Source organism: Semicossyphus pulcher, unplaced genomic scaffold, assembly GCF_022749685.1.
Source record: "Semicossyphus pulcher isolate SPU_LCO1_2020_fin unplaced genomic scaffold, fSemPul1.0.p SCAF_1, whole genome shotgun sequence".
In the NCBI taxonomy this organism is placed as follows: Eukaryota; Metazoa; Chordata; class Actinopteri; order Labriformes; family Labridae; genus Semicossyphus; species Semicossyphus pulcher.
The window spans coordinates 18,582,537-18,726,715 of NW_027211603.1; the positions used below are offsets into that span (position 1 = coordinate 18,582,537).

Consider the following 144,179-nt stretch of genomic DNA (forward strand, 5'->3'; position numbering starts at 1 on the left):
ATGAATCACTCGTCTGTGTGTCATCCGGCTCTGCCTGCCTTTGTGGAACAGCTTTCTGAGTCTGAGTTACATTTACACAACTTTTTATCTCATCCTTAAAAGTGTTTCTAAAAAGCAGTTTCAGTCGAGTCCCTGCAGGGAAGCTACATGCAAAAGTCTTTTATGGGCTTTTCATGCATTTGATTTGGCCTGTGGAGTGCTCGGGTCGCTCGCTTGTTCCAAAGCTCACACTACATCAAAAGGAGTCTTTAGTTTCTCACTGTATTATGCTAGTTGTGTAGATTTAGGACACGACACACATCCTGGGACAAAAATAGATGTTTATGAGATTGATGCGAGGGAAAACGGAGTAAATCTCCGTACTGTCGCCTACTTACTTCCCATAAAATGAACTCTGATTATGATGGTTTTTTTAAGGTTAATGAGGAGCAATTTACTGTAGCTCCTATTGTAACAGTGACAAAATAAGTACTTTATATAGTCATGAATACATAGTCTGTCAGAGCCAAGAAAAAGTTATTCATGAGCTGTATCAGTGTGTACACTGGCTTTATGCTCTCGCTCATATAACATGTCTGGATATTTTTTATATTGCAATCAACAAAACCATTAAAAACCTTAAAACAAAAATCAACGACTTGACTAACAAGTGTTGTATGTTTTTCACATGTTTGTGTAGCTAGTCTGATGTATCACTTATGCCTCTGTTTGGCCCTGATGGATTTGGGCCTGTAACATAGGTTTATAAATATAGTCATTGTTGAAACCTGTGAAGACCGGCACTGCTGCTTTAGAGGACATATTGCAACCTTACAGAGATCAAGTACAGTTAAGCTCACTCCTCTCTTCAGGGTAGATAAACTAGCAAAGCATAAAGATGTACTTTTAAATCGCAATTGCAAAACAGCAGTCTCCTTTTCTCTTGATGCAGAGGTATGTTAAAAAAATGCTCCCCCTGGTGGCTGGAGGTTAAAACCGAGTCTCCTGGAATCTGGCTCATAAAAAAAAATGGATAAGCAGCCTTGGTATAATAATAATATTTCTTGTATTTCAGAATACAGAAACTGCAAAGCAAACGACTCACTGATCAAATGTGTATGGCTGACTTATCTATGGATGCTTTATTTATTGTACTCCTGTCACCATTACTTCCTGCCTACTTTTATAGATGACTATTGTAATATTGTTTTTTCTTTTAGGCACCGCCTCTTTTGCATTAACCCATACGCTTTATATTTCACATATATGATTGTATTTTCTATTATTTGTATTGTACTGTATTTTTGGAGCTATGTGCCACTGTAATTTCATTCAGGATTAATTAAGTTTTATCTTATCTTATGTTAAACATGACTGCTACTTGGCATGCAGTGTACTATAATAAGACCAGTGGCAGTATAACCTGTGGTAGAAGAATTACCATCAAACTGAAGGGTTTGTTTTTTTACTTGCATTTATTTTACCAGGAATACAAGAGAATACTTCACTAATATTCACCACTGGAAATATGCTGCGAACAATTCCAAGTGCCAATCTCTCTAAGAATTCCCAAATGACATTGTTGATTGCTCATTGTGAGTTTTCTTTACCCCGACTGTTCCTGCCTTTTAAATGTTAAAACTGGACATTAGCATATGCAGCTTAGTCATTTGGTGGGAACTTTTTACTTTAACATACAGACAATGTCTGCAATGATTATTATGGAGTATCCAATAGCAATAATCCATGGTTTGCAGTATATGTAGCTGTACTAAAACTAATGTTAAACCAAACTCACAGTATAAGCACAGTAATCGTATAATTCTAAATTTACTATTAAGCATGCATTAACTGTTAAAGATACTTATTAGGATGAGTTAATTTCTTACAAAATTAAATGATGGATACTGAACATGTTTTTGTGCATGCATGCAAATGCATATTGTCATTTATTGTGTTTATTGTGTGTTTATTTATTTATTAACGTTTGTACAGTATATTTTCTATGAATACAAAACAGTGAGGATTGAAATAAGAAACACACATCTAAGTCAGGGTAAGGTCCTATTGAATGAAGAGGACTATACTGTATCCATTGGCATAGTATACTGTATTATAGTAATGTAACCAGTGTTGAACAGTTGTTGTGTGTATAGTGTGACAGAAAACAGACATATGCATATATATACACAACACTCACCAAAACACGTTCACTCTGCAGTGCCTCGAACATGACTGAATAAAAATGTGTTTATTTTTTTATTTGACTGCAGTTAAAAGTTTGCAGCATTTTCATGAGTGTCAATCTGCGCAGCCCTTTAACTTGTAACAAGCAAAAGAGCCAAAGCCTCCTCGCCTCCTCAGACAGATAAACTCACTTTTGGAGTTAACTGCTTTCTATGGAGAGAAACTGATTTTCCAATGTTTATACTGTTTAAAAGCACTCTAAATGGGAAAAAGAAAGAAAAGCTGATACAATGTTGTTGGAGCTGAATCTCTCCACTTGACTGAATGTGTCTATAAAATTCTCAGTGAAAAGTAGGTTGCTAAAATGGACTTAATTTGGCATGATAGATTGAGTCCATGCTTCACTGACTGTAATTGAATCTGTGACCTATTTCTTCAGAAGAAAATTGTCTCTTGGGTTATTTGTCACCATACATTTTAAAAGGAATTCAATAGACTGACACCGAATTTTATACATTTTCATTCAATTATTAGTGCTCTCGTTGCAATCTGCAAGTTGGTTTAAATGTACTCTTTAATGCAGTGATATCTCAGCCTTTAACAAAACAGACTTTTGCGTTTCACAATGCAGATTTGTGTTTAGAATTTAATGTATTCATATTGTTACAGAGTATAATGGTAATCAGCAGCAAAACAGCAAAGAAGGACATTTATTGTGAGATATTCCTCCCCCACCAGAGATCAGTGGCAAAGACGGAAAGCCAAACACAAGCCAACCATGTCCATTTATTCCTGGACTCCGTGTCTCTGTTTGCCTGGCCTGCTATAAATAAAAAATGGAGGGATTGCTGAAACAAATATAATGAAAGAAGATCCATATTGTAATTTTCCACCAATAACAAAAACATAGATTGTATGAATGTACAGCAGGAGTTACGCAGAGCTGCATCTACCAGCAAACTCATTTCTTACCAAGCTCATCAACATAATACATTGAGCTTATGAAATACCTAAAGAGCATTGCTGACAATCATATAAATGGAATACGTTTTTTAATTTTTCTTTGCTCCTGTTCATATATATGTCAAACATCATATATAATGTAAAACACTATTATTATTTTCCCCGGAGTCAAATCTAAAATAGGATGTGGATGATGCTGCAGCCTGACCCTGTTTGTGCCATAGCCCGCTCCTGTCCTCTCAGACACCATGGCCTGACCTGATACTGTACAAGGAGGGCTGCTGCCCGTGACAGAAGATGCTAAACGGGGGAGACAGGTTTTTGTCCAACATTCAAACAGAAAAAGTGGAGTTGTTCAGGAACGCCTCAGGCTCAGAGGGTTTTCCTCCACAGCCTCCACAGAGTCCAAAACTGGGCAAGTTAAGTCACAGACATCTGCTAACCATGCTCACAAGGCAAGCCCCCTGACTTTCACTTTTACATTAAGTTACATTATGCTCAGCTGTAAGTTCTCTCCGTAAGGAAACCCGAGTGGCTCAGTGAGGCTGTGTGCTTAAAGCAAAATGCTAATGCTAGCAAGCTAACATGCTGATTTTGTAGCATATAAATTGTTAACCGCATTCATTGTTCCCCCGTCTCGATCCTTGCTTGAGCTGTATTAACTCTCAGATGTACATCGCTGTGGACAAAAGCGTCTGCTTAACGAAATTGTAACACTGTAATTATTTTGGTATAGTGTGTTAATTTGCTAACATATGCTAATTAGCACTTAACACCATCAACAGGTAAGGGCATATCCTTAGTTTTGCAGAGTTTTGGTCCAAAGTATTGGACACATTTTTACCTTGTGGTGTCACAAGATGAAAAGTCAGAGGATGATCTAAGGGGTTACAATTTGTCTTTATAGGAACACAAGCGGCAGTACAAAATGTCATGGCAATACATCCAATAATTGTGGAGACGTTTTACTCCAAACACAAACTCATGGGGACAGTAAAAGGTCACCAGTATTCATCCTCTGGGAGCCATGAATGTCTTTACAAAGTTGTGTGCAGGTCAGTCTCATAGATGGTGGGATATCAAACCAGGTAAGTATATATTTTGACTACATGAAGAGTCCATCTGTTCATGAGGGTTAATCTACTGGGCACCATGAATACCTATACAGGGCCTATTTCATTGTAATCCTTACCATGATTCACATGACACATCAGTCTGGACTAAAGAGGTTCGACAAACCAGCCTTTCTTAGAGTCTATGCAAGTATTGACCCTAGGGAGCTAAAATTGACATGTTGACATTTTCAGTGACTTCAGTGATTTTACCTCTCAAAAAGATATTGCTTCTTCTCAACTAAGAGGCTTAAACCTTAATCAGCATCAAGCTCAATCTTCTCAAGTGCACATCTAACAGCCAGTATAAGGGAAAACAACACAAGAATTCTCTGTACAAAATCCTGCTCCAGAACTTTAGCGTCACTACTTTGTTAATCTGTATTTAGAGATAGTAGAATAGTCTACATAGTAGAATCCATAGGCAGGGACATGGATTTCCAGTACAGCAAGTGTTCTGGTTTCCTTTTGAGCTATGCTTGTAGTCCGAGTAATACTGACCAATCACATGTCAGCAGACTGCGTCGTGTGCAATAAAAACAGTCCGTGAGGAGAGCAAAAGCAGGCGGAACGTAATCCGCCATGATGCCATCCCGGCTCCTATCAGCGTCATCTGACGACAATTTAGCTTCTTATTAATCTCTATAAACAGACATCTGCATGCTAACAGCTAACAATCTGTTCTAGATCTAAAATTTAACTTGACATGAATTCCTTTGACGCTGTGTCACGACAACTTCCTTGAATGCATCAGATCGATCCGACCTCCGTTCAACAAACAAGCATTTTAAAAGTTTTCTCCTCTTGAGGACAGACCTGACAAAGCTTGTATTTTCACTTCTTACAAATCTGCATCATGATGTTGAAATTTTGGCAAAGGTAAGACCCGTTAATAACAAGTCAATCACAATAAAACGTTTTCTCTTTCTGTACCAATGCAGCACGCAGAAAAGGAAGTCTTGACGGGAAGACGATTATCGCTTACCGCCCAACACGTTCACCGGTGTCCTCAGAGGCTACATCGCCTCAGACTACAGCCGATGGGATCTGAGATTGCTACTTTGTTAAACTGAAATCACATCTACAGCAGGGAAGGCCAGAACAGTCCCATATAACTTAAACCTTTCTTTTAACATCTGCATACAACCTATTAGTGCCTTTTTTGGGCACCAGCTTTAGCAGTAATTTCCCTCCTTACAGGTGCTTGCATTCTTTTGCGTCGTTTTCCCTGATGATTTGGAATTCCACTCTGGGAATACAGGATGCAAATACAGTTGATAATTACACATATAGGAAACGTATTTAAACCATTTTTAATGTATAATCACATAAGACTGCAGTAATGAACTTGCAGTCATAAATGTACATCTGCAGGTCTTAATGTAAGCGTGGACTCTGATGATAAAGCAGCTCTGGTGGTAATCGAGCAGTCTAACACACACATTCATACATACATTTATGTGATTTATAAAGTGCAACACTGAACAGACCTGACTGTTAAGACACTTTACTAATTATGAGATGTTTGCGTGTCCTCTGATTGTTCAATTAAGTCAAAGTGAGAGCGTCTCTTCGCTGTCTCATAGTAAACTGCTGTTTGTGATTACAAGTTCAGTTGGTGGACTCTCTGTGGAAATGTTATCCATATCACACTAATGAGTTCCTAGACATTTCCCTTCTAATTAATGCTACTAATTCCTCTTAATTAATTGTTGCCGAGGCTTCCTCCATCTGCTGAGTTGAGGAAAGTAAAAAACTGGGTCATTGTAAAGAAAAAAAATTACCTTGGTGATATTAAAATATGGGTCTAGTTTTCCTCCCTCATTTGTTAAGCAAAATGCCTCAGCAGTCTGCTAAGTAGCAGATGAAAGCAAATGTTTGTACTGGCAACTGTTTTGCATGAAATAATCATTGTGTTAAATGGTTTGTCATATTTACGGATGAGAGAAATGTAAAGCAGTGAAGAATGCCAGTGGCAGTCAAATACATTTGGAGTATGATTATTATACTGCCGAAGTGTAATGAGCTAACAAACAACAAACATAACCCTCCTCTTGTGAGACTACAAGCCTAAAATTTAGATGAACGCATCTCCACGTGCTTCCCTTTGTATCTGATCTTTTTGCAGACCTCTGCTGCAGAGTCTCTGCTGCAGCTCAAACATTTAAGGTTACACTCAAACTGCATGCTGTATTCTGCCTCTGCCTTTCAGATGTGTACACTGTGGCGATGTGCAAATGTTTGAGGCTGAAATCTGTTAGAAACTGCACGTCAAACATTCAGTGTTTACTGGCTCGGATTAAAAGAGAGTAAAGTTTTGCCATGTGGCTCAAACATTTTGTGTCCTGTTACTGATTATGGCTAAGGGATTAAACAAACAGCGACCAGAGACCTGCAGTGTTATGTAATGCAAACCAATACAGTAAACCCATAATAATTCTGACACTCCAATTAAAGTTAATCCATTCAAATCTCTGTGTAAATATATAAACATACTACTCATTTCTGGGGCTGTAGTTGCTTTATATTGTTTATACAAAAGTGTTTTTTTTATATATTTTGTCCAAATATAACTCAGATGGAGAAGCAGAATATTATTGGCTAGTGTGTCTTGCAAACAGACAATGACAGTTCCTCATAAGACCAAACCAGCATCTCAATGATGGAACTAACCTTTGGGGTGGACAGTAGCTCAGTGTGTAGGGACTTGGCTTGGGAACTGGAGGGTGGCTGGCTCAAGTCCCGGTATGGACCAAGTATGACATTGGGGCTGGTCTTTTCCACTTTCCATTGAGGTGTCCTTGAGCAAGGCACCAAATCCCCCACTGCTCGGGGCACATGTCCATGTGCAGCCCCCCACTCTGACATCTCTCCATTAGTGCATGTCCATAGAGTCATACAGTAGAGTATTTCAGGCCTATGTTTGTGTAGCATGTTTGTAATAAAGGAGTGAAACAATCAAATTTCCCATGGTAAAGTATGTCTTCTTCTTTACCTGGTGTGACATGGGAAGGATAATAACTGTGAGATGTTGTTTTTTAAAGAATGTATGGCTGCCCACGGCCGCAAATGTATTTGTACACTGGTCCCCCAAACAACCCTACAAATGTTGGCACATGAATGCATCTTAATTGCTCAGGAGTTTGGCACTTTGTCAACATTTGTGATACCCCACATGGTGTCACTTAATATGCAGAGACATGAGATATTCCTTACACTGATATTTGTTCAATTTCCAATCGAATAATTGACTATAGGGATGAAAACTGCCACCATGTCTGTGTATTTCTTTTGCTGCTTCTTAAAAACAGATTAAAAAACGATGGCAGAATTCAACTGACAGCTTGACAGTCTGGGTCTGAACATTCAAAGACCTAAAAACGGGGCGACAAAATACAGAGACACTCTGACGCAGAAAGTCATTAAACAATTCTTAAATACCAATCCAATTACTGAGAGAACAATTAACAGTGTTGCAGCGCTCAAAGACACAGTGTGATCAGGACTGCATTTCCCTGTCTGATGGTATTGTTTAACAAATGTCGGAGCTATTAAAGCTGGCACTGCTGAGGAATATTAACTAGACTCCTCTGAGATGTTATTGAGCCAGTCGTCTGACAGACAGACAGCAGCAGCAGCAGCAGCAGCAGCTAGCAGCCAAAACCAACATTATGTTTATAATCATATTCTCTCTCCCACTCCGTCTCTGTCTCTATTTAGAGGACTGGACAAATTAATTCTTCATGTGTGTTTAGAATTTACAAAAAGTGCAATTTCTACAGCAGAACAAATAGGAAGGATGCATGCCAACAAATAAAGTTAGCTTGTAAAGAGGCTGTGGAGGAGTGTAATTAACAGCATCTGTGGCTTTTTATGTGCTGCTAAACATAGCCAGCATATTTGCCAACTGAAGCCTTTTTACTGGTGAAATAGTCTGAAAAGACAGTCCACTAACTAGAAAACCTAGCAACAGGGAATGAGGAGCTCATTTATCACTTGTCTCTGCACACAAACAGAGACACTGTGTGTGTGTGTGTGTGTGTGTGTAGGTGTGTGTGTGTGCGTGTGTGTGTGTGTGTTTGCAGCATAGTCAAACAAGGTGAGAGATGATCTTTTTATTCTCTGCAGATGCCGGGGATGTGATCAGTAAAGATTTTCTATACTTTTCTCTCAGTTGTCAGTAGCTCGTTACTGTAAACTGTAAAAGTGATGGAGAATAATTATTCACCCCCGCTGATCAGAGAGTATGAGTCAGACCCACTCTGACCTTTGACCTTGCCTGCAGGGATAAAAACCAGAGATGTGGACTTGGTGACTTCGACTCGAGTCGACTCGAGTCACTTGATGACTTGCAACTTGACAAAAAATAAAGGACTTGAGACTCGACTTGGACTTGCAAGTTAATGACTTGAGACTTGACTTGAGGCATGATGACTTGAATGACTTGAGTGTGTTCATAAGTTTGAATGTTAGCTGTTCAATATAAAATAATAAAATTCAATGTTGTCAAGTATCTCTCTAACTATCAAGTATGTACGCAGCGCAAACTGGGAATCGTGATTGGACGACTTAAAAAGCTCCCCGGTATGTGATTGTCATGATTGGATGACTGGTCAGTCAAACTCCTCGCTATGGCAACACGCAACATCAAAGCCCCCTGCTACCTGATGTTTTTCCCCCAAAGAGAAGCCTCATCAGTCGTACTAGTTTCTACTCAATACGGTCTCAGAGCAGACCATCATCATGGCTGCGTCTGTGCCAAGATAATACAGATACAATTCATTGTCATACTTTTTGAACAGTTTATATAAATTGGCCAATAATATCATTAAAGACTGAATACTACAGGTAAGAGTGCTGTGTCTTGGGTGGAAAAAAAAGTGACTTGACTCGGGACTTGACTTGCCTTAACTAAGGACTCAACTCGACTTGACATAACCTGTGACTTGACTTGACTTGCCCAAGAAAGAATGACTCGAGTCTTGCTTGAGACTTGGACCAAATGACTTGAGACTTACTTGGGACTTGAGCAAGAATGAATTGGTCAAAACACTATTAAAAATATGTATCTTGCATTAGAAATCCATAGCAAGCTTATAGCTTATACATCCAAGTGTTGAGACTTAGCATTCCAGATTCTGTGTGATGTATTTGGCATTTACAAGTATTGTATAAAAAGAAAAAGCAAAGGCTACAGGAGGGGTTTGGTTTTATAAAAACTGGTATCTTAAGAGCTGGAGTCTTAGTAACATGTCTGAATTGTGACGGACATGACGTGGCTCACACATGACAAACACATGTATCACCTGAGGCATACATCCAGCAGGAGGCCATGTCTTCCTACACATGAGCATGGTGATTAACTGCCTGCATTTATATCGATCTATGTCTGCTTCAAGGCCTTTTCATCCCGTTTCCTGTGCTACATTTGAAGGAGTCTACTTGTTAAGATCCCCATTTTAGACATGAATCTATAAAAGTATTTTGTCTCTTTTACAGAAAAGTTTCATATTGACTCGTCTCTCTGATATGACAAGAGTGGATAGAGCTGTTATCTGCATCTAACAAAAAGACATAAGAGAAAGCTTTGTTTCCTGCTCATGATGGCGGCAGCGCGGCTGGAGAACAGCAGTAAGTCAGGTAAAAGTGACACCAAGGAAGAAGATGTTGTCAGCTCGCTCAGACAGCCTAAGGCTGAGTTTTTAAAGCTGAAGTATTTTTTCACTCATCTTTTCTGTTTGGAAGTTTTAAGTGCGTTACATGTCTGACCACACCGGCACACTGTGGTCATAACTGTGGTATTTTTTTTTGCAATTATAAACACATCAAACTGTGATGTCACTGTCAGACAAGCTCTTTGACAGCAGGATGCAGGCAAGCACAAGGTTTTAGTTGGTGATGAGTTTTTCTTTAGAAGTTTTAAAGTTATTCAGCGTTCATAGATACGACTTCAAATTCTGCTTATTTAATACCTTAACTAAAAGAATGTTGCTTGTTTAAATAATTTTCTGCTGTTGATGTTTTTTTATGGGTCCTACAGGATTTTCATCCACTTTATCTTAAGTATGAACTAAAGTCCAACATTTTGTGCTACTAGGCTGATCATGTGGAAACATGTAACATATAACACTGAATATTTTCTAGTAAATATGAGGGGACAGTGTATTGCAAGATTGCTTTTTTTGGCAAAAAGCTAATTAAATATGATCAACTTGCTCAGTACTTTCATTAACAATATATAAAGGTAATTTCTCGGAGTCATGGATGCTCCTTAATGTAATAATCTTAAACATTTTCATGTAAATAAATGTCTGTTGAGTCACTATCTATCACAGAATGAGGTAACACAATGGTGATTGAGCCTTTGGCCCACTGATGACAGCCTTTGCATTTGCAGTATATAGTATTATTATGGACTGGCTGTCTATGGTGACATTCGCGGAAAAAATCACAAGCGACGCCCAGCTAGTGACGCGTTTTCCATCACCCAGCAGGGGTTGGTCTGTCAGAGAGGGTAGGCGGAGCTAAGCGGCTGCTTTTCTGGTCCCTGCTAGTGTTGCGAGTAAACAGTAATCTACTATGGCTGAAAAAACAAAGAAAAGATCTATGACTACAGATACAACTTCAAAAATAAGTAAAATTCCAAAGAAAAAGAAACAAATACGATGCTCAGATTAAGTCAAACAGTCTTAAAAGGAAAGCGACCGTCAGTGAGGAAAATCAAGAGTTACAACCGGAGCCAACCGTGGACGTCACACATGCGACACATGGATATCTGGGAAGTGTGCTCCCGCAATTACCGTCTATCACCATATGTGCCACCAAAGAGAACGAAACTGAATCTTCAAGATTAAACTTTAAGGTGCTACAGAGAGCTAACCCCACAGACAGAAGGGGAGAAATACGGTGGCCACGAGGGCAATCACTCTGCAACAGCCCGAGTGGTTTCTATTAGAAGAAACGATGCCAATTCAAAAACACAGAAAAAAATGCTTTTTGGGCTTTTTGAATCAGTATCATTTTCTTAAACACAGCTATGATGTACTACTTGACTACTTGATTGCCCTCCTCTGAACAAAGGGCTCAGAGCTAAAGCACTAAAATGCATTTATTAATATCCTTCAAATTAGCATCAGGGAATAATAATGATGAACACCGTTGCCTCAGAATGATATAGGAGGAGTTATGTTCAGCTTCAGCTGTTTCCGACACAGCTTTGAACAGACTGTAGATTGTGTCTCTTTAAGGTGACCTCTGCTTTACTGTGGCACATCTTTAAAAAAACATCCACATCCAGACCTGCCACAGCACACAAAGACTGCCTTTGTTCAACAAAGCGTTGCATCAACCTGAGTACTGCAGCGTTGAGCGTAAAAGTGAATAACACACACACACACACACACACACACTGCACATACAAGGTCTGTTATTGAGGTCTATGCAGGAGGCCGTGCTACAAGAAAGATCTGCACCACAAACCCTGCAGTTTCCAGGGCCAAGATACTCATTTGAGTGAAAGCTTGGGAAGGAAACGGAGGACTAATGGGCAGCCATGAAATGCTTTCTCTCAGGTGAGCCGGCCGTGTGTGATTACATGTTTCATAATCAAAAGAATAGGGCATCGTTTTCTGCCTGTAATCTCCACATTTGTAGCAGTAACAGCAGGAGGTTTAAGGCTTCAGAGTTGTCCACAATAACCTCTAGATGTTTCAAGGTGATGGACATTGCTAAAAAACCTCTCATATCTGAGATGTCGAGCATTATGATTGTGGATTGGAGACTCCTTGTAGAACATACTGTATGAAGAAATCAGGGAAGCTGTCACTGGATAGTGTGGTTGATGTTTATTGATATAGTGAAGACAAATCCCTGAGTGGTTGATTAAAATTCAGCCATGATGTTCTGTAGAGCTTTCTTGACGGGAAAATGTATATCACCCCTTATAAAACAAAAGTGCAACAGAGTCAGAAAGGTTTTAAAACAAATACGACAGATATAACATTTTAACTGATCTGAATATGGATGTTCAGTGATTTATAAACACACAACGTATACAGTAAGTCAATTAAGTTTGCAGTCTTGTATATTTTTACTTTGCAAGATAGCAAGAAGTGTGAACATGTAATCATCTTTTTTTAATTACAAAAATGTGTGACTTCTCTTTTCTGCTCTGATCAGAATATTAATTAAGAACCACAAGTAACGTACATTCAACTGATGATGTTGACAGCGTTTTCATTGGAGGATAATTCTTTTCAACCTCTGTGATATTTTAGAATAATATCTAATCATCTAGTAATAATATAAATGGTCTTTTTCTGCAGTTACTGTACTTTGCAAAGAGAGCTTCAATAAATGCTCTAATTCAAAAATATGTTCCACTGCAGTGACAACATGTCCATCAATCAATCCATCCATTATCCATACCGCTTATCCTGATAGGGTCGCCGGGGGGCTGGAGCCTATCCCTGCTGTCATTGGGTGAGAGGTGAGGACTGATTGGCAGTCAATCACGGGGGCACATAAAGACAGACAACCTTTCACACTCACACCTACGGGCAATTTAGAGTCACCGATGAACCTAACAAGCATGTCTTTGGACTGTGGGAGGAAGCCGGAGTACCCGGAGGGAACCCACACATGCAGGGGGGAGAACATGCAAACCCCACACAGAAAGGGATCAGTCCGAACCGGGGTTCGAACCAGGAACATGCCACCCGACAACGCTAACCACTGCACCACCGTGCAGCACCTAATATTTAATCATCTTTCAATAATATAAGTTGTCTTTTTCTGCAGTAACTGCACTTTGCAAAGACAGCTGTTCTTCAATAAATGTGCTCATGCCAAACATGATCCGCTGCCGTGGCAACATTTCCACATGGTAAAATGTCATGATAGCATGGTGTAGTAACTGAAGCAATATAAAATAACATAACATGAAATAATAATAACATAAAGTAGCTGCTTCAGAGTCTCTTTTACTGCAGTGCACAGTATTTGTTTTGACATGTTCATGATTCTCTCTGCAGGCAATGATCAAAGCTTCGTACAACTTAGTAAAGATGCTCCATTACAAAAGATCACAGGTCCACATGTCTGCACATCCCTGCTATCTAAGCCCTCATGCATGATGTTTAAGTCTTTGCTGCTAATACATTGGAGGAGTAATTATATACGTGCAGCTGTTCGGCCAGATGCCGGTGAACTCTGCTCTGAAATCATGCAGGCAAATTAAACCTGACTAACACGAAGGATGTGATCGAGAGTTTCTCTGAGAACAAGAACTGCATCTGCTCTCACACCTGAGACTCAAAGATCCCTTTAAGTAGCATTAATGTGACAATATATATTTGCTTATTATTTTGTCTGATCAAAGCAGCTGTTGGTTTTAGTTCTATATATATATTAACTGATGCTACAGCAAATTGTGCATGCACTATGCGTCTAAAAAGGTGCACCTTGAGATGGATTGTAGTTTTTGGAGTGAAGCCAAACTGATGCTGAAAAATCTGAACTTCACTTATGCTGTCAAACTATATAATTGCTTTAGGTTGAACTGAAAGAAAGGGTTAAATCATGAAAGAATTCTTACCCATTACATATGAATGGATTTGTATTAGCCTTTCGTTACAGTGCACCATGTTTTAGCAACACTACGTAGGCTAGACATAAAAAGCTAATTAAGAACAGCTACAATAAATTAAGAGAGATTTGGTTCTGCAAGGTAAGAAGATTTTATGCACATAGGCAAACAAAACAAACTCTAGCACATAAAAAAATCATAAATCTTGCGCTCTAGAAATTCTTATTTTCAGTCTCGGTCTGCCGGCACTAGTTTCCCTTGCTCATCTCCTCCTGTGAAAACTGCAGCTCCAAAGCGACCAAACGGTGATGTGCTGCAATGCAGATGGATTTTTCAATGCCCTGCATGGAGGAGGGCAAAGACGTAACATTGCCTGCTTTTCTCGCCGGGGTCTCTCTTGTCTCGGCAGCCTCCAGTCAAAACGCATGATCATCATTCCTCCTCTCTTTATCACCGCCACAGCGTACCGCGTCCTCACCGCCCGACAATTTCACATACGCCGAAATTCATGACCTCATCATGATGCAGAAATTGATTTAGCATGCTGTGATTCTCTTTTTGCTGGTGAAGCCTCCTCTGATTTTTTGTTCTGATGGCAGTGAGAATATGATGTGCTGAAATTTTTTGATTACGTTTGTGGAGTCAGATTTGATGGTGCTCAGAGAACACAGCTGGTATGACGATAAACAATGTTATACACGGACATTATGGAGCCTACAAAGTGACAATAGATGTGTGCTTCCATTTTAAAAATGTCACAATAAATGCATTTCTTTTATTTTCAAAGGCACAACAAGGCTTTTATATTCATCGTAAAGTCTCCAGTCCATAACGTTTACATCCATCTGGGAGGAGCCGGCAGATTATGCACTGCAATGATCCGGAGTAAGAATTGAATTAATAACTGGCTGGCTTAATAAAGCGTCTGTTGTTGTCAGAGATGACAGGTTGGGGCGATGCATTTGATAGGTTGCGTTTGTAAATCCCATTGAAAGGCATCATTAATCTTCTCATCTGGATGCCGTGGGACATAAAATGAAAGAGAGGGAAATTACTTGTCATCCTCACAGCAGTGCACTGGAACCATTTAAATGGGGGTGTAATTGTTTTCCTGATTAGTTCAGCGTGGGTATGTGTTTATTTATTTACATGTTCTGTTAACAAGGACAGTGTTTGTTGTGACCCACTTTTTCTCCCCCCATACCCAATTGAGGATGAAAAATCCCTTTGAGCTCCAGGAGCAGAGCGGAGAGCTGCCTCTGCTGGAGAGAGGAACTTTATTGTAGTTTAAGGAGACGGTTCAAAGATGCATTTTCAGCAGTGAAATGAGGGGAGTCTTTCTTTTTTTTTATGAACAGACAGACGAGCACATGAGAAGATCCTAAGCCCCCTTTAAGGAGCCTGCTGTGAGAGTACAGTGATGCTAATGTACAGTAGCTGCGAGGAACATACTGGATTAGTGTAACAGAGAGCCATACGTTTATGTTTGTGATGTCATTTACTCATGGGTGAAATACACTGAAGCTGCGCCATAAAGTGGGCTAATATTGGACTATGTGCTTTGTGCAAAAGTATGAGAGTTTAAACAATGATATGCACTCTAAAAATAAAGATGTTAAATGTAAACTTGACGAGGAGTGCATATCAAAGCTTGCAACTCTGCAGAGAAGTGTGTTGAACTCAACGCTACTATCTTACTATAACAATGCTAACATGCCTATGTTTAGCCTGTGCAATATGCACCATCTATGTGTTCACATACTGTCATGGATTGGAGTGATTGATTTGGGTAAGTGTGATTGGCTTCAAACACAACACTGATATACCAACTTGTTTGCAACATTAGCCTTTATTTAGAGCTGTGTTTCTGTCAACCTGATCCATGTTAGTTCTTTATTCTCTTCTCTTGTTTTTTTTTGTCTCCACTAGCTCATGAGGGAATTTTGTCTTCAGTTCATCACAGCTTTTTCTTGCTGAAAGCAGCTGCCTGCTGAGGCTGAAAGTGATGCTGATGAAAATGTTTGGAGTGAACCAAAACAGTGAGATAGCTGCCACAAAAAAACAATAAGCGGAGAGAAAATGCAGAGTTGGGTGATGATGTCATAAAAGTTTTGAAAAATGCAGCTTTAAAAAGGACTGTCAAGGATCTAATTGTGCCAAATGATTAGTTATGTAAATGAAAATGTAAGGTGAGCAGGTTGTTATCGTGGACACCCCGACAGGTGAGCAGGACCTCCAGACTGTGTGTTTTGAGTTGGATCCATAGCAACGGTCTGTTCTTTATAGCAACGGTCTGTTATCGAGAAATAACAGACCTCAGAAGGCCATAATTAAGCAATCAGAATCAAGTATTCAACAGAGCTGTGTAATAACAACAAATAATGTAATATTGTTGTAATTTGAAATCTGTCATTATTAAAAAAAAAAAAAAGGTAAAATCATGCAATTTATTGGGAGTGGGGGTGAATTATTGCAATACTTCTCTAAGCAACAGTAACCCACATACATCCTCCTAGCAGACACTCACACAGTGAGGAATAATGCATGCCACTGTTTCTATAATGAGTATATTATAATAAAGTTAGAGGCAGAGAGCCGTCCTCATAGGAGAATTCTTAACTATATGGAAGAAATATACAGAGTGGGAGGTGTGCCTCAGTTTGTGTGCAGTGTTTTTAGTTGTAATTCCCTTCCCAAACCTATAATTAAACTACCTGCCCTACTTTTAAAGGTTCAAAAATAACTCCTGAATGAGCAGATGTTTGCATTTTAATAGCAGCTGCCATGCCTGGGTGCTGGCAGCCTCATAACATGCGTACTTCTTGTAATTGAGAGGTAGTTCTGCTTGTCAGGGGAGAAAATACATCTGTCATAACAAACTGCTGCTGCAACCGGCGGGATTTATTGATAAGGGTTGTTGAACTTCCCGCCAACCTGGAAATAATTTGAACTTTGTCACGGAGCCCTGAGCTGCACAGCGCTAAGGGGCAGGCTAGCCATCCGTTATTACACCGTATCTGAACCCTTCTGTCATGGCCACACTCGGGGCTCCCACTGCGGGTGGAGGAAAAGGGCAGAGGAAGATGGTGGAGGAAATACTTTAAAAGGAATATGGATGACCCAATAAATGTTTTTAGTTTTGTGAAATTTTACTGAAAAAAAGCAGTATTCATCATCATCTAACATCCTCGTACACAGTTATGTTATTACTGAAATGTCACAAATGTATTCTTACTCTTAAAACCCAGAGCATGAGTCCAATTGTTTTCCTCGTGCACCCTGGACATATCAGTGCCCTGAAGTGTTGATCACAGAAACACAAGTCCATGATGCAACCAGATCTAAACACAGAAAGCTGAACCTGATCATTTAAGTCTCCTGGGAATCTGCTGATGTGCCAAAAAGGCTCAAGTTCACAAGCAACAAAAAGCCAAGGACGCAGGCCACCTGCTGCTGCTCGAACAAAACAACAGCCAGCCACTGCAGGTTGCACGGCTACTTCTCAGAAGCACTGTGAAGCAGTGAGAGCAGCATTAGCATTGATCCGGACAAAGCCAGCCCCCACACGCCATCAATAATTAATGGTGACTCATAATCACAAGGTTTTTATTAAATGACGAGCTGCTCATTGGTCTTTTCAGGGGTAACCAGCTGTGTTGTAGGAAAAAGCCAAGTCACACCACGGCTTTGTGTGATCCATCAATTTTCTGCTTGACCTCACTGGTTTTACTTTACTGTAATTGTGATGTATAAGCAAGGATTAACAATAATAACAGGACTGACTCAGATGTTTATCTATAAAACTAAACTGCCGCCAAACAACTGGGGATCATTTGTTTTCACCATCTCTGCAGCTGTCTCATGCAACAGCAGAGTTTGTGCTCTGTGCTGCAGTCATAACAAAACTTTATATAATGTGGCTATTTCAGTCATAAGTGATGGAAAACATGATCCTAAGAATCAATGCCTCAGTCACTGTACAGTCCAAGCTGGTCAGAACTCAACTAGCAAAGTCAGACATCGCCCATTATTGAGAGGCGGAAAAGAAACATATAGCAAGACAGCTGTTATGGGCTGCACGGTGGTGCAGTGGTGGCCTCACATCTAAGAAAGTCCCTGGTTCAATTCCCAGTTTGGACTTAGGAGGCCTTTCTGTGTGGAGTTTGCATGTTCCCCACGTGCATGCGTGGATTCCGTTCCGCTAATCCGGCTTCCTCCCTCAGTCCAAAGACATGCTCGTTAGGTTCATTGCTGCCTCTAAAATAACCCTTAAGTGTTAATGTGAGCGTGACTGGTTGTCTGTCTCTGTGTGTCAGCCCTGTGATTGACTGGCGATCAGTCCAGGGTGTATCCCGTCTCTCGCCCAATGACTGCTGGGATCGGCTCCAGCCCCCCCAAGACCCTGGACAGGATAAGCCGGATGGATGGATGGATGGATGGATGGATAACTGTTATATCTAAAAGAGTAGGTATGAACCCCAGATCTTAAAGTCTGTCATCCATGTCTCCTCACTGTAAAAATATCCCATAATTCCTTGGACTACACCCACTCCTCAACCATAACAAGTCATTAACAGTCAAGGAAAACACATATGTATTTCTCTCACTGGGTGCCCTGCTGTGTAAACATTATTATACACATGTCCATCAGAAGGAATCACACTATAACACAAAGGCTCAATTAGGTTATGGATTCAGGTTAGCCAAGTAGCAAAGAGACAACTACTTTAATAGGCAGCTTCAGGTTGTCAGCAACAACAACTATAGCTGGCCTGATAATGAGACTATTACGTTTCATATTATTAGTCTGCCGAGTATTGTGTTCATGTAAGCCAATTTTGTGTTTGGGTGGGGGTGGGGGAGATGGGGGGGTCTCAGTCTGCCTACTTTGCCCTAACCAATTAGTAGTAAGTGGCCTCATGCCATGCCAGCCTCATTTTCTGTTGCCATGGCGGCTGCTGGTAGCCTTTGGGAGGAGCAGTTAGAAGCTGTGTCCCTATCCAGGGGCTGCAGCCATCGAGGGAGGTGGTCTATGGAGGATACCATTCGTAGTCTGTGAAGACCGTTAAAGGCCGAACTGAAGTCTGGTCTACGGAGGATTTCCTGTTTGTGTCGCCAGCTGTTCCGGCCTTTACCCTTGCATAACCAAACGTGGCTCTGGTCACCATCAACGGGCAGCTAGCGGGCTAACTAGCTAGTATAACTAACGTCACGTAACTTAAACTGTTATTGTGAAGATAATTCGTTTCAAGGGCCCTTTCCATTTTTATTAAACATCTCTAACGCTAGCTTTTCGATTTATTTAAAAGTGTGTTCCTTGGCCACGTACAAGTCCGTCAACTCGTTTGAATTGGTGTGCAATGAATCTCGGGATACGTTGGGCCACAAAGGATGCACACAATGGATCGTAGTTGTAGTAGTACAATAGTTGACTTAAAAACTAATAAACATAAAAATGTTCTGTGACGATGCCCTGTAAATAATTTAATCTTTTAGCCTTTAGCCTGATCTCTTTTTATTATTAAGCATTAGAGAGCATTAGCATTGTAACGGCTTTACCTCATACAGTTAGAGTCAGGAAGTCGTTCAAAACCTCCAAAGCTGCCATTTGGCGAGCAACGTTTTTAGCATCACGCTTGCAATATTAGACGGCTGTATTCATGACTGCTTTGTTTGCAAAAGGAGGCTCCATCAAGCCTCACAAACTGAAACACAAGCCGGCGCCCTGTTGCTCAGTGTATCAGAGCTCATATATTTGTAGCTGGCACAGTGTCAGTTTTACATAAAGTGAATGAGAGAAGGAAGTTGCACCTGCCCCTTTGTCCTCCTCCCTGAGGGGGATCTTTGTGTTTGTCCCACAGCTCTGCGGAGTACAGTGACAAATTTCTGTCTATAAACCAGAGAGCCAGTGACAATGACGGAGGAGTTTATTCCACAGTCTATTCAGAGATACAGTTATATGAATGTTAAGTGAGTGGAAGGAAGCAGCAGGTTGAGCTACAGAGACGTGATTTTGACAGAGGAGTGTCCACTCCTGCTTTTCTTGTCTCTTTTTAATTAAAACACACTTGCACTTACTCATACATGCATGCAGCAACACAAGAGAGATAAATTAGGCATTCAGCCAAGCCAATTAGCATTTTTTATTACAAAGCCATGCACTGATTTAAAGGAACACTGGAAAAGAAATCTATTAAAGAGAATTGGATACAGTATCACATGTTGTTCAAATGCAAACAACGTCTCCAACATCTTCCCTGAACCAAAAAACATTTTCTCTTCAGCTGCTTCGGCCTCGTCCTGAGAGATTGGAGCTGCTAGAATAAAGAAGGCATCTGTACTCTTCCAGGTCAGTCGTACCCTGTTTGGGAAGGTTGGAATTTGAGATCCAAGGATAAACATCGGCTCCCCAGAGAGGATGGTTACTCATGTTTGAATACTGCGCGGGGAAAATGAATCTCTCCACAAGCAAAACAAGCATGAAGAACACTTTCATGGGCTCTACTGGGAAAGTTAATTCTTAACCTGCGGCTTCAGGCTACGCAGCAACCGTTCGCACTCATCCTGAGCCTGTTGTTTAACTCACATGAAAAACATACCATTGTGAGGAAAATGAAAATAAATGAGAATGCAGATGAAAGCAGAGAGTGTTACATTTTTCAATCATGATGACAGTTTTCTTCTGCTGACAAAAAGTCACCGGAGCTAAACTTGAATAAGCAATTTCTCTGCAAACGTCTAAAATACAATTTTGATGTGCAGAGTTTTCAATTCATTGTGATCACCCATCTCTTTTTCCTGGGCAGAGAATAACGTCTCCATGGGCAGAACCAAGAGTAAACAGCTGTGCCTTTGTACTACGAGTGCTTACAGGTAATCAACAATGCATCCACTTACCCAGCGCTCCTCACAGAGGGGATTGTTTTCAGCTGCACACCATGATTGAAAGCATTAGTGATGAATGGCAAACTGCTTAGACTTTCACTGTGACCATGACCGCCATGTGATCAGATCTGTTTTAGTGTTTACTTATCATGCACATGTCAGTAACGCAGATTTAAAGTTGCGTGCACAAAGGAAAATGTTTCGATTATCATGTGTTGAGTTAATACAGAACACAGATCGTCCAAACAAGAGAAATGTGTTTTTAGTGAACTCCAGGTGTGCGTTTGCTGTATCTGGGAACAGTCACAGTTTAAGAGTCACGATAAGACACAAGAAAGGGGTCTTGTGGCAGATGCAAGGACATTCAAAACGGCAATCAGGAGGCAAAACGTTGGTGGAGTCGCACCTTTGTTCAGATTGTTTACTTTAGTAATATCTCAGGCCTAATCTCCCCTCTCACCCTAGCATGCACTCACACCTGTTTTCAAAGCAAATGTTATCAGACCAGAAGCCATCCAACCGTATCAAACAGACTAACTCACCTGTTGTGACTCGGTAACATTAGAATAACCTCTTTCTGTTCGAGTAAATCACACGCTCAAGGCCTGACGTTAAATTGCCTCGCAGTGGCTTGAGGGCATCACTTCTAAGAAGCGTCTCAATAAAAATATGTGGTTGTGTACTACTTGAGAAAATAATCCTGCTTTATTCATATAACAATAATATATTTATATTTTTTTACTCCTAATGAGCAATTTGGCTGAGAGACTAGGCTTTATTTTTACTGTTAGGATGCTGTGATATGACTGTGGTGAACCAGGTCAACCAGAAGTGCAACACACAAATGAGACTTTGTGAGTGTCAGACTAGCAGAAGTTGAAGCAATGCTGCTGATCATCTGCTCTCAAGTTGTTTGTTCATGGGAGCAGATGGTGCAGTGTTAAAAAGAACAAATTGCTCATAAACATGTGTCCAAGCGCACCAAGAAATAAAGCATTTCGAATCCTGTAAATCTCCCTCTCAGCATTCATCAGGGACTCATGATGAAAAACTAGTTTTTAATTCATCTCTTTAGAAAATAAGAGTGGAAGGCAGGACTCATTATGAAGATGTTGCTTGATTTGATTGTTCAATTAATGCAGAATATGATTTATCTTTAATTAAATATTCGTAAAAAAAAAATGGTGTCCTCGTTCGGGGAAATGTCACAATGACCTGTATTCTATGTGGACTATCAAAATAAAAGTCCTTGTCACTTTTTTCAGGCTAGTTTAGTGATTGTTGTACCTTTTTGTCTTCAGAGCATGTTGCAAAGTCACTTCATGTTAGAGTCTTGTTTGGCTTCAATAACAAGCATCTACAAGACAGTGAGGGAAACCGATTGCAGCAGATAAATATTCCAATTCCTTAATCATCTCTTTCATGTACAATATACACCTGTTACCATGTTCTCGGGCTGACTAAAAGATGTCTTACTTATTGTAAAAGCAGCCGTTTGCCTTTCCATGTGCAAGTTTGGGACTAATTACAGCCTAACAGAAACGGTGAGGCACAGACATGTGCCAAAAGAACTAATGTGATTGTAAGCAGGCCAATTGTAACCTAATTAGCCAGCTTACCTTGTCTGAATCAGAGTGCAGTGGGTTTGCAGCGGGTAAACTAATCATGCTTAGCTGGGTTTTAGTCAAGGCAAGTGTTTATTAACACGAATGTGCAGAGGGTTATTTTTAGTAGGGTTATATATAAAAGCGTTGCTCTTTCACAGCTGTTAACAGCACATATGAACTTGTTTTTCCACTCTGCACAGCACCTCATGAAAACTACTGATGTTTCAGCCAGTGTAAATTTAGCTTGAAAAAATCTCACACCTTAACCCTGCATTTTTCTTTTTCTACTTTTAGGCTGTGGAAAAAAAACGTAAAGCACAACATTCACATTTTGTGGGTTTTCGCAAAATAAAAAAACAACACTTAATGGCAAAAAGGCAGTGGACACCCTGACTAATAATTAGATTCAGGTGTTTTAGACTGACCAGATGCCAACAGATGCATGAAACCAAGCACAGAGCCATAAAATCTCTGCAGACAAAGATTTATCAGAATGGTGGTAGCTGTTCTAACATTACAACATTAATGCTTATGGTTTTAGCATTAGGCTTTTATGATCTAGCTTTTATGTTCAAGTGTCCACTGACTTTTGTATGAGTGTTAAAGGGTAGGTCTGATATTTACTCACCTTTTGATTAAGGTGAGGGGGGTTCCCAGCTGGCAAAGAAGCCACATGGATCAAACTATAGCTTTAAATACTTCCTGGTTAAACCACATTACGACTAGCAAGGGTAAAGCACAGACTATTCAAGCCATAAGAAATATTAGTAACATCAGTCTTTTCATTTAGGCTATAAAAGTACAATAACTCAACAACAAGGTGTTCAAGCTCGAGGTTATTTAACTACGGCTGGTTTTGAAACTAAATATAAAAAGAAGAACAATTGCTTCTTCCCCTATCCCAAAGTCCAACATGGTACAGCCCAGATTGCCAACACCTGGTGGAGCAAGAGGCATTCAGGTGCGCACGTTCACGAGAGCACCCGCATCAACCAGGAAGTTGGTCTGAAATCAAAGCAAACAAGAACAAAAAAACAAACACTTGAGTGATAACATACTAAGTGAACCACTTGTAATAATCAACTAAAGTGGATCCTAACAGCAGCTGATAAACACGTATCACATTACCACAAACAAATATTCAATTAAATGATAAATATGAGTTTTTCACCTGACTGCTGAGGAAGTGAGTGAAGCTCCCTCACTGGGTGTTTTTCACTGACAACAGCTGCCTGCATCTTTTATCTGGAAAAAGCACTGAAGAGAAATGTGAGGTTCAGTCAAAATAGGGAAAACCGATTACCTTAAAGCTTTTAAGTTGCATTAGCACAAAACAAATACCGTAAAATTGGATGTATAAGATGCACTTTTAATGCATTTTTTCATCTATTTACAGAAAAATTTACAGTTTTTTTCAATAGCTTCCATGTCATGTGACCCAGTTTCCTCAAATCAATGTCAGATGTTAACACTCACTCGGACAAATAAGACACACCTCATTACATTAAATTGTGTGTTTTCCCCTCACAACAATCGACGTCACCGTAGGCTGCCAGCTACCGCTACCTACTGCACCGGTAGCTCAATTCACATTTTACCCCGACTTTAACATTTTCAGTAAAGTTAAAAACAATGACCTGATAAAACAGGAACGTCACTGTGTCCGTTGCTGTGTCCTCGGTAGAGCCCATGGTGAATGTTTTCGGCAACAATTATAAAACTAAAAAAATGATTGCTCAGTCCTATAGTCTCCTTTTTGTCTATTGCGCACTCTTCTGAACCGGCAAAAAACAGTCACTCTGTCTCAGATCAGCCCTCGGGCGGAGTTTACAATGTTTACATTGTAAACTAAATAATTGATGAACTGTAATTAATTACTACAACTTAAAGTGTTCCAAAAATAGTAAGTACCACAAGTGTGAGTAAGTACCACAATAATTTTTGAGTTGCTGCTAATTCATTGGGATGAGTTACGACAGATTTCTTTGAGGATTGAGTGAAGTTAACTTACTTCTTTTATTGAGCTAGACTGTTAGGTGTTACAGTGCAAACAATGAGCCGCATGTTCAGCAGGTGTCCCTTTTCTCCTCTTCCTCTGTCTTCAGTAGTTTGTAGGTCTGACCAGCCCGCAGCAGTGAGTCCCAGAGCCGGCTCCAGTTGTGTTCAGTTAGTCTGGATTAGAATCAGAGACGACAGCCAGGACAAGTATGAGGCAGATGGTTCCCAACATGGCATCAGTTACAGGTCTTACAGGGAGAAACCTTTCATCCTTTTGTTTGCTCTCCGCTTGACGCTCGCACATCATTAGAATGCCATTCTTCACACACGCTGTTAGTGAACTGCTTTGTCAAAGTGGCTGCTGGTCTGTCTGCTGTTGATGGTTTGTTTTGTGGTGTGCTGGTTAAAAGACATCTTATAATTATACTAGTGCTTTATTCAAACTCACTGTTTGTGTATATCTGTAAAATCCAGATGTGTTAGTCTTTTTATAAACAAGGAAGCCATGTGTTTGCTTTAATTTTAGAGCTGCCAATCACGTTCTCAGAGCTGTGGATTACTAATGATAAACACTGGGTCCATAGTGTTCAGTCTATGACAGTACCTTGTCAGGGTAAAAATGAATCCTCTACTTACTTTTACTCTGCACATATGAAGTAACAGATTACGATTCAGTGTTATAATGTATAGGTAAATACATTTTCACTGCTGCTTGACAAAAAAACTATTTAACTAAATTCTTTATATTACACCAAAGGGACAATGAACAATAAAGTTACACCATTAAATTTACAAACTAATAAACTAAATGTATTAATGAGATGTGTGTCGTTTCTTGACTGTACTTCTGTGTCAACTACTTTTAAAGTTGAGCTGAAACGGCATTTTGAGAGTATCTAGCTTCCGTATCGTGACGTATTTTCGAGTGAAACAGGACGTGCAGGCGGGACATATCATTAGAGGGATTTGATTTGATCGTTGAGAAGTGGGCGTAGACAGACGTTCTCCACAGCGCAGTAGCTAGCTAACTGACCGAGCGTTCTTGGTGCTCTGCGGCTAAACGTTGCAGATTGATTGGTTGAAATTGTTTGGTGCTAACTTACGTAAGCACGTGTGAAATTAAGTTTTACCGGAAGAAAAAATGATCGATTTTTGATATTAGAATACGAAGAAATGGATTTTCTGTAGTTTTTTTTTTGGCCTATATTGTCAAATAGATGCACTATATCACAGGGGATGTGATCTAAAAGGATTAAAATGACATTTTTCATTTCACCTCGACTTTAATAATAAAAATCAGCTTACTGCTAACAACAACTAGAGGTCTGGTAGACAATGCTAGCTAACTGTTGGTAATTTGAGAAGGAAAGCATTTTAGCCAACCATTAGCGTGGTTAGCAAGTAAGGGTGAAAGTTACAATCTCAAAGTCAGTTGCATTCTATTTGGCGGCACCTTGTGGCAATAAAGGGGAATTGCAGGTACATACGCTGACAGTCGCTTTCCTTTTTAGACTGTTTTTCTTCATCTGAGCGTCAATTTTGTTTCTTTTTCTTTGGATTTTCACTTATTTTTGAAGTTGTATCTGTAGTCATCGATCTTTTCTTTGTTTGTTCAGCCTTAGTAGATTACTGTTTACTTGCAACACTTGCAGAGACCGGAAAAGACCAACCACTGCTGGCTGATGGAAAACGCATCACTAACTGGGCGCCGCTTGTGATTTTTTCCGCAGAAGTCGCCACAGACACCCAGTCTGTAATAATACTATATACTGCAAATGCAAAGGCTTTCATCAGTGGGCCACAGGCTCGATCACCATTGTGTTAACTCATTCTGTGATAGATAGTAACTTAACAGACATTTAAATAAAAATCTTCAAGATGATATCTTTAAGTCTTTTGCACATTCATGTATATGCTTATGCTTGCATGTTTTCATCAGGATGGGGGACAATTATTTCAGCATACCTTTCAACCCCACTGACATCATTAACACAGCATTTGTGTTTGCCAGATTCTTCAGGAAGGAAAAAGTGGGATTCCTGGAACTCTTAAAGAAAAGAGCAACTTTCTCTTCAGCATGACATCTTACTGTTAGCTGACAGCTTCAGTCACAGCCCCAAGTGTCACAGCCTGTGATGCTCGTCTGTGACTCATATGCTAGCAACAGCTTTTACAATGACACATTGATGAATTAAGACACATCGGTGTTAAATTGAGATGTGTCATTGTTAATGTTTGGCGTATCATGATAAACAGCCATGTGAGCACTTACACCAGTATAATATTGTTCATAATTATCTTAAATATGGTGAAAAGCAAAACGCCAGTCAATCATATGGCTCTCACATGGAGACAGACAAGGTTTCATGCTCACTTTCACATCATCGGGCAATTTTTAGAGTCCCTAATTAACATAACGAGCATGTCTTTTGTTTCGCATGCACAGGGAGAACGTGCAAACTCCAGACCGGAAGGCCACAAACCGGGACCTTCTGGCTGTGAGGCAACAGCACTAACCACTGCACCACCGTGCAGCCCGGGCGAAGACATCACAGGTTACATATGAAAACAAATCACGTTGAAATCAGTGATTATTATTATTCATTCGAAAGTTAAATGCTTGTTGTTACTTGAGGATGAATAATCCTCAAAGGCGTTTCTTATTTGGCCATTCTCCTGAGAAATATTGTTTAACAAAACCATCCTGTATACACCTTAACTCTGTTTGCTGTAACTAAAACACAGGCTCAAATGGTCCTAAACCCTCCCGTTCAGGTGGTGTCAAACACTAACAAACCCTTCTCCTGCTACCAAATCTTGTGTGAATGGCTTTGGAGTGAAAACGATGCTGTCTGGCAGCATCTTAAACAAGCCACATGGCAATATCATGACTGGAGCAGAGCAGACATTTCTCTAATTGGCATGCTGTTGTATGAGAAATAATTGGCTCATTTTAGTCAGATGAGTGATGACTGGAAAATGTGCCCTTAAAGAGTATCCATTCTGTTCTTTGGGGACTAATCTGGGAAGCGTTCATATTTATTGTCTGTGCTCAGATAGACATGGATTTCCTTGTCTCATGCGTCAGTGTATGAAAGGAAGGGATGATTAATGATGCAAGTTTCTCTTTTAAGTGCCATTATGGGGCGTCATTCACCACTGCTATAACCTCAAGCAGCACAGCAGATCTTTATTCAGGCCGAGCTGCCTCTGTTTAAAGAAGACTGCTCTCCACTCAGTGGTGAAGGAGGCAGGCTGGAATGACTGTGTTTGGAAAGCAGGTGAAGAAGAGCAGCTATCTGGGTTTATAAAGGTTTGAAAGCATGAAGAAATATGGAAACACAATGGTCTCAGGGTAGATACACTCAGCCTTCAGTGGTTTTCACAAGTTCACAATTTTAAAGAAGAGAATTTGTAATGAAGATAAACGGTTTTGGATGTATTTGAAACATATCAAATGTGATGCAGTGCTTACTTTGCAGGATCCTATCACATATCAAATGATATGTAGCTATCTTTCTTTCTCCTATAGTACACACTGTCCCTATGTCAACTTGCCCCACAGCACTTTTTCACACTATAAGTAATGTGGAAAGCTCTCCTATACGCTCTGCGACTAAAAACAGACTTGTATCTTAAGAGAAGCACATCACTCAGAAACTACAGTACTTTCATTCAGCACCTGTTTTCCATCAGCCATCATGTTTTGGGAAAAATGTCTCAGAGTAACATATTTACTAATGCAAAATAGTTTGAATCTTAATTTTAATGTCTTTAGAAGAAAGAAGTGACTGTCTCCTGAGTGTCTGAGTGTGAGGCAGCCCTGGCATCACACTGAGTGTGTGTACACTACTTCTTCTTTGCGAGGGACATTTTCATTTCTGCCCCACTCCCAGAACACCGTGGGGGATTTTGTGTCGAGGCTTTGTCCTGCACAGGTGCAATAAATGGGCTGCTTGTCTGAAACAGTTCACACACATTCATTCATTCAAACTTTTATTTAAGCTTTGAAAATCATTGAGGTGTCCCACATTTGCAATAATGTTGAGAGACAGACAATGACAATACTCAGTAAAACAATAGCAAGCTGAGGTGAAGTGGTTTGAGACCAACATCTCTTTGCATATCCACTCTCTCTGTCGGACAGAAGGACCAGACACCAGAGGGTCCAGTGGCCTTCTGTTTATCTGCTTTAACACTGGTATGATGGGCTTTGATCCAAGTAGACATACACTGCATCATTTGTATTTTTGGCACTAAATGCCAAGAAATAAAGTTTAACTCTGCACCCCAGTTATTGTTCTGGTTGAAACAAAAGATAATGGGAAGATTAACCTCTATAGTAGTGCTGTCACCAAAAGACGTGTGAATCTGCCCTATTGCATTGTTTGAATTTATTTACAGATTTGTACATTTTATATATATTTTGTGTGTCCCTGACATATAGGGTCGCTTGGGAGGAACAAAACTAAAGGAAAGAAGTGAACAAAGGTTAGCCGCTGTGAAGATATTATGGTGTCGATGGTCTCAGTAACATTTGCTGAGAATTCAGGCCAAAATATCCATCAAATCAGTGTGGACGTTCCTGTCCTCAAGAGGATGACTATGACTCTTTTCTGTGGCCTCTCTGACCTTTAGAACTAATCCCATGTCCAAATTCCTTTTTCTGCTAATACTAAGAAAACTGACGGTTGTATTTCTGTAAGAAAAAAATTGTAGTAAATATTTAAAAATTATTTAAACATTGGTTTATCCTTACAATTTAATTGATGTTTTCTTATGCACAACTATCAGGCCAAAGGCTCAAATTATAAACAACAAATATTGAAATCTAATGAACAGACTGCTTTGATAATGACTCACAATGTCACTGTAAGGGTAAAACACACTCCACTTATAATGCTTTTATAATTTAAATGCTTACATATTTTATTTTTTCTTTACAATATCCTATCCCTATCTTATTGTTGTTATGTTACTTGTTATTAACGGGTCTTACCTTCGCTGAAATTTCAACATCATGATGCAGATTAGTAAAAAGTAGAAATGAAGCTTTGTCAGGTCTGTCCTCAAGACGAGAAGAAAACTGCTTTTAAAATGCTCGTTTGTTGAACAGAAGTCAGATCGATTTCATGATGCATTCGGGGAAGTCAGGAAATCTCAGCGCTAAGCGGCTTTCGCGTCACAGCGTCAAGGGAATTTATCACTAGTTGAATTTTTTATCTAGAACGGATTGTTAGCTGAACTTTTTGCAGATGTCTCTTTATGGAGATTAATAAGAAGCTAAATCATTGTGAGATGGGATGTCATTACCTTCTGCCTGCTTTTGCTCTCCACACGGACTGTTTTTCCTGTATACGCCGCAGCCTGCTGATACGTGATTGGTCAATATTACTCGGACTACAAGCGTACTACAAGCGGAAACCAGAACACTTGCCGTCCCTACAATCCACGTCCCTGCGTACAGAGTCTACATTTCTATGTAGAATCTGTAAATAGAGATTATAGGTAATCTAATGGTGAGGATGCTGCAGCTCTGAGCTTTCTAACTGTTAAAGAGCATCAACCCTGTTCCTTAAATCTTAACAAACACAGTCAGTGTTGCCAGGCAACAGACAAATGTATGAATGGATTTAAGCATACCCTGACACACTATTATAAATGCAGGGACTTGTTTGGCATGACATCAGCTCAGTCACGACGGTTCCCAGCGCTATATCCTCGACTTCTTTCCTTAAGCGGAGCAGGCAGAGGAATATGTGTTTCAAACAGGCTGCTGTGTAGTGCGCTCATCTCTCTGTTTACTCCTCAGGCTACACAACATTTGCTTTTAGTGCCCGGCTGCAGTAAACATGTTTTAAAAGCCATAGGACTATAAAGTAACATAAACACAATATGTGTGCTGATATAATTTAAATGTGTCAAGAACACGTCTGGCCAGAGCGCCTTTGTCCTCAGAAGTTATGTGCTATGCTTTTCATTCAGCGCTTCTGTTCCTCCTTCACTTGTCGAAATAAATCTAATGTGAGCGACTGTGATTGTTCCAGAGACTCGTGAAAAAGTCAGACACAGGGTCAGGACCTAATGAAAATGATTTGTGCTGGCATTTCCCTCTTCAGACATAATTTAACATCTAAATAACATCCTGATACACTCTGAGCAGAAAATACAAGTTCAAGTTCAATCAGCTTTTTATGCAGTCCAGCCTCAAGTTACATTTCTTTGATGTCTCCTCCTAAAGTCTGGTCAAGAGGTTTGAAACTTTGTGTTGAGACATTAGGCGCAATATCCAGCTTAACACTGTTGTAGACAGGTAATAATGGAAGAGAGAATGAATGAATGCATAAATTACTATCCAAATGTTCTACAGCAGGCCTACACTTTGGTTTTCTGTCATGTATGATAGAAATATATGATACTCTTAGTTACAGTAACATTTCATCTGGAACTATTGATATATACACATTCAATAAATGACTTGCGTAATAAGAATGCTGTATTTTGGCCCTTAAAGAGGCCACATAATTGCACAGGAAGTGCAGCATAAAATAACCCAGCCCAGGAGAAACTTCCTGTTTCACAGTGTTATTCGTACATGTGCACACTTCCACCTAAACCAACAAATCTGATACCAAATACCAAGAATATGATGCAACATAATAATCATATGGATAAATTCAATGGGATATTATAAACCAACATTATGTATTACCTGCAACGGGTAAACAAAACAATATAGTGTATACTGTCTTGCACTAAGCTGAGTTTTATTTTTCTTATGTATCTCTTTTGATTCACATTCAGATCATGATATTTCTGTACCTTAGTTTCAGATATATATCCTATAACCAGAGTGGATATTTTAGAGTAACAAGAATAGGTCAGAATCTGGTATGTGGCTGACCGCATCAGGTCACTGTGCGCTTTTGTGGGAAATGTGTTACAAGGACTGTCCTTATGAGGCCGATGACAACTTATTTGAAAGCAGGTGCGTGCTGCGGGCGTGGGTGAGGACAGCGGAGGAGCAGCGGAGGAGCAGCCCCGCCTACTCCCCGAACAAAGTATCCAGAGCCGTATAGACAGAGAGTCGCGTCAGTGGAGGTCCAATATGCTCCACCATTGTGATGTCGCAAATGCCTCTCTCTACAGCTCTGAAAGTACCGTCACTCAGTCAATCAGTCATTAAGTCAGTCAGTCACATTCAGACCCGTGTGTGGGGCTGACCCCGGCGGTCAGCCAAAGAAAAAATCCTACTTGTGGTTGTAAGTGATTATTCTGTTACATTACATATGAACATGTTTGCAACTTGGCAGATATGTTAATAATAATAATAATTTAAAACATCCCCTGATTCAAAAATAATCCAGACAATCCTCACATATACAAACCTTACTTTTGGAAGACATGTTGCCCTTTTTAAAGCACTGCAGTCATATGAACTGTACAGTATGTTTTTAACTAACTATTGCCTTGTAATGATCAAAAAAGAGGCTTTTTCATACACAAAAGCATCAATTTATCTGCAATGTGGTCAAAGAGAAAACAGCGGTTGATGAGGCAATGGAAATAAACGTTTCCATGAACATGATTACAGTCAGCTGTGTCAGTGGCTTTGGATGAAGGCCTGGTGTTTAGAGGTGTCCACTGTAACTCAAGGTCCATAACTGCTGTGTCATCTATCCAGAAACGGTTCAGATGTAGTTCACAGCTGGGAGAAAAAACAACTACTGATATAAAGGCATCCTCACAGCCAGAGGGACTATATCAAATATCAGTTTAATGCCTTATTTGGCAGTCTCTACAGTGCTACTTCATTGTAAGAGATTATAAAAACTAAGAAATAATCTGCTTACATACTGAAGTAACCTGTCCTTTCTCCTTATTTCTACCATCTCTCCTCAGCAGATGGACAGCCAGCCCACAGGGAGACAGTGGAGCAGGCAGGAGTCGGCCGTGTGATTCAGCACAGCAGAGAGAAAGAGGAGCAGAGAGCGAGCAGAGAGGGCTCAGGTTCAGCACCTGTTCTGGGTTCTTGTGCTGCAGATGTGTGGTCCTGCTCTCACAGCATTTTAACTACACCCCGTGAGATAGAAAAACACACACAAAAAAACAACTGTTTATCATCAAAGATGGTGAAAGCTTGGCTTCATATTGCAACTGTTTAAGCATTTATTACTCCATTTATGAATGTTTACATTTCTATTTAGTGTTGTGGATGACAGGGAGCTAATAGCCTCAAGTGATGTCACCTGAGTCTGTGCTTGATGGAGGTGAAGACTACAAGTTTCAATATGTAAAAACTGCATCATCCTCATCTCTGTTTGAGGTCTGCTGTCAGGGCTAACCTCAAATTCATTGCTTTTATGTGACTCTTCAAAATAAAAGCCCCTATGGTTCCCAAACGGAATGCTTTTAATGTGAAGTAGCAGCTGGGCTAGCATCAGCAGTAACTTAATACAGCCCTAACATTTAATTTAACACAGTTACATTTATTCGCATTTATTCGCATATCCATGTCAGGATGTGCAGATAATAAAACAGGATGTCTTACGGTATTTGTCTGTAAATTAGCATCATGTTTGTCTTTGTTAATTGAATGCCTCTCTGCAGATCTGAGCTCAGCCCATCAAACTAACCACAGAACAACAGAACATCCCAGCATAGGATCCAATGAGTGATGTTACATGACAATGAAGACATTGCCCGCCCTTTGTTTTTCTTGCTGCCCTACTTTTGTGAAATGGTACCGAGGGAAACTGGAGGTAGTGTTGCAGTAATTCAAGCTCTTATCCACACATAAAGAGGGAGAAAGGAAACACTTTGAACTCAGCAGGAACAGCAAACAGATGCTAATGAACATGATGTTCTAGTACAGGCCTCTGGCAACAGGATTAAAACAATTTAAAGGGAAATAAGGGAGAGAAAATATACACATGAGGGAGGATGAAAATACTGTAGTGGTGATGGTTCAATCTGGGCCTGGTAAGTATAACCAAGAGAATTATTTTCCCTGTTAACTGCTTTCATGAAACACTGAAATACTGTTTATTTACCACCTAGTTTTCCTGTTGTGTTGAGGTGTGTCCTGCATTATAGTGAATTGACCACCCCCGCCTCCCACCCAGTCCCTGTAACAGCAGAGGCAGGGTGTGTAATTGGTTATTTGTCCAGTGTAGTTTATCAGAGATGAACTGTGATGGATGCAACAGTAAAAGATGAGGCATAAAATTGCACATACTGAGCCAACGAGCCAGTGAGTTCTGGTACAAAAGGTTGGAAAATGTCATAAGCTACGTCTGTGTGTAGCAATAACAAGCAGTAGCATAGCATAAACAGTAGCATGAATAATGTATTTACATGTGCGCAAACTCCCCCCCCCACACCCACACACACACATCTTAAAATACACGTGCATGCGCACACACACAAAACAAATCACGTCAAATAAATGCTTGATTATAATGTATGAAATGTTTCTGATCAGTCAGCTGAAAAACTAATTTCATTTTCTCATTAGAAGTCTCTGCCTCGGGCTCATTCTCATGTCACTGTTTATTACTCTGAAAACAGAAAATTAAAATCATCAGCTTGGTCACAATCAGAGCTGTGAATCACCAGTTTACGACTGAGAGAGAAAGAGAGAGAGAGAAATATTAAAGAGTGGACAACAATCGAAGGAAACCAGCTCATTTTACTGAGGCGGAGGATTTATTGCCTGCGTGACCTTTCCTTCTCCAGAGATTTGTTGCTATGCAGTCGTCCATCATGTTTCTAATTTGGCATTGGGTGCAGTAGGTTAGTGAATAGTTTACATTTAGTTAGTGAGTAGATTTTTTAAACTAATAAATTAGTTTTATTAATGATGACAGAATATCACTTTTTTTATGGCCAACTAAAACATTTATATTTGTGTTCCTTAAAGGTTTCAAAAGCACAATAATGCGTGTTATTATATCACCATAGCTCATCATAACACACAGATCATCTTCAGCCATTATCACCTATACCTCTAACATTAGGTGGTCAGACTCAGAGCAATGTTTTTAGTAGCTGTAATAGACACACTGGCAAATCTGTGTAAAACATAGTGGTCAGCTAATGAACATAATTGGCACATTCGCCAAAGAGTCATATAATTGCCTCAGGAGTCGGTGCAGGCCAAACAGAGGCTAAAAAGATAGTGAGTATTGGACTTACTGTCATCAACCTGCCTCTTAGAGCTTCATAATATTTCATTGTTGTGTGCACTGCCTCTATTTGGGGAAAAAAATCTATTAATAAAGGTTTAGTACAGGTAGGAATATGTTTTAATATGCAGTTAACATTTTTAAGGGTTTAACTGACCTTACACACTAGGAAACAAAGTCAGTACATGTATGCTGTCCTGGTTATTTTACATGGTCTGTGTTAAACAATAACAATCCGTCTACATAATAATTATTGGACATTAAAAAGACGAAAATAAAGTAGGTAAGACAGTTTTTCACTGTAATAAAAATATCATGTTCATCTTGTTCTTGACACCGCTCTTGTTCTAGCTGCAGGCTGCAAAATTGACATTTATACAAAGATGAATCAAATGAACCGGTCCTGAATCAATTTAGTTCTGTCTGAGCTACAGTGGTTAAAAGAATCAGGCTTCTCTCCACTGAGGGGTGAATCTGCTCTGTCCTCTCTTGAACAAACTGTGGGCTGATGTACAGTCATCACTGGTAGTTTAGTATCTGTATGCAAACCCACATCAGACACAGTGTTTTCTATTACAGTGCCTCTATAATTAAAGTATGCAAATATTTAACAAATCACATCTTCTGTGAGGTGAAAAGTGTTTGACGCTCCAGTGCTTTTTTGTATATGTGCTGTTGGCATCAGAATGATATCCCTGATTATTGTACCTATGCAAACACCTCAGCAAAAACTAACTGCCCCACCTGTATGTAGGAAGTTTAAATGCCAATACTGTTGAACTGCTATATTCCAGGTTTGCAATCATATTTGGTGAGGAGTCAGACAAAATGTTATTATTCCACAGCTTCTTGATTGGTCTGAAAAGAGAGTAGATGGTAAAAATTGACATTTGAAGCTAAAACAACATATTTGATGACTCATATGTACCAACAGCGACATCACAACAGCTAATGCAAGCATTAAAACCAATTCCTAGCTAACCTAACTGTTAGCAAGCTAGCTAACCTGGCTGCATTATTATACGCTAAGATTTTTTATTCTTATTCTATGGTGTTACACAAATTGTCATTTTAGCTAGGAGGTGATTGAATGCTAACATTAGCGGAAGACTTTTTTTTTTACTAAAGTTAAGATAAGATAAGATAAGATATACTTTTATTGTTCCCTAGTGAAATTTATTCTGGACTCCAACTGCATAACAAACAAGAATTCTACAAAAGTCACAGTTCAAACATACCAAATGCAGTCTGCGCCAGACAACGGAACAATTTCACAGAAATTGATATTCCAGCACATACATCCATCCACAGATGGCACATACATGCACACGCACTATGTCACATATCACACTGTCCTCACATTTTGCACTGTCCTCATGTCACATGTTGCACCCGCCTCATGTCACATGTTGCACTGTCCTAACATATTGCGCTGTCCTCATGTCACATGTTGCACTGTCCTAACATATTGCGCTGTCCTCATGTCACATGTTGCACTGTCCTAACATATTGCGCTGTCCTCATGTCACATGTTGCACTGTCCTAACATATTGCGCTGTCCTCATGTCACATGTTGCACTGTCCTAACATATTGCACTGTCCTCATGTCACATATCGCTCTGTCCTTATGTAACGTATTGCGTCTTCATGATAACCTTGTGTTATCAGTTGTTTGCAACATATTTGATAGAGTTATCAAATTTGCTTACTGGAGGGAAGCAAATTTCTTCTCACATTAGGCTTACATCTGGTCTAAGCTGGTCTGCTCTCATTATTTTCTATAGGGAGACTTTCAAGTTTCTCTTTCTCATCTCATCAATCAAGGAGGAAATGAGAAATTAAATGTTAACGGTGCAGGTATATACAAGTGCAGGATCACAGCCTGTCTGCCAACTTTATAAATCTACTGACGCTGGTCATATCTGATGAAATGTAAAATAAAGTCAAGACTCAACACACATGCATACATAGTGCTTTAGTTTGACTGTTATAGTGTGGTTTTGTGTAGGACTCTTTGTACTGAGGTGCAGTCAGCCAAACCTTTGCTATAAACAGACTTTATTCCACATCACAGAAACATGTGTCCTGACCTTTCCACCAGGACCTTTCATTTATTTTCTAATACAGTTCCCCTTGTGAGTTACTCTGTTCTCATAGTCATAGAAAAGGTCAAAGCAAGCACTCATGTCTGCTGTGTGCCTGCCGAATTAGCTGTGTCACCTTTAATTTCTCCAGAATCAGACCTCAACAGCGTACTTCATATGATTGTAGTGTGTGTTTAATATTCATGTATTAAGCATAGTGATTGTGCTGTATATATGAATATTAAATTATGAGGGCAATAATAAACATCTTAATACAATACTTCCGGAGGATCTCCCCCTGATGAACCAATTAATAGATGTGTATCCTTGCAATGAGTGGGCGCCAAAAATACTAAGTCTGTATCTTTAATGGTAAAATAGACATAAAGGAATTACAGAGTGATGCATCTGTAGTACCAACCCTGTTCATCCAAACCAGAAAACTTCCTTTAATAACCATAAAAGAATGAGTGAATGTGATTTTCCATTAATCAACCATGGCAGAGCAGCTCGTTTGTATTGTTACGGAGTGAAATTTTGAATTTAGGACATCGTGAAAAAATGACCCCTTTATGCATTAGAACAGAGCGGAGGCGGGGGGAGGGGCCTGTCAGAACGATGTTGATCGATGATGCTGCCTCAGATTATGAACACAGAATTAGCACATTAGGACTTGTATGATAAATAGTCACCAACCACCAGCCAGTCCCCAAATCACCTCAGAGAGCAGCTATACAATTTGACTGCACCCCCAATTTAAGACGATTTCTGCTGTGTGTTTACATTGTATCTCTAACTTAGCTTTTCAAGGGTACCCAACTATCCACAACATTTGCAAAACTGCAGCCTAAAGGTGAGGACTGAGGGCAAACAATAATACGGTAAAGAGCTGGTCGCACAAAATAAACTCATGTAAATGGAATTACCACAATTAGTAAAGTTCACAAGAGTAAGAGTTAAGGTCACTTTAGTAGCTTCTTAAATTTTTTGCTGTTGACCAATAGTTGCTTATCTTGACAGAGCTAGGAAACTGAAATCTGGAGGTTTTGAAATGAAGGCTAGCTAGCTAGCATGTTTATTTATTAAACCCTCTTCTGTCAGTGTTAATTTGAACAAAAAAAAGGAACCGTTCATGAACAGATGTGTGACAGAAGTTGATGATATAAACTTGTCTTTTAAAGAATCTTCATGAGTTTATTGTCCTGTTTGCAACTAAGCAAACAAGTTTGCTAACTGACAAGCATTTAGCAATTAGCAGTTTTCCAAGCAGTTACTTAACCCATTAATGTCCACAGTGGAATTTTATGATTTCCAGCACTCAAAGTACCAGCTGAGCTAAGAACAAATCCATTTAAATTTTTCGAATCGGTCAAAATATGAGGCCACAGCACCGGTTTTTCTTAAGCGACTATTTTTAGTTGTTACAAGAGGTAGCAGGTTTTTTGATTTTTCACAAAAAACCCCTCTAAACCAACAGGTTAGGAATATCACCTATGGCAGTGACCAACTGAGCAACAAACAAGATAACTAAAAAAAAAACTCCTGCACCTGCATTTCAAAGAGCAAAGATTTTTGCTAACAAGTGCCTGGTTTTGGCCTTTGTTCTCTCCCCCTGAATGTGTGTGTGTGTATGTGTGTGCATGTGTCTGAGATTTTGCATGTGTATGTGAGCATGTGTTTTTGTATGGCTATGTTTGTGTGTAAATGTGTTTACTAGTGGTTGAGGCACCTCAAAGGGCTTAGGCTTATTAGACTACATTCATTCCTATGGGCCCATTAGCCCTTAGCATGTATCCTTGAAATACATTGAAGTGAATGGAAGCCCTGTTGGAAACGCCTGGTTTTGAAGTTACATTTCTCTTAATTTCTTCCTAAAAGTTGATTGGAGAATACTTTTTAGAATTAATTCTTACTTGAGTCTTTCTGGTCTTTAAATGCATGAGAGCTTTTGAACATGTGATCACAGGAACCTGTATTTCCAGTGTTTTTTTTGGAAAAAAAAACAAAAACGGACTACCCTTGTGTCTATCAACGAAAAATAGTATGTTACAGAAATGGCTGTATCTCAAAAACTACAAGGAGTTAAATTAAATGCTTGGTATGATTGGATTCAGAACAACTTAAATTTCAATAATAAATGCATTGATTCAGTGTAAGTTGGATATTTAGCATGACAAATGAATTTGAACAGAACTTTGACAACCAATTAAGGCATGGTAAATATTCAAAATCAAAAATTTAAATTTTGTTTTGTGTAGCCACATGTATTTATAGTTTCCACAGCATATTTTGTATTTCCACCTCCAACAGAAAAAATTCTGTGGGCCTTTTCCTTAACATACTAAATTTAGTTGATAGTCATTAATGGTTTTAAATTATTTTTTTGAATGAAATTATTGACTATCCGAGAGCACAATGGCAAGTAGAGAGAACAGAGAAAATAGAAAGTGAACAACTATGTGGCTTACCAGCGCTATCATTTCCTAGCTTGGAAGCGCAATAGCTGTTTGCTTTTCAAGCTACATTGTTATTTGTAGGCCTTTAGGACTCTCGCTTAATGTCTTTTCCAAACATCTCTGAACCAATCAGTATTTAGTTCAGTGCAGTTGTAGTGCTACAACGGTGATGTGATTTTATACAGCTGTAGTCACTATTAATGAATAGTGAAGTGAACAGCTGAAGTTTGTGTGACATGATAAGATGACCCTCAGTAAACTCTGTTCGGTTCTTTATGTACAGATTGCTGCCATAAAGTTGCCCAGGACTCACAGTGACTAAAGCAAACACTGAGAAGGTTTTATGAGGTTTGTGAACTGTTTCCTTAATTAATGATTAATCGTACATGTGAATTGGTTAAGGCATTGAAAACTCTTACCACTATCACTAATAACATGTATTTTCATAAATATTGTACTAAGTATCCCTATTAAAAATGTGCCTGTTGCTGGTTTAGAGGGTTACTGAGTGTGCTGGTGGCTCTTGTCTAACTTGGCACTATGTCACCTGTTTATTTGGACAATGAAGATAAAGGGTTTAAATACACAGTTAAGGTCAGTTGAGAAACTGGAAAATCAAACACCTGCTGCTGCTTTCTTTCACCGAGTGCAGGGCACGTGCAGTCTTCAAAGGGGAGCTGTAAGTGGCCGGATGTTTGGCACTATTTGTTTGAAATTATTGAATCACACAATGAAAAGCCAAGTGGCTGCTTAAATTACAATTAATTTGCCGGTTGTTGTTTTTTTGCCTCATTAGCACCAAAAGCATCACCCAAATAAAACCGTTTGCAAAATTGAAACAAAATGAAAAATAAACTGCTGTCAATAATCAAGTTTCTACCGAATTAAGCAAGACTTTTTTTAGCATTTTTAAAAACCTGCAAAATAAAAAGCAAAATGACTGTTCCTGTGTGTACACAACTGCTCTGTGAATACTACAAGTGAAGCACACTGAGATAAATGAGGATGACACCTTATTCTCCAGTTGAGCTCCATTAAAACATTGTAGAGGAACAGGTTGCCTCGACATGACGGGAACACTCAGTCTACATCGTTATATTTTATTTTTCTCAATACACCAACTTTGCTGCACTTTGCTGAGAAGTGTTGCACTATATCAAAGTTTGTACAACATTTTCAGTGCTGCCGCTGTGATGACAATCCAGTAACCTGATGCTGATAGTAATAAAACACTCAGACAAAATATCTTCATACGTCTTAATTGCATAATAGTATGAGTCAGCTCATATGTATACTACAGTTACTTTACATATGCTCACAAACAAGTCATGAGTTTCCCCGCTTCCTCCCATTGCCCTGCGCTTGTCTGATGGAGCAACAATCTCTGCTTTGTATGTTCTACACTTTGTGATACATTAAACGCATAAATCTTTGTGTCGTGCATGTCCATGTAAATCATACTTATGCTCACTCTCCATCGAACCTTTACATCCTGTGTGCTTTTCACACACTGCCACTCAGACGAACAGGAGAGGCCTAATGCTCCTCCGGTCTTTCACCCCGGCAATACTAATGTTTCAATACATTCACCAGTTAAAAGCACATGAGCATTTTAACTACAATTTCAATAACACCATTAAGAGTTCTTTTATGTGCAAAATAAAAATGCAGATAAGACTAGGTGGATTTAAATGCACGTACATGGAGATTTACAGAGAAGCAGAATTGTGTTGTAGCATAGAGGAGTGGACAGACTGGAGAGACACTGCAAAGAAAAGTTAGATACAGTACATATGAACGAGCACAAGTATTTGGAAAGAATACAGGTTTAAGGCACTTCTTAAATGAGCCATTAACCCCTGGAAAAAGTCACTGTCAGTCAAAGCTGGTGTTCTCTGTAATCAATAGAAGCAATAATATTTGAAATTGGCGCCATAGATGTGGAGAAAGTTGTACAAACAGCTCATGGTTTGGCCCATTCTACATTCCTACAACACCCGGCGTGCATTGCGTCCCTCCCTCTGAAAGGAACGGCTCAGCGAGAGACACAGGAGTGAAATACAACCGTTTTCCAGTCAAGGACATTGAATGCTGCAGGCAATGGCTCCGAAAAATATCCGAAATATGACAAGACTATAGCGGTGGATCGTCTAAAAACTCTCGGGGTCTGCAGACTACATTTCAAACCTGATGATTTTGAACGAGACATGACATTGGAGGCGGGCGTCCTCGATTGAGTGTAGTTTAGCAAGCTCTCTGGTCTCCGCCAGATGAGGCGTTTTACGTAGTCTTTCCAGGGCCCATTGTAGAAGCGGATAGCGTTCTCCAAGAGCACAGAATTTTTTTTCCTACCATAATGGCATTAGCTCCCCATAATAGCATGATAGGACTGAGGTTGAAAATTGGTGAGCTGGCCCTTTAAATATAACTTTTTAGATCCCTTTTGATCTGCCTCTTCATTTTACTGCTCTTCCATGTTTTCAACATGCTCACAGATTCTACTCAACCAGCTTTATGTAAAGCTTTGAGTCTGCTTTTCAAAAACATTTTGCCCTTTACATGTACAATCGGCTACAAGAAAAACAACACACAGCTGACCTCCTCTTTTCTATCTTGCTTGTCAGAATTGTAAATACTTCAGCTGCATGTAGAAAACTCTGACCGGCAGTGTGAGTCTGAAGAGCCGTGCTTTAAGTGTGTGTGTGCCAAAACACTGCAGCACATAATAAACATGGGGTTTCATGGCCTTTTGGGACTAAAAGGACAGTAGGTGAGGCTGCGTTGAGGGTAAGTGCAGACCCCTGGCACCCAGCGAGACCCCGGCTCTGCTCCGTCCCTCCCCTTTAGCTGGCCCCTTCTCTCTCTGCAGGCGCTGAACAAAGAGAGGACCCAAACAATGGATCACTCTGAGAGCTGAATGGCTTTGCGGGTCAAGCACTAACCCCCCCCCCCCTCTTTGACAGAAACACAACCCACACTTGTTCTGCTGAAGAGAGGCTGACCCTCCCGGCAAAGAAATAATGAACGCTGCCTGGGCATTAAACTGATAAAACTGCTGGGACTGGGATCAGTTTGGCAGACAAATCACGTCTAATGGCGTGAGGCTGGAGCCTGTCTTCTGTCCTGTCTCTCCCCCTCTTCATTACGGGCCTACTGTACACTGTCCAGGCATCCACGCAGCCATGTTAAGTTCAGAGCTCAGGACGTGACCTTAAAGAGCAGCTGTCCGCTCTTTCTCCAAGTGGTGCTCATTTTTACGTTTATTTTATTTTCCTTTTGATCCGAATGGTGTCGCAAACAAAGAAGTTGTCGTGTGCATCCAACTGAAAATGTGTCGATAGTTATTTGTTAGGCAAATCCACCGATCAACTGCCACAGGAGCTGCTGTTTATAAATAAAAGCTTGCCAATGAAATCTCTCACAGCATCAAGGTCCGACCAAGAGATTTGAATGTTTCATAGTCAAATTGGTTAAAAAAAATACATTTGCAAATCGTCTCAAGCTTTTATGATCCGTCTCCTTCCTGGAGTTTTAATGGCAACTGGAAATTCAGGTAATGTCACTGAGGTTATAAATCACATCAAAGAAACATGAAGATTTGACTTTGTCTGAAGCGTGTCGTACAAACATTTTCTTTATAGATGCACAAAACACCATCTGTGAGGTTAGGGAAATACTTTAATGTTATAAATGATGCCAAAACGTAATTATATCCAGGTCTGTTCATTCAGCATAAGTTATGATAAGATAAAACTTAATTATCCCCATGGGGACAATAGGTAAGATCATCATCATTTACAGATCCCTCCCTCCTCATCCCCTTCCTCCTCTTTGTTCCCTCTCAGGCCGCTCTTTAAACACAGCACTGTATATCAGGTGCATTTGAGTCCCCGTCGGCTTTGTGTACAGCTAGCCGTGACACTTCTATGTGGCTCAAACAGTGGTTTTACTGCTCGCCGTCTGCATGGGCAGCTGAGGTCTGGAGGCATGCAAGCTGTTCGGTCTTTCACCTTCGCTGGCGGCCCCTCCCCCAGGTCAGCGGCCATACATTAGATCAAGCTCGGCCTCGCGGGGTCGAGGAACCGGTGCCAATCACAGCACAATGCAGCGTAAAGCAGAGCTGTAAGCCTTACTGAAGGAATGGCTCGTGTGTTTCTGTCCTTTACTTCAACCCCGGTTTGTTTGTATGAAGGCCTTTTTACTATTAATATTTTTAACCCAATATAGCGTGTGCAATTATTGTCTTTAAAGTTTGTCAGTTGTTATTTCAGACTGTCTGTATAATCTGCTTGAATTGAATTACTTATAACAGGTGAAAATAACACACTGTATTAATACACTGTCTGCTGTCGATAAACTGGAGCATAAAAAACTGAATAGCCCCCAAAATCGTCAATTTAAAGATAGTTTGAGTAATTTTTTAAGCAAAATTGTAACTTTTACAGCTTCTCTAATGACCTATTTTCATGCTTTCTCAGTATTTATCTTTTTGTACATAAATACTTTCGTAGAATTTCGGGTTGGATATTTTTTCACTGCTACTCATGATTTTACAGAAGTGTAGTTTTTTCACACTGTGCCCTACAGTTGCATTTATTATGCACTATTTTAGTTAATTTCTGTTGAAAACTGTTCTTAATTAAATGAATTGTAGAGGGAATATTTTCCTCTTGTGCACTGCCACATGCTTGTCAGTTTGGGTGGCTATTGTACTGTTGTGTTTTGTGATGTTTCGTTCCGTTTCAGGTCCAAACTGCACAATTTTTGTATTAAATAAATATGAGTGGTTGAAAATTTTGAGAAATTTGGGTCTCGATTTGTCATTAAGGCGATAGTGGTGGGCCCTTAGGCTAGACCAATAGAGAACCACTGATCTAATATGCAAATTATATGATCAATTCATAAAATGTGATTCATTTTTACTCTTACAACTGAAACTTAACTTAAAGCATAAATCATAGTCAATTTATATGATGTTATATGATAATCTAAAGAGATTAAAAAGAGTCATACTTTATATCTTTATATTATAGTGACATACAGTGGACGTAAGCGATGGTACTTGACAGAGAACCTTAAAGATGATGTTTGTAGTTGTAGCCCAAATGCCAACAGGTATGTAGAGCGTAAAGACCAGCATGCAGCTGGAACAGCTGTTTGTCCGCGTGGACGTATACCTGCCTCTGCATGCACATCAGTGCAGCCGTACTCTGTGAGCAGACTGGATGGCTCATTTGCCTCTGTCTCTTCACCCTGAGAAGTGACTGTGTAAAAGACTCATCCTCAGCTTGAATCTATTATCACCTGATCCTGTTCTGTTTCAAGTGTGCCAGGCTTCACATTTAACCCTTCCCTATCTCTCTGCTGGACCACTTCCTGTTTCCTGACTATCACCATGAGTAAATGTTTTCTTCGCCCTCTCCAATGAGTACATTTTGGTGTCTAACTTGTCTCTAACCTTTTCCTGCCCCCCTTTTGTTTGGCTTTTGTTTGGCAACAGCTGTTATCATGGATTCTTTTTTTTCCTTTTTTTTTTTTTCTGGTCAGCTGTGATTGCTCCGGGCAAAACAGGAGCAGATGGTGTTTTGCTATGCATGAATGGAGCGTTAGAGGAGTTGGACTGAATAGGCCAAGTTTTGAATGGTGTCTACACAGCACCTGCCTCTTGTAGCAGCAGGGACATCCTCGTGGCATGATCTGTGCTGGCCGGGCTGCCGTCGTGAGGGATGAAAGAAAGAAACAGAGGGGGAACCTCGTTGGGTACCGTCCATATTTATTGATTTTCCTGCGAGTCGTGGCATAATGTGGTGTACAGTCAGTTTGAGTTAATTGGATGTGACACAGCGTGCACGTGTAATCTATCACTCCGGTCTCCTGGTACACTTTATCAGTTTTGTTGCCATAGAAACATGTTGGCTCTGTAATAGCCTATATTAACAGGCTAAGTAAGTTGCAATAAAAGGCAATTTCAGAGTTGGGATCCTCTGCTGAACACAAAGCCTATAAAATACTGATGAAATAAATGGGAGAGTGGCGGCGGGGGGGAGAGCGGGCTGGATTTTTACATTCCTAAACCAAACAAGTCCAAATAAAAAGAGACTGCTATCGTTTCCATGCAAAGCTGGGACATCTGTCAACCTCTGGGGCATGATGCTCTGTCACAATAAAGGAAGCTTCCTCAAATCACTGACAGCATGCTCTGCAGCCCGACTGTATAACTCAACAGAGAATAAGTGCTCCAGATGCATTTGGTCTGCTAAATACTGACGAGGCATAATAACGTACAATAATGCGAAACAAATTGCTTCCAATAAACAGTTCTTCTTTGGGCTTTAGATGTTTATTCGGTGACCTTTATGTCGATGACAGCAGGGTGATGGTGGCCGGATTATCCGCTCTCATTCAAGCTTGTGCCCATATGCACAAAACAGAGTCAAGTTTATAGAAAAGGCGTCGGCATTTGCATGAAAAAAAGCGTATTATTTGAGTGTGTAATGCCTCTTAAAAAATCATACAGCAGATAGTTTCATGCCAAAGTCTTTCTTTTCTAACATCAAATCTGCAGCTGTTATTTCCTTTATTAAGGTGGCAAAATAAAGATGTGTTTAACATTAGGCAACAGTAGACCCATGTCCGTCCTCTGATTATGTTTACACCCTGTTAATTATTTACAGGACAGGATTATTTGTAGTGATTAAAAACATTAGAAAGGTTAAATTTGTCTGGTAGCGGTGCAGAGACTGTCTCAGGTCAAAAGACTGGCAGAGCAGTCTAACCATAACACAACTGAACAAAAGAGGGGGATAAGCCTAATGGCTGAATCACTGCATCACCAAGGCAACATCATTGCTCATAAAACCCAAGCATGGAGTTCAGTGTGCGTGTGTGGGTTTGCATGTTGTGTGTGCGTGCATGTGTCTGCGGAAGACGAAAGGAGAGGGAACAAGAAAGTGCATATGTGATTATTTCTGCTCCGGCTCATATTTTCTGCAGAGTCGAGCATTTGCGTTTATTGTTGGTAGTTTTTCCTGTTAATTCATAAAAATAAGCACTAACTTTTTTTATTTCATCACATTTTATGTGCTAAATTAACTGACTGATTAAATTCGAAGATTTGGAGATGTTTATCAGAAGGGGTCAGCGAGGGTATCATAATGTTTATACTAGCCTCCCTGAATATACCATCAACTTTGCTCTGAGGCATCGTCTGTGGCGCTGCTTAAGTCTGGCAGGTCAAAAGTTCCCTAAACAAACGTTACCATTGGTCAGGGATGTCAACAGTCCAGCCAGCCAACAGAGCAGCCCGCGAGCCCCCCAAACAAAGGTCACCATTCATCTCAGAGGTCAATAGTTCTCTCTGCAAAGCACACCACTGCAAGGTCAAGAATTCCTTTAACGTAGTCAGCCATTTGACTAGAGGCCGAGTTCCTCCCTGTAAGAAAAGGGGCTCGACATTGGACTTGTGGGGTCAGCTGTCTCTGCACTTCCCCGGACCAGATCTTATAGAAAAAAAGAGGCTTGTTTTTTTTTGTTTAGGGAGAAAAAGTCTCGGTGTCAGAGCGGAGAGGCTGGTCCCACATCTGCTCTGTCCTGAGTCCGGCCTGTGTGGTTGGCTGCAGCGTGGGTCTGATGGTCAGATGGTCAGTGTCAGCAGGCCTTTTGTTATGCTCACATTGTATCTGTGCGATGAACGGGAAAACAACAAAAGAGCCAAATAAATAATTAAAATACAGAATCCCTCGGCTTCCACATCTGACTCCTTAGTCATCGTCGGCACCGTGCCGAGCGACTGACCTCAGCGAGGAGGAGGAGGGGGACAATTAGGTCACCTCGTGATTGCATTACTCAAATGACATATTAATGTCATAGTGCCCTTCATGCATTTCATCAGCGCTGGTTAATGATGAAGAGCAGCATGGGTGATATTGATTGCTTCATGCTTCTGTGATCATCTCATATTGCAAACTGAAAACAGATTTATCTTGCAGAGACAACAGAAAAAGCAGGTGAATATTATTTATTCTATTATTATTTAAATGTAACCAATCCCCATTACAGGAGCAGCAGTGTATTATCCTTGTAAATTATGTCTGTGTGTGTATAGCGGTGTTTTGAAAATATCTGTAACCTTTTTATTGCAGAGTCTCATAACTCCAACCCTGGCTGTGAGATATTTGTACACACAGTGACCGCAGTACTGAGGGGTTATGGAATAACAAGGAGCTCCATGCATTATTAATGGGCTCTGCTGTGAATCTGTTCAGAATAATAACGGCGATTTCCCAGAGCCTCATTACTGTGTGTTTTTAAAGCATGTGTTTGGTATCCATGGACACCCGCTCTCACATTCTCCTCTTCTTCCCCCCGTGTTAAGATTCAGGTCAGGCGCGGCACTTGCTGTTTTTAATTTTCATTTCATCATAAGCACTTTAAGACTGTTGCCAGCGCTTATTTGCAGTTTTGCTGCAGACCTCTTCACTCGGGCTTCTGACAGGACAGATGCTGCAATTAATCACGGCAGAGAAATGGGCATCGTTTCCATCCCGAGCTGCAGCAGCACACGGCCCAAATTACAAATGCTTCCCTAAAACCGACTAATTGAAAACAAACCGCAATTTGAAAATTCTATCACGGCGCTATCACAGAAGAACAGGAGCAGATTCTCTCTCCTAATTTGTAACTAACATTAACTCGTGTTTAAAATGTCTCAGCTGCCTTTGGGAGGAAAAAAAAAAAGAAAAAGAAGAAGAGGGCCGTTCTCGGGGCCGGTGCATTCACAGGCTATTGTGAAGATATGATAATTATTGTTTGCCTGCCTTCCCTCCCCCGCTCTCCATATTATTCAAGGGAGCTCAGCAAACCCCCGGGGATGTCTTGGAAATGAAGCGATTTTTGAAGGGAGTAAGAAAGAGGCAGAATCCAATGCACTGGTGTGTGAGAAGGGGACTGTTATTGAGACAAGTACCGGTTACATGCTGACCTTGTCCAGCAGCAACACTGTTTTTACACACAGGGACAATGGACTTCCATTCAGATCACTGGGAAACATTACACTATGATAATGTCAACATGAACGCTCATGGAGCCCTGAAAACTATGACTCCATAGAAAACATACAAATGCAGTTCTTCTATCTCATAAAGAGCTAGGTGCTTTGACAGGGAGCATGAAGCAACACCTCATGTAAGTTATGGCTAATATATCTTGTGAAATAAACCGATTCCTCCAAATAAATCTTTGTGATTGATAGTTTAATTTGAACAGAGACACAAAGAAATATATAATACTTCATACAAAATTATGGCTACTATCATATTAGTGATGGAATGTCTCTGGATTCTTCTTCATGGCCGAGCAAAAACTCAAACATTAAATTACTTTTCCTAACGTGAGCTGAAAACAACTTTTCAAGAACTCCATACGGATATGCATTTATTCTATGGACAGCTGTCAAAAGCAGTTGGTTTGTAAGCAACATACAAACAAATTAATCGCTGCTATTGTAACTCATAAAAAAGTATAAAAGAGCAGAAATGCACTATGTGATATAGCAATCCACAGGTCGTTTAACAATGTTTTAATTAAAGCCTCACATATTAAAACTTTACAACAGGTGATATGAAAAATGTACAACATTTTCTTTTTTTTTCAGGGACTTCTGTACAGCTGGCAAAAATACCTCCGATGCCTTTTTCAGTTGGCTTTGGCAGTGCAACAAACTGGCTCTGCTAGTTTTCTTTTTTAAAACAATGACGGTATCAAGGAGCAGAGTAAAAATACATCAATCCCCAAACCATCTGCCTTGATCCGGATATTTGTATTTACCATAAAATATCCCCTTTGTTACACAAAATAAAAACATAATTTAATCGTTAAACATCTGAAGTAAAAACAAATAGATTAAAGAAGATTTTTTTTGGAGTGGGGGTAGCCAGTTACACGCTTTTGGACAAATCATCTGGAGGGTCGATTACTGGATAGAGGAGGTTTCGTCTCCCCCCACTCTACAAAACATGTACAGCAGATTACAGCTACAGTTTGATGATGTGATGGGATGACAGAAATGATTTATGGCAGGTCTGTCTCAGTCTGTTCAGTCCTTCATCCACAGATCTGTCCGTACACTACTTTCTGTTCCCCTTATTCTTCTACACATTGTCTGCATTTGTGGTTTGAATGTGTTCAAATATCACGGGGTCTCCGACATGTGACGATTCCATCAACTGTTTCCTTCACGCCATTGTTGAACAGTTCCATCGTCGAGAATGATGGGTGAAAGAGAAAGGTTGGAGTAAAGAAATTCTTGCTATATACTGGCCAGTGTGGGAACAAAGACTGTTGAGTGGGTTACTGGTTTCCAGCAAGGATCCTGTGAGTCATTCAGTCCAGGCAGGAACTGATAGAAATCCTTTTGTTGGAACGCTTTCAATATGTCCTTTTTGCTGCGCTGAACTCGGGCCTCATAAATAAAGCTTTATTGTTAAATAAAACAGTGAAAGACACATCTTTCAACATATTGTGTGCCCAGTCAGTTTAAATTGACAACTGAAAGACCTCACAAACAAACAAATAAACAACTACTGGGTGCTCGTCCTAACAGGCTTCCATCATAGCTAAGCCTATGACAGAAAAAAACCCAGTTAACATGTTTATCCCCTGTACACGCGTGTGCATATCCGTCTATAACAATGGACAAGTTCTTTGTATAACATTCTAAATCTTACACACTTCTTAAGTGCAACTTAGAAAAGCAACGTGGAATGATGCTTTTATTCTATTCCTGTTCTTTGAGATAGGATTTCCATTTGGCTCAGTAAATGCTGACCTGGGACAGGACCTGGGCGTGGGCCTGGATTTGGGAGGGGTGTGGTTGCTGCTGCTGGGCCGGCTGGGGGCTGCCGAGCGATGCAGAGCCTCCCACTGAATGGGGAGTACCGGGAGAGTGCTGCGGTGGGGAACACTGGGACTGGTGCTGCTGCTGCTGTTGCTGCTGCTGGAGATGTTGAATCTGCTGCTGATGCATCTGGTGCTGCAACTGCATGTGCTGCAGCTGCATCTGCTGTTGCTGTTGCTGCTGCTGCTGCTGTTGTTGTTGCTGTTGCTGCTGCTGCATGTGGTGCTGCTGCAGCTGTTGCTGGAGGTGGTGTTGGAAATGCTGATGCTGCATCTGCTGCTGGATCTGCTGGTGATGCATCTGCTGCTGCTGCATCTGATGGTGCTGGAGGTGCTGCTGCATCTGCTGCTGCTGCTGGAGCTGCTGCATGGCATGCTGCTGCTGTCCCTGTTGCATGGGTGGGCTCATCTGAGACACCGCTGTGGACTGGGCACCCGCCATGCTTCCTCCGTTACCCATCTGGCCGTGCATCTGCGGCGGCATCCCGGGGGACATGTTCTGGTGGGACACCGTAACCGAGGTCACGATCTGATTGCCTCCTAGTCTCATCTGCAGAGGTTTGGGGGCGATGGCCCGTGGTAGGGCTTGTTGAAGGGCCTGGGCGGCTGATGACATGGATGGGTGCTGGTTGAGGGGTGAGGGCAGCACCAGGCCCGGGGACAGGCTGGTGGAAGCCAGGGTCTGCTGTACTGAGCGGATGGTCTGGGCCTCAGCTGATTCTGCTGCAGCCTGGATGGACAAAAAATATCACAACTTATCTACAAAGCCACAGTTTTCACCTCTGAAAAAAAGCCATTTCTTCTAACTGTAGTTATACTTCACAGACCTCAAACATCTACGGTACAACATTTCAAAGCACAGTGTAATACGAGGAATTCTGAGCAATGTAATTCACTTTTTCTATCAAATTCACACATTTTGAAGTGAAAAGAAGAAACAGTTTCTCACCTTGGAAACCAGGCTTGCACGGTATGCAGCCAGGGCTTTTAAATACTCTTTCTTGGCAGCTTCTGTTTTACTTTTGTAAACCTGTGATGACACAAAGGTATGTGTGAATGGACATAAAAAGCTTGTTTTTTAATTAAAAATAATTCCTTTTACCTAAGGCAGTGTGGAGTATATTACACTGATCACCTGAATCTGGATCTCTGATCTAACGTAAGAAACTCCACTAAACTACTCCAGGTTTTTGACATGTTGGAATAATCAAGCTGTGTACCTGCTTCTGCTCCTCTCCCAGACCGTCCCACATGGAGGCCACAATCTTGGACACCTCTCCAAAGGTGGCGTTGGGATTCTGCCCCTTGATAGCTGCCTGGGTGTCTCTGAAGAACAGGGCATAAGCCGACACCGGCTTCTGGGGCTCATTGGGGTCCTTCTTCTTCTTCTTCTTAGGAGTCTTGGGCTTCTTTGCGGGATCTATGGGAGCTGGTCGCTTCTCTCCAATGACCTGCAATGATCGCAATTATTAAAATAAAGACCTTCACATCATCAGCATAAGTCCTTATTCAAATTTTATGCAGTCATCCAAGTGATTCTCATCTTTACTCACCCTGTTGCCCTCGTCCTGGTCGTCCTCGTTGATGGAGCTGGAGGGAGACGGGGTGGCCGACTTGCTGGCAGGCGGTGACGGGGAAGTATGGGTGATGTTGGGTCCCCCCATGTTTAGACTAAGCTGTGCATTGAGTTGGGATTGGTTGATGGTGGTCAGCTGATTCCTTGACATCATCCCATTGGGGCTGTTCATGCTGATGATGGACTTCATCACCATGGCGGGGTTGGGTGGGTACTGGCGAAGATGGCCTGGTCCAACATTCTGTAAAGAAAATGATCAAAGGGGGCTTTATAAGAGAATAACAATCACAGGTCATATTTTACTGATACTCTTCCCTTTGCTTTTACGCTGCCCTTAAGGTTCCGGCTGCCCAGACTTGTTCCTCATTTCTCAAGCTCAAAGATATCTCTGCACTCTCTGTGACACCCTACTGCCCAGTCTACAAAGCTCATGGAGCCGTATCTCTTTACCAGAGAGGAAATCGGGTCACTGGTTTCTGTGGATTGTTATGTGGCAGATAGCATGACACAATGTTCTGGGTCTTAAATGTCTCTATTACAGACCATGATAAATTATCTTGACACCCGAGGAGCCAACTTTATAAGCCAGTAATAGATGGCTACACAGCTCAGTTGATTCATTTCAAAACTCTATTGTATGGAAATCTTTGACACAGCCTTTGACTGCCCGGTCCCTAGAGGGGAACAGTCGACTCAGATCCCCGCGCTGTGGTACATAACTTGGTAACATAACTGGTACAGTGTAAAGACTGTTGGAGTCGCAGTTTGTATGCATGAACCTATAAGTCAATGTTGTTCGAGGGTTTTAAAGGGTTTTGAGGGCCCTGAAAAACAACTGGTTTCTGGTAAACTATCCTCTGACAATATTACAGTGCACAGTGCTTAAAAAGATAGTCAAGGAAAGCAAAAATGTTGTCATTTTTCCCCCCACCAATATTATGTATATATTGTTTAATCTATAATAATATTGGAGGGGAACTCGGTATCGGCAAACACTCAAGTCAAGTATTGGAATAACCATTGGGAAGGAAAAACTGGTATCAGAACCTCTTCACTATATAATCAACTCCATAAATCACCTGGCTGAAGGTATGAAGCTTAAGAGCTTTGGACAGGTTCCTACCTTGAACTATTCAAGGTTTGATGTAATAACATTTTCACAATCTCTTTCACCTTCTTCCCTCTAAAACATTTTGTTCTCGAAAGAGTCTCAGAGAAGGTGTAGGCAACATGTTTGCATTGATTGTGGCGGGAATGAAATTACAAGGACTGCCAGCTCCCCAGAGGGAAGACTGATCAGAGAGGCAGCAGAGCTGACATGGAACAGAAACACAACAGAAAAGGTGATTTGTTCTCCCTGGGTACATCCATCTGGTATTCAGCAGCACAAACCCAATCTCTCCCAACATCAACACATCATAAACCCACACACCTGGCTTTATTGAAAGAACCTTATGAATGCCGCTCTTCAGAAACAATATTGTAACACCATTTCAGACAGAAACATATTGGATCTACAATCCATTTCTTTCTCATATACCATGTCTCCTGCTTATCATAAATACAATCTCTGAAGTGAGAGCGGATTTATATTTACATGTGCGAGGAGGATTCCGCGAGAGGTGAGGCAAAGGGTGGGGGAGAAATTGAAGACATATTGTTGTGATTCTTCAAATATGGGAGCTATCACTTTCCTCTCAAATAAAAGCTGCAATAAACAAGCCTGTGACCAAACGGCTGTCATTTACATATCTGCAACCCGCCATGTTCCAAGTGCTATTGTCATCTTCATTACCGGGAACACGATGGCTCGCAGTTTGCTCTCTGCTCGCTGCGAACATCAAAGACGCACACACTGAGCTCATTAGTCGTGGCCATCTGTATAATAACACTTTTGCTCCATCCCAATGAAGCAGTTTTGACTTAGAGCAACGGTCCATTCTGCAATTTGTTTGGAATATGGTGATTTTTCTAAATGGCCTTTGGATGGGGTGCATTTTTTTTAATAAGCACTGATGACCACAGTTTAACTATTCATAACATCCCTTTCAGCTCGCTTTATGTCCTATTTTATCACCTTTTATAGAAAAGCAGCCATTTTGCTTTTTACACGATGCAACAAAGGAGCGTTGATGGTTACATCGGTGAAATGCCAGCATTAGCACATGTCTGATTTAAAAGATAACAGCTAATAACACACTAGAGAAAGGCATCATCTTAAGTAACAGTCCCCTTGATTGTGAATATGAATCTGGTACTAGGGTGTTTATTTACGTCCCCCTGCCTTCTCATTTGCATTTTGATTGCAGTATTGTCAGCAGTCACAGCAGACATCTAACTGGATATTTTGATAGTCATCGTAAATCTGCAAATAAGCCCTTATCTTGAGTACACAGTGGCCAGATGTGCCCTCCTTTGTCAGGTCTGTGTGTGTTTCTAGGTGTGCTGTCCATCTGCGTGTTTGCCTTTTAAACACTAACAAGCTGACATGTAGACTCAAATCAACAAAGGTTGTTCTTATAGTATATTCATCTTTTAATATTCCCCATTGTGTTGTTTTAACTGTGAAATCATAAAAAAGAAGCTAACAGCAACATAAAGCTGGCAACAATATGCTGCAAAAGAAGAAAAAAAGGCTTGTTTTGTACATTATTGTTGGCAGCATGCACAGCTAACACAGCAAACACTCCACACACAGCCACATGAAGTGTTCTGAATATGAGCAACAACAACAAAAAAACACTATTGACAATGTGTGAAACCCTTTCCACAATAAACGCAGGCCAATAAACACAGCAGCTGGACTCAAAAATGCAACATTATGCATTCGCCAAGTGATAAAAATCTCGACACTGATGTGAATGAAAGCAGGCTCCAGCCTGCTCTTAAAGATATTGGAAATCAGAATTTAGGGAGAATGTACGAACACTGGCACCATGTACTGAGCTGTAACAGGCTGAAAAGAATGTTAACAAGTTCAATTTCCATTCAATCAATGCCAGAGCTCTTGGAAATGTTCCATGGCAGGAGAGGGGTAAAATCATCTATATGGTAATTATAAGGATGAATCCCCCAGTAACTTTCGCCAGCATGAAAGGTCAGTCCTATTAAAGATAGTTTATCAGCGCTCTGCACATATTCCTTTACTCGCCTTCTAAACGGGGACATCATTTTATTTTTCCTCCATTTTCGGCAACCTGCTGAAGTCTGTGCTTAAGCCAAATGAGAAAAATGGAATTTTGAATGCCAGTAAAGGCTATAATAGCATGAAGATAAATTGTTTTTCTTTCCCCCGCCCTGTCTCAGTCACACACACTCCTCTGTCTCTCTCTCTCTCTCTGTGCTTTGTGAACTCTATCTCCCCCACCTCTCCCCCCACTTTAAAACAAATCTCTACCCCCCCCTCCACCTCCCCCTTCAGACTACGAGGCCAGCATGTTCAACCCCCTTGCCCCCTTGGTCCCGTACAGCCACTGACCCATACCCCTTTCCACTATTTCCTCTGATGCATTATGGGTATTTAAAACTTGTCCAACATGACATCATTTCATTTTGAGAGCTGCCTGAGAAAAGTAAATTACAGAATCAATCATGCAGAAGGTCAAGCTGAGACTTCATTACAAGTATTGCATGCCTGCATGAATATCTTTCATTTCTGACTGACCCAATATGTCACAATAGCTGTCTGTTGAGGGAGAAAGGAAAAAAGAAACGGAGCGAGAGAAAAAAAATCCACTCTCTTAAATTGATGTACAACTCATGTCAGTGCTTCTTGGCTTGGAAGGGAGATAAGAGGGGAGTGTAGAGAAAAAAAACATGCTTTCTGCAACAGTGCTCACATTTTCCATTTAATTCAGGATACAGTGGCTTTTTGACCAGTCACAACTGAGAGCATTATACTCTGTGGCAATCTACACAACATCAGGGCATATCAAATCATGTGAACACCTGACTACAAATGGCTTTTCTGCCTCACTTTCAGCTCGCATGACGCATGTGGTCCAAACACAGGGTTTTGTTAGAGGTATTAGCATTTCTTTTCAGCTTGTACAGCTAATAGCATGTGGTTGATAATGAAAAATATATAATGCATCACCACATAGTGGCAAATGTAATAAGACAGCAGGGCTCATATCTCATAAATAGCGATTTTAACAGCTAATACAACTACTTGACTACTGTAGGTTTCAAATCCAATCATAGAGGACATTTCAGTGCATGCTTACATGTGTCAAGAAAACCCTCAAAATGTGCTGAAGGCACCAGGTGTTTTTTGAAATAGAACCCAGAGACCCTCGCTGTGCAGCAGGGAAGAAAATCGAGAGAGAAATTGTGAATAAAGCAATACTGGCAGCTCTAACTCCAGTACTATTTGGCACTATTGAGATTCAATCACAAATCAGGAGGACACATGCTGGGAGACAAAAATGAGAGTCAGAAGCTTGTTAGGAGAGCAGATTAAATAAATAATGACTTCAGATTCAGGGCTTGCCAGGCACACTGCAGCTGAGAAAATGTATTTCTCTTTGTAGAAACCCGGCATCTGTGGCCAATTTGCGAGACATACGCTCAACATTATGGGGAGAGGAATTAGCAGAACACTTGGCAATGCGATGACATGGAAGAAGCTTTTGAAAACAGCCCAGGTATATTCACTGGTTAGGATTCTCATTAAGTTCTGATAAGAGACAGGCTTTTACACACACTAAATATTCTCCCCCAGTAAGCTAGTGCACAGGAAGAAAACCAAGACGAGTGTTGGGGAAATATGAGCATGCTGGCTTGATGAAAAATGTAATTGCAATAGTGCACGGTTTATTTGTTTGCCCCTGCAGCCATAACAAATAACACAGAATGTAATCATGTATATAAGGTTGTCATTCCTTTATCAGTGTGCTGACAAAATGACAAAACACCCCTCTTAGGGCCTTCGTAAATCATTGTCTCTGTATATAGAGCGCACTGCGAACCTTGTTGTTACTTATCTCATTTAAAAGTTGCGTTCTCTTTTCAATAGGAAGATAAAAGCACAGATGAATAGGATTTCTATAGGCACAAGACTTTTGGGGATCAATCCCATTTGCAGGAGAAATGAAGGGCCACCGCGAGCCTTCCTGCCGTACAATGCGCGATGACTGATAACGGCGAGCAGTGTGCCGACGACAATGCCACGAGGCAAGGAGCAGAAACCCACATTCTCCCCTCGGTTTTTAATAGAGTCTCGGCACAATCAGAGACATGAGCCATGCAAATGGTGTTAAAGAGGAATAATGTTTGAGAATCAAATCTAATCCTCCAGCAAGTCGTGAGAACAGTCAGGAATGTAATTGTGTCAAGGCTCCGTCTCTTCCAGATGTAGAAAGCTTAACTGACCATGAAATGAAAATTCTTTAGGCAAAAGCCTTCTGGGGCTCGCTTACTGTATGAAGCGGAGATCTTTTAAAAGCTGCAATTATTTTACATGCCAGAAGCAGGAAAAGAGCTGTAAAATGTTAGAGCCTGCTTCCCTTATGGAATGTAAATAAATATCTCTAATGTCCGTGTTATTCAACAAATGTGTCGGAGAGAAGGTGGGGCGGAAGCAGGGGGTCTAAAACACATTTATTCACACAGTTATAATGATCATGGCACCTCTTCTCCATGCGATGTGTTTTGTGGTTCACAAAGCAAACTCAGCACCATCGTCTCACCGCTCATGCCCGTGTCCTTTCTCTTCTTCTCCCCTAAACGAATCTTCCACTTTTTGTAACAGGTCTGTAAGACAACTAGTCAGCCTGTGACATTTCTATTTTTCCTCCTCAATGCTTCTATGATTGTGGCATTTGGAAATGTCTCTCCACCCCGAGACAACAATCTTACAATCTATAGCACAAAACAGCACTAACATAAAGAGAGTGATTAATTTGTCCGATCGCATTCAAAGAAAACGGAGGAATACAGTAAAAAATATGTTCCTCTCTTTGAGCGTAATTCTCTACAGCACCGAGACAAAGCTGATCTTTAACTCTAACAAAAAAAGCATGTGTCTTTTCTGAAGACCTCGTGTGACATTAGAAGAAGCATGCATCAGCGTTTACAGCACAAAAAAAGGCTTCTGAAGGCAACATGAATTAAATATGAGCATGTGAAAGTGTGGCACTTTTGGGTCCCGTTTTCACCGTCCTTCTGGGGCTGAATACGCTTTGTACTCTTAACACCTGTGATCTTTTCACATCTGCTCACCTTACAGAGGGGGTCAGCCACTCTCTGTGTGCTTTTTAAAAAAAAAAGACTCCTCACAGTAAGTAACATAATATCATGACATTTACTCAATGTGATCATATACCTCCTGTGTTGTAAACAAGGCCAGATGCTGCGCCAGATGCACTGACAACAGGAGGCTTACGGAAAACTGTGAAGGTGACATTACGGATCAGTAAAAGGGCTCATTTAAGGACTGTTTGCTTTTATTATCAGGGGTCTGCAGTGTACACCTATAAGTCATATATTTGGATTTAGATTCACCATCAAAAAGCACATGTGCAGCCGCAGCTAAAGGTAGGACATAATGCTGGAGTGTGTTGACATGTGAGGATAACAGTTCTCTAGCAGCGGAAAATAACAGACTTCTTGATTTACTAGTGTTTTATATGCACAGCATTTCTCACCACAGGATGGCCGTTGTTGACAGACACCCCTTCCTGGTCCATCATGTTGCGTGAGATGGTAATAGAGGGCAGATCCAGGCTCTGAGGGGGGAACTGAGGGATTAGGGGACCCCTGTGCGGAGCTGGGGGCTCTGGCATCCCTGGGAAAGGTGAGTCCACTTCTGATAGACCCAGACCAGACTCCGTCTCAGGTGGAGGCGTAATGGGGGGGATTTCAAACTCCTCGTCTCCCAAGCTGGGTGTATGAAAAGTCTGCAAAAGGGGGAGAAAGGAAGAGGAAAATCATGAAATGCAGCAACACCAAACAGCCAGGAAGCATTCGCTGAGGTGGGTCTTATCTAACACGTCGGAAGGAAACCTTCAGGGATTAAATCAGACAACTTTGTTTAAAAGAGGGAATGTTTTAGTAGAGTGGTAATACACTTGTCTGTAAGTGCACTGAGATGTAACATTTCCTAAACCTATTAAAGTCCACTTTGAGGAAGCAGAAGAAGGAAAAAGGCGAGTGCGGAGGAAGACGTCAAAAGCAAAAATATCAAGCAGCAATCACGGGAGAGAGAGGATACATGATAAAAGCCCTTAATCTTGAGGATGGAAGATGTTGGGTTGAAGTGCAGTGAAAATACACGTCACAGGGAGATGGGTTTAAAGAACATTTTCAAAGATTATTACGCTTGGCCAGAAGTGTTTCTTTTTGTTCCCCTTGCCTGCACCCTTAAATCTGCTCATCAAACAGCCTAATCCTTCTGCCTTTCGAATTAAAGCTTTTGGTCACACTTAATTTGCTTATGTGCCTTCTTGGAGATGGGACTGTTCACCTACTCGGGTCTTGTTTTCATCTGCACATTGCATTAAGCTACTCTGTGGAAAGCCAATATATTCATATCCTCACAATGACCACTCTGCGGGTCCACAAACATGCAGCTGAACACAGGGCCAAACAGCATGCTATGTGAGGCGCTGGGCTCGGCTGCTGCTGCTAAGTTACTAAAACCTCTTCAAAGCATGGGGCTACCGCTAAAAGTGACACGATTGCAACTGCTGGAACTTTGCACACTGCAGGAAAGCATAGAGGCATAAGGGTGAACTTTACTGGATGTATTAAACAGCATATGAATTGAAACCAAGAGAAGCCAGCTGTATATCAAGAAGATACTGGAAAACACAAACTCTAAATGCTTCAGGTTCATATCAAACACTTCCCTCTTTGCCTTGGGTCACTTTTACAGCGCTGACATTAGTGACCTCATCAACTAGTGTATTTGAATTTTCATGCATTCCTTCCAGCATGACAATAATTGACTTTGGAGTCAAATTCTTAATTCCAATTCCAAATGGCACAGATGAGATTCCCACATGCTAACCCCTATGCTTGTTAGGCTGCGGCGTATGCAGGAAAAACGGTCCGTGTGGAGAGCAAAAGCAGGCGCAACGTAATCCGCTGTAATGACATCCCGGCTCCCATCAGCGGCTATCTGACGACGATTTAGCTTCTTATTAATCTCTATAAACAGACATCTGCATGCTAACAGCTAACAATCTGTTCTAGCTCTAAAATTCAACTTCAGATGAATTCCCTTTACCCTGTGTCACGAAAGCCATTCAGCGTTCAGATTTCCCCGACTTCCTGGAATGCATCAGATCGATCCGAGCTCCGTTCATCAAGCGAGCATTTTAAAGCAGTTTTCTTCTCGTCTTGAGGACAGACCTGACAAAGCTTCATTTATACTTTTTACTAATCTGCATCATGATGATGACATTTCAGCAAAGGTAAGACCTGTTAATTACAAATAATTCACAAGAAAAACGGTTTCTTTTTCTATAAACAACGCAGAATGCAGAAAAGGAAGTCATTTATCGCTAACCGCTGGCTACATTCCCCGGCATGTTCACCGCTGTCCACAGAGGCCATTTCGTCATCAGACTTTAGCCGATGGGATCCGAGATTAACCCTGCTTGTTTGGAAGGGCAGCTTTTTTTTCTCACACTCATAACGAAATACAGTATGACATGCATTTAGCCACATATAAAGCATCATCTCATTGCTTGTCCTATAGGAACAAAGGTAAAGTTTTAGTAACCTTAAACCTATAAACCTGGTATATAGATGTGTATGACCTGCAAGCAGAGCTAACTATGGTCGACAACAAAGCTAACCAGGCATGCCATCCCCGTCTTCCTCTGCTCTGTCTTTCTGTCTCCGGTCTTGGACAGAACAACAGAAGGGAGACAACAGAGGGAATATGCCAACACAGCCCTTGATTAGGGAGTATTAATGTTCCCCTTGCTTGCTTTAGCACACAGACACTTGAAACTAATTCATTGCCTACTCAGGGCAGCTGTCTTGACAAGCACTGATGAATTCCAGCGGCAGAGGCAGCTAATAGAGTTTTCTCCCCCCCCCCCCCCGTTTCTTCCTCTCTTCCTGCTCCCTAACACTGTTACACTTTTCAGTGCTTGTTTCACAGCGAGAGAACCAGCTCTCCTTTCAGAAGGAGCTAAGGTCATATTCATCACAGCACTGGCCTCTGGCTCGCAGAGTGCAGAATAAATCACGAGCACCTTCAGTAGGAACCATTCACTCTGAGTCCTCTGCTGTCATATTAGGCTTCAGTCCACTCAAAAAGCCTCAGGAACTTAGCTCACAATAATGCCTGTTCAGCAGCATGTGAATCAAAACAGAGTGTTTGTAAAAAAAAAAGTACAACAAAGCTGTCATGAGTCATGGACAAAAAGTTCCAGCAGCACATGGAAAGGATCAGAGATAGTTCATCATCACGGTGTTCATTCATCTTTTGTAACATCTCCTGGTGAGCGGGGTCAACCTCCACACCAGCCACAAGATCTATGGTCCCTGTCTCATCTGTATCACATCATGTAGCAGCCTGAAAGCACTGGCACACTATTAGAATCTCTCCAGCAGAATCACAGCCCTGTCTGGGTCCTGCATGTCCGGGACAGTCAGACAAACTCAACAGGCCACGTTTGTCCTCTTTTATCCACATCAGCTCTTGGAGGAATGCTTTGAAAAACCTCAACACTGCACTTAAATGTTCCTGCTCTTGCACTACTATGGATACTATGTGCTGAAGTAAGTAGGTTTCCTGTGATGGTACTACTATGTGTAAGGTAAAGCAGCACAGAAGTACAGTAAATAGGCCACTGGATCCTATAGGCTGCTGCATTGTGGCCTGAATTACAGAGCCAACCTCGAGATCTGAGATGTCAAAGAGGAAGGCTGGCTGAGGCACACGCACAAGCATGACTTTGACCTTTAAGCAAAACACAGACATGTACTTGGAGTAGAGGAATGCTGGTGTTTAGTTTCTGCTAAACACAATGAGAGGAGAGGGTAGAAAAAGAAACAAATTACTGTGGGGGAGGGAAGACTCAGAGCAAGATCACTATCACAGACTGTGCCTGTGTGCATCGCCTCTCTTTGTTAATGATGATACAAATTAACATCTGCACCAGGGGCACTGATAATGGAGACATGGCGTTTGTGTCTCATTTGGGGGGTATGGAAGATGTCAGCTGTCTGGGAAGTAAAGGCTCTCTCCCCGGGGAAGAGGTGCCAGATTTCACTGGAACCCACAGAGTGTTACAGTGTGCAACATTGTCTAGTATCATTTCACATAAAGCCAGTCTAATTCTGCACCCGGAGCAGCTTAGGGGGCTCTGATCGCAGATTAAGAGATGCACAATCCACTTTCTTTGCATCACCAGCCTGATTATCCATTTAAATTGTTCTGAAAGGCTCAACAGAGCCAAGAGCCGAGCCAGATGCTGGCTCGGGATGTGCAGGCATGCACATGTTAAAGGGTTAGCAAGAGTGTGTCCATTGGCAGCCACAGGGTCCAGTGGTATGAGGGCAGAGCAGGCCTTGTAACAGAGAGGCCTGATGTACCCAGCATGAGCATCCTGAGCCAGTGTGTGGGAAAATGCAGACGTCAGTGCCTGTTGAAAGCGGTACCCCTGAACCATATCATAATGTACTGCAGATTATGCTCCCCTGCTGTTATATGCTGTCGTATTTTCTATGTAGTAGGGATGAACAATTACCACATAATCTAGAATAATCTGAGGCAGTTAATGTAAAATATAAGCTACTATTTATGGTTCAGAGACAAAATAGTGGTCCAAAATTCAGCAGAAATCCATGACTAATGCTCTACAGCCACACTAGTGGCTCTATGAGGCTGCACTGCTTCAGGCTAAATGCTAACATCCACATGCTAACCTGCTATGTACAACAATGCCTAAATGCTTGTGTTTAGCAATTTAGCTAGCATGTTAGCATTCTAACAACTGATTACTCGCACTAAACACAAAGTGCAGCTGAGGCTGTCATTAGTATGCAAGTATTATGCCAAAAACCAAAGGACAAATTAAAATGTTGATTTGATGGCGGCGCTGCATGAGAAGGCAGGGGATCATCAGTTATCACAAATCATCCTGATGAACTTATTATGTCTGAACAATCCTACAAATCGCCAAAGAGACATTTTATTTAAACTTTAAAGCTGAACACCATGGTGGCCCGAGAGAAAATGATTCAGTATATAAACAAAGATACATACTGTACTATGGAATAACCACATTTCATGTCAATGCTTTCATTGTCAAGTAGGAGTGAGAATCGCAGGGTTACTCACAATACGATACGCGATTTGTTGTCCACGATAACAATAACATCACAATACAGCGATTCTGTGATAATTGATATTGCAAGAACATCACAATATCTGATTAACTTCTTCTTCAGCCAATAAATTTCCAATCAAGTTGCCCTCGTTCATGTCACAAGCGCCATCGAGAGGAGTCACGAAGTAGTGGCACGGTGAGTCAAAATCACAGGGCAGTCTGTTTAGAGTGCAGTGTATTTTTAATTAAAATATCGACATTCCGCAACAGCCTATTGTCAAGATAAAATGTCAACCTCATCGTGGCAAGAAGGCACATTCATTCCTTCATCCCCTGGGTAAGGGTCTACAAAATGTTAAGTTAAACAAATATATGTTGCTTTATATAGAATATATGCACACTGTTTTAACATTATATAACAAATTAAACGGTGTTGACATTTGTATTGTTGAATTTCTTTCCAATGTTTTACCCCGCGCTGCCATGGTGCTCTTTCAATATCGGGACAAAGAGCAGGAAAAAGCTTTTCAGGCAACACTCCCAGTCCTTCAATAAACTTAGTAATGCAGTTCACAGATGCAATAACCAAGACTTGTTAAAGGCAGCAGCATGCAATTACTGCATATAACAGACCCCAGAATCAATAGAGACAGGATCGAGGATCCAGTTTCAAATATCTCGACAGGCAGAGTGCAGCTACTCAGATGACAACATCAACCATGGCACCCCTTATCAACATTATTTCAAATTTGGATCATTTGTAGTCCATTTCTACATATTTATAGTTCATTACGCGTCTCTAATTTGATTAGGAAAGTAAAGTGATACATCTGAGTGGAACACAATCTCAGTGGACAGTATCCTTTTCCCTGAGGGAAGCAGTCAAGCTTTCCCTGCTAGGATGTATGCTTTACCAGGCACACCAAGGTCATCTTATCTCATCCCCTAAGTGCATAAGGTAAATGATACATCGGCCATCTACACAGCAAATACACGTCTGCTGTTCTGATGTGGAAGCATTCTGCCATGTGCACAATAAAGCCTGTATTACATTTCAAATACACATTATGTGCTACAAATAGAAGCTGTATGTAAACAAGTTTACATTAGGCTTTAAGGCATTTTTGACAATGCTTATATCTACACTAATAAGTATATACCTTCTTTGACACGAGAGTCAAAGCCCACAAAACAACAAGAGAACAAGAACCTAAACTTTTATATTGTGTACTAAATTGAAACTTTATTCCTCTCTCTTTTGAACTAGGGAACAACACATTCTTTATCCTATAACTGTCAAAATATATTCATAAGAAATATAAGACTTGGGGTTTTGTCTTTCTCGGCCTAGCTTACAGCTGCTAAAGTTAGCTTAAATTAGCAAACTTGAGACGTACCGCTTACGTACGGCTTTATAACTTATATTCTCTCACATTTATAAATAGGTAAAACAATAGTAAAGTCACGCTGCACGTTTTTCCCTCAAACCACAGGTGGTTGAAAAAAGAAAAGGACCACACAGCTGTACATTTTTGTCATTAGTCAAGCACTCACATTTCCCCAGGTTGAACTTTAGCACGGATGCTAACTTACATCCTATCCCAGGAACAACATGCAATTCAACTATAGCAAGGCAAACAAGACCACTTTTCACTGTGAGTATTGTGTTTCTAGGAAAAATAAAAGTTTAACATTAGAACAGTAAATAATTTAGACAATATAAGGATGCAAGCATTATAACCTTGCTAGCTACACAGGCTAACATTTTGTGTACGAGTCTACTTAATAACTTAAAGCTAATAATAATTTTTACAGACCCATTTTGAGGAAGAGGATAGTTGTGTAAAAAGTAGGAGTATAAAAAGATAAAGGGAGCATCTCTTTATATTATAACCCTGTGGTTTGATTTGGAAACAATGGCTAACCAAATGTGGTTGCATAAATGTAGCCGTGCTGTCAAAGTTAGCTGCTCGTCATGGAGCCCTCATAACGTGGACTTCCTTTCCCACTGTATTCTCAGACCAAGGCAGACACATTAAGTTCATTAATATAGCATTACAGTGTGACAGTGTAAAAGCTCACAACCTCACATTATTCTAACTTTAGCTCAGGTTGCAACAAACAATACAGGACTCTCTTTAGCTTGAAAAGAAAAAAAGCTATACTTAAGACTTCTTCTTCTCTCTTCTGAGCACAATACCATCTGTGCCCTAACACTGGAAACAGTTGTTCCTTTTGATAAAATGCAAATGAGCTGGGGCTGTTATTTTTTTTCAAGGAGTCCCCCCCCCCCCATCCCAGCCCATCCCCCGTTTCTTGACTGCCACAGTGGGCCCTCACAGCTGGGGGCTGAACGCTCTCCAAGCAGCTTGTGTCGGCGTGGTCCCCGCTGCAGTGGGCCTAAGCACCCACTGCATACAGAAGGATGCACCCACTCAGAGTAAATGTAGGGAAATTAAAATTCTCCCTAACACTCGGTGAAGCGCCCACTTTTTCAACATGAGGTCACAGACTGAAAACAGAAAATGTCACAGTTGCATCCTAACTGCCTGTGTGACGTGAGGGAAAACAATCAGGTTAACAATGACATCCATCCCCGTATTTTGGAGCTGTGTAGTGACGCTTTGCTGTGGGTTTTGAAGCCAGATCAATCTCCCCTGCTAAACTGGATGAGATTGGCCCGTTTGAACCACAGAGGATGATGGGTATTTTTGGTGCACTTGTCTCTAATGACAGGGCAGGGAAGTGGGTGGAGGGGGAATAGAGCGGGTAAATTTAGCACACTGTTAGGACTTCTATGGCTCAGAGAGGCTGTTATATACCTCGCGAGAAACCGCTATTCCCTTCTTTCTTTTAATGCAGCAGCACAATACACAGATGTATCCCAGCAGCTCCGACAGTCTCAGATTGTTGGTGACATTTCACTTTTGGTAAGTGCCAGCAGACAGAGTGGCTCTGAGACTGACAGAGCCGGAGAATCTTTTTGGGGCTCCTTCATTACGTCTTGGAAAAGAGGAAGAAAACAGGTGTTTATATCCTCTGCTTTCTGGGATATCACTTGGATCTCACAGAGTGCAGTCAAGACAGTCAGATCACATCAGCGTCAGCTCTCAGAAGTTACCATGAGGCAATATATGGTGAGCCGAGCTCCTCTTTCTGTAAGCTTATTGTCTTTTGTGGGTTTCGAGACAGGAAGTATTTGAGCAGGTAGCTTTTCAGGCAATAAAATAAAGTTGCCTATGACAGAGATGGAGACATTTAGATAGAGCTTTACCATAATGGATGTTTTAGAGGGCTTTACTGTGTCATATATAAGGCTTATACTTTATTATTTTGACTTTTTTTGATAGCAAATCTCAAAGTAATATTTAAAAAGACCATTTTTTAATGTATACTCATGACACCTGAAAAGGCCCAACTGTTACCAAGTAAAAATCTAATTTACTTCACCGTATTTGGCTGCATTAGTATTGGAGTGTTGTTGTATTTAACATGTAAAAAAGGTAAAGTATACTCACATCACCAGCAGCGAGCAGGGCACCGTTGGCCTCCGCCATGTTCATGTAGTTGTTGTTATTCTGGAACTGCAAATGAAGACAAAAACACACAATGAGCCCAGGCGTGTCCAGATAACATCCAGTGTAACCCGAGCTCTCCCCTTTCAATATGGACACCTGTCACTCAAACCGGTCGTCACACTCATCTCTTAATGTTTACACACGGAGTTAACCCTTTTCTCTGCGTGCGCGAGCGCATGCTGCCGCTCTGCCCATTATTGTGACATGAAGAGGCACGTGAGAGGCCCGGGCACATTCAAACCAGGGTAATGAGAAGCTGGTGTGGCTATTCAGCTCTTTCGGGATCGCAATTAAGGATATGTTTGCATCACAAAGCCAAGTATCAAGATTGCAGTGGCAGGTTATTAACTTCAAATAAACTAAGGGAGGGGAGTGACACGGAGGGGAAATAAGGAGGTGGAGAGTGTTTTTAATAAGGGTGGAGTACACTGGGTTTTAAAACTCACTTCCCGTACGTGATTTTGACATTTTGACACAACTTTTACCAACACATATAATATCAGAGCTGATATCAGAGTAATACTAGAGTAACCAGTGGTTATAACAGTGTGACATCCACTCTCCAGAAACACACCACTGTTTAAAGGGCGATTAAAAACTTTACTTTGGTAAGAAATAACATGTTTTCACAACATACCCACCCCCAGACCCACACATAGCCTGCTGGCAAAATGGCAGCCACTTCCTTTTCTTTTGAGACACAACCATGCTGACAGGTAGGAACAATGGGACACAGAATGAAGAATTATGGGCTAGCAGCTGGGCCCAGGAGCACAATGCACCTCTCTGTGAGTGAGGAGAGCAAAAACCCAGCCTGCACGGCACGGAGGAGAGAAAAGAGTTTGCGTCTTCATGAGGTTCCACTGAGAACACATTTTCAACAAAGCTCCGCAGTAATCTCTTTTGTGTGTTTATTACAAAGTCACTCTCTTAAAACATTATGACAGAAGAAGAACTCCAATGGAAGGAGGGAAAGAGAGAGAGAGAGAGAAAAAATGGCTTCTTATCTAAGCAGAAGCCAAACAATAGTGGAAACAAATTAAGATCAGAGTGAACTGAGAAGTGCATTAATACATTTTCTAGCCCTTTGTGTTTTTTTCCCGTCGCCTTTTCTTCTGAGTGGTTAGTATGCGAATGTAATTACCGAAAGAACTGCTGCTAATCAACTGCGAATGGTATCCATTAATTAGTCTATGCCCTGGAGAGAGAGCGGGGAATCAGCAGCAATGTTAACAGTGTTACGCACCAATGAGGAGGGGAGCCACGAGCTCTGCTAGCAGTCGCTTGAGCAGGTGGTTTGTGCTGTCTTACCTGGAGCTGCCCCACTAAACTATATCTGACTCAAGCACGGGGGGGGTTTAAATGTTTGCACAAACACACAGAATTATAAAGACACACCTCAAGTGAGAATCATGTGTCAACAGCTAGCACCCCTTTATTTCCCAGCTGTGTAACTTTGAGACATGACATGGCTGGGTTACGTCAGCCACTCGGCTGGTAATTAACCTTATGCTGGGCTTATCTTGGAAGTGTTACTCCGTCCCCCTTCTTCTTTTAGATAACAAATTGAAGTCTCAGAGATATCCCTCTCTATTCAAGCACTAGGAACATTGTTCTGATTGTAGAAGGAGATAGGGGCATCGTGCAGTGGTGTCTCTGTGTCTTCTATCCCTGTATCTCTCTGGATGTGAATGAGATTTTAAAAGAGTGTTCAGACAATTGCTCTTCATTGTAAAAGGAAATCTTAGTTATATTTTAAGCTTGTAGTCTATCCTGCATGCAGCGTTAAAGGGAGATGTTTCTGTAAGCGCCGCAGCTTTGTCTCGAATTGCCTTAAATTAACATTCACACGTTTTCAACTTGATTACTCGGCGTGCAACACGACAGCGGTTAATGTGGATGACAACTTCACAAGCACCGAAGTGCTTAGAAATCAGGAAGAAATGTGTCATTAGAGCAAACATCACACTGAGAGGCGGTATGGTTGGATTGCATATGGTTAGCGCGGACGTTTAGCAAATCACATTAGCTTCATTAAAGAAAAACACAAGCAAGTTAAGTCCAAGTGCTAATTAGTGATGTGAAAGAAGTCCCTCGGCTCTGTCTGTGTGAGTCATGTTTTATTGTGTTTCCAGGCCCCTTTAAGAGCAGTTCCACATCTCCTCCGAGAACTGTGACTAACATCCCAAGAAATGTCCCCAGCCACCGGTATCAATCTTCACCGTTAAAAGCTGTACCATGTGGTGCCGCGGCTCGGGGCGAAGGCCTCGGCGGACGACCGGAGCAGGGAGTGGAGATGATTATTGTTATTCCCGATTCATTTTCTTTTTGTTGGGGGTGGGGGTGGGGGGGGGGGGCATTCAGCACTCATATTGGAGGCAGTGGCGATTGAGTCAAATGCCAGATGAAATTAAGTGTGATTGGAGGGACCATGCAGCTGACGGTGACGGACTGCACTAAAATGGGTCAGCGCAGACAATGAAGGCTCTGTAATTAAAATGATGTGACGAGCTGGACGAGAGATCTGGCGGACGTGTGAGGGGCAAACAAGCGTGTGTGTGTGCATGGAAAATAAGTTTGGACTTAGATATCTACCATTGATAAAAGTTTTGTTAATCTGAGGAGTTGACTAAGTTGACTTTTTCAAAATAAGAGAAACATAATAAACTGGCCTTAAATGTCCGGTAAAGCGTCACAGCAACAGCTCAGGCAGTGATGTTAAATGCACTCAAGACATCTCAGTCATGTACTTGTAGCAAAGAGAGGCCATAGAAAAGATGGATTTTAAAATAGCTGTGGGTCGAAGGCTTTCATTAGAGTGGATTCACGGTTAAAGGTGCTGTGTAATACGAGAGCCAGACATGGCTACATGGCAGAGCAAACACTGGGCACTCAGTGTTTTTATTTCTCCTTCTGCAGCAGCAGCACATTTCTTCAATAACTGTTTAACAGGAGAGAATTAAGAGCTTACATGCGCCCTGATCCCGACGTGAAAAGACTCCACTGTCTGCATGATCGCAGGCAGACAAAAAAAAAAGAAGAAGCCTGGCAGTGAATGGGATGAATCTAAAAAATGCATAGTGCTGCCTTTCTTTTTATTCTAGGTCAAGATAAGCTGAGTTACTTTTTATCAGACAAAATAGTCAGAATGAGCTTTTAAACAAACATCAGGATGCGTAACCCTGCTTCTTTATGTTTGTCTTACTGTAGCCAGTGTGCGTTTGATGCTTTCCCACCTTTTAAATCCCAGTGCAGGAATATTTGTATGAAAGAAAGTCCGATGGGAAATAAGGTGTTTTACAGCTATTATAGCAAACAAAATTATTTCAACCTCAGGGCGAACACAATATTGCACCAACATGACCCCGTCTCACCCTCCATATGATGGAGTAACCACCACACAGATCCTATCAGTAAACATGAACTGGACAACCCAGAATGCACGCCTGAAGAGCCTCTGATAGCACAGCTGCCATCTCTGCATGCATACAAATGGAAAATAAACACGCACTGGCCTTTACCTTCTCATCTGAGCTTTGAATACTGCTTTGTCAATGGTGATTAAATGATTATGAATGAATTATAATAAAAATGAGATTTTTTTATCTGCATTTTAAATCACATTCACAGATTTTAAAGGTAGATCAAGAAGTCACAACAGAAGCTGTCTGTCAGCAGGTAACCAAATTGGACACATTCTTCCTCCCCACTGAAAACCACCAAACTAATTCAATCAAGCGCCCAGGCTTTTCCAAAAACATATCAACTGCTGACAAGTGATTTTACAGTTCAGCTTGAGCTCAGTAATCACAGCCTAGCATGTGTTCTCTGGAACATGACACTTGTGCTAATATGTTCTCCAGTGGTCCCAGTAAAAGACGGCACAAACACCACAGTTAAAACTCAACCTCCAATCCAGAGAACTTGTGGTAATTTGCAGGGTATTTTTCTTAAGTAATTTCCTTTAAAGCTCGGCCTACCTTCCAATTTCGAGCCTCTCTTTCAACACGCTCCATTTCCTTCCCTGAAATCCTGGTCCGGCCCTTTCAGCCTCTGGAAAAGTTATCTTCGTATTCCCGAGGTCCTCCTCACCAAACACATGCTCATTTAAAACCCAATTCAGCATAAACACTCTGCAGCTGCCCCTCTGGTGATCACAAGGCCTATTCACGCCCAGCAGGCCGCCGCGCATGCAGCGCGGAGCCGACATATAGAGATACATTTCCTCCTATGTGTGCAGCAGTCAATTTGTAAAGCGACTCCACAACACAGCGTGTCCGCACAGTCAGCTCGCAACCTGTGTTCTGATCTGCAGGCCCAATCGATTGGTAATTCAGTTTAAAGCTAAAATCATTACTCCCCCAGCCCAGCACTGTCTTTCACCATTAGGACGGCAAGTCCTCAGCTACATACGGTAGCACGGAGGGCAAGTTCATTGTAAGCATCTTACTCTTCCGCTGCTGCACAGCAGTAGAGGGGATCTGGTGTGAGAAAAAGTCCTGGTCTTATCTAGGATCTGTATCAAGCTGATGACAGTTTTGTCCGGGCCGTTTGCTGATTGTCTTTTTGTTCTCACTACACCGACCACAGTGACCTGAACGAGTATAATCACACCGCTTTCCTTTTGTTTTGATTTAGAGTGCTAAACCTGTAAAGCTTCAGGTGGAAATCTGGACCTTTAACCGTTGGAAGATGTCATCACTTATGCCTCTAAATATAAGACACTGTAGACGGAGGTTGTCATAAGAAAACCCCAAATTTTTCCACATGGTCCAGGAACATTACAATTCTGTCACGAGCTATGAAAGTAAGTTTGCGTATCCAACCAAAATGACAAGCTTGTGTGTCAAAATCAAGAAAAAACCTTTAAGCACTTAAACAGCTCGGCAGATATGTTTTATGTTTTTACTGGCTGCCCAGTCATTATGGCAGTGTTGAAAGACAGTAAAACGGGAGCTGTAGTTGGTGCATTCAGCATGTTCCTCTGGGCTAAATTTATATTCAGCACAGACGTGGAGTACACAGTGAGACCAGGGTAAAACAGCATTACAGGATCTGTGCATTTCTTTTTAAATATTTGTGAATGAGATTAGTTGAATACTGCACCAATAAATATGTTAGTTCAGGCAGAGAAGAAGCTGTCAATCACAGAAAAGTAAAGAGTGGCACACACTGGATTGTGTGTCTTTTACAGCAAAATGAAACACATGCTATAAATGTTTTAAAAACTATGCAACCACAATAGTGTCATGCAAAACTGGCTATTACATCAAATATGGCACACACAATACCAAAGTAGTTTTTGGATGTTTATCTACATGTTTTGATTTCATTATTGGCCTCTCGCCATTTAAAAGCACAATAAGGGCAGCTGATGTTTTTTGTGCTAAATGCTAATGTCAGCATGCTAACGGGATCATGCGCTGATGTTTAGAAGGTAATGTTAAGCATGTTCTCAATCTGAATTTAGCATGTTAGCATGCTAACATTTGCATCAAACAATTTATGGATGAGGCAGAGGCATTGCCAAATTAAAACATGGTCCTGATCATGTTAAAATATAACCATACACTTTATTTATATGTATGTTTTTAATAATGCCATACCAATCTAGGGCTTCAGGTCTTCAGGTTTTATGTGTCAATGTTGATAGCATAGTGACAATACGCTAACACATTAACACTATCATTTTGTATCATAGTTATTGGCCACATCCAACACCACGTTACACAATGGCACCAGAATACACCGAGGTTCACCATAGCTATGTTTTGTCGAAGTCCTTAGACTTGCAAATGCTGCCAAAACAAAGCTGGTCTCAGCGTCTGTCATAATGGACCCACAGCCTGAGCTCTGAAATCTCAGTGCTATGAAGGTCAACATCCAACATCCCTTTTTTTCCCTAGCTGTTGAGTCTGCTCTGTACTCTCAAGAGCAAATCCTAAAAGAAAGCACAAGCTAAATGGGGTTCCATCTTTGATCTGGAGGGGTGCAAAGCCATTGGCCCAAAGCCACAAAGGAGCTTAGGCGCTGGAGAGGGCCTCAGAAACATGGTGTAGCTTTCTCACAATGGCTGCTGTTGCGTGGACACACAGCTCTTGAGGAAGCAACATGAGAGAGGCTTGGCTTGGTGCTGTTGTCTTGCTTTTGCTGCTAAGCCATGTCTCAAGGCTGTTTACTCTCAGCAGCTTTGAAGCAACTCCAACTCGAGATGGTATCAGAGGTGTGGATTTTAACCAAGCCGACTGGCTCTGCTCGCCCATTCTTCCACCACAGAGCAGGAGGTTGCTACAGGGTTAAGGAAGCTAATATCTAAAAATGGTTAAATGTCATAAGTCAGAATAACAGCTCCTGCCACTGGAAATGAGCTTGTTTTTGGAGGCGCTAATGGCGATGCTTTCGCTGCTTCTCTTGGTTTGTCAGATGGCTGTGAGCTCTGGCCCTTGGATTCACATAAAGCTCTACTGAAAGCTTCTGGGAGTTGATTCCTCTCTTATTGCTCTAGCAGCACAGACACATTTCTCTATTCCCTGTGTGCTGTTACTGGCTAATACAGTCATTATAGCCGGCTTTGGGAATGTGCTCAGTCAAGAGCTTTTAGTGATGGACTCAACTCAATCCTCTGTTTCTTATCTAGTAATGGGAAAAGGGAAAATATTTCAGCTTTTGTACCTGGAGTAAAACTGTTAAGACAACATCTATTTAAATGTAAATAATAATGGTAGTTAAATGATATCTGATTAATTAACACAACAAACAATTGGCTGCAAAATGAAGGAAAATCTTAACAAAAACAGCCTAAAAAGTGTAAAGTTACATCCATGTATGCAGCTGTTACACGTGTAGTCGGACTTTCTGTTTCTTCCACTCACTTGCTAATCAAAATGATTGAATCCAGCCACATAGTCTAAAATGTTCATGACAATAGAATCCTGCTTCTTTAGTGTTATTCTTACCATAAGCCCACACTAAGCACAGACCGACTGCTTGTTCAATCTCTATAAATCTGAAAAACACAAACTGCTGAGCGGTGACTCATATATCAGTCTATTATATACTACAGGGCTGACTGTATTAAACAAATGGCTCGGCCTGCAGCTGGAAAAGAGAGGCAATATAGAGAGAGCAGAGGTTATTGTCTAATTTAAATCTTGGCTGCTTTCCCAGAGCTGTACCACATTCCAATTTGTGGCTGTGTTGCTTGGCGCTACTGACAGAGGTCCGGCTGCAAATACTCTCCGGCTGCTCTCCAGAAATGTGTCTCCAAAATGACGATCAACAAGTTGGCAGAGATTAACAGGCTGGGGCTTATTAGGTAAAATAATAAAAACGCACGCGTATAGATGTTGTGCTGTTCATGCGTGTGCCATGGTTTTTTTTACTCCTCCTGCGGTTGCAGTAATGCATCTATAATCATTACGACTTAATCTACAACAACAAAGGCTCATAAAGAAAACCAGTGCATTGCATCTGTAATGTCTTTGAGCTCCATAATGAAACAGCAGCTGGAAGAGACATCTGTGAACATGTAGTAGTTACAGAATGGTTGAGCAGGCTCTTAGAAGCAATTAGCTATTTCAAGCATTTTCTCCTTGGCATACTATTGTCCGTTCATCTGGTGGATTGACAGCACACCGGGACATCATTAGCAAACCTGACGGCTGTTGAGTCGCAGACATTGTTTTTCTTGTGACAGCTACCATCAGGCTAAGTGCTTCACTAATGTTTTTAGCAGTATTTAAACTCAAAATGTCACTTTAACATTTCTTACTTCTAAAGCATCGTGAGATTAAGATGCCAGCTTTGAATAATTACAAACACTAAGCTTCAACTTTGATTCCATATCATCGCGCTGACATTTCAAGAGATTCAGAACAAAGACGAACTACACATCTTTTAGTCATAGCGCAGAAATGATTCCTTCCCTCTGTGTAAAATGACAGGTTGGTGATCAAAGGCACACGGAGACCTGGGGGTCTGCTGTGAATTAAAGCAGAGCTTTTTTAAGAGAACAAGGTAAGTTAGCAAAGTGTTTACACATGGAAAAAAAGAAAAAAGCTCCATGTAGAAATATTTTCTGTTGATGACACTTGTCAGCGCGTGGCCTATAAAATGCAACCATGTTCTCTAGACTGAATTTCCTTAGTGGTACTTTTGTGCAAAGAGGTGTTATCCATTTGATTACAACAATCCTACACTTGCATGCACATTATACACAAACTACAGTTAAAAAGTTAGAGTTAGGTACAAAAACATGAAGTTTTTCTTGCTGTCCTGTGGATGATCTTTTGCTCCAACATTACTGCACATGAAAGTGTAAAAGAAAATAAAAGCCTCATGTTGTATTTGTACCTTTATATCTGTATTGATGTCCTCCTTTGACCACAGCTCCTTCCAAGCACTTTCAGCCCATCTCTCCAGCGCAGCTGGCTTAAAAAAGGGGTCACTGACATTTTCTGTATTTGAGCCTTGACCTCTATTTTAGGATCATGCTGAGAGTTTCTCCTACAAAATAAATGAGAGCTGCACAGTCCGCTCTGCACTCACACCTTTCCCTTGCACATCTTCTATCACTCTTCATTTGTCTCCATTAGGGTCATGTTTGACCGGCTACTCCAACTCTCTACCAGTATATATACTCAGCAGAGAGCATCAGACCATGTGCTATTGTGGCCGACCGGCTTCCTGTTGTTTAGTAGGCAGAGGTAGAAAGGTAAACAACCTCTAACACTAATGCAATGAAACCTGTCATAGCCTAGAACACATGTAAAACGGTTTCCCATGTCAGTCAGGTGCATTCAGTTAATAAACCCTGAAAGATAATTGTCACTAATCCAATAATCAATAAGTAAACAAAGCCTGCAATGAGAAAATTAGTTATTTCAACAGGGGGCGCCATGCTGGAAATTCTGACTGCAGGTTTAATTCAGAGTGAGAAGCAGAATTCCCACTGTCAACTTGTCATCAGCTAATTTACCTGCAGCCAGAGGGGGAGATTCACTGGACACATAGGGAGAGTTAATCTCTTCATTCATCTCCACTAAAGAGATCGACCCAATTAGCTCGCCACATTGACTGACAGCGCTTGTGTTTGCCTTTCTCCCTCCACTTTTCTCCCCTTCTTACGTCAGGAGTTATGCAGTTTTCGCTGGCTCCAGCTGAAGGCCTCTGAAATGATTGGAGGGTCCTGTACAACAGTGGAATAATCATGATGTCTTCATTCAAATCTGTGGAGTCTGAAATATTCACCACTGCAGTTTGCTGTGACTGATTAGCCAATGGAAGGGTTGCTTGGGGATAGCTCTCCAGAGCTCTGTAATTGAGCGGATTTGACTTGGGAGAGTTTTTTTTCTGCTGATAACTACACACATTCCAATTTTTAATGTACTTTTCTTTTTTTAGCCTCTCCTAAGAGCTAGTGTGCACCAAAATTATGACGCCTGCAGAAACGGCCGTATGTAGGACAGTTCATACTGCGATTGCTGTCCCTAGAAAATCAGACCAACATCATGTTTCATCTAATGATTTACAGAAGTATCTCCTGCTGGAGCCAAGAGAGCAGTCAGTGTGAGATGACCTGGTCACTGCACAACTGTCGGATCGAGAAACTCTGACAACAATGGCCCAGAGGACGGCCACCGTGGCCTCTGACATCCTACAATACACACAATACAGGATATGAAGAAGATATGAAGGCCTAATAATATATATAGTATAGGTGTTTTGCATTATTTTTGCATTGCATTTCTTTTGCAATGTATTTGTTTACATATATCTTGCCAACCACGGCAACCCATCAACCAAAAAGCTCATTTACAATACAAATGGAAATAAGAAGTAACAAATTCTCCAATGTTACAAATCAATTCAATGCATCACTGCACAACCTACTTTCAGGGGTTTTGCTGAAACAGCCTGGTCTGGCATGACCAGCAGGAAGGTAAGCAACCTGTGACATTTCCACAAAAGTATGGTTGCATCCTTCAGCTGGCACATACACGTGAAGCATTGCAAGGCATTAACAGGATGACAAACGGTGCACTGTAAAGGATAAGCCATCAAATAATGCCTAATAATGAGCTGTTTCGTTATAATCCTGTTTGGGTAATTAAGAGATTAATATATCAATGCTGGTTTTGGCAGGTTCTGCAGCCAGGAAGGGCTAAATTATTCACCACAGTGCGTGTGCCACAATGCACTAAAAACAGCTTTTTTTCCCCATTAAATCTCATTTATTTTCTACAGAAAAAAAATAGAGATGGTGTTATTCTTTTCCAAAACACAGCACTAATGCTCCGGGGCATGATTTGTCATTGTTATTCAGTGTTCGCCTCACCTACACTTAAAACATGATCCTCCTGGATTTTAATTAAGCACCGAGGTACCTCCCAGGGGGTTCTGGCTTGGCAAAGGAAACTACTTTGATTTATGTACTACTTTGTTGTTCCTGCTTGAAGCTTGCCTGTTATGAGAGACTGTGTTGATGAATGAAAGGACCGGGCAATTATTCTTATTTGTTAATTAGTTACTAATAAGAATGTGTTCTTCGGAAAATATCAATACCAACAAATAGTAAAGCTGAATGTGCAGCTGTCTCTGAATGAGTCACCTCCCTGCCACGTAAACCAGTCAATATGAACAGGTTCAGCTACGTTTGTATTCGCCGACACTTTACTCCTAATAAAATATGTTTTCGCCTTTGTTTGTTTTCCTCACTAACAGGATAAAAAAATCTATTACTGCATTTACTTTTTTTATTATTATTACTTTATTATTATCAGCAAACAAAATGTACACATTTGCAAATTATAAATATGACTCTTTTTACACACCTTTGGTGTTCTATACAAAGAGTAAATAGGGTTTTATATGTGAGGAAAAGAACATACAGCTTATTACTTGCAGTGTAACATCCTGAAAGCATTGTACCTGCCAGCCAAAGATAATACTGTTGTTCCTCTTTCTACATATGTATTACTTGTTCAGCAAAGGTATAGTAGATACTGGAGCCAGATTCTAACATGAAACTTAAAACATTGGCAAGAGTATAATCCAGACTACCCAGGTGCACAACATGCAGCTGTTTTTAATTACAGGCCACATGTCCTGCAACAACAGCTGACAGGTACTTTCAAATGCTGTAATACTACTCAGACAATAATCTGTCTTAATACAATCCATAACTTTCGACTGGGTTATGTAGTCGACTCTAGTTGAAGTTTCTTTTACTCTAACATCTGTGTGCCTGATTGACTTAAAAGTAAAACTTGATGTAAAACGGCACTTTCCTGACAACTTTGTCGAGGCCTGCTGTGCCACATTTCCACATTGACAAATCAAAGCAGTAGCTGGAGACATTATCTTATGATTAGAGATGAAAGTGAAGATGGTCAGCCACCCCAGTGACACAGTAATGGTTACAGACAGAGACTTGTACCAGGTCTGCTGTCCTAGATGCATATCAAAAGCTAGCGGAGTCTGGAAACCACAGGGGTGCTCGGGATTGCTACGGTTAGCTCGTGGAACTGCTGAAGGTCACCACTGCTGAGCGGAGCAGCCACAAGCTCTCATAAAACCATGCAGCGTATCATTATTTTCAAAGTGTTTCATTATGGACGGTTAACCTTGGCTAACTCCAACCTAACACTTTAATCAGCCGCCTGTAATGCCTTTGAAACAGTGTAATCATTCAGCTTCTCTTCTTGTTTATCAGCGGGAGAGACACAAATGTAGTGGAGACTAAAAAGGGGAGATCCATTTCCCTCGGCCGTGCAGGTATTTGAACACTCACACAGTGAATCAGAACCACCAACGACGAGGAACTAGATCAGTTTCCTTGCAAGATATGTCATTTGAAAGACTCATCAGTGGCAGTCCAGGAGATGGAAACCCTGCCAAAGCTGAGGCCTCACAGACCTTGATCTCGTTTCTACTTCTGCCATACCACACCATGACCACATGTGAGGGTTCCCCGAGCCAGCAAAAACACACACATCACAATAAACAAGGACATGCTGTGAATGAGCCTCCACTTCAACTCCCCAAAATATCAGAAGTCGGCTCAAGAATTTCATGGAGCCCATTCATGATCCCAGTCGAGGTTTCGGGGCACGGACCTATATTATGTGGCCGGAGCTTTAACTGAGGCCATGTCCATTGTTCCTTTTGATCGTGTTAGTGAATAAAAAGTAGTTTGATTCATGAATACTGCATGATTTAAGCTAGCTGGATCTGACATAAAGAGTCGGACATAAAGAATCCTCAAAGCGGTGATATTTGAGGAACATGCTGAGAGCTTTGCTCTTTTTAATGAATGCAGTTGTTCTGCAATTATAGCCAAAAGAATGATGTAAGAGTGATGTAATGAGTGTTTTCTAGAAAATGTGCTCCCTGCAGAATTTCTTTGATTTGTCTTACCTAACACAAAAGGTCCTGGCAACTGAAGCATGATTCATATTTTACTGATTATGTTTAGGCAACTCAGAGCGTTTGGTTTGGAGCGACAGAAGATTACAATCTTAGATCAATATTGAAAAAGGTCAGTATGTGTCTGCACAAATACTCAAGTTCTGTAGGCTGAGTAAAAATAACTGTACAAATTGTACAAACCAAGTAAAGGGAAGACAGAAGAGCAAACATGTTCATCTAAGAACAGCTGTTTCATTCATTACGCTAAAGCAAGACAATGCTCCATCAGTGTATGGAGACCCTGATTGATTCATTCAATGAAATATGGCAAAAAAAAACTGTGGCAGGGTGAGAGGGACGTTTTTAAATTCTATGTGACTATTAAACCTCATCTAAGGGGTGAAGTAGCTTTATAGGCTGCAGTTATAGTTGCTGTAGCAGTGACTGCTCAGACATTATTCAACTGCCACAAGCAGAGCCTATTTGAGAGGGGTGTTTGACAGTGACAGTTATGCAGAAGACGCACACAAAGCATGTAACAGAATCCTGCAAAAACAGAACAAAACAGTGGCCGTGATTGTTTTTGTAACTACAAGCTGCAGAAGCGTGATCTTCTAACAGATGTAACTTAAAGTGCTTACATGTTTTTTGTGTGATGAACCAGTTGTATTTAAAGTCTCCTGAACTCTCCTGCGCCAGTTTGCTCCGACAGCCCATCTATTTCACCGTTCAAATAAAACTTTTATTTCCCTGCGTTGTTTACGCTGTTTGCTCAACAGGTCTGAGGTATATTTGCACACCTGCTACTATTGTCAGTCCTTGTAGTGCAGCCTGGTAACACACTGCATTATGGGTATGTGTGATGCAGGAGGGGGGGGGGGGCAGGTGGAAAGGGTTGGATTAATCACACTGAGTAACATGTAATACTACACACACCTGCAGCCTGTACGCCGATAATGAGGAAGAAATCCACAGTCAGCCTGACATATGAACAATAGTCGGAGGAGTGAGTAATATTTTTATGAGTGGGCTGCTTCGGTTAGCGGCCACGCGGTCACTGCTTCAGGTAAATCTCACAGCTAAATGTGAGTATAGAAACAAATCCAACACCCACACATTACTTCTCGTTTGGTTGATTTATGTGTTGTGGGAATAATATCTAAATTTTTAATAATGTGTTATCCTGTATTTGCCAGGTTGGAAGCTGATATTCAAATATACAAGGAACAGCTGTAGGATAGTCGTTTAATGTGCAGATAGCAGCAATGATTTCAACTATTCCAGCCTACAAAATATCACCCATAACAGTGTGAGACATAGACATTCATCATTGGCCTCTGCTCCTTGAAAAGGGCTTAGAAAAAGGGCTTAAGTCAAGCAAGTGAAGTTAAAAGGAAAACAGCTGAACGTTTTGATACAGTCAGTGAGCCCATTAAGAGAATTGGACGTTAGATCTATGAAACACGGACTGGCTGCCTCTCTGGAAAGCTTTAAAAATGAATGTGTCTTAACAGCGAGGCTAACCACAAAGGGGACACAACACTTATTGAATCAGCCAACCAGAAGTGATTGACTGGTCCTTTTGAAAACTGCTTAATTCAGGGTAAAAGCAGTTTTTCTGGGGCACGGCGAGTTTTTCCTCTTCCTTTTAATAAGTCAGCAAGGTTGAGGCTGTCAGAGATGTAGTGAACCGAACCCAGATTAAAACAGTTTATCATGGTGGAAAAATATCTCCTGTGAGGGGCCGTGCTTTGATTAGAGGAGACGGAAACATATGAGAAACTCTTATTAGACACATGCAGGAGGTTATTTTTACCTTTGATATCACAAGATGAGTAACCCAAAAAGTAGATTTGATCATTTTATGTCAGTGACAAATATCCAACCTAGGACATTTGGCTTTCTGATGTGCTTTTGGTCCTGGAGTCAAGTGTTATTTCAGTCTGATCTCAAGATGATCAAATCCTAAAACTCTACCCTGAATGTTTATAAGGCTATCAGAAAAAATACTAATGTTCATTTACAAGCTTTTTAAATAACCAGAGAGAATATTTACAACTGAAAAAACATCTCTTCTTTCATGACTTCGGATGTCAAAATAAACATATTTTCCTCAGGCACTTACATGGTTTGATGTAAGATATAGTGACGTTGTGTACATGATCAAAATCCAGTAACAAATGTGGCTCTCCTGTGGATTCATGTCTTTCATGTATCACTGAAAGAGATGTTTTTGAAAGAAGCACATAGCTACAAATAGTCCGTGTTGTTTTAGTTCAGTGGGGACAAACACTGCCGGGGCTAATCCACGAGAAAAACAAAGTGATACACAGATCTGATGTGAAAAAACATTCAACATGTCAGCACAGATTCCTGACTGGATATACAAGGCAAACTACTTGCAAGCAAGGTGACTACAGGCATGTCAGAGGGACAGAATGCATGGTAGGTTGAGAAAGAACTTTTGAGTGTGAGGTCTGCTGAGTAATGCGCGCAGAGACATAATGAAGTGGATTTATGAGCAGTGATGGCAGCGGTACAGAAGGTCTTTACGAGTGCTGATCTGGGTAATGGTCTATGTCTGTCTAAGATTTCAGAGCCTCTCTCATATCCACCTCGTAAACAAAGCAGACAACCTGGTCTAATGTTTCCCACAGGTTCAGACTGTTGGTTCAAATCATCAGATTTAACTTGTAAAACAAGCTGAAAATGAACAGAAATTCAAAGGATTTGGCTGCTGCGTGTGCGCCTGCAAACGCGCCATATGTCAACATCTCAGCAAAATAAGGAGAGTGACAGCTGCGATAATGTGCTGCAACAGGAATCAGGAAGAATCAGGCTGATAGTTTAATACAAGGCTGCTACAGCTCCAGTTAAGGTCTCTTCTTCAGAGGCTTAAAAGTCCATTTTCATAAACATTTATTGAGTTTCTGCAAAACGTCTTTTTACTGCTAACACATCAGTGAAGGATCTTAGCATCTATCATCAGCTTTGTTCAGCACAAATAAGTGTTAAAACACGCCGCATGAAGTGAGAGCTGTGCATTAATGTATCGCTAACATCAGACGTATGTGCAGTGCGGTCTGTCACACAGAGCAGTCATTCTTAGAAGCAGGAAGTCAAAGTACAGTGTGTCTTCCAGCAGGCGGACTAAAAATAACACTCTGTAATCTCAGTGGGAAAATTAGGTGTTTAATAAATCTGTTGAGCTACATCTCCTGACAAGCTACAATTAAAAGACTCCGCAAAAACACATCAGCTATTCACGTCCTGGACGTTCAAACATTTAACATGCACCTTGAAGTCAAATCCATCAAGTGCAGAGTTTGACAAAGCCTCTGAGGTTACAGCCCAACCCCCAACACACACATACAGCATCAGTGCACACACACTTTTAAAGCTGTGTTTGGATATGTTTAGAATGTGTGTGATGAAATGGCACCAGCTGTGTACACTGGAGAGATGCACAAGGCCCCCTGGTTGAGCAGAGTGTTAACCCCTTCCCTCCCACAGAGGACAGCAAAGACAAAAGGAGGACAGGCCCACAATGGTAAGGACACAATAAGAGGTTATTGGCAGAGGGTTTGTTGCTGTAGAAGTACTGTAATTCACTAAGATCCTTCCCTCAGCTCTTTAAGTCTTTGTGGCTTTTAGTTCCTTTACATATGGATGGGTCAGTAAGGCCCAAATGAACCATGAGCAGGCTTCTGTTTCTCCACCACCACTTTTTACAGGCTCAATAAAATCCTGTGATAATTGCAGCTGCAGCCCTTCATCATCATGTCCAGTCTTTCAGTCTGAACAACTTCCTCATCATTTGTTTTTACAGCACAGTTAGTCTTTCATATCACAGGTGAGTAGATGAAAGTCAGAAATTCCCAGGAGGGCGTTACTAATGTGCAGTGTAAACAGGGAACAAAGGGGAATTTGTTTTATATTGAGGATGTAGAGTTGATGCACCAAACACGGCTTTGGCAGGTACTGGTCGTGAACTACGAAATGGGGCAACATGTGCCCGTTAACAATGCAACTAACCAAACTATTAACCGTGCTTTAATGAAGAAGCCAGTCAACAATATTTACAACCATGATGACTTCATGCTAAACAAGGCAAATTTTTCCACAGCAGCGTAAGACAACAAAGCTGTTTACCTTGCTGAGGAGCTGGCATTGTGCAGCCTGTTGCCTGCAACGTACTGATGGAAATTAATAGCAAATATGACCATTCCCTTTTGGTAGATGCACAGTGCTGGAATGGTGGCTCCACTGTTAACAATTTGTATACACAGGTACTGCACATTGTCAATACATTGAATGGCTATTGCACAGAAAGACCACAAAATATGCAAACATAGGGTTTCATTTATTAGGAATTTTATGACAACTTTAGAGTTTGCAACTTTCTTTCTATGTATTAGTGCTATGAAGCTCTTTGTCCATGTATCTTATATGCTTCTTAAATATTGATTAAAATACTCTGATGTGTGGCCAACTCTAAACTACAAAGACTCCTGATGTCTCAGTTGTGTTGGTTTCAGTTTAACAAACTCAAGTGTTCGCAGCAGTACAGGTGAAGAGTTTGTATTAACATCTGTTGGTAATTTCAGTCTCTCTCTCTGTGCCTGGAGTTAATGACAGCCCACACTTAGTGGATATGGTATCTGAAACATTATTAAATCCTCAGAAAAAACAGACCAGATGGCCATAAATATGTGGATAACATTGGCTCCCTTTCTTGAAACCATTAAAGTCAATCACATTTTACAAATAACCAAACCAGTCTAATCCAAACAGCTCCTTGTCTTTGGTTGATGCTGTGCACGACTAAACAGCTTGCCCAGAAAAAAAACACATAACTAAAGCAGTCTTGCATCACTGAATTCATCAAAGTAAGAAATAGGACAAATGAGATCTAGATGCATTAATATATGTATAAGCCCAGGGTTTTCAAACTTTAACAACATTAACTGACTACAAGCAGATGTTCTTGAGCCAAGCCAAAGAGCCAGTAAAACCAATAGTCGTTATCACAGAGAAATTGAAAACAAAGCAACTTGAAGCAACAACCAATCAGTAAAAGTAGGGGCCTTAGTGGGTTTGCCCTTGAGCATAGCTGGTCCGTGTTCAGCCTAAAGTTAAGGTATTTTAAGAGAACCAGCGCCTGCTGTGACAGCCCTGGACTCTCTGCATTTAAATGTTTGAAACCCACAGGAATAAAAGCATATGCATTAGCTTTAAAGACAGTTTAGATAAAAGGCACTGTGTTTAATTCTACCACATTACAGCCAGTGATTTTTCTTGTTGAATTTATTTTATGGGCATTATTCAGCTGTGTGAAGTTGTGGCATGTTTCTCCTCAGCACCGCTGTTCCTCCTTCATCTCAGTGCCAAGAAACAGGCAGCTTCATTAGTCATGACTGCAGCACCTAATTAAGTTTGTGCCACTCGTTTGGATTTTTCTGTAAATTTAAAAGAATCTCTGATGTGTCAAAGTGCCTCTGGGCCATTCTGTCTCTGTTGTCATTAAAATTGAACATTTCCTGTGCCAGCGTTTTCACAGGGTATTGCCTGTTTTCAAATCAAAACTGTGACTCCAGTGGAAGTTTTGCTGTGTGCAAAAGGTGCTGTGACAGCTTATAAATAGATTAAAGAAGGAAAGCTTCAGTTCTGTGTGACTTGTAAGCATGCCACATCTCCTGGATGACAAACGGCTCTGCATTGTGCTACCTTTCAGCGGATTGATTCAAATAAATTGGAGGCTTATTTGAAAGATGCATGAAAAAGAGCCCATTTGTTCACCATGGAAAGGCATTGTAATTAGCATGAAATGCATGCTTTGTACTCTCCCTCTCTCTCTCCAACATAACTGGTGGAGATACTGGATAAGCACCTTCTCACCACCCTCCCTCTCGCTCTACCTTCTCTTGCATTGTAGCCAATTACTGTTACAGATGGAACATTTCAAGTGACCTGGGGAATTTATGAGCACGAATAAAACAGCGCTTCAACTCTTACACCAATTCAAAGCAATGTAGTTAAAATTTCTCAAGGCTGATGAAGACATGATGAAATTGGGCACATATGACAACTTGGCCACATGACAAAGAGCTGATGAAACAGTGAGACAAACCTGGTAACTGTTTTGAACAGAATCAGATTGCAAGGGGCAAACAGAGCTCCACTGAAGGGCTGAATAATTTGAGAGGGGGGTGGTGAGTGTGTGCTTGTGCGTGTGAGGGAAGTGGGGGGATGTAGAGGTTACTATTGTTTAAACTTTGCAAAAACAGCACGCTGCTGTTGTGTCATTAGTCTGTCATAGTGATGTTCCCTCTTGCTCGGGTACAAGGCAGTCAAGCTCCTGATGGATAACGGGCCAAATTGTTCAGGTGTTACATCACTGACAGTATCATAAACCATCATCTGTGTTTTACATAACCTCTGCCTCTTGTTCGAGAGTTAATAAACCTGTCAGACCTCAGCAATGTTGTTATCCACAGCTTAGAAACGGGGCTGCTTGTATACAGGGAGGGAAGTGAATAAAACAACTTGTAAACAGACCAGAAAGAGGCTATGTAACCTGGGACAGAGTAGATAAAACTGTGTGTACGTCATGCTATTAGTATAAAAGTCTGAGTGATAACTCATGTCATGTTTAAGTGCATAACAGTGCAATGCTGACAATGAATGTATTATTACAAACCAGATAAAAACCATGCCGTCTGTTTCTCTTCCTGTGTGTTTTTGTGTTTATTGTTAAAGCGGTGAAGTTGAAAATTGATATTCAGAAAGGCTTATTAAATACTCCAAATAAAGTATTATAGAGAATAAAGTAAAACATCTACGTGTGTTTCTACAACATTTAATGAGGTGGGTGGATGTGAAACAGGATCACAGCAGCAGCAAAGCACTTTATTTGAAACTTGATCCCCTGTATCTCACTATCATCACATTAATGCATACAGTACAAAGTAGGGTGCTGATGCAATGATCCATCAGTGATGTTACAGAGCATGTTACTGTATAGCAAACAGCGCCCATGACTGTGGATCACATCACTCAGTCTGGTCAGAGTTTGGCAGTGCAGTGAGGCTGGACAGAAGTAACACTGTGCCACTACACTTGTCTCGTGCTCTCATTTTCATTACTAATACACAACAACAAAGTTAGTGGCAGGAGAGGGGAGGACTAATTAAGAAACTTAAGGCAATTAAGATTTAGAGTCAGGGAGGAACACGTGGAGGCAACTAGGAAAATTAGCATATAATTGGCTTTAATTCAACAAAGTTTTAGGGAGATTTTCAGTCATTAATCCTGGATGAGCCCGGAGTTTCGACGCAGTCGTAGTTTCAACACAAAACAGAGGGGCTTCTCACCTTATTGAAGTTGTAGTAGCCCAAACAGTGAGCAAAATCCAGGTTTGGTGGATCTCCCGGGATAGAATTTCCTCCAGCAGACGGATAAAACCTTACATCCATGATGTGTGAGTGAGGGAGCCGCGCAGCTGTAGCTGTAGCCTGCTCTGCACGGAGACCAATTTGTTTCTGCCGTTTACAATCCAAGCGCACACAGAGAGACGGAGAAAGAGAGGCGGTGAAACTGACCCAAGCTTTGTTGGGGTAAATGAGACACTGGGATAAAAGGGTACGGGTAAAGTTGAGATATTCCTCTTCTACACCTGGTTCAGCCGCTTCATTTCTGAGGAAGCCCACAGGAAGGTTGGACTGAGCCGAATAAACTGTCCCTCAAGGAGCAGTAGACGCTGTGTGCCCATGCATTTACACACAGCTGCTGCTGTATACAAAGAAGCCACGAGACCGGCGGCTGAGCGTGGGTCCACCTCCTTTTCCTCCCCCTTTACATGCAGGAAAAAGAAAAATGAATACTGCAATTAAGTGATAACGGGGTGGTATGTCCGCACGTCAAAACAACTCAAAAAAGTGTCCGTATCCTCCGCTGTGTCTCTTTAGAAGTTAATTTCTCCAACTTAGAAAACTAGTTGGTGAAGCAGTTTGAGTAAGCTAGCTGCTGCTGTCTGCACGCGCCCGTCTACTAAACAGTACAGCGATTTGAGGCTTTGTAAAACAAGCAAAACAACAGTCCACAGATGGTGTAATTAGTGAATATGATGTAGTACACTGAGTATACGAGTCCAGCCTTCGGCTCTGCCTGTCGTAGTGATGAACAAGGCAAAATGTGTGAACAAGCCAGCCACTCCCCTAACACACTAAGCCACTCCCATGAAAACACTGCATTTAAGTCCATGTGACATGTTGGCGTATGATCATTAATTCCAATCACAGGAGTCTATTTAATGTGCATGTCACTATTTTAACACAGGTATATTTCCACATCATTCTTTTCTGTCTTTTGTCAGAGTGTTATAGCCTAGTATGAGTCATTTGGGAATAACAGCATGTTACAGAAACCATATGTAACTGATACTGAAAGTAAGTAGCCTAGTGTAGCCTACTCAGTTATTGTTAAGAATGACATTTAGGCTAACTTCAATTCCGTTTTCATCTGCATTTTCAGTGCTAATTCTAACAGGGAGCTCATTCTTATTTCTTACAATAGCCTACAGCTTTTACATATTATGTTGGACTGTTCCTACATGTATTTCCATCTCACTTTATTCACATTTGACTAGTGGAATATTTATGCAGTTTGTATTTTGCTCAAAGAGCTCATGTAACAACTTGGCTACAACTGTTAGCAATTTACAAGCCAATTGAGTGTGTTTGTTTGAAGAACAGCACAAACACAGACGTAGAACTTACCACAAACTCTATCGTTGTGTTGTTTTCCACCTGTTCACACCTCAAGAATTTTCACTTCAAGCCAAACTTGACTTTTTCACAACCTCCTAGATTAGCCTGTTCTCTCAAGCTTTAGACACTACCAACATGTGAGTTTTTCAAAGTAAAGGCAACCTAATTTTTTTCTACAGACTCTCTTTATTACTTTTTTCCCAGGTCTACAGAGATTTTATTTGAAATAAACACAAGATACTTGTGCCCTGATAAATATCTTGTGTTAAACTTGTAAAATGTAACAAAGAAAAAATAAAATGGTTGTTTCTACAGAGTTGTAGACTTAGTCATAAACCAATTAACTGTTTATTGTTCATGTACCAATTTTGTTCCTTTAGATTAGTGAAAATCACACCAGTTTTGTTTGTTTGTTTCTTAAATCAGGTGTTTACATACTTATTTCTTGTAATTTCACACAATTTTCTTGTATGCATTTGTATATTCCTGTTCCTGTCTGAGTTAGTATAACTTGACAAGATGATTAAAAACTGCTTAATTGCTAAAGTTGAATGTTAAACTGTCTTCTCTTTACTCTCCTCAATATCCTCAACACTTACTCTCTCATTTATAGTATCTGCACTTGTACTGGTTCTTATGTACATATATTCAGTTACACTCAACCTATTGATACAGTATGTCAAACAATCCAGATACACTTAATATCTTCATTTTAGATTGGCCTACAGGTTGCCCGTACATTTTACTGATTATTTTACCTGTTTGTATTCTAACACAATTCTTGTTATTGTGTGAATAGCAGAAAGCATAACAGTTTATATGAAATGTTAAGTAATAATCAAATCAACATCTGTAGCAAAGCCCCTATCACTGGACTTTGTACTTGGTATGTTGTGGGAAAGCACAGCATTAAATATGTCTTTATTACAGTATATTGCTACAGGAAGCCATGTGAATGAGACAGCATGAACAATACTAACACCTAAAGAAGACGTACACAGTCATATAATAATAACTCTATTGAACACTTGTGTTTTTTCCTGCCACTACTGTACATGTAAAAATGTCTATATTAAAAAAGGTCTGTTGTTACTACCAGACACACTTTGAATATCTAACACAAACTGACATATCAATCAGTAGAAGTGTTAAGTACCCGTATTCGACAAATAAAGAGATGAATGCATTTAGAATTGGTTGATTTAATGCTCACTATAGTCCTGTTTGTGCTGCGAGCACACAAAAAGAGTCTTTTCATTCACCTGTCACATTCATCTCTCCTGAGTGGAGAGAAGAGGTCAGAATATAAACATGAAAATCAATGACAGAGCCGTGAGAATACAAAAGCAAAGCTACGCTGTTATGTCATGTCTGTCTGCAAATGCCAGATTTTTTTTATTTATGCTACCGTTAAAATAATATTTGAAGTATGACGCACAATGCATTTCTTTGTTCCATATCCTGCGATGGTATATGCTTTACAAGTGAACATACACTGCTGTTTAATCATTGCTTTTCTTCCATTCAGTGTTACATTCTTCTTATAGTATAAAATAACACGTTATTTTTAATTGGCTATATTGAATAACAAATATTATTACTATTTAGGTGTAACGGGTGAATGAACCTGATTACTTGCTATCACCATTTGACATATAATGCTGTTTGTGTCCTGATAGGCTTATTAGAAATTAATTTTGCATAGAGTAAAGAATAAATAACCTGGAGCTGAAGTATGTTTATTTGGGAGCACATTTTCCTTAATGACATACTTATTTATCTCAGACATTACTTCTTGTATAGAATAATTTTGTTTGGCTTTTAGGGTGAATTTCCCTGGCCCTTTAATTCAGGGAATTGTTCTCCAAAGTCAGCAGATATTAAATTAAATAAACAGAAGGTCAGATGTGCCGTACTGTTGTTTTAAAACCTCTGAATCCGGTTATACTTGACCCATTAAATTAATGGGAAAGTACTATTATTAGTAGCATAATTTTGATTTATTTATGTAGAATAAATCATATATTGTATAATTCTTTACTTTTTCAGTGTACATGTTGGTCTTTAGGAGAGGGTGCACTTGTTATAAGACACAGGGAAACACTATATAAGGGGGATGTGTGTTGGCATGTAATATAGGCAAGCTTAATCAATGACATACAGTGCTAAACTGTGCCGTGCTGTGCTGGAGGAGATAATCCTCATTTGAACGCTCTCCAGTGCTCGCTTAGAGATGGTCAACAATCCTAGATAGTCGCCAAGAAATCTACTTTGTAATTATGGACACTGATGCATATGCAAACCATTTTTCGTCATGTTCCTGTTTGATAGTGGCTCTTGCATGCATAACGAAGCAATGCCTTCACATACTACACACACTGATACGCCCACCCAATCAAATCCCATTCACTGCTGCACGTACAGACACATAAAGAGCCCACGCAGTCTCCCACACAGCCTATATCAGATAAGCAGGCTCCTCTACATCCAGCCTTATTGGGTGTTTGGTTTTCAATAAGACATGAGAGTAGTGTGTGTCTTTCTGTAGCTGTTGTTATTTATTTCTGTTTTTAATGTTGTATGGCGGTGCTGCCGGGGAGCAGAATTAATTTCTTTTTAGATGGTTGGGTATCAGTGTCTCAGCCAGATGAATTATGCTTTTCTACCATATGTCATTTCCTATCCGCCTGGCGACACTGGAACCATTTGGTAACGTGAAAACAAATTATCTTCTGCTGGCTGCTGCTCACATTCAATAAAAGCGTGCAGAGTAATTATATAGGTACAAAGAGTAATAAACGTAGAATAATTAATTAACCCTAATAATCTGTATTTACTGTACAAGTCCCTTCATATTAAGCGTGTAATGCTGTCTGTGTGTGACACCTTCATAAATACCTGCTGTCTGATGTTTGTGACATCAGACTTTTGAGGCTGTCTGATGACATTTTGTGGAACTGAAGCTTCATTTTCCGTCTCACTTTGGTCATTTTAAATCATGTTTCATGTTACTCACAGGAGCCTGTCATGCTAAGAGATATTACTATCACCATCACCTATAAGGAAAATATGCTGTCAAACATGGTGTTTGATATGAAGGCACAGTGACACAGTGTCATTCATACCTTAAAGACAATTCAGTCATCATAAGCAGTGATGTAAAAAACAACAACAACAACAACAAAACACAAGCATTTAGGAGGATAATGGTACATTAACGGTGGGATACTATGTATGTATTGTTTACCCTTAAAATACTTACTCACAGTTAAATTTAGTCTTTTCTGTTATATGTGTTATTTGTTTGACACGTTTTTTGGGGGGGGCTTTTATTTTGAAGGCGGGTTTTTTTTTTTGTCACCTGCCGCCAAACCGGAAATAAAACGCCAGTATGAAGCTAATTGCGGTATACACGGTAATGGAAGTGTTTATGAAAGCTCCTCCTCCTCTGTCTACACAATTTGCAAACCAGTTAGAAGATGAATAAGGTATGAACACTGTTATATCTGGGACTGTTTATAGTGCTTACATGTAAAAGGTGCCCTTTGTAGGCCTATTTGTTCATTTTGAGTGTGATGTGGGGAAAGGTATTCTGCTAACAACATAGCTGCCCCTAATGTAGCATTGCTCTTTGTAGCCTATTTAATGGCTGTAATGGTGGCAGCAGTTAATGTTGTCTTTTGGATTGTTTGCATTGTGGGTGTAACTTTTTAGCAGGTATATTGTGTTTTTTAACGTTGTCAATGTCTATGGTATTATTGTTTGCCTATCTTTTTTTTTTTTTACATCACTGCCTTAAGGACAAAACAAATTCACAAACCATCAGTGAAAAAGAGTCCACCATTGCTCAAGATGGGGACGCTACAGTGGAAGTACAAAAGTCAGTCTAAGTGGCAGGTAAAGTAGCCAAACTATGTACTAAAGAGTGAAAATGAAGTTTGTCAATTGTGGCTGAGGGTAGTAATATATGGAGAATAATCAATGAAGGCAGTGTAATTTTCTGCTAAAATGTAACAATGAAAGCAGTTAAATTGTCTGTTGAACAAGAGGAAGAAATTCCGTTGGAGCTATTAAAATTGTTTTCATTGTAAACAGTTGAGGTTACCGTTGGGTGTGCCAGCGATGAACCCACTAAATCAATTACTTTAATGATTAAAGGGTGAAACAATAAAAACAAATTAAAGATTGTGCTCTTCTTAGTCACGCCTGGATCCCACAGGATCTGTGTCTGGCGCGTTCTGTCTGTGCCGCAGTTCTGGTCTGTCAGACGGCGCGAGCCCACGCTGGGACCGCTGGCCCAAGCAGCTGGATTCGCGAGATCACAAGATCGCGCGAGAATTGCAAAATCACGCGATAACTTCAATGTTAAACATAGCAACATACAAACAACAGGTTGAGAACAGGAGGTTGATTATCTGCTCATTTGGATATCATTCCGTGATTTTTGTGCGTCTACCATGGCTGAGCACACTACTTAATTAAAAGTCTTCTTTTTTCAAGATTTCAGTGTGTTGTTAAGAAAACAGAAAAAAAACAGGAGTCTGTACCGGTCTGTACATGGTGTTTTATTTTGAAATGACCGGATGCTGTATGCTGCTTTCGTGTGTGACTTCCTGTTTGGAACGATCTGCTCTGTTCAGCTTGACACGTGCTTAAAATTGCTTCACAAAAATAGACCGGCGCGTGCCGGAGAGCGGAGAATCGCTTCTGGGACGCGCCAGAGACGGGCCGCGGCACGTGCTGTGGATTCACAAGCCTTGTTTGATATGGGCGACTCTGGAGGTTGCGGCGCACACGGAACGCGCCGGAGACGGATCCTGTCGAATTTGAGGGTCATTGTACTTGAACTACTTGTTGGTCGGTAAAGCTGTTTAAAGTTGAAATCTGCAAATTCTGCAAAATTTCAACAAGCACAACGCCTTGCTTGAAAATTATGATGCGTTTTAATTAGTTAATATTGTTAAGACTGGCTCTACATCTGCATCTGCCACAACCACTTTAACATTGTTTTTGTTTTGTCCATCAAAACTCGAAACAACACTGACAACATGAGTTTGAACTTTACCTTGACTTACAGTTGCCATGCAAATTAGCTTATAATTGTTACTCATTACATTTCAAAGGTTTTATTAAATACCTCAACATCTTTCAGTTCCATGGAAAACCATTGCTTCTATTTTTTGTGAAGTGCATTGATAGTGATCTTAGGGAATAGGCTGATACTCTTTCAAGAAACATCAACAACAGTGACACAGAAAAATGTTGTTGAGTTCAGAGCACAAAGTGTTCTTTTCTCAGACAAACATCATACATGCCATTAGAGGACCAAACATGGCATAGTAACAAGACCACGTTTCTGTGGAGTGTTAGTGAACAGCCACTCCACTGAGACTTAAAACACACACACTCACTCACACACTCATCACTGACAAATTTAAGTCTGACACCCTCTCAGAGATAGACAGTGGCCTGCAGCTAGACATGAAAACATGAGAGGATAACACACTCCAAACCTCACACAGCAAACCATTACACAACTTGCTATCACTGTTCTGAATACATACCCCATATAAAATATGATAATAATTATGCTCTTCACTTATTATCCACATTTTATTAGAAATCTTAAAAGACTGTAGGCTGAAAGGGGAAAAGCTATAAAAGCTAATCATTGGTGTTTCAGCAGTGATAATCTGTTTAGTCGCTCACAGAACATGTCTCTGTGTGCAGAATGGGTTTTAAGCCTTGAGTCATTACACACCAGCTTTATCCTTGTGTTGCTCTCTTGGAAACATCCCTTAAGTAATGATAATAGCTGCAGCATGATCATAGAGAGGAGCTCTGCAATTCATAAGGAGTGTTTTACTTCTTGATACTGTCTCAGTCTAATACACCATGTAGCTATGAAAATGTTTCTTATGGCTGAAGACGTTCACTCACAAAACTGTATATTTTGGGTGTTGGTTGTATTCTTAATTAGTTCACTGGAATGAAGCAAAGGCTGATAAACCAATTGTTCGACAAATACTTCAGGCTTAAACGATTAAAGGGTAAACAGGATGCATATGCTGTTTGAACAAGGATTTAAAGCAGCTGTGATGAACGCTGTAATGTGTAAAATGTCACTCATACTGACAAACACACACAGATTTAGTATAACAGATTCTGCTGATCCCCTTAACTCTATAAACTGTTTTAGCTTTTTTTAATTGTTTTGGTTTTACCGTCTGCAGCTTACTGTTGTTGTCCACTCCCAACAATCTCATTAGCACCAAAGCAGAATGTTTTCAATAAAAAAGCTCCTTTACTGCACAGTATGCAATCTACCTAGTAGGCTACCGCAAAGTTAGCTACTACCTAGTTAACCTAGTATGCCACCAACCACGAAGTTAGCCACTAGCTAGTAAACAAAGTATGCCACCCACCACAAAGTTAGCCAATAGCTGATAAACATAGTATGCCACCAACCACAAAGTTAGCCACTAGCTGGTAGCCTAAACATAGTATGCACCAACCACAAAGTTAGCCACTAGCTGGTAGCCTAAACATAGTATGCACCAACCACAAAGTTAGCCACTAACTAGTAAACATAGTATGCAACAACCACACAGTTGGCTACTAACTAGTAAACATAGTATGCCACCAACCGCAAAGTTTGCCACTAACTAGTAAACATAGTATGCAACAACCACACAGTTGGCTACTAACTAGTAAACATAGTATGCCACCAACCGCAAAGTTGGCTACTAACTAGTAAACATAGTATGCAACAACCACAAAGTTGTCTACTTACTAGTAAACATGGTATGCAACATCCACAAAGTTTGCCACTAACTAGTAAACATAGTATGCAACATCCACAAAGTTTGCCACTAACTAGTAAACATAGTATGCAACAACCACAAAGTTAGTCACTAGCTAGTAGCCTACACATAGTGTGCAACAACCACAAAGTTAGTCACTAGCTAGTAGCCTACACATAGTATGCAACAACCACAAAGTTAGTCACTAGCTAGTAGCCTACACATAGTATGCAACAACCACAAAGTTAGTCACTAGCTAATAGCCTAAACATAGTATGCAACAACCAAGTTAGTCACTAGATGGTTAACTTAGTGAAGCATTTGTAAGAACCACCAAGCCACTCTTAGGAGTTGGTGGAGAGGAAAGAAGAGCAACAACTATGGTGAACATTGTCTCTACATTCATTCAGTCTCCAAATACATGACTTTAAACAAATTCTAATGTTTATCAGCGTCTGCTGGTTGTGTAAGTATGTAATTGTTCGCTAAAATGCTATTAACATGTAAGTTAAAGAGCGAGTCAGTTATGTTAGACCTAGCTATGCTGGTTGATGGTAAATGTGTCACCTACTGTGGGCAGTTTGTTATTTCTCACCGGGAATGTGCCATCTAAAATCCAGTTCTCAATTCTGCAGTTGTAAGGGCTTTCATCAGCAAGCCATAGGCTCAATCAGCATTGTGTAATCTCATTCAGTAAGATGTAGTGATTTAACAGACATTTATTTAAATAAAAATCATCGTTTGAGATTGTTACCTCTGGTTAAAATGTCACTGTTGTTTCAGCTTGTGCACCACACCCTAAGTGGTCAGAAATGTATCAATCCTAAATAATGTCCAGAGTAGACACTACTGTAGTGTTCAGCATGGATTGCTGTTGAGGGCTGGGGGTCAAAACAACCTGCCGAAGCGTCTCTCCTGCAAGTAGCAAGCTAAGTGGCCAAAATCTCACTTTGTATTCAAAAAATACAAGAAAAAACCACACTGAGACACAGCAGGATTTCACAGTCTGCTGCATACGTACAGCAGCAAACATTTTATAATATCTAGTCCTGTATTTGCATTTTATGTCGAGCCCTCTGGGCCCTTTTGCCTATATTACACTTCTCAGTATTCATGACAGAAGCCAAACACAACAGGTAAACTAGCTTTATTTTAATCTTACTCGATTTGAAATGTCATTCTAACTGCTGAATTATATCTGCATCACATCAACCGTATCATATGCACGGTAAATGCCCTGGGCTAATGCTTGTTTGGATTCTATGGACATTTTGTTGTATTCAAAGACTGGTTAGCTTAATATATCAAATGTTATCATAAAACATTAATGGTAACTCCTTACTTAATATTCAAACTGTGTTAAATTAAAAAAGTATAAATAAGCAAAGGCAATTTAGTCAGTAAATCCAATCTTGTTATACTCTTAAAGAGTTTTACACAAAATTAACTACATTTCTTGAGTCCCGAAAGAGCAAATAATGAATTACACCTCTGCACTAATTAAAAAACCCTTTTGATGCTTGCACATACTGTCTATTTTATTACAAGTCTTGGGCTTTTGTGGACCAATGAGGGACAAGGACTGCACACTGGCATATCTGTAGGACACTTCATTATATTATTCTCAATTAAAAGCTGTCCTCAGCAGCATTAGTCATTTTAGCACTCGTCATTCATACTAATTAGTGCTTGCCACATGCTGGAAGAGGATATTTCAATATCCCATTAAGCGATTCCAAGATATGCCCTTGATTGACGTTCCCTTAAACCCGGGGAGTAATTACATTATATGCTTCAGTTTTCTTTCAATATTCTCAGCTTTCCTCAGGTCTTTTCAGTTTTATGTTTAATATGTGTTAAAATTATTCACATCAACACTGCGTAAGAGGGGAAAAAAGCAATATCAAAGCGAGAACACATCCCACAATGATCAGCTAATGAGCAGAGCTTTAAAACATACATTACATCTGTACATACTAATAGTGGATAAATGCACTAAATAAATCACACATCATGCACTCTTTCAGGGAACTACATGAATTGCAAATAATGACTTAATTAGAAGTGAGCAATCAAAACATCACAGTAACCACATTCACATGGATGGCAAAAATCAAACTAATCACGTATAATATATTTAATAAACCAGCTAATATTAACTGTAGTCTTTTGGCACCTTATCATTTGAGAATTTATCCTCCATGTTTAAACAGAATAAACTATGTGCCTCCAATTCACCATCTTGCTGATGTAAAGCTGCATAAATGCCTAAATGGCTCTTCATGCTGTGAATGAAGGGAGCACATTACTGAGCTGCTGGAATTTGCATCTGCCTCACTGTCAGCAAATTCCATTAGGAACTATTACACTGAATATAAGATATAGAAATGTATGTTGCTGGTGAGTTTTCCAAATGTTGTTTTAAATGCCACAAGCATCACAACAGAATGTTCCTTAAAGTCTATACGAACTGTTGTGGCAGCTGAAATCTCAGAAGTCTAAGATTTAGTGAATAGATTAAAGACCACCAGGGGTAAGAGGGAAAAGTGAAGTCATTGCAGTTTTGGTCATTTGTAGTGTTTTAGATGTCTTAGATCATAAGATAATCAGAACCATCAATCCATGGCTTAAATGAAAACCCATGCATTCCAACCTCCACGTGTTGTCCTTTAAAATACGTATTTCATTACAGAAAGTAATCCACAATTCAATTACTTATTGTGTTTTGACAGAACATCTGTTACCCCAGAAAAGTTTGGTCGTGAAAAATATAATAAATGTTCCCCAAAGCGCTGCACATATTCTAAATGATCCAGTGTAATGAGGTTTTTTTTTGTAATGAACGTTCAATGCACGATGATTAATAGACCTGGGCTCTTATTTGTAGAGTGCAATTATTTATTCTGTAACATGTCAGAGCAAACTTCTTTTTGTTTGTCTGACAGTCCTCACACAGAACAAGCGGGTCTTTGTTTTGCCTCATGTGAAAATTACAGTGTTCACAGGGTAATTGTCACCTTATCATACAAAGAAAACACTGTGACACAGATTATAACCTATTCTCAGCACAGTGTGAGTGTCAAAACACGGTGACAGGTAGGGAGGGAATTAAAAAAGGCAGGTATGTTAATACATGAAGTGTGATTCAATGCACAGTCTAGCCTACATAAATCATGGCACTTCAGGCTTTTGTGTCTTATTCAATCATTTACATTTGTGTTAGTCCTGATTCCAATCCTGGTTAGGATTTTTATTCAAACATAAATATTGGTAGTCTCTTGGGAGTGCACCGTATGTTTCCTTTACACTCAGTCTTTACTTTAGTTTGACCATCGACTGTGCCATCAGCTGATTTGGGGGCATCTGCTTGGTATTGTCAGACAGACTTCATCCATTGCAGGAAATTCGAGTGCATTTTTTTTTTTACCAGTTATTTCTTTCCTGCCATTTATTTTTTAACTCGAAGCAGGTGAGGGGAGAAAGGAAAGATGACATGCAGCAAAGGTGATTACATAAAAGTCCTTACTTTCATCCAACTTCACTCTACCCTCTGGTTATATCGCCGGCACTGGATGACTGTGCAAAATCTGGGAATATCTTCAAGGACTGCATTTTTTTTTTTTTACCACCAATGCAAGTGTTCCAAGTTCTTACTCATGCAGAAGAAGATCGGGATTCAGTAAACTAAACCTTCATGCTTTGCTCCATGAAATGCACACTACTTTCTACTGCATTGGCAGTGGCTGTATATTGTGAAGTGCACAATCGCCCAAAATGGATATAATGTCAATGTATCGTGAGCTTGCACTTAAACATGTATGAAGCCAGTTCTGTATACAACTGATAACGGCAGCTGGTTTCTTCCCTGGGAGACCCCTGGTAAAATACCTGTGTTTTATCAGAGACAGAAGTCCTTCCGTTTGTGTTTGCGCTTGAAATCAAGTGTTAGCATGGTAACAAGCTTAACTTAACAAAGCAGCTTGGAATCTAGATGTTAGCATTGTTTCTAGGCTAGCATTATATTAGCATTTAACTAAAGCTCTGATGTGCCTAAGAAGTCTACAGACTCCCAGAGTCGCTAGCATGGCTGAAGAGTCTACCTCTGCCTGTCCTAGTATGAAGTTGTTGGTTACGTATTGTTAGTCATTGCGAAGCATTTCTTTGTTAGCTTTGGTTTGTAGCAGTAATTTTTGCTACTTGAATAGACCACCTGGTGTTAGGGATTGTCTCTTCATTTTCAGAAATACAAGTTGCATAAACTGCAGTCTATTGCTATTGCCCTCAGATCATTATTGGTTTGGTTACAGCGCTAACCTTCCTGCACCATTTGAACTCTACTTTGTTAAGGCCAAAGCTAGTCATGGGGAGAATTGTCGTAACAAGTCCTATTGTGTCTCATATATGTCCTCTAATCACAGTAATAATGCTGATCCCTCTGCAGCATCAAACCCTGGTTATTCTATTTGATCCAATGTGACCATCCTCTACAGCCTGTCACTGGCCATATTCTTATGTTTATATCATGGGTTTGGAGGAATCCTCATGAATATTTATGCCGAACTGCAACTGAATGCTCAGCATGAAATGAAATACTGTTCTGCTTGAGGGTTATTTTCCTTGAGACACAAATCTAAATCTACATATTGCCCGTTGCATACAAATGGATGTGCTACAGCCTGAAACCTGCAGGCTACCACAATCTATTAGTATGATCAAATCTAAAGATACAGGTTTATTCTGGTATGCAGGAAAATTGTTTTGCTGTCGGAGAAACTTATAAAACATTTTTAGTGTTTTTTTTCCTCTTTTTTTCTAAGATCACATTTTAGTTTCATACAATTTCAAGTTTAATTTACAAGTTGGTTTGAGATTTGTCGGAATTGGTAAAAGTGGACCTGTGTTGTTTTCTCAATCCATCTAAAAGTGTCTCTTTTTTCCAGATGCATGTTTGTTGCCTGACAACCACACCATAGTCTGAGCTCCAACACCGACACGGTGCACGGGCACTATGAACACGGCATCATTTTCCAGCTACATTAAAATAACTGCATTTTCTTTTCCATGCTCCAATAACTGAAGAAAGGATCTTGATTTGTTTTCCCCCATGGCTGCAAATCTCATTTTTATAGCACAAGATATTATGTGCAAACCAATTCCAAATCCACTTTTCCAGTCTACTTTTCCATTATCACAATAAAATCGTGGCTCATTTTTATGATGGCTGAATGTTGAAATACATTAAAATGTGTCTGAGAACAGCCCTGCCCTCTTGGCCGTTGTCTTTTGAATTAAATGTCAACACAGGTGTAAAACAAAATGTAACCTCATATTCAGCTGAATATAAATGTGCCATTTGCTGATATAGATGAGTCTGGGAGAGAAAGAGGCTCATCTCGGTGCTCATAAATTAACTCGGGGGCTGTCCGTGGTTGAGTGACACATCTTTGATTTGTAGCAAGCAGTTAATTTCAATCCAAATCCTCCATGCTCAATTCACACCGCGTCTTGCTTCCTTAACTGCCCCACAGAGTGAAAAAAAAAAACAGAATATAGTGCTATTAAATAAATGACATGTCATGCAATCTTTCATTTGCTAATGTAAACTAAAGCAAACATCATACAACTTCAAACCATCATTGAAATAAACGTGAGCAGTCAGCCAGTTAACTAGTCCAAACTAATTGCTGATGCTGCCTGGTGACAACCAATTTAATGATTTCCAGCGCTGATATTTTTCTGCTGTAATTGATTTCCACAGTGTAATTATGTCCAGACAAATGCAGTGTTTTCAGCATAGCAGCGTATTAAGTTGTGCGAGACGAGGCGCAGGAGGGCAGCCAGTTTGGACGGGAGAGAAACAGAGGGGTGGCTGGATCGCAGCCATGACCCTTCTACTGTCTCTCTCCAAAACTGTCATTTCCATTAGTGTAGACTCGGCAGGCCTCTGACAAACTCTCTCATCCTTTCCAACTCTATTCGATTGGACAAGCGCTGGACTGTGTCGTTAAATTCGTCATAAATGGTTGTGTTTTCTGAAGCATGAATAGCTGCACAGTGCTGCTAAATGAAATGAGTATACAGTGTATAGTGGGGAAGTTTCTTTGGTGTATGAAACAGGGCTTAAGGAGGGTGTTTATGGGCTACAACCTGGAGCTCGTCCAATATGTTTTTTTAAGAGGTGGAATTTGGATTTGCACTTATGGTAGCTTTAACGTAATTTTCTATTTGGGGCATGTGGACGATAAGACCTAAGGATAATGAAAGGGAAGTTACTTTAAATGTGCTCGCATGCCTGCCTCTGCCTCATGATATTCATGATATTCAGTTCACCTCAGTTCAGCTCCAATAGCATGAGTATGTCTTTTGACATGAGCTGGACTGAAGAAAGGTATATAAATAGTAGAGCTTATGTAACTTATTGTCTGTATCGGGGTTTTGCCTTTTTGTATGCTCAGTGTTCAATCAGGAAATGTAATTGTAATTTAAAAAGCAATAACAAAGAAGCTGCATTTCCTGCGAGACAATAGACCAGAGCAGAGAAAACAGCCGTACTGAAGAAGAGAAGAGAAAAGAAGAGGGGTATAACTGATGAAATGCTCTCTACAGACAATCCATTTACTCCCAAACACACCTTGGGTTATTGAGAACGATAACAATCCAGCCAGAGCCTTTTGTATTGCGGCGCTCAGACACATGTTTCTCCCAGCCTGACATAATTGCCATTCTTCCTCTATTTTCTATCTGGGCAACATCAATCTCTGTTGCCGGTCTGTCAGAACTGTCGGAGGCTCAGAGCAAAGTCAGGCTTCCCGTATCAGGGCTTTGTGAAGTGCTGCAGCTATAAGCACAAGATGCAGCTGAGGATGAGAGATCATACAACTGGCTCAGCCAAAAGACTCCGTCCTACTCTTTACATCATGTGTCACCACATAGATTTAGTGTAAAAGTCTGACTTCAGCACCAAAGCCCCGTATAGGCTGACAGTAACAAACTGATTCTTGTTGTCTCTGCAATGTCTCGTCACATCAATAACAACTAAAACAGAGTGATGAAAGCAGGGACCATGAGACGGAGAAAAAGGGGGAACATCAGAATTGATGATGATGTTCACACATTATATACAGAAGTGTGCAAAAGACTGCTAAAATATGGGCTTGTGCAGTCATTAAAAGTGCACAAACCTCCAAAGAATATCCTGTGCACTGTGATCGTAGACTAATCACTGTTTCAAACATCTTTTCACAACTTTGGGATGAAAAAGATTGTTTGAGGGGAGAGGCAATATTTCACTGGGTGAAAAAGGTGCAGGCAATCTGCCTTTGGAGTGGAGAAGGCAGCAGTGTTTTATAATGGAAGAAATTCAATGTGACATGTCGAGAATGAATTGCTCAGTCAACCAGAAATATCCCTTGTTCTAATGGCTTGGGACATTCAGTGGCGTGTTCTCTCCTCCCCGTCCCCCTCCCCCTATATTCCTCTCTATCTCTCCCTCCCCTCTATCTCGCACTCTGTCTGTATAAACACAACACACATATGTAATGAGTAAGGTTATTAATAGGCCATGATTGCTGAAATATAACAAAATATGCAGCAGCTAAATTAGAACAGCAGGTCTTAAGGGGCTCGATGGAAAAAGAACAGAACTGACCCGTTGAAATTGTGTGAGAAAGTGTGAAAGAACAAAATGTCTTGGGATGTCATTACTATGATTAAAAAGAGATCATTATTGTTGTGTAAAACTCTGATTAGGAACATCCTGAGAACTATTTTATTCAGGCTCTTTCTGTGCTTGAAAGATTTGGATGCTAAATAAATACACACATACCTTTGGGAGAAAATAGGTCAAAACATTTTGAAGAAAATATCTAATCGTGACTTTTCTGACATTTATCGCAGCTGCGAATCTTATTGTTTTTTTAAAAACTACAGGCCTGCATTTGTGGTTTACAAATCTTAAAGAAGATATTTATACGAGTTTTTTTTTTATATAAACTCAGTCAGTTGGAGGGAAAGGAATAGCTGTTCTCGTGCTATATTTAAAATATCAATTAAGCTCACATTTATTAAGATATATAATTACAATGTTACAATTTCGTTCAGCAGCCACTTTTGTCTTAAGTGTTACATGTTAGCTACACAGTAACAGAACACAGTACAGGACACGGCGGTGTTTAAAGACGGTGAATGGAAAATACACTGAACAAAAATATAAACGCAACACTTTTGCTCCCATTTTTCACGAGCTGAACTCAAAGATCTAAAACTTTTTCTACGTACACAACAGGCCTATTGCTCTCAAATATTGTTCACAAAATTGTCTAAATCTGTGTTAGTGAGCACTTCTCCTTTGCCGAGATAATCCATCCACCTCACAGGTGTGGCATATCAAGATGCTGATTAGACAGCATGACTGGCCACAATAAAAGGCCACTCTAAAATGTGCAGTTTTATCACTCAGCACGATGCCACAGATTTCGCAAGTTTTGAGGGAGCGTGCAATTGGCATGCTGACTGCAAAAATGTCCACCAGAGCTGTTTCCCGTGAATTGAATGTTCATTTATCTACCATAAGCCGTCTCCAAAGGTGTTTCAGAGAATTTGGCAGTACATCCAACATCCTCACAACCGCAGACCACGTGTAACCACACCAGCCCAGGACCTCCACATCCAGCATCTTCACCTCCAAGATCGTCCAGCCACCCAGACAGCTGCTGCAACAATCGGTTTGCATAACCAAAGGATTTCTGCACAAACTGTCAGAAACCTTCTCAGGGAAGCTCATCTGCATGCTCATCATCCTCATCGGGGTCTCGACCTGACTGCACTTCGTCGTCGTAACCGACTTGAGTGGGCAAATACTCACATTCGATGGCGTCTGGCAGTTTGGAGAGGTGTTCTCTTCATGGATGAATCCCGGTTTTCACTGTACAGGGCAGATGGCAGACAGCGTGTATGGCGTGGGTGAGCGGTTTGCTGATGTCAACGTTGTGAATCGAGTGGCCCACGGTGGCGGTGGGGTTATGGTACGGGCAGGCGTATGTTATGGACAGCGAACACAGGTGCATTTTATTGATGGCATTTTGAATGCACAGAGATACCGTGACGAGATCCTGAGGCCCATTGTTGTGTCAGTCATCCACGACCATCACCTCATGTTGCAGCATGATAATGCACGGCCCTACGTTGCAAGGATCTGTACACATTTCCTGGAAGCTCAAAACATCCCAGTTCTTGCATGGCCAGCATACTCACCGGACATGTCACCCATTGAGCATGTTTGGGATGCTCTGGATCGGCGTATACGACAGCGTGTTCAAGTTCCTGCCAATATCCAGCAGCTTCGCGCAGCTATTGAAGAGGAGTGGACCAACATTCCACAGGCCACAATCAACAACCTGATCAACTCTATGCGAAGGAGATGTGTTGCACTGCGTGAGGCAAATGGTGGTCACATCAGATACTTACTGGTTTTCTGACCCCCCCCGGACCCCCCCAATACAGTAAAACTGCACATTTTAGAGTGGCCTTTTATTGTGGCCAGCCTAAGGTACACCTGTGCAATAATCATGCTGTCTAATCAGCATCTTGATATGCCACACCTGTGAGGTGGATGGATTATCTCGGCAAAGGAGAAGTGCTCACTGACACAGATTTAGACACATTTGTGAACAATATTTGAGAGAAATAGGCCTTTTGTGTACTTGCTTATTAGGTTGTTGTAGCCTCACATTGCTGTAGCATAACATCAACTACTGCTAACATTAGTTAGCTACAAAGAAATGAGTGAACAGCTAAAACTGTTACATGCTACATTATTTTAAGACACTGTCTTAGAGGAAAGTTATTCAAATCAGGGCTTCAATAACCTGCACTTTTTAAACTTGCAATTTCATTAAAAAACAATCAACTGTTCTGCCATTGTAGATAACAGAATTAGTGCCTGATATGCAGTTATCAAAATGTAAGTAGACATTAATGTTTAGCTTAATGCTACAGTTTTGTTATTATATTTAACTTGACTCAACTGAGGACTCAGAGCTCATATCTTATTTGTCAAATGATGAGATTAAAACTCTCGTGTGTGTTATAAATGATTAAATGTATTTTTAGCTCCTCTAGCATGCTAAAATAATCATGTGGTAGCTTTATCTGCGACTCGGGCTCAACATAATGTGGTGAGGTGTGTGCGCTGCAACAATAGAAATGCATTTTCCACAGGTCACTGCAAAGTTGTGATATGTGTTCTCCTGCTGCTGATACAGAATATTTATTCCCTCACCAGTGCAGATAGAGGATGCACCGTCATGTATCCTTTACATTATTGGCTTTCGAGTGTATACACTTTATGATTGGCACTTTAGATATTCATCCTGTCCAGCGAGCATGTCTTACCTTACATGAAATATGATTCCTTGAGGAGTGTAATCATGGGTTGGAAGATTGCTTTCTATTATCCAGGATTGAAATGATAAATTGGTGCAGGGGGGGAAAATGTTTCAGATGTCAGTTTCACAGTGGGGCTATTTTCCACACACATGCTCAGCGTCATTGTGTAAGGTGTCTGATCGAAGTATTGTTGAAGATGGTGATGATTCTCCTCTCTCATCAAGAGGGTTTTGTGAGGACCAAAACAGAATCTGTTCTCAGGATGAGTTAACCCGCAGTCAGCTTATTCAGGGTTTCCATGCTTTTCTGTGAACATTATAAACCTTCTTATTCATTAAACTTAGCAGCTGTCCCTGCGCGGAAATACAAACTGGAAAAAAACTCAGACGCTGAAAATATCACAGCATTAAGATAGGTTATCTTTCTCCTGATAACAGGCTACACAATACATTACATATTAACCAACATTCACACTCGGGGGTTTCAACACTTGTGTGCAGCACAAGATTAAAGAGGAACTATCAGCTTCCACACAAAGGAGTGACTTGTGTCAGAAAACATGTTTATTATTAAATCATGCAAAACAAATCAGCACTTACAGACAGAAAACCCTATTTCAGAATTAATAGTTTTACTAAGCAGGCCAGATGTTTTAGGCCATGTAATGTTGCTGAATAACATACTTATAGATTCAACCTGTTTGATGGTGTGATATCAAAACCCTTAATGAATATTTCCTAACAAGTAATGTCTGTGTGACAGGTTTTGTCTTATTCCTTGAGTGTTTATCAAACACATCAATGTTCCTTCCTTCAGTAGTATGAACACAGTAGTGTTGGGAATTACAGCTCTTTGAAGGGAGCCGGATGTTATGGCTCTGTTCCTTCCTGAGAGCCGTTCAAAAGAACATTGTTCGTGAACATCTCAACACTACGAGGTAGAGAGTGCCTGCACTATGTTTTCCCGTGTCAAAAGTTAAAAGGAAACAGCTGAGTAATGTAGGTACAATTAATTAACGTCATTGATTTGCCAATCATTTATGATACAACTCTGTGTGACTACAAAACAACAAACTTGGCAGAAGGTTATAATCAGGGCTTGACATTAGCACCTGCCAACCCGCCAAATGCGGGTAGAATTGGGCAGTGACAGGTAAGTCACTCACTCATACTAGCCACTTTGGCAGGTAGCATTCTATACACACACACACACACACACACACACACACACACACACACACACACAGACACAGACACAGACTTTAATCAAAGAAAACTTAATTTCCCAACAATAATTTGTGGCTAGTGAAAATGCTTAGTGGCTAGTAATTTTGGAAAACCTCTAGCCAGAGTGGCTGGGGGGCAAAAAGTTAATGTCAAGCCCTGGTTATAATGTTGCTCACCGTCGGCACTATGTTGTGGTGATATGATTCCGCTGCACGTGATCTAGTATAGGGGAGTTGCAGTTGAAAAAAGTGGATCTAGGGCAGTGAAATCACCTACAACTCGGTTCCCGCCGTCTGCACCAAAGAGCCGTTCAAAATAAAAGGATCAGTCCCGAACATCACAACACTGTTTCTGACGGGTTTTTTTGATGCTTTAGATGAACATAATAGAACATACAAGGAGGTACAGAGACAAACATTGGTCTTTACTTTACAGTAGTAAACACCCAGTGTTGGATGGGAACTTTACTTGGGATTTAAAGTGTGTCTTAAGTAGTTATGTGATTTATTCAATATGCAGAAAAAAGGGAAGTTCGCATGAGTAACAAAACGAAGAAATGAGCACCACACATGTCTACAATAAATCAAGATGAAATATCATTTCACAGCTCTCCAAAGCCTGTTTGATTGACAGTTGGTTTCTGGGAAATGCAGTGCAAAAACACCAGATCAGGGCCTGTTGTGTTGTAATTTATGAAAAAGGTGATCCTTCAAAACACCACTTTTGCTCAAACATACAAGCGAGATGATGTTACATGCAGTATAGATGGAATGTATAACAGAGTCCCAACAGCGCTGTAGATGGTGCGTGCAGCATCGCAGCTGTTTGTGGCAACGATCCACAGGGTATGAGGTCCGACAAAGTGGGCTGCAGAATTTGTCATTAGATCATTAGCACTGGAAAGCCCCTTCCTCTTGGAGCTAATGCATGGCCGTCTATTCACACAGACTCATTTCCCCCTGAGCTCTGGCTGTGCTAAGCTAATACTCTCCGAGGCGTTAACATTAAGCTGGGCTACAATGTCCGCTGGAGTTGTTGGAGAAGGGGCTCCCTGTGCCGAGCTGTTTAGAGTCAGCACACCATTAGTCAAATCTCCTCAGCCATGAAAAAAGAAGAACGAGGGGGGAGGGGGAAAAATCAAAACAGAATATGCATGCATAAAATTCAACACATTTGTTCCCATGGCAACCATTCAGCATGTCATTCACTTGTCAAGCCGCATCAGGGCCGATGGGGTCCATTGTCTGGGTCCTGGTGAGCATGGTTGCCTAGAACAGACCCGGCCCCCTCTTCCTCCCTCTGACCGACATCCAGGTCATTCACCACGCTGTTATTTCTCTTTAATTCACATCAGGCTCGTTTCTTCATCGCTAATCACACGACAAATGACCACCACGGCTAAGAAAAAGAAGGGGATAATGCAGTGCAGTACTGAGGCATGGCTTTTATGAGTCTTATGAATAGGAGGGGGGGGCTACGGGATTAGGGAGAAATCCAGGGCCCCCACTCTCAGACCAACACCTCAAAGATTTTCCAGCTTTGGTTTATAGATTCGGTGGGCAGTGAAGGCAGCACAGATTCAACGTGTATGACTGGCTGTCAAGATCAGTTTAACAGTCACAATGGGAGAAAAGGCCATTTGACTTCTGTAATCTTTTCTAACATGCTCCACAGTTGCGGCTGATTGGCACTGCTCAAGTATTTCCCCTCTGAATAGCTCCGTGCTGGATGCTAAGCTCGTGCAGAGGTTGTTGGATTGTTGTACGTTGCTTTAAAACACTTGTTAAGGTGCATTGTTGTTGTCTTTTACACAGAATAAAAAGGACAGTTTAGCAACCAGAAAATTGCTCTTTGTTTTTAGGAACAATGAGGTTCATGCAACAGAAAAGCACACTTCCTCCTTTAGTTAATAATCAACCTTCTGCTTGTTAACATGACTCACAAATTTGTAAATGTTGACCGTGAGGTCTGACCACTCTGCGATTATGAAACTGTGAAATGCACCTAGTTTTCGCTTCATGTCTTAATCCCAGCCTGTTAAAAGCAAATAAAACATCTTGAAAATGCTATTAAAAGTTGATAACAACATACACAACACCATGCTTCCCAGCAACACAACATTAATTGTTAAAACCAGGTGGGAGCTGCTCTCCCGGCTCTGCACATGTAGAGAGCGCATAGTTAGTGTGTTTGAGCGCCGCAGATGGTCCTCCAGAGAGCAGCTGTAAGCTGAGACCAACCATCTCTCAACACAACAACATGGCCGCTCCAACCAATCACCTGTCAGGGCCCAATCAATATACATCAGTGGAGATAATATATAGTATCGAGCAGTGTATAAATCTGTGTTGTCAGTTCATTGCAGATTTTCTTTGCTCCACTCTTGCGCTGTGTTAACTTGACAGGAGCTACACCCAAACCCACAGTGCAATTTTGTGAAAATAACACTGTAGTGTAGCTGCAGTTACAGCCACAGTAATAATACAAGTTGAGACTTCTTGTTTTTATCTTATTGGCAGTTTTTTTCTCCAGCACGCTCATTATTCATTGTTGCTTGTACAACTTCAACAGACACCAGTACAACCTGCATGCTTAGTTTTCCCTGGAGATGAAGCAGAAATTGGGCTGAACTAACTTGTAATATCATTAAATGAGACTTCTCATAGATCATCTGAAGCTCAGAGCAGCCAAATGCCAGCGCAGGAGCAGGGGAGAGGAATAAATGAGAACTCTGGTCTGCTTTATTAAAAAATGAAACTGATACACACAATCAAAGAGCATAACATGGGCGGTGTCCTTGGAAAGTGAAGGGTAATGATAAATTGCCAACAAGCAAAATGAACAGAAAGAGAGAATTGGATAAAAATTCACCTAAACAATTAAAAAGCCGCACAAAGAGATAATATTGCAAAATAGTTTGTGGGTCCACTGGCATTGAATACTCTGGTGTATCACAGAACATCCTTTTATATAATATACTCTGTGTTATCAGATAGTGTTTGTATGTTTTGTAAAGGAGTAAATTGGGTTCCATTGATTTTTACTCAGAGTACAACTGCAATGAACAGAATATTCTGCTTTATAGAAAGTAAAGACAAAACTGGAGGGCGGAGTGCAAATAGGCTGCTGACGATGCTCCACAGTCCCTTAAATAGTAATTAAATAGATCCCATTTTCATCTAGATTTATGTGTCTTCCTCTTTTAACTGATTTATTTTTCTTCATCAAAATGCACAAAATATTCATATTTTAAATAGCCACTGTAAAATCCAGAATATGAGTCGCTGTCTGTTTTTGGTTGGTTTTCTATTTATTACAAAAAATGTGTTTAGAAGTTATTTCAACACTATTTCAATTTATCTTCATCGAAAACACGTTAAAACACACAGAAATTACAGCCTACCATCTGTTTTCGACATGTCGAGTTTGCAATCCTGCTAGCTACCGCTGCTGTAGCTAGCAGTAGCTGGCAGCCTACGGTAACATTGATTGTTGTGAGGGTGGCGGCTGCAACGGTCGTCATGACGGTGCATGATCGTGACGAAGCGTTAGCAACAATCATGTTAGTTTTCCTCGCTTAAAACAGCAAGGAAAACAGCACTGCGGCATTTGTTGGAATGTTCATCTTTAGGAACTGAGCATAGAGAAACTTCGCACAAAATAAACATTCTAATTCAGTCAGGTTTACACTTTATTTTACGCATGGTAATGACTTTGGAATAATACACAAAGTTAAGCCTCACATTTTCTGGTCACGTCAGAGTCAAATTTAGTTTTTCATGGAGTCTGATGTGATTGAAAGCAGTGTAGAATTGTTAGACAATCCCATGAAGAGATTGGGGATAAGCCTTGACAGATAAAAAGACCCAAAGGTGCACTCTGGCCCTGCTACAGAGTGGAGGGTGTGAGAAAAGGGGAGTTAAACAGAACCCAGGTTGGGGGCTTTTTAATAATCACTCGTCAGTGGTGAAAGTTTGGGTGTGGGAGTCGTGCCTAAATAGACGCGAGACGTGCCGGCCGCCCCTGCTCACAGCCAGCATCAGGCCTAATGAGGCATTAATCGGAGGTGTGGGATGTTGCTCTTTAGAAAAGCGCAGGGTCAGCAAAGCACAATGAAGATGACAACAAAGACTGGGGAGGCACTTTCTCTGAACTGTATGCTCAGCAATCACTTCAAAAGCACGGTGACAGAATATTCACCAAAATTCAATGGAAAACATATGAAAGGGCCTTTGAACGCTTTTGTTTGTAGGTTTTCCTTTTTTCACGAGGGTGATTAACCCCCCTTTACTACCCCAACCCACACACACACAAACACGCACACGTCAAACCCGGTGAATTCTGGAAACTGATCAGGGCCACTGTCACATAAAGTGTCTTTTTATTCCTTTTAAGCATTTTTAAATTATCTTAATGATTTTGTTTATTCGAGACTGAATATTATTAACTTCAGTCTGGGTTATTATTATAGCATGCAGAAAAAAATGCATTTAATGAGATGCCGCTTGACCCTGCTCTTCACTGCAGTGCATATTGAGCAGTTTCTCCATAATCAGTAGAGAAATGAAAAAGGTTGATTGTTTTCAATTACTTTCTATGAAAACAGAAGACTGTTTGAAATTCCTGCTGTTGCACCGCTGTTTGGATTTGCCTCTTGAGCTGTTTTCAGACTTCACTTTGTTTTCATTGTTCTTGGCATTGAGAAAGAAAACGTGGGGGTTATTGAATATAATTTATTTGAACTGCCTATTCATTGTAGCTAAAGAAAATGGGTCAACTAGGATGTTTTCTTTCTCATAATGTCCTTGTTAGAGAGCACAATAAACCAGTGGGTTTTATATCAACAGTCAGAATATACATTTTTTCCAAATACTGTATGTGTGTCTCAGGGTCAATGATCACAAACTGGTTTAGTGTGTGTGTTTTTTATATTTGGTTGATGCAGCTACAGATGGCTGTAAGACCCGGCCATCTGGATGTGAATGTCCAGCCCAGAATGTGTGCACCCCAGAGGAAACTCACTATCCCCAGATCCAATGAAGAGCCTGAGTTCGGCCTCCACAGATATTTGACTTTTCTAATATATAAAGTATGCTTTTTCTCTTCTTACTTTTATTATTTAGTATTTACACACAATGATTGGATGTTATTGTGATATATAACTGGGATTAGCGCATTCAAATTTTCTCCTGCAAATATTTCTCTCCAAATATACATTGGAGCTCACACACGCAGTGTAAAATTATACACTTACACAGCCTACTGAACAAATGTAAAAACATAATTATGGGTCATGAAGTTGCCATTGCGCGCAGTTTAGAGAGAGGCAAAGGGCCGAGTTGAACCCAGGCTGCCACATCGAGGACTATAACCTCTGTACATTGGCCATGCAATTTAACCACTGAGCTAAACCGGTGACCTCTCTATACACATCATTTGACTGAGCTTTATTAAAACAGCTCTTATTTATAAGAGGTATTTCTTATAATCCATTAATTAACAGGCTTGATATGATAAAGCTCTATTACACTATTATTAGTATTACTATTAATAAATGAGTGTTCACAAGTTGCTCTGTTATATTTATGGTTCATAATCCACCCTTTGTGACACAGTGATTATCAAAAGCTAATGCTAACAGTATAAAACTTAGGACCTCTTTACTTGACCTGCCAGACTGAACTGACTTAAGCCTGCTAATCTTGCTATTAAACAGTTGCCTATTTACAAACCAAGTAAATTAATACCAACATTAGGAGTTTTGGAGTTGCCGGCCAATGTAGGTCCCATATTAGTTCCGTGTTTGGTCTCCACCACCCACTGCAGGACACAGAGGTTGTTCTGGTGCTTTTTTCTCTTTACTAATGCTAGCTAGCTGTAGACTGAAGAAAAAATGTCATTCACTCTGCAGCTGAAAGGCTACCAGCAGCTTCTGGCATCTTTTAAGGAGGAATGTTTCTTGCATATTATTCAGTGCATGAGTCAACCTGTGACAACTCTGACCATACTGTTTTAATTAGGTTTTTTTTGCACAACGTATGCTGGGTTTATGATTTGATCCTCAGAAAACCACACAATGATCTGAAAGATACAATAGTACAGGCAGGTTTTTACAAGCTAATGAAAATGTACTATGACACAAAGTAGTTGATCCATTGTCGTTGTAAAAATAAGCCATTTATTGAGTCTTGTTCTTCCCAATTTTTAACGTGTTGCTTGCCATCCCCACACCAGTAGATGTTAACACTATTAATGATTCTTTGTTTTTTAGGACTTTTCAGACATTCACTTCAATCCACTATAGCTTCCCAGCTCTAGATAGGATTGATCTTGTTGGATAACAGAGACAAAGTACAAATTAGTGTGATTTTGATTAGCTCTGTTCTGATGTTGTTACTTTTTAATTACATATTCACAAATCTAATGCAGATTTTTGGGCTAATTATCTCTGCAGCTGTCAGCAGCTCTGACAGTCTGGGAGCCATGCTTTAAAATCATCTGCAGATGGGACGCCATGCTTTGACAGATTTTGGTGTTCTCAACCAAACATCCATGTGATGTTAAAATATGTGTAAAATAGACATCTGGGGAAAACCAGGAGATGATTCACGGACATGTAGGCACAAAATGGAGCTATCCTATTTTCTCCAGCTCTGTAGAGCAAATCAAGGGAACCTGAAAAAAGATGTTACGCTGTATTTACAGTTATAATGAAAATTATAATATTAGATGTTGACCAACAAGGTTTAATGAAGATTGTCATTCCTTCCCAGTGCAATGTAGCCTTTCACTCCAATGTGTGTAACAATGGGAATCTTCATCCAGTAGAACCAAACATGATGACTTATTTATTTACATATATCAGAAAATCGGATGTAAATATATTATAGACAGTAGCTTTAACTGCATATAAATCAATTACAGTAAGGTAAACAATCATGACAGTGTATTGAAGATTGTGGAGGCTGTAGTGTGTTAACATACAGCATAAAAGCTCCTATTGATCGGATTTGCCTTCCAGACACTGCTTCATTATGCCACAAACGACATTAGACTTTGATTGAAAATGCCTTTAAAGTTAACGGCTGGAAAAGGTAATTTATTTGGCAGCTACTTAATTTATTCCTCCTTTGATGCACATTCATCAGAGGGATCAATAATCAAATGATCTCACTGATTATATGGCAGTAGATGGACTGAATTAGCCCATGTAGCAATCTCAGACAGCTCTTCATGTTACAATGGAAATATGGGATGTATTACACGGATGCAACAGTTTTATGGAGCAAATTAGATGTATTTCAAGAGGTGTCAGCCACTTACTCTTCTTCTCTTGTTTAATGTAAATGAGCGCACTCAGAAGCGTCTCTGTAAGTGCGCCGCGGTGCCTTTGAAAAGGGAAACAAATTGCTAAGAGGAAGACACAGGACAGACATCTAAAAGCCTGATGGAACTAAAGCTATTAGCATTGTTGATGCTAATTTATTTTCACTTCTACTTTTAAAAAACAAGCTTTATCTCTTGGTTTCAGTTTAATGTTAAATTTGATTTCAGTGTTGGACCCGTAAATAATGGGGAGATATCGAACACTTGTTTTTGATAAGCACCTGTCAAATGGCTGCAGTGGCAACGTAGTCACAATGCAAAGTGAGGCCTCGCCCCTCGTTGTGTTCAGACATTACATACAATAACTGCAAGATTATGTCATTAACTGCCTCCCTTCCTGGAACATAACCACACACAGAAGCATTGACCTTCAGCAAACAATTTGTCTGTTTCTTCCAAAGATTCCTCTGAATTATAAAGACTATAATTGTAATCCCTCCTTGTTATTCTATTTCTATACATAACAGCACAATAGAGATAGGCATTGATTTGTGTACCTTTTACCGCATGCACTTAGTTTGCACAAGCACCTTCACTATGCAAAGATGACTGATTCTTACACAGCTGGTGAATTGTCATGAACTTTCCCTGTGAGAAGAACAATGTTTATGAAAATGTATCTTTTTATCTTCCCACATAATATAACAAAAATGCATTTTTTTGGACCTTGAACTATGTCACAAGACTAAGCTGTTGTAAAAGTAGAGTACCATTATTCTAGTTGTAATTTGCATAGTAGCAGTTAGATGTCATTTGACAGAAAGCAACGACTGTATATAAAAATGGACGACGCGTCTCCATTTCCTCCATTGTACAAAATTGAAGCCAAAATAGCCCCTGTGATAGGCACATCTCCTCTCGCTGTTCCTCCTCTACTTCACATACTCATCTTTGTTGTCACCAATAGTTTGGAGCCACCATGAAACAGTATTTACTTATTACTTAATATTCAATTGGTTTCAAAGTTGTTGCAGTGTAAACCATGAGGAGTGTAGATACACTGCATGCACGCAGTTTATTAGATCATCACTGCCACTATATGGTTAGTATGTGTTCAAATTAAAACCATGCCTTATTTTCATGGACGATTTTGTCACCAGTCTAACGTCATAATAAGAGGTTGCTAAATACAATTGACACTGTATTTATGGTGCTGTAAAGAAAACAATATTGTTTCCTTATTGGAAGGAGGATTTTCTGAGCGACTGTCACTATGAGGCTCTGTGATTGACACAGAGCTGTTTAAAAGATTTGAGATGAATGACAGGCTGATAAGATAATGAGCAGTTACAAATAATCATATTTATTTTTCATTTTACTCTATGTTCTTACTCTTGTTCTAATGCACCTCACGTAGCAGTTTGCAATGGTTGTGATCATGTTGGAGGAAAGTTTGCAGATAAATATCTTACATAACACATTATTGAATAACACCAAACTGCATCGTGCTCAGGACATTACAATGAGCCATGCAAGTGTATAAAAGTTGACAATGAAACTGGAAGACTGATTAGAACAGCGAGCCTCAGTCCACGATGTTCTTTCCTAAAAACAACAATGGTTTCCTTTCCCGGCATTTCGAATCTACAAACAAATCTACAAACAAAGCTGTAAAAGCTGCTATTAAAAGACTCTGCTCCTCATTAACTTGGTTGCAATCATCAAGAATTAATGTTGTTGTTAAAATGACTGAACAGAGTTTTCTCTGCACATGGCAGTAAAAATCTGGCAGGGTTGGGTGAGCTGGCTATAAATACTCGAGAGAACAAAAGAGCAATTGACTGCTGCAGTGTAGGTGTTACACCATCTGTTAAGACAACACAGATCCTACCTTCTGGATACACACCAGATATTAAGCACACACACCTGCTCTGTCTTTGTGCTTATTTGATAAGCTGAGACACAAAATTTGACCTTTAATTCCAAACAGAGAGACAAAAATATAAGGTTTAAACCACAAAAAGAATTTAAATGAAATAAGACAAAATGTTAACTCAGTACATCATGCAAGGCGAGGAGCAAAAGTTAAATACTACCTTACATTCGGTTTAAAGCATTTAAGAGTAACACCAGCAAGTTGTGACCTCCATCCAGCTCTGTGTATGTCACAATGTTTGACAGCAGAGCTGCTTGAACTTGGCAAGGACTCGCTATTGCGATGCTAATCAGAATCCCTTTAATGGCCAAGTGCACTATATACAACAATGTGTCTGGGTGACATTGCTGTGGAGGTATATTGACAGCTTGATTAACACTGAACATAATACTGACACATGTGGTACAAGGACAAAAGGGTCAAAGAAAAACATACAGAATGACTGACATCACATGTAACACCAGTATGTTGAATATTCAGTTTATTAGCATCTTAAATATAAGTATCTTTGGTTAGGTTTCAATCCCTGACTGCTACAGTCACATGTCTGGGTAAGACATCCTTGGGCAAGACACTGAACTCTCTATCCCTATAGGTCCTGATTGGAGAATGGCACATAAGTCATTGCCATCAGTGTTTGAAAGAGTGTGAAAGAGTGAATGTGACATGTAGTGTAAAAGCACTTTGAGTGGCCAGAGGACTAGAAAAGTGCTTTATAAGTATAGTCCATTTACCATTTACCATGCTTTTGTTACATTTCATTCAAAGTAAGACAGACTTTGAGCAGTCTTCTTACGCATCATACTTTTTATTTGCCTTAAAGTTCCTGTGGCGAACTTTCTGTTTGTGTTGATTTTGGCGCCCCCGGTGGACAAATCGTATCTCTTATCTCTTTGCTGATTTTGTCCTGTACATGCTGAAGTGGTGGTGTTTTTTAACACAAAATCTCATTCTGCTTTCTTTAACAGTCATGTGTATCACTCACTTTACATTGGAAAATGTAAACAAAGGCAGCGTGCAGTTAATCGCTTATTCTGACACCTACCCCCCCACCAGCGGTTTTAGGCATTAAAAATATCTATAAAGAAATAATCAATCTTGTCGCTGATGGTCTGGTTTGCTTTTGTAGGTCATATAAAGTAATCAGAAATTAATTTCAGTCTGTTTCATAACCAGTGGAAAAACTCCTCACAGGAGCTTTAAATTTATCACTGTATATGTTTTAACTGGAAATAAATTGGTTTTTATTTCTTGAGTCTTGTTAATTATGGGTGTTTTAAAAAAAGATGTAGGCCTTTTCAAGCTGTTATAATCAAAAAAACGAACAACTCCCTTACCAAGAAATGGTCAAAACACTTGAAACATTTTTGTGCACTGTGGTATAAAGAAACATCCAGAACCTTGAAAACTCAGATTGAAAAAAATAATAATCTGGCAGACCAAATGTATAAACACGCAGTTATCTACAGGTGCCTAATTAGAGTGATGTAGGCCATTTCCAACTCGATCTAGGTCAGCAAGCTTTAAGGCATTTGCAACGAGAACATCATTTGAAATATAGTCAGACATGCTGAAACAGGTTCAAACGGGGTCATCATAATGTACAATGTGATGTGAGTGTATACTGAGCAGTATGACTATTAGCATCCATTAGGAAGGAACATTCTGAAATAGTGCCTGTTCTTTTACAAGCACTTTTAGATGCCTCATTCTAACCAGAACTTTCTATGTAGGTGGCATTTTAGAAATGTGAGTGATACAAAGCCACTGAAAAACTATTTTGGTATTCTTGTTGGATCAAACATGCTCATATCACTCTGGTCTTTGTGCCAAATGTTCAGGCAATAAATAGTTAAAGATGTGTTGAATATACCATAAAAATATCCAATGCAATTTGTATTAAAAATACGCCTGCTGTAGATCAGCAGTGTTTTTTTGTGTTTTAGTGAAAAATAGTAACAAAAGAGGTTAAAACATCTCCTGCTGTCATTTACAATTTAATTTTTTGTGTTACATTAATGACCACAATTATCAGCCATTCTGTTCAGTTCTGTTTCAGTTCGATTTTATAATATCTTTCCACACTACCCAGATTTTCTTTATATAATGCTTAGATAATAGGCTGTGTATATAACCCTCTATTCTCTGAATTGTCATGCTTTTTAGGATGCAGCGAGGGGCACAGAGAGGCATCTACTTCATTAGCTTTCAAGTTTAGGCCTGGTAATTGAAATCCATTAGGACGATCCAAAATGGATCTGATGGTAAATATAAAGTGAATTTTTGTGGAAGAAGGGGCCGGCACTTCAAGCAAATGTAAATTTGTACGGGCCAGACTGTGCACGTGTGTGCGTGGCGTGTGTGTAAGCCGTGCATGCTTGCACAGAGAGAATAAAAGGCAGAGAGAAGGTAAAATGGGGAGAGAGAGAGAAATAGTGAGTAAAAAAAGAGAGAGAGAGAGAGAGAGAGAGAGAGAGGGTGAACTGAGTGCAGTAATATCCATTAGATTTATTGTGGTGCAATTCCCAGTCCCTCCAGTTCTGCCTGAGGGGGACTATATTACATTTCATCACAGTTTCATTTTCTCCTGCAGATGAGAAATGGGAGTTCTGTTGCAGTAATGTAGCATGTATGTGCTAAATCTCATCTCTAATAAAATCAAACACATCACAACTCCTGGCACTTTGCTACAGGTCCATGACAAAATGAAACACCATCTGTTATCGTATCAAGACCGGCTTATTAGAACATAAAAATCAAACACACCCATGGAATAACAATGAGCGTAATGAATATAGCAGGTAATGGGATGTGATGGGAGGACTGGGCCTAAAGGTGGGAGAGGGGTCCTTCTGAATCAGAGCCACTTTATTCCCTAAGTGCAGTCAGTATACTATACATTAAAGACAAACAGTGGCATCACATGCTGAGATTGTCACAGACACACAGACCAGGAACAGCTCAGTAAAATAAAAAAAATGGTCCCCTCAGAAAATACAGTCTGTCTATTGTTGCAGTTTGACTTAAAATGGACAAATAACTGTCTGGGTGTAACACGGAAAAAAACAACTAGATTATATTCTTGTTTTATTATCATGACTGTAGATATAGACATCATTACACACACAAATATATTCATTTAAACTTTGCTTTTAAAATACACAAAAACAATTACAATTGTGGTATTTTATGTATAAGTGTGTGTAAAATGTGTTAATTACGGTTAACCTGACATTAGACACTATATTGTTCTCATAATAGCTACAACCTAGTTGCAAAAGCATACTTTTAGCAGTAGCCTAGTTGTTGTAGCTTATAAATGCCTAAGCAGTAAAACTGTAAATTTTAATAACAGGCTGAGGCTAGCAGTGTTTGTAGCAGGAGCAACATAGTTAAAGCGGTACTTTATGTATTCTTGCAATCCAGTTTGGTTACCATTGTTTTATGCTAACATAATTAAAAGCCAATCTCAATGTGCTGTTTGCTAAAGAGCAACCACACAGCTAGCTAGCCACAGTCTTTGGCATTATATCCATCAAGTTCTAATAAAGACTCATTAGCTGTGTCCCAATCCAGGGACTGCAGCCTTCGAACGCCTCTCCTGTCGCCTAGCAACAGGTAGCTAGCAGACCTATTATTTTAGAGATAATTTGTTTCAAGGGCCCTTTCGTTTCTTTTAAACGTGTTACGCTAGCTATTCGATTGAGTTGAAACCAAAAACTTTTAGAATTTAAAGTGTGTTCCTCGGCTGCGTAAGAGTCCGGCATCTCGTTTTAAATTGGCATGCAAATAATCTCGTGATACGTTGGGCCGCGAAGGACGCACCCAATGGATCCTTCGTGGCCCGGACAAAGGAGGACGCATTTGTCGACCACATCTGAAGGAGCCTTCGAATTGAGACAGCCTTCGACATGCCGCTCTTACACAATCGTCCTTCAAATACAGCCTTCGAAGGCTGCCGCCCCTGGTTTGGGACACAGCTATTCACTGTACCTATAGTTTTGAAACAAGACACCATAAATATTAGCATAATAACCATAACCACTTCGTAAACCACCTCATGGAGCCATTGTTTTCTGAATTAGCTAGCTAGCTACATTGATACCATCTGAAAGAAGAAAAATTAATAGATGCTTAGAAATGCCAGCTAGAAATAAGAAAACCTGCTTTTCTACCTATGACTGAAAGAAGGAAAACAATACTTACAAACTGACTAATGATTTCATGTGGTAAATCTGCCACCATTAAATTGAAAACACCATATCTGCTATGAGAGAAGAGAGGCGTTATCAACAGTAACTAATGCAGATGGGGCTTTTTGAGGATATATGCTACTTTTATACATTTTTATATGATAGCAGTAGTAGCAATTATTGTGTAAATAATAGTAATAGTGGTAGTGGTAACAGCGGGAAACGTTTAAATAACAGTAGTAGAGTTAGCAGTGGTGGTGCTACAACAGTGTTATGAGTGCTAGCATGGAGCTTACTGGCAGTGACCTCATAAAGCGGCTCATTAGCCAGCAGAGCGACAGGGTCAGTTGCTTTATATTGTATGTCAGTATCGAATGGCTGACAACAGGTGGGGGATTATAATAGTGGTTGCACAACTAATAATACCAACTGCTTAGTATATCACTTACCACATGGACAATGGACAATCACTGCTAAAGGGGAAAGCAAGAGCTGCGACAGCAATGCTATCAACACAGACTTTACTGTCTTTGTTTCAAACGGAGCAAATCCAGTCCATTGCGTGTGATGTACAGTGAGGAAACACAGAAACAAAAGAGCAGTGGTAGAGTGAAGATGAAAATGAGTTTCTCTTCTCCGCTTTGTCAATTTCAGAGTGCCATCTCCAGATAGTCATTAAATAAGTTGTGTTGTTGTTTTAATTATCGATAGTAAAGCAATCTGTTCATAATTACAAACATTTGCTTGTGGCAATTACAAACAGTGGCTGGTAGCAGTTTAATTTGCCCGCTCTAATCTTGTCTGTAATTAGAGCACACACAAGCAGAGCAGCGGAGTTGTTCAGCTCCAAGGCAAACAAGACAAGACTGAAATTCCCATTATAACAAACTGCTGACTGCCTGCGGCACACACACTCGCCTGCCTTCAGTGCAAACACTTCCTACATTCTAATCCATTTGTTTAGCTTTACGACGCGCTCGCACTGATGTGGCAGGTTCTCATTTCACCCTCTCTGTGAAAATAAAGCCAAATGAAATGAAATTGGAAAAATATTTCATAATATTGCACCACAGCACCAACAGGGAGTAGCTGCATGTTGTGTTTATTCATGCTGAAAAAAGGTTGATTTTAGATCATAACACCTATGTCAATATGAGCTGCAAAGTGCACATGAAGCAGGCATAAACAGGCCTATCACTATCATAATACTAAGTCAAACCCAACAGGTGCACACTTACTGAATTTAGGAGCTGGATGTTGATGAGGGAGATCAACACTTACTACAAAGTACACATATTATAGCGTTTTATTCTGTTTAAGTATTTTAGCAACCAAACACACAAATAACTTCCCCCTTTTTCCATGGTAACATCAATAACCTGCCTGTTTAAATCAAATTAGCTTACACAAGCAACAGATGCAAGGCACAGGCTCACCTCAAACACTCCTTCACTAAAGTCCCACAATCCATCTCTGGATCACAGTGAGGACGGACTGCGGGGCAGGGAGCGGATGGTTTGACAAGGCGAAAGATATGTGTCTATCATGTATCTACTTGGAGTCTCCTCTCACATGCCAAGTACAAGTCGAGGAATCCTCTGAGGTCAGCTTGGAGATGTCACGTTAATGACTGCACAGGGACCTTATTTAAAAACTAAAGCGGGGTCACAATAAAGGAGATCCAGGATAAAGTTTGGAGAAGTCATACAAATTCAGAGTAATTTTGTTCTATATGGCTGCTGAATGTTTGGGATCAAACAAGAGTTGAATGAACGAGAGGTGTGTTTGCTTTTGAAAGGTAACATAGTTAACTCAATGCAATGCCTGCATGCACAAGTAGGGTAGTTTTTTTTTAGCATGTATTTTCCCTTATAATTGTCTCTCTTTCGTATCCCATAATAGCAATAACTCCAGGGAAACATCTTTCACTGTCACCACAACCCCCATTCCAGTCTGTCTGAGGCCCCTTTTTTCCACTCAGTTGATAGCTATTAATTCCCTTCAGAGACTGCTTGATGGAAGGCTAACAACGTTTTATATTGTTGATACACTTCTGACTGGAGCTGCATGCTCTCAATTACAGATGAAAGATAGCTGGTAACCTGGTTACAAATAGGCTTGGCTGTTTAGATGATGTCAGGCACCTTTATCAAGTCAGGATGAAAATAGAAAGGGGGCCGTCTGTGGACCCCTTCAGCTTCTTCCCATGCTGATGTTATCCTCCTGTAAAGAGATGGTTAACTGCACATCCAGGTTGGCTCTATGCCAATCCAATCTGGTACAAGTGATTATCATTCATACTCATTTACACCGTCTCTCAACAGAGATATTGACACCAGCTATCTGCTGTCATATTCTTTCAAGCCCTGTCAATTAAAGGACCAGGCTGTAATTGTTGTAATTACAGCCCCCTCTCGAGAGAGAACAACTGAAGATATTTCCCCTTTTTGTCTTAAAAAATAAATTCAATTATTTATATATACTTGTTAAATTTTAATTAAATTTAACAAGTGTAGAATGATATGATATGATATGATACGATTCGATATACGATTCGATATACGATACGATATAGGATACGATATACAATACGATATACAATACGATATACAATGCGATATACAATACGATATACAATGCGATATACAATGTGATATACAATACGATATACGATACGATATACAATACGATATACAATACGATATACAATGCGATATACAATACGATATACGATACGATATACAATACGATATACAATACGATATACAATGCGATATACAATACGATATATGCAATGATATACGATTCTATATACGATATGATATACAATGTGCTATACATTGTGCTATTTGATATGATATACGATGCGATATACGATGCGATATACGATGTGATATACGATACGATATAAAATGTGCTATATATTGTGCTATTTGATACGATATACGATGCGATATACGATGTGATATACGATACGATGCGATATACAGTGTGCTATACATTGTGCTATACGATACGATATACGATGTGATATATGATATACCATAAGATATACAATGCGATAAACGATATGATATACAATACGACATGATAAGATATATTACACCTCATTGTCCCAGTAGGGAAATTGATATAGTACAATACAATGCGATACGAAATGACTCAATACGACACGATGCCATAAGATAGCACACATTTAGTTGTCTCCACAGAAGTACTCACAAAAAAACAATAATACATATATGACGGGATTATGTATTCTGATACTGTTAATGATTTGTATGCATGTGTAATGTTTGCAGATACGATGAAGAAAATGTCAGCTTTATGTTTACAATATGGAGTGAATGCAGCTTAGATGAGCTTAGAAATATGAGAATGTTTTTTTGACAGTCAGAGTTGCAGTTGGCTGATTTCTTTTTTTTGTCCTGGTAATAAATATAATTGCCAATTTGTTTTAAAATACACAGCAACATTTTAAGATTAGTGCCTCTGAAAGAAGTGTTACAGCACTTCAAAGACTGAAAGAAATAATAACCAAAGGTCTTCCCTTTCATAACAGCCCGTATCGATTTCAATTTAAAATAATTTAAACGCCACAGAACGTTTCTGCGTCTGAAAGGAAAGAAATGAATCCGTCTCATTGTAAAAGCAAATATTTGATGATGCTTCTGTACAAAGGGATTTCATTATTGATATAACATATTTCTGAAGCTCATTTTTCTTTGTGCATTTCTTTGTTGAGCAACATGTAAGGCTTCCTCTCTCTGGGCTTTTTTCCCCCCTATTATTAGTAGTCGTAGCTTGTCATTAGATTAGAGCGCGAGAAAAGAAGGGAGCGGTAAAGAAGTAAAAAAATAAATTGCTGTTTTTTATGAGTGGCTCTCTGAATGTTTCTGCACCCTGGGTCTTTGGCCTGAATACAAATGCTAACTGTTACATAATGAATGAGCGCTTTACTCTGGGAATAAAGATTAGCAGCTGACCCCTTTTACATCATCTTATTTGAAGAACCAGAACCTCTCGGGCACGGCAATGTCTCCGCAGTGTTTCTCCTCCAGCGTCCACTTTCAGGTTGCTCAGGTTGGTATGAAAGGAAAACAGGAATAAAGAGATAAACACAATGATGACTGGATTATTATGGGATGTCTCGTGTAATGCTGCTGCTCAGGCATTATGGTGCTATCAGAGATGAGAGCGATGATGGGATGATCAGGGGAGATTTAAGTGTCTTTTATAGCTTACAACCGAGGGTCAACAAACAAACACGGGCTTCTGGTTAGTGAACTAAATGAATAAATCATTGAGCATGACCCCCCCAACACCCACACACATCAATCCATCGCCCATCACAACAGACGCTACACACACACACACACACCCCCATCTCTTTCTCTGTCTACCCTTGGACCCTCGCACATCTGCTACCATTACACACCCTGGCCCATGTTCATGTTGCTGTTCATTATATGGTGTCACGGTGTGCTCTGGGTCTCTGCCAGCAGAAATTAAACTCTTCAGAAAAGATAAACATCATATTACTTCATTAGCCTTTTAAAACACATGCAAATTACAGCCATTAACCCCCCCCCCTCCCCCTATTCTCCCTCTTCCTCCCCCATCACACACACATTCACTTTTTCTCTTTATTTTCCTGAGTGATGAAGTTTGTCTGGCCGCTGTTCAGTCGCTCCCTTTGTCACAGACTGACCGTGAACGGGCCGAACCATGCGGCTCATTTTCCACCTCTGAATTAAACATTAATGCCGCTTGACAGCAATAAATAACATTTATCACAATGGGGATCTAATAATGATTTGGCTAAGCTCGGGCCGCTCATCAGCGCCCATCAACTGACGAATATGGCAGCGTGATTATGCCGGCAGCTGTCTGTGACAACTGTATCTAAATCACTCTGAGCGTCCTCTTTGATCTGCCGAATGCTCGTCCTTATTGCGGAGTTGTCTTTCCATTCATCTCTGTTCTCTTTTCGTGTCCTAATTGCTGTCCCAATCACAGATATCATTATGGTGTCATTAAAGCCATTCTGCTGCTTACTCAGAGGTTCTCAAAGGTTTACAGTATATGATGATTTATAGCAATTAACCATAAACACAGCACTGCACAGTTTATTGTGTAAAACGTCCCTCAGAGTGCGTTTCTGTGTGTGGCCTTTGATTAAATCCTGCTTATGTATTCTGAGGAGGTTTTTTCCTCTGGTGAAGACTGTAAAACATTTTGGCTTTATGATGAAAGTTGTTTCATTTAGCATTCACAGAGTGTAGACGATTTTTTCCTCTACAAGTTAAATAGTGCCTGTGCTTAGTTTTGGCTTCTAAAAAGAGAGAGCTCATTGGACAGGCGGGTGGAAAATAACCATGAAATGCATTTAAAGCTGTCCTCAGAACGCAGGCCAGTGTGTGTTTGTGAGTGCTTGTGTCTGTGCGTGTTTTCGCATATGTGCGCATGCATTCAAGCGTGCATATATACATAATATGGCCTGCCCAGTATTATTAGGCTCGTGCTGACCCCCTCCCTGAGTCACAGTGTGTGATTCCACTGCACAGAGAGAGAGATTGAAGTCAAATAGAACATCATGATGAGAGTATTCTTCAGCTCTGCTTTTGATCTTCCTCTCTCTTGTAACAGAAAAACACTGTTCTCAGACAAGTCTCTTTTTTGATCTCAGACGGCATAATAAAAGTCTTGGCTGTGTGCCTTTCAGATGAGATAGCCATCAGACCCTGTGAAGATGAGAAATATCAAAGATAATTAGAGCGAGGATGAAAAAAGATAATTAAATTGTATGCTGGGAATGTTAACGGCACGGGTTTGGTTTAATAAGCAGATTCATTAAGCGCAGTGCTGTATCAGTCTTCCATTTGTGTTTGATTAATAATGAGCAGGACCCGTTTAATAAGAATAAAACATCCATCATAAACACACATAAATCAACTAATGATATTTCTTTGGCAAATAGTACAATTGGATCTCATTAAACTCCCTCCATTCACCGGCCTCCTGCATGTTAATTGAAATGCCTTAGAACCTTTAAAATGTGCTCAAGTTAATCATTGGGTTTGATTCACAATTAGTCTAATCTCTGTCAGTGGGAAATGGAAAGTCCGGCCAAAGAGTGTATCAATTCCGCCCGACGTCTGGGTCTAAGTCACCTTTTATGCTTGTGATTGGTTGTTAAGTTCCATTGCAGAGGGGATATCAGGAGGCCACACAAAGCACCAGCTCATTAATCTTCCATGAAACTGCGAGGAAATAGAGTTCAGAATCGCCCAAAATCCCTAAAAATGGCTAAAAAGGCTGCTACCAGTTCTGATGGGAAGCAGCAGCTGAACAAAGCATGGAGGGAAGATGCTGTTACATGGAGCTCATGGGACCAAATCACCCACTGCTTCTTCTAAGCGCTTATAATTATCTGATATTTGTGGTGGCTCAAATTAAATGATACTATTTCCGTCCTTTCTGGTTTCTGACACATGATTCCAAACTCATACCCTTAATCACATTAAATACGTCAGAGGAATGTTTTCTAGTCTCTGTTATATCAGATGAGAGCAACTGTAGCTATTGATACATCTCTGAACCAGCTGTTGGGCTTAATTCTGCAGTAATTAGCCACGTCCATTAACATTTCTATCTTAAGGGTTTTGTTAAGGGTGTTGCATTCAATGTCTTTGAAACATTTGATAAATGTATTAAATCCGTATTCAAAGCATTCATTTGCTTATTGATCTAACCAGGCATCAAAAGAAGCTGAAAACACATTCACATATCAAGACCCTTTATATATAGTTGGCAAAGTAAAGTATCTATGGAAAAAACGCGGACATGTAGCAACATCAGTATCCATTTCCCTAGCGACATATCTGCCTCTTTAGCTGCTAACCTTCTATGTCGTCCACATAAATAATGGACGTAGCCATTGTGACGTCACCCATTTGTTTCATGACTGCGTAAATGAAGCCTCGAGTTTGGGATATGGCTGCCGCCATGTTGGTTTTCTGGAGCCAGAAGTGACCATATCTGGATGAGAGGGTGGTGCTGGAGAGGAGCGAGGGGTTGGCAAACGGCAGGTTATCAAAGCTAAACAGTTTGTGACTGACACATTAGCCGATGAATTAGCTAGTTTGACTTTGCGTTTCCCACAGAGGAGATTTTTTTTGTGGCGGTAGCTGACCACGGTAATGACTGAATGAAGTAGCGGACTCGCCGCTCACTTATCCTGTAACAGGCCGTAAACATGTTTACTTCTGCTGTTAAAATGAGCATTTTCACATCTGCCATAATGTTATTTTCCTGGCTTCTGGAGCCAGCCTCAAGTGGACACTCGAGGAATTGCAGTTTTCTGTCCCTCCTCATTGTCTTCATTTTTCAACACCAGAGGTTGCTGCTTGGTTGTTCATGTGATAGTTGCTAACTTTTGTTTGATGTTAGGCAGGTGGGCTAAGGTCAATTTGGCGCCTTTCACTGAAAATAGCTTCCTACTACAGCTGGAATCAATGTTCATAAGAGGGTCGAAAGCAAAAACCAAAACAATGAATAAACAATGAATACATTAGCTGAATGTAAATGCAGAGTTGGGTGATACCTGTGTTTTTGATGCTATAAGAGACCCCTTTCCCATCACACTTAGTCATTTGATCCTTTGTGAATATAAAAACATGGCCTAGCAGCGTTAACTGTACGTTTTCACCGCGAGGAACAATATTGTATCATGGAAACGGTGCACCTACTTTAGTAGAATTTGAGTTTGCTAAACAAACTTTCATTCAAGATGTATTTGTTAAAAAGCATGGTGAAGCTGTGAAGACTTTGGTTAAAAACAACATTTCTAAAAGGCTTTGGTTCATTCTAAGCTGCATGTAATGAATTAGATTATAAATAGCCCTTTAAAAGGGTTATTCAAAGCCCACTGGGAGAGAGTAAACAGTGAGTATGACAGGCAGCTGTTTTCACTCGTATCTCTCTCTGCACTTCACTGGACTCTTCAAAGCACTTCTTAAATGAAGAATGATACAGAGATGCCTGTGGCAAGAAGAGAGCATCTTTGACTGCATACAAATAGGCTGGACCAGTACACACTGTATCTGATGATGGGTGCCTCCTTCGCTTCAGAATAAGCTTACTTAAAGACATGGCGAGGAGCCTCACCCTAATCTACTGCTCACAATGCAGCCTTCACGCCGAGTCAACAGGCTGATGTTTTATGCATTTAGAGTAGATGGAGTGAGTCAAACACTTATAAGTTGTCTCTGGTGTTGTGTAGAATTTAATCTGTCTTCCACTGACTCACTCACACCATGGAAATGAGCAAACAGCCACTGGAGTGGAGAGTCTGGTGAATGCATGCATGGCCAGACCAAGAGCGCCCAAATACACACACATTTTACAGCCACACAACAGAAACATGCATGCTGCATAACTATTCATTATATATTATTTCATAATTGTCATAAAGACATTTTTAACACTTTTAAAACGTGTTTAGTGTAAATGTGTACATCACAAATAAACCCAGATTAACAACGACTGACAAAAAAATAAATCTGATTAAAACGTGCAGAGTAAAACACACAAACATTATTCCTGTCTGGCCAAGCTTTGTTACCTGTTGTATTTTCTCAATTGATTTGTTAAAGCTGTAATCATCATTATGGATCATAAATATACTTTTATATGAAAGGGGGTGCTTATAGTCAGCAGCTGGCCGGTGTTTTCAGCCTATTAGTTCTACAAACCTACTATACACCCAAACCCAGCACCAAAGTCCGAGTTAGCAGCTGAACAAGATGGTTAACAGAGCTTTAAGAAGATTTAGATTCATCAGGTGGCCAGAGACACAGCTTCAATTTAATGCATTCGGCTCCACATCTGCTGGATGTTGTCAACTTTCTGCTATTATCTTGTTACAATGTTACAATTTCATTTAGCAGACGCTTTTGTCCAAAGGGACGTACATCTGAGGGTTAATACAACACAAGCAACGATCGAGACAGGAGGGAAGAAGTCAGTAAGTGCTTCAAGTGCTATCGGACACTGGTGTGCACAGGGCGTTTTATTTTTATAATAATCATCAGCAGCATCAACAAGGTCAGTATAGTCGTCATCATCATCATCATGAATATCCTAATCAACATCAACAGTTATTATGTGACAATATTATCTTTAAAAGTACTACATATATTTTGGTATCATAACCATATATGTACTCAAAATACGATATATATAATGAACTGTGAACTGGAATGAACGAACATGTCAGGTGGCACATGGCGGGGCTAATTTATGTGGGGTTTTTGGGCAAAAAATTTAATATGCCAAAAGGGAATGAGCTTGGCAACACAGAACATAGGCTACTAGTCAGTAGGATATATTGATTCTTGTTATTGTTTATTTCAAGGGATTTGTTGAAAAGGAAATCTCCAAGTTTGTCTTTCAAAAAAAAAAAACAGTTTTCGAACGGCAGTGCTATTTTTGCTGTAGAAACGTCCCCACAGCAGGGGGCAACGCTGTCCAGAATGTATGATATCAGCTCTAAAGCATATGTGTGATAATATATATTAGCAAATATATTAACTCAAAAACACATGATGTAAAACAAAAAACAAAAAGAACATCAGTCACTTTGGTAGTTTTGGGGCTCCTGGTAGCTACAGGTTTCCTTGCGCCTCAGGGTGTCTGTGTGGGCATTCATGCACATACACACTCATGCCGACACATATACATCCACACAAACACACGTTTACCCAGCAGTCCTTCAGTACAGTGAAATGTAATTGTTCGAGGTTAATACCCCTGATGTAAACAGAGCAGCTTATGAACACTAAAGTGGTGACCTAAATCACTGCGATGGATCAAAAACACTCATCAGCCGAGCGTTTTCAATTTCAGCCACATCTGCTTACATATCGTACGATGTTTGGATTATATTGCGGACAAATCCCCGTGGAAAAGTGTTGTAAACTGTTCTCGTGAACGGCTGTTTACCGTTGCATTAGTATTATATAATCCTTTGGCTGCTTAGTTTCCATTGTGAGAAATGAGGAGACTGTTATTAGGCTCCAGTGGCTTCCAGATTTAATTTCCTCCCTTTGCCCCACTCTTTGAGAACTGCCTCCTTATATGCTCCAAACATACCAGCCTTTACAAGCTTCCTGGTATTTGGACCAACTCCTGATGGAGAGGTAATATCATCCTTTTCCATGTCCACATCGTTTCTTACACAGCAGGGATTTGTTTCATTTATGTAACAATGAAAGCAGCTGGCAGACTGCCCATATGTTGCTAAATGGAACGGCGGCGCCAAGAAGCAAGGTGCTTTTTAAAGCGAGAAGATGGAGAGACACCAGAGAGCGCTTGTGGGGAAGAGTGAAAGAATTGGATGGCAGAATAGAAAGCAATCAATGTCGCTTTGTGCTGTGTGCAACTTTTACCCAATAGCTCTTCCTCTCTAGGAGCATTTTGTGAAGAAAAACATGAATCAAGTTTAACTATAGTAAGTCAGAGTTACAGGACGCTGCAGCAGTCAGAGCTTCAGTGAAAGACAATCGATCAAGCAAAGACATAAGTGCTTTGCTCGACGCCAAACCTTGCAGCTGTTTGAAACTGTACACGCCCTGAACTCTGCAAAGTAAACACCACACCCGCACATGCAGTCACTCTCATTTACACGTATATGTTTCTGCAACATCTGCCTGCATTTAAACGTCCAGGTGCTGTCGGACCACGATGATCATTATGCTGTGCAGATGGGCATGCAGTGATTGCATACTGTTTATAAGCGAGTGTGGGAAAGCAGCACCTGTTGTTGGACTCAGTCAAAGTTACACTGCTTGTATGGTGTCAGGAAAGGAAGGCTTGTGTTAAAACTACGTTGGGGAAGTTGTAGGCTATTAATGGTAAAACACACCTGTCTCATCCCATTCTGCACCCTGTTAGCTAATGCACAGGAAGTGATCAAACCATAGGAGAACTTTCAGGAACAGCCGGGTTTGCTGACTCTCTTATACTTGATATGAGTCAACCTGGGGCTGGCTGCTTTAGCAAACATGTACTTTTACTGACATCATAGTTTATTTCTGTCCTCACAATGTAAACAGTAGTCCCTAGCATTAGCGACTGGTAGCGTGCAAAGCTGTATGGAGGTACTGAATTGTTAAAACATTACATAAAAGAGATGCAGCTCTGAATATTGATTTTAAGTATTATCTTTTGTAATGTGCAGTTGGATTTAAGTTAAGACCACATATAGCAGCTTTGATGCATCTCAGTCCAGCTCAGCTCAGATCTCCGCTGTGTTATTTTTCCTAACTTTGTGTTTATCCTGCAGGACTGTGGGGGCAATATATTTTCTTCCGCCGAGTAAATAAAGAAGAGGTTATGTAATCAATCTTTTGTGGGTTTGAAATCATAATATTGAACACAACTGTCAGCCGTGCCATTAGCATGATTCATTTCTGCCGTTTTACATTTACAATTTTCCTACAAGAACAACATTGATTCCCTCTGTGTGTGTGTGTGTGTGTGTGTGTGTGTGTGTGTGTGTGTGTGTGTGTCTTAGTGTATGTGTGTGCATATTCAGCCATTTGTTTGAGTGCGAGTGTGCTCCCGAGTGTATTGTATAAGTGCGCGTCTGACACGATTTCCTTCCTATTTTCTTCCATAATTTGAATCAGAGAAAATGTATTAATTTTGCAGGGCTGAGAGGAGCCTACGCAGAGCCAGTAAATAAATCTCTCCTATTATTACCCACAATGCTCTGTCAGGTCCATACATCATCTCAGCACATCATAATTAATTGCACACTAAACTATTCTGTTCAATTAACCATGAGGGAATGGATGGAGAGGGAGGGAGAGAGAGAGGAGAGACGAGGAGGGTTGCACGGTGTTCAATCCTTCATTTCAAAATAAAAGACCACAATAGCGATCATACAGTTTTTTAGCTTATAGTTTGTTTGAGTTATATATCTTTTTATGTTTAGGCCCAACTTCATCTGTTTTGATACCTCGCTGACCCTTCTGGTTGTGCATATTTCCACATTTCCCAGAAGCAGTTGCATTGTGTATGGACAAGAGACATGTTAAATTTCCACTTGCCCTTCAGTGCTGTTCTAATGGAAAATGTGCTTATGCAAGGCGATCTCACCCTGGAGGCTTCACATTTTCCGCCATGGCTCTGTCAGGTCAACAGACTCATAAAAAAAAAGTGGAATAACATTATGAAGACGGTAATAGTGAAGTGAGTTTGTTGCAAACACATTTCCTCTGTTGCTTCAGGAGCATCTGAAGAAAAACAGACTTAATGCAACTTCTGAAAAACTCAGAAACACTTTCAGTTTTGAAGGAGAGATGTTTGGCATTGCCGGGGCATTTGCTGTGTTTTGCAGTTGATTTGGTCCTGGCTGTCTGTCTGTGAAGAGATAATACCTTCCAATGCAAGAAATATATCAACACAATATGTCAGAAAAACATCATTTCCCGTCCCCTTTGACACACACGTATTTCAGGCTGTAAAGATGCGTGCTAAATGCACTGTTACCCTTCCCAAAATGATGCAAATGGGATGCAGGGATATAGGTCAGCTGTCTCCTCCTGACGCACCAGCCCGAAAGTAAAGTTCAGAGTCTTAGTTTGGAAAGGATTTGCTTAGGAAAACAGATGTTATGAACACTGCAAATATGGAGAAGGGAAGTGCAAATGTAGAAGGAAGGATTACAGCTATGGATTGGTTTTAGCTTTACAGCCTATAACAGAACTGGGTCAGTGGCAGATGCTATAGTGCAGTAAGAGAGGGAGAGAGCCCTTTATCAATGGAATATACAGGTTACATGTGAGTGTCAAACCTGGCAGACTCTTGGTGTACCTGGGAATCTGTTAAAAAAACATTCACTAAGCCCCTCCCTGATTATTGATTGTCCAATCATAGCTTAGCTTACATAACTAAGGATGGCAGGTCTGTCACGCTTTGGATTTCTCCACATGCAGGAGTGATCAGCAGGGCTCTACAGCGACAGTGAGAGTGTTTGCTTTCAGTTTTTTACAAAGTTAAAACCAAAAAAGTACACTGCAGTTGTTAGCATGCAGGGGTAACCAGCTATCCATCCATCCATTATCCATAACGCTTATCCTGTTCAGGGTCACGGGGGGCTGGAGCCAATCCCAGCTGTCATTGGGCGAGAGGCGGGTAGACACCGGACAGGTCACAAGTCAATCATAGAGGCGAACCAGCTGTCTTCCTACAATACTTACTGTATTTCCAATGAAATAGAGCATGTCATTAAGTTATCAGTGTGTGGGATTACATGTTACATCCAGAGTGAACACCCTGTAATGTCGCAATATGTTTAACACTTTGCCTTTTAGATTGTGATGTCATAAGTGAAAATGTGCTGTTTGTCAAAGTGTTGAAAATAGCAGATCCTACATTTTCCTGAGCATCTTTATTTTCTCTCCGTGTGTTCTACAGGGGTGATTGAAACAGTGAAAGTAGAAGCAACATGTCAATCCTGAATTCTTCGTCTTCTTCTTGAGACTTGCAGCTTTATTCTCATTTAGCCACACTGTCATGTTTGTGGGGACTACCTCAATATTTAAAGTAACAATGTCAAAGATTTAAATTTGTGTGCTCTTGAGCGCCTCCCACTGCAATGGATAATCGGTAATAATATGAGCACTCTTCTCAATTTAACCAGACGTCTACGGCTGGCTGCCTTTGTCATGGTTTTACTCTTGTTCTTGTTCGCCTTCATCTGAGCGTCGAATTTGTTTCTTTTTCTTTGGTTTTTCACTTTTTTGTTGTATCTGTCGTCATCAATCTTTTCTTTGTTTGTTCAGCTATAGTAGATTACTGTTTCCTCACAATGCTTACAGAAACCGGAAGAGCAGCCACTTAGCTCCGCCTACCCTCTCTGACAGACCAACCACTGCTGGGTGATGGAGAACGCGTCACTAACTGGGCGCCGCTTGTGATTTTTCCGCGAATGTCGCCACAGACACCCAGTCTGTAATAATACTATATACTGCAAATACAAAGGTTTTCATCAGTGGGCCATAGGCTCGATCACCATTATGTTACCTCATTTGGCGATAGATAGTGACTTAGCAGACATTTATTTACATGAAAATCTTCGATAGTCTTCCTTTAAAATCAGTCAGCTGCTAGTTGTGATGTCAGCTGTCAAAATCAAGGGCAGTGTTGTCATTTAAGCTAAAAAAGAGAATTAAGGTTTCGTGCGCCAGTCTCTCAAATCAAAGAGCTCTTGTTTAACACTTGTTTCATGTGCTGTGTATAATGGAGAGCTTGACTTGCTTAGCTACATTAACACTGGGGCTTAGTGACCAGTCATTAATAAGCCCTTATTACATTGCCATTGTGCCACAGTGCTGTAATGTAGCTCTGTTGTCATGCAGCCTTTTTCATTTTATATTGGACCAAGCAACGCTGACGAAAGCCGCCCCAGTGTTTTTACACAGTTGCAGAAGTTAAATGTGCGTGAGATCTAAAAAGACACACACGTGCTGTTCCGCCCTGCCGGCTCAGAGGCGGAACGACTTCGCCCCACCATTAAGCCTCCGTCTGTTTTACATAGAAGACATACATAACAGAGGCGTAATAATCCCGCCTTTAACTAACAATGTAAAAGTGGCTATAATTAAACAGAAAATGTGTGTTCTTTATTATAGTCGACATTATAACGTCTATGTTGCCGTTGCCATGTATAAAAAGCTAACATATTTGAGTCAGAAATGTCCTGAACTTTATATGCTAAATTCAATATGCCATTTGGCTCCATTAATAGCTGTGTTACCATGCTCCATTCACACTCTCCTGAGCTGTTATTTTAGCGTTTCATCACAAACACTTTCCCCGACTACATCCACCCACATCACAGCTGAAACTTTAATAATCTGGTTTGTAATACAGAATGCACCGCGCGGTATCTCTCCACTGTCACCCTACCTTTTCACTTAGCAGGATAAATACTTATTTCATGTAGAGACCATTCCTGGCAGAGGATGAAAGTCCCAAAGGAAATTTCATATGTGATGTACCATTTGTCACTGCTGCATGAAAGTCAGAATTTATGGTTCCTATTACCAGATCAGTAAATCCAATGTTCTCTGGCCGAAAGCTCTTTTGTTGCTTGATTTAGTCGATCTGAAAAATACATCCAACAGTAAAGCAGGAATATGCCTGTAAAGGAAATTTATATCAAGGAATCAAAGTAAAAAGAGTCAGCGCAAGCAGGGGAGATTAAATTATGTGTTGTATATACAATAACTCCTGCAGATGATGCCATTTCACTGCCTGAATGAAGTCTGTAAAGCAGCGTTACTGCTGCACTTCTGATGAATATCTGTGATACAGGTCAGCTGTGCATTTCAGGTTATTGACACAAACGTGGAGCTGCTCTCTGCAAAGTTTTGTACTTCTAAAACTCCTTTCCACTCATGTATGGTATATATATTGTCTTGTATGCAGGCGGCGTACACAAAAGCAAATACAAATAAAGAATCTCAGACTTGCTACACGTCCAGATCCAATCTGAAAGATCAGTTTATTCACTTAAAGCTCCTGTGAGGAGTTTTTCACTGGTTATGAAACAGACTGAAATTAATTCTGATGTCTCTATATGAGCTACAAAAGCAAACCAGACCATCAGCGACAAGATTGATTATTTCTATATAGTTCTTTTTAATGCCTGAAACTGCTGGTGGGGGGGTAGGTGTCAGACGAAGCGATTACCTGCACGCTGCCTTTGTTTACATTTTCCAATTTTAAATGAGTGATACATGTGACTGTTTTGTTAAAAACCACCACTTAAGCATGTACAGGAAAAAATCAGCAAAGAGATAAGAGGTACGGCTTTGTCCACAGGGGGCGCCAAAATCAACACAGACCAAAAGTTCCTCACAGCAGCTTTAAATAAGCCTTTTTGTGTTCCCTAATAAATGGGAGGAAAAATTGTATTCACACTTTGACTTGTAGCGTATCACTCAAATATAAACATTTGCTGTTAAACATATATGCTTTTAATCCATTTGCCGGTCTATAAATTAAACTGCAAAATCAACAGCTTCACTCTTTAAACTCATATCTTCTGTCTCTCACAACGTGTGCTTGCCCTTGAGCTCTGTACACATCCCTCTGTTTTAAAGCAAGCCACTTACAGGCGCTCTAAATAACTGAAGAGAAATGCGAGGGAACTGTGTGTGATCGTGTGTGTGTGTGTGTGCCTGTGCCTGTGCAAAAGATCAAATGAAACCTTGCTGCAGTTGTGAGCTCAGAGGGCAGAGGGGCTGAGGGTTATGCAAATGTTTTGCAGAATGGTGGAATTCCCCTCCAATATGGTTCCAGATAATATTCAGTGTGAGAAATATCCTCCGCGAGCAGCTTGGAAATGAAATAATTAAATGGAATTACCTCTATGATATTGCTGGACTCTAAAGGGCAGGGGGGTTAGTGTATATGTCAAGGATGGTGTCCGCCGTGTCACCACAGCTTCTGATCCCTCTATTTAAATTCAATATAGGTTTCAGCCACATTTTGCACATTAGATGGGGAAAAAAAACCCCTTCACATGTGACATGAGTGACATGCAGCACTTCATGTGAAGGTTCGCATATAAAGCCAGGCGTGCAAATCTCTCTCCTTTTAAAGATCCAACAGAAAGCCTCCATGCGTCAGCAGTGAGCAGGAGCGGGAAAACGTCTGATTATTATGTGCACTAGATGATGGATCACACGTATACTCCACCTTATCTCGCCAACAGCAGCATGTATCGCGCATATCACTTACCAGTGGCAGAGATGCAACGGCTCACAGAAGTCAAATGGCAATTTAACTCTGATCATGCTACATTTCTGATTTACATTTGAATCCCGCTTTGATTGCATCAGATGACTTTTTGACAAAGAGACGAGAGAGAGGAAAAAAAAGAAAAACCAAGGTCAGAATACATTTGAGCTGAACTTGAAAGTTCTCCCTCTCTTAGCCCGCCACGCACTTCAATTTGCCGTCTCATTATTCAAAGTGAAAATGAAAATTGGAGCCTGAAGCATTTGTATTTGAACAAAGAGAGGGAAGCAGATTATGAATGTTCCAAATGTAATTTCTATTACACTTCCATTATTCTTCTATTAATCACAGATTCATTCTCTCGGTGCTCTCCAAGTAAAACACGCTTATACAGAATTCATGTGCACACAGGGGCAGAGAAAAGGAATCAGCGAGGGTATTTGAAATGTTTTATTTAAGCAGGATACATCAGTCTGCTGAAAGGAATGTGTTACACAAGCTAAAGTAGATGTTTTAATCACCGCTTGCTTTATGACAAACATACTGTAACTAACTATAGCAGCAGCACAAAGCCTTTGTAATAATCCCCTTTCTCTCATTTATAAATCACAGTGTTTGTGAATAGGGACCTGCATCTCTTTGTGTTCTCCCTGCCTTCTATAGACGAGGCTAATATTCACAGAGAGAGATGAGATTTAATGCATACTGATTACTCTGGAGACCCAGCCTTCAACTGTGGGAGAAAGCGTCAATTAAAGAGTTTTAAGCCTCCATAAACTGCACCTTAAACAGCTGATCAACACGGCGCAGGTTTACCTCGTGGATTTGAGCTGAGTTTTGTTTAAAAGGAGCAAATTCATCTCTGGAGAGAAACCTTGTAATCCCTTTATAAATCTCCAGGCAGTTGAATAAGTGTGCTATTCATACACAATGATTTTCTTACTCACACACAGAGAGAGAGAGAGAGAGAGAGAGCAGCGATGTAGAGCAGCGGCCCTGGAAATACAAATCATGCACAATCACCGTGGTGGTTAAGAAATGTTAAACTCATACCGCTGAACAGATCGGCTTGTGTTTAAATAGAAAAAGTGCATTATAAAAGGAATGCTGCAGAGACTCCTCTCTTGGGATTTCGTTCATTTTTTTGTATGTATTCACAAGCGCTGAGGCATGAATGCATGCCGATATTTTCATTTGTGTGCAATGAGGCTTTGACATTGACCTCCCTTTTTAAAACATACCACAATGGCTGTACAATGAACACTAACATTTGGCTGGAGTTCAACTCTAAACCCTGTAGTTTATTGATACAGCCCTGCGCAAACTGTCCTCATCATTGGCCCGGTCGTTAGTTTGATTAAGAGTGCGTTTACCCCTCTTCTTCTTCTTCTGCATATAGTGAACTCTGTCGTGAAAAGACAAGCGAAGGCGAACTATAAAAACGGCATTCACGGAGTCTGCGAGCGTTGCACAACAATAACACAGCAGGACTATTTTGCGGTGCTCATTTTGATCCAGACCAAATGAAGTGAAGGGGGGGGGGGGGGGGAGGGGTAAAGCGTTTGGTATCCAGCAGGAGAACGAGATGTTTAAGACATTGATTCACCTTGGGTTCAGAACCACAGTATCTAATTATAGCCATGGGAATCTAGTCAAGGCCGTGGTATTTCAGGGCTGCAGAGAGACAACATTCTGCTATAACTATGCTCGCTCTACATGAATCATATTCCCTGTGTGGTTTGGCAGCCATTAAAACAGAAAGAATGCCCTTTCTCAGTCAGAAGCCATGGGCGAGTGTACCTCTATCGCACCAGAAAGGTTAACATTTTTTTTTTTCTGATCAACAAAGACTGTGTCAACATTTTAACAGCACATAAAATCAGGTAGAGTAAAACAGGAAGAGCTCACAGGCCGTTGCACCACTAATTAAAGCGCGCTGCTTTTAACCAAATAGGTTACATGCTACTTGCATTTCAGGTGGAAATAATAAGATAGAAGTCATGAAAGCGTTAGAAATAGATAGGGCATACGAGCTTGTAACCCAGCAGTACTTGGCACTCCATGAAAGTGTTGCTTATGCATATATCAGCTCCATCAAAGAGGAGGGGAGGATGGGGGATGGTGTCTTTGTAAGGAGGAGAGAGAGAGAGAGAGAAAGAGGAGGGGGGGGCTGCTCTCTGAAGCACACAACCTCATTATTCAGTCTATAGAACAGCACATCCACTTCATTGTTCTTCAAATCAGCCCAAACTCACTGGGCTCATCCCAAAGCCCTCCGAATAAAAACAGAGCGGCTTTATGTTTTCAAAAAAGGGGAAGCTGCAGATGAGATCTCCAGAAGGATCAGTCAAGAGTGGCCTTATTGCCTCTTTTTTTTTTAATGCTCTTCATTGTCAAGTACGATGATGTGATTTCTCTTTAGAAACATCAGTTGTCATTAGCAATTTAATATGAAACAAGGATGACACAAACATGAGGGGGAGATGTCTTACTGAGATGTTTCCAGCAGTGTGATTTCCCCGAGGCAGAGCTGAAAGGTTGGAAAGATGGAGGGCGATAGTGAGGGATACGTTGGTGAATCATCCCCTGAAATGTAAACTGATTTCATCACACAGCCAACTGTAAGAGATGGTCTGTTGTTGTCTTGGCCATGCCTCCGCCGTGGAGCGTGCAGGACAAATAATGGCGGCTCAAACCGGCCAGCGTGTGCCGGTCCTCCCACCGGTGATTCATGTAAATATGCTCTAACTATTCTCCTGCAGCCGCATCAATCATGGCCGATATGACAAGGCCCCTTTGTTCCACACAAAGAGTGTAAACACAGCTGGAGCATGCTGGAGGAACCTTTCCCTCCCATATCTTGCCACTACACCTGTCGGACACACTGCATCAAAAGCTCATTTAGAGCCCCGATTATCCTAATGACACCGGTGTCTTATCCCACTCTGGCCATTATCGGTTCGATCCCCCCCCCTCCCCTAATTAAAGACACACAGGCCACACATGGTCAAGCATGAAAGGGGTCCTCCTCCCCTCACACACCCTACCATTTATCATCCTGTTTATTTTGTCATTATTTATTCAACAAAGATTTCCCTCAAGTGTTTTTTTAAAATTACTTTACATCCAAGTGTAATTATTTGAGGACTGCATATTTGATGTTGTTGGAATGAGCCACACATTTGTTATTGATATCTGAGATCTGTATAAATTATGCAGACAATGAAAATGTTTGGCTGTTTAATGTTTTTGTTACACTTTGTTTATGCACAGCTTCCTTGTAAGTCAGGGCAGTAATAAGGAAATCAATTTGTTCAACGGCATTGAAGGACAGTGGAAGTACTGCAGAGAAGCCAAGAGCTGAGTGGATGTTCCCTTTTTTATAATGAGCTCTACGTATGATAAGATTGTTTTATTATTACTCTGTGCAAAACTATAGGACGTTTGCAGCACCGAGACTGACTGCTGTTTTAAAGTTATATTAAAAAACACATTCATGCTTATGAACAACACATGGCAGATTAGCAACAAGGGAATCAAATTGTCAACATCATGATCTCATCTACAACTTTTTAAGTCTGCAATAAAAGCTCATATCGGAATCACACACTGTGGTAACACTAAAAAACTGTTGAGACATTCAGTCCATCAGTTTTCAGTTTCAACAGGTCAACAGCCATGCTCGTAGCTATTGGCGGTTTTACTGCAGCTGTGCAACATTGCAGTGAGCTAAATGGTAAGGTCAAGTAGCTAGCATGCTCACAATGAAAATGCTAACATGCGCATGGTTGAGGCTGGGGGTAAAGTCATTATTTTGCACTTATTTAGTCATGAACCAAAAGACAAGGCAATTCAAAATGTCCTGAGAATGGCGCTAGATGAGAAATTAACAGTTTACAATGTATCCTCTGCACACTATGAAATCTGTACAAAATTGCACAGCAATCCATCCAATGCAGTCCAACGTTTGACTGAATGCCAGCCATCCCAAGAGTTAGAAAGAGTAACATATCTAAAAATACCAACTGTCTAAAAAATCTAAAAGTTTATATTTTGCAAGGACGATCCTTTCACTTGACGTCATCTATACTTTATTTTAGTTGCAGCCATCATTAGCTATCCCAGCACCATATTTGTATAAAGTAATTTAACCCACAAGAAAAAGCTGATCCACAGCACTCTCCTCAAGCTAAAGCAGACTGTCAATTATGGCTGCATACTGTATACTGCACGGTAACTTTCTTTGTTTCTGAAACCAATCAGGCTCTAAATGTAGTTTAGCAAAACTGTATATTCAGCTAAATATCCAGCAAATGGAACGGAAAAAGCGATGGACAAGCAGAGTCCCCACTAACAAGAGTTTAATAGCATTTAGTGTAACCGCACACTCTCTGCAATCACCCAATCAGCACTGCCAAAATACAGGTAGTGTGAAGTAAATTGTTGTAGGCCCGAGCTACATGACCCAGCTGACCTTGCAGGGATAATGTGTTGTTGCTGATATGGAGAGTATGAGAGTAGAGAAAAATTCAATTTTGATTCAGCAGAGTAGTTTCAAGTGTTTTTGGTCTAATGGAACGAGAGAGTTGATGCATGCAGAGGTCACCCTGCACTGGCTCTTTCTTCTGTTGGCTGTAGTCCCGATCTCCTGGATGGGATTAAAACTACTGATACATACTGACCCAGTGTTCCCTAAAAAGGCATTGTGCTATCTTAAGTAACAAAGGGGTTAATCATGTAAGTACTCAAGTAATTATATCAACAAGTCCCTGAATCCCACATAAGTAAAATAATGATATACTAGCTAACATTTAACCAGACCTCAGTCCAGTGTAGCAGTCCAAAATACTTGGCACTAAAGAGAAAGTGCAGATAAAGCTGATGGTGAGGCCATTTGTTTGCCTAATGATGGAGCTAGATGAAAACTTCAGATCATCCTGTCGAGAACACAAATATCGAATTTCATGTCGATACATTCAATAACTGTTGAGAGTTGACGCCTTAAACCAGAACATGTCAACTTTATAGTGGCACTAGAAAAAGTCAAGGGATCACCAACATCAGTATGATTCATCCTCTGGACAACATTGTCTTTTTTCAGATTTTTTTTTAGCAAAAATATATTAGTCTGGACAATGTTGGCTCACAGAAGGTTCCTGTGGTTTGAATCCCGCTTCGGACGAAGAGGGCCTTTCTGTGTGGAGTTTCCATGTTCTCCCCGTGCATGCGTGGGCTCCCTCCGGGTACTCCGGCTTCCTCCCACAGTCCAAAGACATGCTCGTTAGGTTCACTGGTGACTTTAAATTGCCCGTGGGTTTGAGTGTGAGCGTGAAAGGTTGTCTTTCTCTAAGTGTCAGCCCTGTGATTGACTGGTGATCAGTCCAGGATGTAGCCCGCCTCTCACCCAATGACAGCTGGGATAGGCTCCCCCCCCCCCCCCCTCTCCCCCCCCCCCGCGGCAATAAACAAGATAAGTGGAAGAATAATGGATGAAAAAAAAGGATCCTTTTAGCCATGTTAGCTTAGCTTGCTAGTTATTTTAAAAAATAATCACAGCTGTGCTAATAAGCTGTATAAAAGCACAACCTCAAGTGTGATATTGGTAAAAGTTCTAAAAGTGGCAAATGGTGGCAAACACGATAAACAACAACAAATTAGTATTTTTGTTTATTAACTTGGCTCTGTCTATACAACTAGTTCTGCAACTTGTCTACAAGAGACCACTATGTTTGTCATTACGAGTATTAGCTGTCAATATTAAGCAAAGCCTTAACTAACCTCTTGTCACTTCAATCATAAGAAAGGGAAAAAACGTCCCTGCATGCTGCTTCCATGTTCTCACTCTCCTCCATTGTTCGTGAAGGCCTGTGGACCTACCTCAACAAGAGCTCATCAAACTGTGCAGCCCTGTTTATGAATTCTGTTAGCAGACAGACAGAAAAATCCAATTCTCCAGAAGAATGGTACACTTTCTTTTTTCTGTTTTAATATATTATTTGAGACATGGCAGGAACAAAACATACCGAGAGAGTGGAGAGCAAAACTCCCAGCACCGTATACCTGGCCATGCTTTCTGAATTATTTACCTTCAGCAGCCCCTTTGAAGAGGCTCACAGTGTACTGTATGTCCCTTCATATGACAGCGGTAAAGCAATACCCCAAGTTTGGTTTTCACAGCGCTTCTTTAATGCTCTGTTGGTTTGCCCTTTAATTTCACCTCGAGTGTGAGTCTGCCTCAGTACCCAAAAGAAATACAACTTGACCTGTGACAACTTTGTCTATAGGAACAATGACAATTTTTCAAAGGCAAAGTTTGTAGACAAAAGGTGGCTTCAGCTTTATCCAAGCTGAAATGTTTCTGTTGTCCGCTCAGATTTGGGCAGATGCCTCAGGAATAGTTCTGTGTTGTGATTATAGAAAGAAAGAAAGAAAGAAGATTTTAACAAATAAAGCAAGACAACAACAGAACTATGTATTGTCTTTGCAATTTAAATGCACAACTTTAGGTTGTATTTTACAAAATAAGATTAGAGGTGAGTTCACACACAGAGCACAGCAATTTCTGCCATGCGTCATATGCATTATTTGCACAGTTGTGTTGATTTGCCTTAAACACCAACTCCACACATACATGGTAAATGGACTGCACTTCACTTATAAAGCGCCTTTCTAGTCTTCAGACCACTCAGGGTGATTTTACACTACTGTCACATTCACCCTTTCACACACACATTCATACACCAATCATGCGCCATGCAAGGTAATTAATCAGTAAATCTTTTACACAAATTCACACACAGCAGGGCCTCTGGAAGAAATTCAGGTGTTCACTGTCTTAAGGACACTTCAGCATGTAGCATTGTAATCTGCCAAAATTCAACCTAAGGGGAGCATGGACTTCTTTACCAACTTGTTATGTTGATCCATCCCAAAGTTGTTGAAAGATTTCACTATAAAACTCAAATGTGACCCTCATGTTGTCACCAGAGGACAAGTCAGGTGATCACTAAAGTCAGTCAGTAGGCGTGTCCTCTTGAGAATATGAATGTCTCTACAAATTGTCACTGTAACCTACTTTATTATGAGTGAGATATTTGAGTTACAATCAAAGTGGAGGCAGGACTAACAGACTCTAAATCTGGGTAATAACATGACAGTTGCATGTACTATATATGGTAACTTCCATCTGAATCATTGGGATGTCTTACATGTGGATCCCTGCTTCATTTACCATGACTTACTCGGAGCCTGTAGTAAGTTACAGCTCCTGTGGGGGAAATGTTTTATCAAAGTAGGCAACATCTCCCCGCTGTGTAAACAGCATCTTACAAGCTTTGAATCAAACATCCTGCATCCATTCCCTTTTTTATTATTACCATCTCAGAGGCTCTGCACGGCCAAATAAACAGCAGACACACACCATTGGCATGTCTACCTGTCCACACTGTAATGAAGTGCAACCTTGCAACCTCTATATAAAATGCACTCTGTGTCCCTTTATTGCCTGGAGGGAGTTGAAAGCATCCTGGTGTTTTGCTTTAAGAAGGAGTCTTGTTTTCTGATGGGGGGGCTGCGGAGCTGCTGGTAGCCATCTTTAACCCCAACAGACAGAGAGGGTGGGGTTCTGCTGAGGAGAAGCCAGATCTGCAAGCAATTTCCATCAACCTGCACTGTTTAAACAGAACTTGTGTGTCAAATAAACAATGTGAGCAGAGCGGCTTGCCTTTGATTCTTTCTATAGTGGCATATGGTGACATTTCATTACATTCTTTGTCTGAAAGAATGTAACATATTTGGAGACAGAACCAGTTAAAGCATGCTACATATGGCTCTTTGAAATAAAACGAATGAACAATTAAAGTTGTCTTCTCATTTAAATCAGCCCCAATCATGAAATTCTTAAGCTCGGTTTCATCCTCTAATTCCAGAGAAA

General features: G+C 40.5%; 1 protein-coding gene across 1 annotated transcript; it reads right to left on the bottom strand.

Annotated features, from left to right (window-relative positions):
- Positions 1-48,459: 48,459 nt before the first annotated feature.
- tox3 (TOX high mobility group box family member 3) lies at positions 48,460-86,265 on the bottom strand. Its single transcript, XM_069659748.1, has 7 exons — positions 86,164-86,265; positions 66,323-66,388; positions 58,161-58,412; positions 51,491-51,754; positions 51,158-51,388; positions 50,887-50,967; positions 48,460-50,667 (listed from the first exon to the last, which is right to left on the bottom strand). Exons 1-7 carry the CDS (start codon positions 86,263-86,265, stop codon positions 49,855-49,857), a joined length of 1,809 nt encoding a protein of 602 aa, XP_069515849.1. The 3' UTR covers positions 48,460-49,854.
- Between the last annotated feature and the right edge of the window lie 57,914 nt (positions 86,266-144,179).

Coding starts and splice junctions, on each gene's coding strand:
- tox3 (XM_069659748.1), bottom strand. CDS start 86,265: ATGGATGTAAGGTTTTATCCGTCTGCTGGAGGAAATTCTATCCCGGGA. Junction 51,755..58,160: donor TCAACAACGGCCATCCTGTG/GTGAGAAATGCT, acceptor TTTTCTTTACAG/AATGTTGGACCAGGCCATCT. Junction 50,968..51,157: donor TGGGAGAGGAGCAGAAGCAG/GTACACAGCTTG, acceptor GTGTCATCACAG/GTTTACAAAAGTAAAACAGA.